A 144,179-nucleotide genomic window follows, 5' to 3' on the forward strand; every position below is an offset into this window, starting at 1 on the left:
AGAAGCAGCATTTTGCTGCTTCTCAAAACCTGCGGTGCAACCTCAAATATCAGTGGGCCCTACTAGCAAAATACCCTGCTTTTTCTTTAACCAACACTAGGTAGTGTGGCTGCGGGTGAACCTCACCCGCAGCCACACTATGAGTGTGTTTGGTATTGCGGTAGCTGTTGTGGTTGTGGTTTGAAAAAAGTTGTTTTATAAAAAGTACTTTTAGTTGAGGTTGGTTTAAAAAAATAGGTGTTTGGTTAAAACTGTGGTTGAAATTGAGGTTGAAGAAAAAGTTGTTTAATGTGTTTGGTTAAAAATTGTGGTTCAATTTCATTTTATTGTATAATTACCTAAAAGAACTTAATTCATAATACTAATGAAAAGTTACATAAAAGTAACATTACAACCAATAAATTTTTGCAAATAGACCTAAACATATTAGAACAATAATTTATAATTGTGTCATTAAACTTACAGCAATCCCATCACGTACGTAATCCATTCGCGAAGGCCTTTGGTGTCCTTGGCTTTGTGAGTGTGGAGCCACATCAGTTAGAAAATCATCGGGCACAAAATCAGGATGGCGATCGAACTCCATAAATGCCACATCTTGCATTGAAGTTCTTCTAATGTAATTATGAATTGCCATGAATGCGATAACAATTCTAACTTGTGTCTTGTAATTAAAGGATGGCATATTCTGTAGGATTCGTCATCTTTTTTTTCCAAACTCCAAATGTTCGTTCTATCACACAACGTAATAAAGAGTGCATACGGTTGAAAATTTCTTCACGAGTTTGTGGTTGTCCTCGCCTCCTAAATTCTTGCAAATGATATCTGTGACCTCTATATGGACCTAAAAATCCATATTCATTAGGATATCCTGAATCAACCAAGTAGTATTTCCCTGGAAAAACATATAATTGTTTTAAATTGAAAATTGCAAAAACAAAAAAACAAAAAAAATTACTTATCATATATACAGACACACACAAAAACGTATTACTACCTTCTGGTGGCTTAGGAAATTTTATACGTGGATTGTCAATTGCCTCGAGAAAAATTCATGTATCATGTGCACTACCTTCCTAACCCGCCCAAACAAATGTGAATTGCATGTCAAAGCTACATGCAGCCATAACATTCTGGGTCGGCACACCTTTTCGGCCGAAAAATTGAATTTGATTTTCAAAAGAAACACATGCATGCACATGTGTACCGTCGATAGCTCCTACACAATTCTAATATACAATAAACCAGCAAAATAACATCAATTTGAGCTGACTAAAAAATTAAATTTCACAAATTCATGAAATACGAATCACCATTAATAAATACGATTAACGACATTACCTTGAAATGTGGCATATACCTCGGATTGTTCACAATTTCCCTCGGTGTGTTTACGAACCCAGGATCTGCAGGTTGAATTAAATCTGTAGCGAGCGAACAAACTGATCTAAGAACTTCATTAAAGTACCTGCTAATTGTTTCTCCTGAATGCTGGAATCTCTCCTGAACTTCCCTGTTGAAAGCACCTAAAGCTATTGTATAAAGAAATATTCCACCTTTTTCAAAAACACACATTCTTCTAGATGCCTTTAACCCATATTGGTTTTCAAGTGTAAAGCACAGAGTCTGAAATGTCGTCACATCCATCCTAAACATGTTTACACAGCGCGTCCAATGTCCATGTAGTATTTCTGTCAACCATTGCATTCCAGTGTTGTATGAATCCATACACGGCTCCTTATATATATAAGTATTATAATATAAAGCTATGGCACCTGCCGTGCATAAAATCAATTTCTGATCATCAAACTCCCTTTCCCAAAATAACTCACCTTCTTCATCTGAATCATCATCGTCGTCGTCGTCAGTATCAGAACTGTTATTATCACTGCAATCTCCATCGTTTACAGAAGAATTACCATAATTAACGTAATCGGCAACGTTATTCATTATGTCATCATAATCCCCGTCAAAAAGTGTTGAAAACCAGTGCGAATCCATATCTATCATGCCATATAAATTTTTTTTGTGAATAATTGAAAATTGTATGACTTGTTACAAAAGAACACAAATGGATAATGCAAACCGAAATAAGTGTTATTGTTCAATTTCTCCATGTTTAATGAAATTTTGCTCGGCATGTAAATTTTATAAAGCTATATTTATTTGCAATTTAGTCCTTTACCTCCTTTGAAAGTGAAATTGAATTTCTTTTTCCAAAATGCCTATTATCTCTAATCAAAATTTCTAATTCCACTTGCTATAAACAACCTAAAAAATAGAATTTCAAGAGATAAAAAAAATCCAATTCCAGAAACAATAAACAATTCACACACAAATTGTTTTTCCTTTTCATTTCCTGCTTCCAATAATTCATTTCTTGTGCTAAATATAATGTCAATTGTACCATACAGCATTGAAAATTTCATTACCAAAACTGATTTATGCGTGGAGCAATAATATTATCATTGGTTGTATTCCTTGAGTCAATAAATAAACAGCATGTTTGCCACCTTCCCCTAATATTCAAATCGGTTACTTATGGAATGCTGCTTCAAAAATTTGGACAACACAATAATAACATTGTAGCAGAGTATACAATGACAGAGGTCTAACAAAGCTGACGATTTTCTACCCTTCACTATCCCAATGAACACCATAAACAAACATTTAAAAACCTAAGAAACTAACTTGACTTTTAATGAATGTCATGACATTAACCAATCGGCTGCAACCTAATGAATTAAAATGGAACTTACCTATTACAGATGTATAAATAGCAGCAATCAACAACACCAGCAATTACAAACAACCACTCTTGATTGCAGGTACTAACACATTCAATTTCTACCCAGAAATTGACAATATGCAAGTGAATAACTTCCCATACTTACTGCTATTTATATACAAATACTTAAGAATTGATGTAATATTTCAAAAACTGTTACCTAACTTTCAAAAGCTACCATTCAAGAGCAAGTTACCAAACATTCAAATGTGGCATACACCAACTGAAAATTTCAAAATTAGCAACTTCAACCTTCCATTCAAGAGCAGCTAACCAAACATTCAAAATATAATACCAACAAGCAGTAGTCTCGGTTTCATAAATTATTATCACCAACCATTCAACTTCAAGTAACCAAACTGAAAAGGAGTACTTTAACAAGCTAAACATAACATTCAAAGTTAAGCATCCACATATTTAAGGTCTACAATTCAGAAATTAACATCCATGAAATTCCAACCCAACAACACTATTCAGTAATACATATATAACAAAACATACATGGTAGTGGTGTTCCAAAAACTTAGCTACGGAAATACACCAAAACATGGGCAACTCCTTCTAATTCCAGCAACAATTGCAGCAAAGGAAGTCTGCAAAACCAGTGGAAAATATTTCAGACAAATAAATATTTTACTTGTCTACAGAATTCAACATAAATGCAAAGACATGAATAGGGTAAAAAGCTAAAAACTGACCTTGTCCATCTAAGTTTGTCTGTGTTGGTCAAACATTATTTTCAGCCATGATACTTTTCTATCAATACAACCCATTGCAGCCCACATCTCCCTCTTGCTCCTCGCCCAGAAGAATTTAGTTGCAAAGGTATGCAATGCACTACCAAAGGTAACTCCATCAATAGAGTGCAGTTCTTCCATTACCTCTTCAATGCTACAACCTTTTTTTATCTCTACAAGGAGCTGTGATCCCTCTAGGCATGGAGACAGTCTCAACAAGTTTATCCATACGTGCAACTAGTACTGCTCCCATTCCAGTTCCCCTTTTCTTTTTTCGCAATTGAGGTGTAGTCTGATGTGCACCCTTTCTCTTTGAACTGCTGGGGTTGCTGCAACTGTGTGCGACATTGCTTCCACCAACCATATTGCTAACATCACGTGTGAAATCAGGGATTGCATCCTCTTCAGAGTCACCACTTCCTTCTTCCATATTAGTATCCTCATTGGTTGTATTCCTCATTCCAGCAGTCACATTATCTTCATCTGATAAGAGTCCTTGTGAGGGAGTCCAAGCATATTGTCCCGTGGCCACTATGTTAGTAAACATGATATCGTACTTGGCACACAACGAGGGCTTTATGCCGACATGCCTAAACTTCTTTGCTCCTCTCATTTCCTGTGCAATGACAGCTAGATGTAATTAGGAATGATAGTAGATGAATAAATAATACAACATGATAAAAAAAATTATGAGGCTATTGCAAATCAGCAAACTAACCTGAATTTTTGATTGCCACCATTCATCAGTTGCTGAGATGGTCCCAAGTTCAGTAGACCAACCAACTCCAGTTTCAGTTATTAATTTTTTTCATACCCTCCAGTCCTTTTTAATCCCATCCCATTTGTTTTTAAGCTGAGATTTTGATAAGGAAAGGCCTGTTTGATCTTTGAATGACTGTACGACAAATTTCCAGCCAGCTTTGCCAAAATGTGTGTTTGGTCTCATGCCTCTCTCAATAGTTGTAATGCAAATGTCGCAAAACATATGCAACATTGCCTTGCTCCAAGAAGCTTTATCATGTGTGTCAGACCCATCCATTGCTTATGGTTAACAATGCAATGAAAAATTAAACAAACAATTAACCAAATGAACAAGAGATTGAATGCTGATAAGGCCATAATACAATAGTAACAGAACAAGAAATTACATGTGCAGCAAAAGGTCAACCAAAGAATAACAAAAGGTTGAATGTTGTCAAGGAATGAAAACATAAATAAAGAACATAAAAACCTACCCACTGTGGCATAAACCTATAACTGTTTGTCATCAATTAGCAGGGGATGTTCTAATTAGCAACTGAAATTATTTGTTTAAGTTACTATGTTTGTAGTTGTTGGCAATCAGCAGCACACAATACCAGTTTAACATAGCAAGTAGAGGATGTTATATATATTTTAATGTACATTTATTAACTTGTTAGCAATATGCAGAATGCCACAACTAATACGATTTTAACATAGAAAGCAGGGGATGTTCTACTTTAGCAACTGAAATTAATTGTGCCCTAATTACGTTTCGTTGGTAACAATCAGCAGCACACAACAAACACACAAATTACTGCAAATACATGGAGGGAATAAAGATAATGAAAAATTAGCACCAATGGTTGACGAGAGTAAAATACTATTGAATTAAAAAGGGCATAAACAGGTCAATTTTACTGCAATGAACAAAAAAAAACTTAAAATTAATAAGAGGACCAGTGAAGTAAGCACAGTACCCGTTGAAAATTGCAGCTGAGGTGTTTGAATGAAGCAAGTTGTTGATATATGTGGTGAGGTTGTTGAAGGCAGGAAGACAGGTTGCTCGTCGTCTTCTTTTTGTGTTGATGCTTCAGAAACGAAGGAAAAATTAGCATATATAACTATCGAGAGTAAACAACAAGTGATTAAACAAAAGGGGATAAACAGATCTTCACTAAAATAAACAGCAATTAACTTAAATTTTCTATAAGTATAGACCAGTTAACCCGTTGTAAATTTGAGCTCTGGTGCTTGAATCAAGCTCGATCTATATATATGTTTCGGGGTTGTTGCAAAGGGTTGTTGTTCTTCTTCATTTTCTTTTGTTAAAGAGAAATGAATGACAATTGAATGTGCAGAAAGAGACGGAGCCATCAGTTTAATGTTTTGGGTTATGCAGCAGTAATGGTTTACTGTGGAGTTGTTGTGCGCAATTACGGTTGATGGGAAGGGAAATGAATGCAAATGAAAGAACAAGAATGGGAAGGAGAAGAGGAAATGAGAACTGAATGAGAACTGAATGAGAAGAGTGTGTGTTTTGGTTATTTCCACTCTTATCAAGATCTCTAGAAAGTTCAACCACAGGTTGAAACTTGTAAAAAAGCAGTATTTTACTGCTTCCAACAAATCGTGGTCCTGTCGCATATAAGTGGTGGGATCCATGTTTGTTGATTTTTAAACCATCTATAACCAAACGATCATTTAGTGTGTTTTTAAAAAAATGCAAACGATAACGCGTTGCCAAACAGAATCTATAAATGTAGAGTTAGGTATAATACGTCGCCTTCCATCCATGCCTTCATTTAAATTTGCGTTTAAAACAGCGAATTATAAAAATTTAAATTAGCCGCCCCCGTACACTCCTTATCACCCACTGAATCAATCTTAAAAAACTCCATTGTTGAGATTATTAAAGTATATTTGTCAACATCACAACTGACATTTGATTCAGGCTAATTAGATCCACGGTTTTTAGCATAAAAAAAGAAGAGAAGAAGAAGAAGACGTGACAAAAGGGTCGTAGAACAGTACGCAAGCATGCATGCACAGATCACAATTGACATCTGATGCTGCATAATGCTGCATGCTTTTGCAGATCCACTCTTAGTGCAAACTCTCGAAAGTTGACTTCTCTCAAGTCTCAAGAGACGTGAACAGTGAACAGGTTCATGCATCTGTGCGTACAGATGGAGTATCTGCACCTGTAATTGTCTTGCTGCCAGATACATTTGGATGGTTCCAAGTGGTGTGTAGATGTGGCTGTTAGTACTTTTCCAAGACATGCCCTGCACTGGAGGAGCTTCATCTTTGACCAATGTCTGTCTTTCCGGACACAAGTTTCTTACCACATGCACAAGCTCGACTTTGAATTTTAATATATTTGTTTCTGCAATTAATTCCAACCTTTTGAGGTTTGATCATTATATTTCTTTTTAGCCGATTAGTGCTCCACATTATATTTATGGATTGGAGATGTAATAAAAGTTGTATTTTAAAGTATTTTTTTATAAATATATTAAAATAATATTTTTTTATAGTTTTTAAAATTTATTTTTAATATCAGTATATTAAAATAATATAAAAATACTAAACAAAATATTTTTTTAAAAAATATTTTTAGGCAAATATCGTTTTGACCATAATGGTAAACATGCCCTTAGCTTAGCATGACACCAAAAATTTATTTAGAGATGAAAGCTTTTTTTTTTTTTTTTCCCAGAATTACTATGATAATATTAAGATAGCGTCTTTTTAATTTGTTTGTGCAATTAATTCCGACTTTTTGAGGTTTGAACATTATTGCTTTTCAGCCGATTAGTGCTATGAAGTTGCCATCATATTGCTTGAATGGAATTGTGGTTTTGCGTTTTTTTTTTATATATAAATATATTAAAATAATATTTAATTTAAATTTATTTTTTATATTAATATATTAAAACAATCCAAAACATTAAAAAAAAACTAATTTAAAGCAAAAAAAAAAAAAAATAAAATTTAGACAAATAACATTTTCACCGCAATGCTAACATGCTCTTAGCATGACACCAAATAATTTGTTTAGAGATGAAAGCTTTTTCTTTTTCAGAATTACTATGATATTATTAATTAGGTAGTATTTGGTATTGTGTTAGTAGTTGCTTTTTAAAATAGTTTTCGGTCAAAATGTATTAAAATAATTTTTTTTTATTTTTTAAATTTTATTTTTGATATTAGCTCAATTAAAAATATAATAAAATTAATTTTTTTTAAAAATCAAATTTTTGACAAACAACATTTGGATGCTGGTGTTCCCAAATGCTACTGAAGACTTTTTACCAAATTCTATCCTATAGCTAAATTACGTGCCCAAATTTTTTATAGATATTAAATAATCCAATGGAGATAATTATCATGTTAGATCGTATTCTCACACTTGATTTTAGAATTGTACCTTGTCATTAGTGACATGTCATTTATAATTATATTGTTTGGGATTGTGATGTAAATTGTGTTTTTATAATTTTTATTTTATATTTTTAAATTGTTTTGATATATAAATATTAAAAATAATTTTTTAAAAATAAAAAATATTATTTTAATATATTTTTAAATAAAAATACACTTTAAAAACAAACACTACCAATATCTAGACAACACATGAAGGACTTTTCTGACTTTTTATCCATTAAAGCATTTTTTTCAATTTTTAGGTAAAATTTCTAAAGTTATTCTTGTAATTAGGTCTATTATATATTTTTATCTTTTTATTTTTAATTTGATCAATTAACTTTGTGCTCTTAAAAGTCATTCAATTAACTGTTTCTAATTTTGTCGAATTAATTTAATAGCTGACTTATATCAAGCTTCAATTCTAATATTTATACGGATATGAATTATTAAATATTTTTTATTTATGAGATGACATTTTATATTTGTGTAAGATATGTATTACCAAATAAATTATCTTAGAAAAATAAATCCAAAACAAAATAAATCTAAAACAATTTATTTGGCTTTATAGGCAAATGAATATAAAAAGTCATTTAATAACGAAAATTATTTTATTATCACATAATTAGCATGTATAATTAACATGAAAACTTGATAAAAATTACTTATTTGGCATATTAAATACATTGAAAGAACACGAAGATTTAACTAAACAAACTCAAAGAGCACGACGATTAATTGACTAAATTAAAAACATAGGGATAGAAATTAAAGACCGACACAAACAAGGAAAAAAAAGTAGGGGTTTTGCCTTTTTTATTTTTAACATGATTACATGGAGTGGTGTGTTGGTTTTGAAATAAAAAATTCAATCTAAATTTAAGTTATAAAATCTTAATAATATTTTTATATTATTATTTAATACATTACCTAAATGAAAAATTTTTCAAACTTAAAACTTGCATAAACTCATATTACATTGTGTTTAATTTTTATCAAATAAAACAAGAGTTGTGAGATTCAAACTCGTGATTTATTGGTCAACAAAACTTTAATATTATATTAAAGAACCATCTCAATAATTTTTTTCCGGTGAAACCCAATAATAGTTTTATAGAAATTGAATTGATTTGTTAAACAAACCTGTATTACTGTTAAAAGATGATGTAGGGGATAACAAAATCAATAAATTTGTGCAATTAACGTTTCTGTGTCAACGACCTTGAATTTCTGAAGCACACAATCATGGATGTCCCCCCTCTTTGATTTTCAGCAATCACTTGAAAAAAAAAAAAAGAATGTGCAAGTTAGGTTAAGTACTATCGAGTTTCTTGGAAAAATGTCTTGGCAAAAGGAGCTAGAAGGAACACTTGGAAGATAGAATTTTCAGGCCCGAGTTTAATTTTCTGTTCTATGGATGCAAGAGCATTCTGGATTGGACAACTTTCATGCTATTCTTCTCTTATGTCCCATTTTCTAAGAACATGAGAGATGAAGAAATTTGAGATTATTACTGAATATGAGACAAGATATTAATATGTCTCACAACCTTAATCATCTAGTAGGTGGTTCAGTGATAAAAGTTTGGGACCATGAAATTTGCTTTCCCTGTAATCTCAAGTTCGAGCCCTGTAATTACTAATATGATGGTCACTGGAGACTTACATGGTCGTTAATTTCAGGGTCCATAGGATTAGTCGAAGGATTTGTAAAATTAATTGAGATACGCGCAAGTTGGCCTGTACACCCACGTTAATAAAAAAAAATCTAACAACCTTTCTCATTTTAAACAATTATTGTTTCGAATTATAAATGTTCAAGCTTGTAATAAGGCAATCTAAATAAATAATAATAAAAAAAGTATAAAATGATGCCCTTTAAGGTGTTCTTTCCAATAAATATGCTTCTGACATGATAGCACTACATAACACGTAAAAACGTATCAAAATTGATATTTTTCAACTTTAATACACAAAAAATACTGCATCCAATTGAATTGCAATAATAAATATTGTAGAAATAAGCTATATGAAGTATGAACGATTTAATATTAATTTCTTAAATTAAAACAACAAAAACACCAAATTTCCAATACTGATCTGCACAGCCGAAGGAATGTGAGGAATAAGAGATTTTTAGAAGTGTAGTTGTAGCTGCTTTTCAAAGTGTTTTCTATCTAGAAATGTATTAAAACAATATTTTTTTATTTTTTAAAAAATTATTTTTGATATTAGCGCATCAAAATGATTTAAAAATATCAAAAAATATTAATTTGAAGCAAAAAAAAAAATTTAATTTTTTTAAAACATATTTTTAAAACACAAAAATAAATATATCCTAAATTAACAACAAAAACCTTCTACTAGACTATGATTATTTGTCTCATACACACCGAAAGAAGTGTAGATGTCAGCCGTGACCTGTGCCAAATTCATGCAGCAGCTTGCATTCTAGCAATAATTGGAATGATCTATTGGGTGAAGACTGAAACTCCTATGGAACGAGTGATTTATTTATTAATTGAAAGCAATACCAACCTCCTATTTATAATTATAAATCTCCATGGCATGCCTTTGAAGACTGAAACTATTACATGAAGCATGACCACAAGATGCTATTCACGTCATTGGAAGCGTTGTCTCATATGTTTTCTTTTAGTGCTACACGTGATAGCGTTTGTCTAGCTACGTAATCCGTCTTTTATCAGGGTCAAATATCATTTTAAAAAACATACTTTATTTATATAAAAAATAAAAATAAAACCTATAGAAGAACTAGAAAATCCTCTCTAAAAATTAAATACATAACAAAAAAATATAATATTATTTAAAAGAGTCTATCTGAACAAAATAAAAGAGATGAAGTTTTGTTTTATTTTTTTTAGTTTTAGTTTTTTAATTGATTACGTCACTTTATCTATTTTCAATTACATTCTTTAAAGTTATATTTTCATGGTAACCATGTCAGATCCAAGACGTTTGGGTCTGCCAGCTATGCCAGATCAAAATGTCTTGGGTCCGGCATGCCAGCAACAGACGATGTGTTGCTTGTTTTGCCCAGATTCTAGCCACTATAGTGGCCAGAAAATCGGGGTCTATGCTCTTTTGACCCAAAAACCTCTTTCGCAACCTGTTTTGACTCAAAACACCCTAGAAACTATGACAAACTCATTCATGGCCTTAAAAAACCTAAAAAGCCACTCCCAAAAACCGAACTCAACTCGAAACCAAAAATCAACCCGAGCTCAGATATGTTTTTTCATGAACTTTTAAGGTACAAAAACACGTAATATGAACTTCCCGTATCAAATGGAACAATTTGACACAAAAAACCCACATTTTAATGGCCTAAATTGGTGTTAATGACAAGTTTCTCTCTCTATCGCTAGAATTCAGCAACCTCGCTCTCTCTCTCTCCTCTCTCAATCAAAGACTAAAAAATAACAAAAATAAATTTCTGTACCAAAATGGAATTTGAACAATTTCGAGGGACTACAATTGTATAATTTGAGTGATTGTTTATGTTGGAGGACCAAAGTGAGTGTTTTTTAAACTTATGGTACGTCACCTATGTTTGCCGTGTTTTTCAATCCTATTCTTTCATAGAAATTTAAAATCAATTGCTTTTTAAATAGGACTTGATCGCCCAAAAATTAAGTTTAAGGATCAAGCTAAAAAAATAAACTTTTACACAATAACAAATGTATAGTGAAAATCTCATGTGTTTTTTTTTTTTTAGTTTAACGTGGGTGTCCGAGCCAACTTGCGCGCACCTCGACTAATCCCACGGGCCCTGAAGTTAACGACCATGTAAGCCTCCAGTGGCTATCATATGAGCAACCACATGACTCGAACCTGAGACCACAGAGGGAGCAAACCTCTTGGTCCCAAGCTCTTACCACTGGGCCACCACCTAGATGGTTGTGTTTTTAGTATATAAGTAAATGGATGTGTCAGAAAAATTCCATTTATGTAAATAAAGAATTGTATTATTATTATTATTATTATTATTTTAACAACATATATCTACCTTTTGTAATTCGATTATTCAAATTTTTAATCTATATTTTATTTTTTTTCTCAGTTAAATAACTAGGCATGTCATTGTTGTTGTATCATTGGAAGCGCTTCCTCACCCTTTTTCTCACTGTTATTAAACCCGGCACGGCTTGGCGGGTCAACCCGGGACCCGGTCGACCCGATGGCTGGGCCGGTCCGGGTCCAATAAAAGACCAGCTGTGGCAACAGCTCGGCCAAACCCGGACGAGACCCGGTTTTTTTTTTTTTCAAATGTGGGATTTGAAATCCATTAGTATATATACTCTATGTTTTCAAGAAAAAAGTCATGTTTTTTCAATGTGGGATAAAAAAACCTTTTGGTTTAAATACTTCAACTTAAAAGGATAACATAGTATCTTTTCAATGTGAGATTTGAAACCCTTTCATATATATATTCTATGTTCCCATGAAAAAAGTTATGTTTTTTCAATGTGAGATTTGAAACCCATTAGTATATATACTCTATGTTTTCAATGAAAAAGTTATGTTTTTTCAATGTGGGATAAAAAACTTTTTTAGTTTAAATACTTTAACTTAAAAGCTTAACATAATATCTTTTTAATGTGAGATAAAAAACTTTTTAAAATATTCTTTTAAACTTCATAATATGTATAATTTATATTTACATGGATTTTTTCATATGAAATATTAAAACTTTAATTTTTTTAATTTTTCCGGGTTGACCCGAGTTAATCCGGGTTGACCCATGAAACCCGAGACCCAGCTCCTTGCCCGGATCAATCCCCGAACCTGGGTTTAATAACTATGCTTTTTTCTCTTGATGTGGTTCATGAGCAGTCTATTGTCGATGATTGTTAGGAGGACAAAAAATCCTATTTATGTAAATAAAGTTATTTATTTATTTAACAGATCTTAAAAGCGTTCGTCGATATTTGTCTGAGAATAAGCTATCTGATATCATACTTAAAATCCAAAACGTTACCAATATAAATACTTGGCAGTTAAACGAAATTAACTAAAAATATATATGGTCAAATCCTTCTTGTATGGAAATTTATTTATATGCAAGGAAAATTAGTTTTTATTCAAGAGTTTCTAGAAAAAATTTAAAAAATCAATTAAGAAATATTCTCATATTTAAGGTAATTAATATGGTAGATTTTCAAATTAAAAATCTTCAACGCATTTTCGTGTGTTTAAAATTAAAATTATTCCAATGATATAATTTATAGTTTCAATTATATCAACTAATTAATAATGTTACATTCATCTCTTGAAAGAAAAATTCAAAAACGACACCAAGGAATTAATTTTATGCCTTACGTTCGAACCTCTTAATTCCATAAGTAATTGAAAAGGAAAAAAGAATAATAAAAAAATGAAATCCCTTTATTCTGATTTAATATATATAATCATTATTTTAATAATAAAAAGAACATATAAAGGAAAATAAAAACGTGGGGTGCATTATTTATTGGAAATAATAATGTGGGTTAATTTCAATTTACCCCAAGGTTTGGGGTTTGATTCGGTTTCTTTCATTAGGTTTCAATTTTATTAATGGTTCTTTCGAAATTTTAATCACGAATCAATTAGCAATTTTTTCTCAATTCCTAAATTTTTAAAATTTGATAAAATATTAGAAACTTGTTAAAATAATTTAATATGATCAAGTCTTTTACTTTCAATTAAAAGATCCAAATGATGCCATGTATATATATTATTTATATTTAGAAATATAAAAACAAAACTTTTTTTTAAGAAATAGTATAATATATCTCAACATATAATTAGCACAAAAAAAAGTTTAAACTATCGAGTAGGGGTGAGAAAAAAACCAAAAAACCGAGAAAACCGGAAAAAAATAATCGAAAAAACTGAACCGTGAAAAAAAACTGATTAAAATTTTGAAAAAACCGACCGGTTCGGTTTTATAAGCCTGAAATTGAAAAAATGAACCGAACCCAAACCGAAAAAAACCCGAGCCAAACTAGTTTGAACCGGTTTTTGTCCTAAAAAACCGAACCGAAACTGGTTGGTTTGAACCAATTTCGGTTTTTTTTAAAAAAATTCAGTTTGGTTATTTTTTTATATAAAAACTAAACCGAAACGAAAATGATCACCTCTATTGTCAGCTTGTAAATCATGAACCATTTTAGAAATTAAATCATTATTTATAAAGAAAACTAGACTATTATTTTTTATTAAAAATATCGCATTTTGATAGATTGATTTAATCACATTGAATTGTATAATTTACAAGTACAAATCTTATCTAAAAAATAAATAAAAAGAGAGCTCATTGAAAGAAGAAAAATAAAAACGAAATATAATGAGAGAATTAACAAAAGTATATATTTATATAAGTCATCAACTAATATGAATTTACTTGTTTTTTCTTCCAAAATATAGTACAAGTGTGAATAGCTTGTGATGCATATTTTGATTTTATAATCATTTAGTTGACGAATCAAGCATTGCATCATGTCTTTAGCGTTAGCATCAAATGATTTTATCAAATATGTCACTAATTTGTTAGTCTTTACACCATTGCGTGGATTTAAAGTTAATTTTAAACAAGTTATGAACACATGTTCTAGTATCATATAACTTTTTATTTGGAGAGTGTAAACATAATGGTTGTGATTAATAAAATGAATTGGAAAATATAAAAACCCATCAAATAAAGGTCTCTAATTATGATTAACACTACAACATTTAATAATTTTATTGACGGATATTATTCGTCGGTATAAGATTGTTATTTCATTAGTAACAATTTTTCCGACTAAATCATCAACGAAATATGTCCGTTGAAATAACGTTAGTCGGTATCCTTGAAATATATATGTATGTGTGTTGAAATATCCTTTTTATTTTAAATGTTTTTATTTAATTTTATTTATATTTGAGATTAATTATACTCACTAAGAACATATGATTTTCTTTCTTATAAGTGAACATTGTAAATTCAATTTATATATCTAAAATTTGAGATGAAAAAAATTCAAAAATAAATTAAAATAATCTTTAAAGGATTATGAAATCATATAAACAATTCAAAATATCAATTAATATAAAAAAAAAGCTCAAAAAATTAGAAAAAAGAGAATTAATTAAAAACTAAATTAAAAAAAATATAAGAAAAAAGGTTAGACGCTGTTAGACCTAATATCTAGTTAATAAGGAAAAAAGCTCAGGCACACCAAATTATTTTTTTTCTAAGGCATTGTTCGCTCTATTATTTTTAACGAATGACATTTTTAACGAATGACAATATGTCATCTATTTTTGCATTTTCAATCAACTCTAGTGATCCAAAACAGTTGATTGAAAAACCAAGGTTCAAGTATTGACACCTCAAAACCCTAATTTTTTTTTAATTTTGTTTTTGCTCAATAACATCTCGAAAAAACCATAAAAACTTTAATAAACACATTTTGAAGCCTATAACACCCTCTAATCAGTTTAAACATTAAAAAATGAATAAAAATAAATTAACGAGTCTTGATCTATTTTTTTTCAGCATGTTTAAAGGAAGAAACCATCTCCGTTGAATTCTTGATGCAAGAGGAATTTTAAAGAGATATTATTTTTATTAGTTATTATTATTTCATGTTTATTTTAGAAAAATATTTTACTTTAAAGTGTTTTAATGTTTTCTATTTAGTTTAGAATATCAAATACCAATAATTTTATTTTAATTATTTTTAGTTTAGGAACTCCTAAATAACTCTATAATATTGATTGGATTTTCTTTTTATTTTTCAATGTAGATCTAAGACTAATATAAATAGAGATGTTTGATTTGTAATTCAACATAATACACTAGACATTATTCTCATAAATAAAACTATGAATTAGGTTTATTTGTGTGTTAACTCCATTATGTCAACTTTATCTTTTTTATTGTTGTTTTTTTTTTTTGTTTTTGTTCTTCCATTCATGTCAATTCTTATCTCTAAGAAATACTCGTTGACATCAAGTTGATCATTTGATGGTCAAAATATAGCTTACCACCCGCTTTCTTTTTCTTTATTTTTTTTCAATGACTTTATCTTAAATTTTTGAACATCAATGGAATATTTTTTTATTGAAGTGTAAAAATCTCAAACAACAGGGACCAAATGAATGTAATTCAAAATTTTAGGGGAAAAAATCGATTTTTCCCCTATTTAAAGAAGAAAACAACTTTTTTTTTTATCATTGTTAATTTTAGTCATTATTCTTTTAATTTTCTTAACAACAAATTTAAAATAAAAATCAATACATTAAACTATGAAAATAAATAGAAAGTAAAAATTAATACATCAATTATAAAATACTCAATAACACACAAGATATGCAAGAGAATATAAATATAAATATAAATCTACACATCAAACCATGAAATAAGACCTTAGAAGGATAAAATTGAAAATAAATTAAGTACAATGACCAATTTGTGAAGGAGTAGAGATTTCAAGGATATCAAGAAGTAAAAACTAAGTACAATATTCAATAGGCTAATGTGAGTAAATGAAAAACAACACTACAATAATCTTTCTGTTTCCCATTGTTTTCAATTAAATCAAATAAAAAAAGTGATAAAATCTAATAAAAACACGGTCGGTCCTTATATCCCACAACAGATCTTTTATATATATATATATATATATATATATATATATATATATATGATAGAAATCATTAAAGCAATTTCTATTCTCTCTATCTTTCCTTTTCCGTTTCCTCTTGAAATTTAAAAAGCTATTAGATATTTAAAAAGAATAAAATATCCCAAATCCCATCATCGATGGTAAAAAAAGTAAAAAGAAATCAATAAAAACAGCATTTCCGAAAGCATATTCTGTTAGTAACCACTAACCAGCAACCTAAGTCTGAAAAGACAAGCACAAAGGTACAAAAAAAAGAGAAGAAAGCTATCTCTCTCTCATAAAAAAGTTTAAATATTTAGAGAGAGAGAGAGAGAGAGTGTATTACGTCAGTTATAGCAAAAGTTTCGCCTGTTTTCTTTTTCAGAAGCAGCATTATCCGTGAAAAAGTTTTTTTAAAAAAGTTTTTTTATTATTTATTTTTTTAATATGTTAATATTAAAATAATTTTTTTAAAATAAAAAAATATTATTTTAATACTTTTCAAATGAAAAATAACTATTATATTGGTAGATATTCAAAGTGTTTTTTATTTAAAAATATATTAAAATAATATTTATTTTTATTTTTTAAAATTTATTTTTGATATTAACCTATTAAAATGAATTAATAATATTAAAAATTTAATTTAAAAATAAAAAAAATAATTTTTTTTTATATTTTTTTAAAAATTGAGTTGCAACTTAACAACGAACATCACTGTAATGCCACAGCTCCACTACACTAGTTGACATTGTTTTCAGAGAAAAAAAAAGAGAGATAATTTTTTTAAAAGTAGAGTTGGATCTCAATAACGAGTAATGATATACAGTTCCACTACACTAGTTGACATTGTTTTCAACGAAAAAAAAGAGAGATAAATAATTTTTTTCCCCTTCCTCTGTTTCTTTTATTCTATATATAGGCTACTTGTTCTGTCCCTCGATCTCATCCTCCCCCTCTTCCTCTCCCTCCCCTTCTCCCTACTTCCTTCTCTCTTCCTTGTCAAATCTCACTCTTCCAGATTCAGGTATTCAATAATTTCCATCTGGGCCTCAACAAAACCACAACTTTTTGACATCATATACTCTGTTTCCTCTGTTCTTACATGCAACTCATTGGTTCTATCAAACCTACTCTTTTTTTTTCTTGTTCTTTACACGAGGATTTTGTCATATTGAAATCTTGGTTTTACAGGCTTAATTCTATTGGGTTGCGATCAGATTTTTGTGATTTTTGTCTTTTTTTTTGCGTGTTTGTTTAAATTTTAATGGTCTTTTTTTTCTGTGTTTGATTGAAACAGAGAGGAGTTGAGTCATGGCTCACAGTCATGCTAGGAATCTAGAGAAGATGGCATCGATTGATGCACAACTTAGGCTTTTGGCTCCTGGAAAAGTGAGTGAAGATGACAAATTGATTGAGTATGATGCTCTGCTTTTGGATCGGTTTCTTGACATTCTTCAAGATTTGCATGGAGAGGATCTCAAGGAAACGGTGAACATTATTGAACTTGATCTCACTTTTGTTTTTATTTTTTTATCATTAAGAGAACAAATATGTTCTCAACTTCGATTTCTCCAAGGCGCAAAACACTCAAATATTACCTGATTGCTGAATTGTTCTTTTGGATATGCTGCAAATTTGAGATCTTTATGGTTTTTTTTTTTTTGGGGTTTTGCTGGGATTTTGGATGATTTAGAGGCATCAAAGACCATATTGTGTACGGTCTTACTTAGTTTGATCAAAAGTTTTACATTGAAATATACATCCTTGAACTTTTTGGGCCTTGCTTTGGGACATGATGAATAATGTTTATGTATTGAGGTATATTAATTTACGAAACTCTTAATGCATTCTGCTTAGGTCCAAGAGTGCTATGAGCTTTCTGCTGAGTATGAAGGGAAGCATGATCCCAAGAAATTGGAGGAGCTTGGAAGTGTCCTGACTAGTTTGGATCCTGGGGACTCCATTGTTATTGCGAAGTCTTTCTCCCACATGCTTAACCTGGCCAATTTGGCCGAAGAAGTTCAAATTGCTTATCGTCGACGGAACAAGTTAAAGAAGGGAGACTTTGCTGATGAGAACAATGCTACTACAGAATCAGATATTGAAGAAACTCTCAAGAGACTTGTTAGTGAAATGAAGAAGTCTCCTGAAGAAGTTTTTGATGCTTTGAAGAATCAGACTGTAGAGCTTGTCTTTACTGCTCATCCTACGCAATCAGTCCGAAGATCTTTGCTTCAAAAGCATGCAAGGTTTGTTTTCTAACCCTACAGTTCTGTTTTGAGATTTCAGCTCTTGTCGTTTCCCATTGAGGATTGATTTTGATGGCATCCTGTTTTACTTACTCTTGTTGTCCAGGATACGGAATTGCTTGGCTCAGTTGTATGCCAAAGATATCACTCCTGATGATAAGCAGGAGCTTGATGAGGCTTTGCAGCGAGAGGTATCTATTTGCTTAAACTCTGTTTTGAGTTATACAAAGTATAGTTTATTCTGTACATTTGTAAACCAACCTTTGTGTTCATGTTATTTCTTAAACCTTTGATTCCACAGGTCACTCTGCATTTATTTTATTAGAAATCTCTTGCATATATTTAAATGAATACGAGTGCCAACATTATATTGCATGCAAGTTTATAACTTTGTAGCAATCCCCTTTACCCTGCAAGAAATATAGAAATGTAAATTTCTCTGCAATTTGAAAGAACATCTCCTATGTCTAAAGATTATTAGCTTGATTAACTGTTAATAACTTCAATCGAGTAGAATATGTTATATTCTAAATGCATAAGCTACCTGGATAATTGAAGTGAGGGTGATAGATTGGTTTTCTAGTACAGAAATTTTGATGAAAGGACGCATTGGTCGCTGAACAAATGATTTTTCTGAGAAAGAGGATCTATGATAATTCCTCTTTTGCAAAGCCTTCCTATTTGTTTTATGTCTTTGAGTGAGTATATAAACTGCCCAACAATTTGTCAAATTCCTAGACAAACTACAGACTCGACTTTATGACGCGTTTTTCTTCTTCTTCTGGTTATTTGGCTTCTCATCCGTTACACTGCAAAGTATAAGTTTTGACTTTAGAAAGTGGCTTTTTGGGTAATACAACTTGAATGGGATTGTTGTTTGTAAATATTCCATCAGAACTAAGAATTAGTTTGCAGCATGTTCCAGCAGATGCCCTCGTACTAAAAACATATACAGATCAGTTATGTTTTACTTCATAGAACCAAAAGAATTGCTAATGTTCCTTCCCCTTTCTGTGTATATTTGTTTTCCGTGTAGATCCAAGCTGCTTTCCGTACAGATGAGATTCGAAGAACCCCTCCGACTCCCCAAGATGAGATGAGGGCTGGAATGAGCTACTTCCATGAGACAATCTGGAAGGGTGTCCCAAAGTTCTTGCGCCGTGTTGATACCGCTTTGAAAAACATTGGTATTAATGAACGAGTTCCTTACAATGCCCCTCTTATTCAATTCTCGTCTTGGATGGGTGGCGATCGTGATGGTATGATCTTTTCCTTCTATGAAAATGTTTCCACTTAGGCATGGGAATATTTGAATTTCTTGTATAAATTTAAGTCTGTGACTCTCTCTTGCTCATAGCCAATATTTGCTTGATATGAAAATGTAGGTAATCCAAGGGTAACTCCTGAGGTCACGAGGGATGTTTGCTTGTTGGCAAGAATGATGGCTGCTAACTTGTATTATTCCCAAATAGAGGATCTGATGTTTGAGGTTTTCAGTCCCTCTCTGCTAGTATTTTGTTGGAGCTTCGTTATTTATAGAGAGACCTTTTCTAACATATTACCTTTTCATTGTCGTTGTGCTAATTTCCTCTCTTGTTTTTCCCTGGCAGTTGTCCATGTGGCGCTGTAGTGATGAGCTTCGTCTTCGCGCAGATGAACTCCACAGATCCTCTAAGAGAGATGCAAAACACTACATAGGTAAAATCCGGAATGTTATTTTGTTAATTTCTTATTTCCATTTCACGTAACAATACACTGTTTGTTCATAGATGTCTTTTTAGTGAGCTGTTCCTGTTTTGTTACGGAACACTGAGAAAAAGCAATTCATATAAACACCGTGTCATGATGGTTTATTTTTTATCAGCAAAATATGTTTTTTACTTCCTTTTCTTCAGTTAATTAGGAGACCACTAGGCTATGGGTTCCACAAGGCATAGCTGCCCCCATCCCATAAAACTTCCCAACCCAACCAATGCTTTTGAAGAGACATGATTAACAAAATGTGGTCACAGTATTTTGTTATAGTGGTGCGCTTATAGTTATCCCTTGCTAACCCTACTTGGGGTAAAAGGCATTTTGTATCCTCAAAGTAGGAAACCCTACTAAAATTTCCTAAGCTATATAACCTTCTGTTTATTAAATATAGCTTCCTCTTATTTCTGTAAATTTCATTCTTAATCAATGACAGTCTCTTACCATAAATTAGTTATCTTACTGATGTGATGATCATACACATTATTCTTGTTGCAGAGTTTTGGAAACAAATACCTCCAAATGAACCCTATCGTGTGATTCTTGGTGAGCTGAGGGATAAGCTGTATCAGACACGTGAACGCTCTCGTCAATTGCTATCCCATGGGATCTCTGAAATTCCAGAGGAAGCAACTTTCATAAATGTTGAGCAGGTATCATATCTTTGTTCACCTCCCCCTCCTATTTTTTTTTAATTGCAAGTATATATTCATGTTGTGTTTAGTTATATGTAAATAGACATGGTAATGATTGGGTTTATAATTTCATGTAGTTCTTGGAACCTTTGGAACTCTGTTATAGATCACTGTGCTCTTGTGGTGACCGAACAATTGCTGATGGAAGCCTTCTCGATTTCTTGAGGCAAGTCTCCACCTTCGGACTTTCATTGGTGAGACTTGACATTAGACAAGAGTCTGATCGTCACACTGATGTCTTAGATGCCATTACCAAGCACTTGGAAATCGGTTCCTACCGAGAGTGGTCAGAAGAACGAAGGCAGGAATGGCTTTTATCAGAGCTCAGAGGCAAGCGCCCACTGTTTGGTCCTGATCTTCCAAAAACAGAAGAAATTTCTGATGTGTTGGACACGTTTCATGTCATAGCTGAACTGCCAGCAGATAACTTTGGAGCATACATCATCTCTATGGCAACTGCCCCATCAGATGTGCTTGCAGTTGAGCTCCTTCAGCGTGAATGCCATGTAAAACAACCATTAAGAGTTGTTCCCCTATTTGAGAAGCTTGCAGATCTGGAGGCAGCTCCTGCTGCTTTGGTTCGGCTTTTCTCAATAGATTGGTATAGAAACCGTATCAATGGAATACAAGAAGTCATGATTGGATACTCTGATTCTGGCAAGGATGCTGGAAGATTTTCTGCAGCCTGGCAGTTATACAAGGCTCAAGAGGAACTTATAAAGGTAGCTAAGCAATATGGTGTGAAGCTAACAATGTTCCATGGCCGAGGTGGGACTGTTGGAAGAGGAGGTGGTCCCACTCATCTTGCTATATTGTCTCAGCCACCAGACACTATTCATGGTTCTCTTCGTGTCACTGTTCAAGGCGAAGTTATTGAGAAATGTTTCGGAGAGGAGCACTTGTGCTTTAGAACGCTTCAGCGTTTTACAGCTGCCACTCTTGAGCATGGTATGCATCCCCCAGTCTCACCAAAACCAGAATGGCGAGCCCTGATGGACGAAATGGCAGTTGTTGCGACAGAGGAGTATCGTTCTATAGTTTTCAAAGAACCACGATTTGTGGAGTATTTCCGTCTTGTAAGTAAAACATGTACTATGTTGTTACTGATGCCATTTGAGTTATTAGAAGCCTGTAAATAATGCTTGTTTTTCTCATGATTGTAGGCCACACCAGAGATGGAGTATGGTAGGATGAACATTGGAAGTCGTCCATCTAAGAGAAAGCCTAGTGGGGGAATTGAATCTCTACGTGCGATACCATGGATCTTTGCCTGGACACAAACAAGATTCCATCTTCCTGTATGGCTAGGCTTTGGAGCAGCATTCAAACATATCATTCAGAAGGACATTAGAAATCTCCATATGCTGCAAGAGATGTACAATGCATGGCCTTTCTTTAGGGTCACCATTGATTTGGTTGAAATGGTGTTCGCCAAGGGAGACCCTGGAATCGCTGCCTTGAATGACAAACTCCTTGTTTCTGAGGATCTATGGGCATTTGGCGAGAAGTTGAGGGCCGACTATGAGGAAACCAAGGGCCTCCTTCTCCAGGTAAATTCACTAGGATAGAATTCCTCTTAATCTTTTCAGCGTGTTACAGATTAAAAGGGGTATTTAGAATTGGAAAATACCAGACTTCTATCCATCCTTTTCTACTTTTTGCTAATATCTAAACGACAGAAAGTCAGAATCTTTTCAATGTTAAGTCTCTACCAAAATTCGATGCCCTGCCCCCAATTACAAATCTTGTCCTAATGATCAAAATAGGTAACTAGCAGTTGATTTAAAAAAGTTGGAAAACTAATACATTTCCTTTTCAGATTGCTGGACACAAGGATCTTCTTGAAGGAGACCCTTACTTGAAACAAAGACTGCGGCTGCGTGATTCATACATCACAACCCTCAATGTCTGCCAGGCCTACACACTGAAACGGATCCGTGATCCAAACTACAACGTAACAACACGACCACACATATCAAAGGAAATAATGGAATCAAGCAATCCAGCTGATGAACTGGTGAAACTGAACCCTACTAGTGAGTATGGACCTGGTTTGGAGGACACTCTTATCTTGACCATGAAGGGTATTGCTGCTGGCATGCAGAACACTGGTTAAGAACCTAGGAGGTGGTTACGGGCTGTTATCCTTTCCTTTCCTTTTCTATATATGGGTTTTGCCCAAAATACAATAAGCTAATGCTATCGACAGGGATGCTGTCAAAATTATCGGCCTTGTGGTCTAAACTTTGGGGCTATATTGCCAACTGTATGATCATTTTGCTGTGCTTGAATACTCTTTTGAGGCCAATGGTCTTTGTTTTGGCCACACCAGAAGATAAACTCTTAACGGCTTGTGTTTTTAATGCAAAATAGAGTATATATGCTATATGACTGCCTGTTGTCTTGTGCCTTGATACAATACGAACGATGATATGGTGAGTTTTTGGTCATGTTGTGATTAAACTCAACTTTTGATCTATTATTTCCCCTGTCAATCCTTAAATTAATCTTCTTTCACATGAATAGACGCATGGGAAAGGGATAAAAAGTTGGGTTTACACCATCTCCATTCATGCCCTATGCACGATCTTACTTTTGTTAAAGGCTTAAAGCAGAAAAACAGTTCTCGTGATGAGGGAAAAAAAGAAGAAGAATGGACGAATTCTCTTCCCTATACACGCCGAGACAGAGACAGATTTTTCCTTCTTACATATGAAGTGTAAACATGTTTCTTCACAGGCTTGCGCAAATACCAAAAAAAAAAAACTTCTGTATTTTATGGTAAATACTAAACTATAAAGTGGTCTTGCAATTAAGAAATTAATAAGTTTAAGACTCTCTTTTGGAAAATTATAGAGTACTTCCTCAATAGGTCAATCTTGAAAAAAAGATAGATGATATAAGCGAAAATCATACTTGGATTTACCAAAAACAATAAAAATATTGTCATTTAGGATTAAAATTATATATATTTATTTATTTCATTTTGAAAAAAAAATATTTTTATTTTTTCTCATCTATTTATCTTTCCTCTGAGTACATCTTTTTTATAAAGGGGTATTTGAGAGTATGATAATAATTGTTTTTAAGGTGTTTTTCGTTAAAAAATATATCAAAATATTTTTTTTTGTTTTTAAAAAATTATTTTTAACATTAGCACATCAAAACGATAAAAAAATATAAAAAATAATTTTAAATAAATTTTTGAGAAAATCGTTCCGAACACATTTTTAAAAGACCTCAAAAACTAAAATTTCTTGAGGATTTGGTTGTTATGTTGTGATATGATTATCATTATAAAATTATTGTTTAGGTTAACTTTTAAGAAACTAAGTTTCACAACAAAAAAAAAATAATAACTTGAAAACTCCATATTTAATCTCTACACTTTTCATATTTTTTTATTACCGTATTTCTATTAGTTATTCATCACCACGATTCTTGAGTATTAATTAAAAATGCAACACGTATTAATAATTTGACGGTCAAAATTGGTCAACAAATCAACGCTTGCACTTTTTTTTTTCTTTTTTTGAGAAATCAACGAATGAATTTTAAAATAAAATAAAAGGTATTAATTTATTAGTTCCTTAGGAATAAAAGGACTAAATTGTAATTTACTCTTTTTTTTTTGTGATTCTTAAGTACGAGTGATTAATTTAGTTGTTTTTTAGGAAGGGTTTCATTCATCACGTGCATTCTTAGTGGTGGTTTGCCGTTAAAATGGGCCAAGCGCAGCCTTGAAATGGGCAATTATTGTTAGAATGGGCCCTTCTTGCTGGTTTGAATTTTGAATAGTATATCATAGCAAAAAGTAAAAGTTGAAAAGAAAAAAAAAAAGTGAAACAATGATGGATGCTGAAGAAGGGGGAGAGTATTTTAGCAAAGTTTTCTCAAAGGATTCAATATTTTTTATTATTATTATTATTGTTTATTACCTAATGAAAGCTTACATACCTTAATTATTCATAGCTTGATATTATGATTTAACTAAAATTCTAATAAAAATAATTTTAATTCAAGATATAATCTAACATAGATAATTCTAATGAAACTCCAATTGTTGCTGTTGCAGCAATTGGAGTAATTCTTGGCTGGCTCTTCTCAATTTTAGCTTTCTTGCCCATTACACTTTGCTCTTTGGGTAGAACATTCAAGCCAACTTTTTCGGCTGGCGCTGTCGCCTCTGTTGTTCTTTTTGTAAGTCCATTGTTGGCTGGGGTTTATGTCTTTGCAACCACACAAAGAAGAAAGGTTTGTTTTTCACTATTGCCTTAAAAGTCTAGGTTCCTAGGTTTTTGCATTCACTTGTGCATATCTTCCTGTACAAAGTTTTGATATGGATTTGAATGTTTCTGCAAATCATTCCATATTTTTGTTTCTTGGCATTTTTCATTCCACTAATTAAATTTATTGTTCTATAGTTAGCTATGTTCATTTTCTTGCCATTTAGAACCTCCAATCTTAACTACGAATGAAATTCTAGTGAATTGTGGCTCGGTAAATTTCTTATATTTGAGGGTCAGTGACATCTTACGTTGCCTATAGAGTTCTCTCTCAAGGCTGACTTTTTTGTAGCACAAATTGGCACGAGATTATTTTCTTTCAACTTGCAACTTGTTGAAGATACTCTGTCCCAGTTTTAGACACAAGTTTGGTCTCATGATAAGGTCGAGGTTGCTGTCTACTTAGTGTGCAGTTGTGTCCCTAGTTTATGGTATACTTTTGGCTACCATAAACTCTAGTGCAGAATGAACCCGCCTCAAGTTAGTGGTAATTGCATCCTTTTTGTGTTGCTAAATTTCCCTACAAATCATCAGAATGATTACTATCAAGCAGCTTTTGGGGTTATAGTTGTCTGGATGAATAATTTGAAATGATCATTTGTTATTCAGATTTCATATTCTACGTCACTTAAATTTATTTAAAATCAGAGTTTAGGAGGATATTGCCTAGTTCAAGAACAGCAAGAAAGGGTGTTGAAAGTTTAGACTCGATACGAAGCATCTAATAGGGTAATTCTAGTTGAATTGAGTGGAAGTTCATGAGTTACAATTGATGTTCTTAATTTTCTATTTATTGGAATGTAACTTGAAATTGGAGAACAAAAAGGAAAGGTCTTGTCATGAATATGAACTACGAACTTTGTTTTCTCCAAAGCTCTTTGGCAAAATCAACTAAACTTTAATCTAGAAATGTCTGTTTGACCCTGATGGTCTTAATTTGCTCTCTAAGAAGAATCCAAGTCGCTACTATAAGATATGCATTGGAGTGAGCTTGCATGAGTAAAGGCATGTATAAGAATCATGTCATGCAGTCTGGCGTGTCATAGACTCTTCCTCTAAGCAGTACTTAATATGGTTTTTGTTCATTCATATTACATCAGTAGGGGAAGTGTTTCCTTCATTTGAATGCTTCTACTGCAACATATTGTGGGCATGGAAGAAAGTCTCTTGAAATTTTATAAATAATTTTGTTTTTTTCCTCCTCACATGTAAAGCACACAACTGCACCATTAAAACTTCCCTGACAATGGTGAATCCTACCTTTTCTTGTCCGATCACAAATTCATAGAAGATGTTGATAGAGAGTTTACATCATGACACAATTTACACAAACTTTATGCTGGAAACATGTGTAATATAACTATTTTATCAAGATCTGGATTATCATCTCACTTTTTTCTAATCTTTTGTTTGATGTAGCTGCAAATGTGCTGTCATTCTAAGTTATTTGCTTTGCATAAAAAATGTCCTTTTGGTCGATTAATCTATGTTTTATAGATAAATAGATGCTCAATCCTGTGTACAGTGCCAATCTAAGTAGACAAGAAATGGTCAAATGTTATGATGACTGATACATTTCTAACCAGCAGGTTCCTTTATCCAATAAACCCCTTTGTCTGTGTTGCTGCTTCAGCTGTCATTGGAAGCTTTCCTGATCTTTTCCAAGACAAGTATAATCCCCAGGACAGTTCTTGGCTGGTTTTGGTAGGCTTCTTATCTATTCTTCTATATTTCTGTGTCTATTTTATGAGCTTTAAACTTATGTAGCATTTTCATGCAGATAGCTAAATTTGTTAGGCCTGTAGTTCTTGGCCTGATATTATCTGCATCCCAAGCTCACACGTTTTCATTGATTAATGGTTATGGCTATTGAGGCTTACAAAATTTTGGAGCACCATGATGATGTAGGGAAAGGTATAATCTATATTTTGGAGTAATACACTGTAAGAACGTTCTCACTGATTTTATTTATTGGGCGGTGCTACTGCTCTTGCAACATGTTGTGTTGGAAAAAAGTCATCTGCTGTCCTAGACCTTCTAACTTTTAATGAATGCAAGAAGTCTATATTATAGTGTCAATTGTTAATTTTTTAGAACTTTTTTGTTGTGGCTTGTTTTGGTGATGGAGAAAGTAAATTGTGAATATTTAGCAAGTCATCTGTACTCGAGAATACTTGTAAATGTAGCAAAATTTATGGTAGTAGCTTCAGGATGGAAAAAGAACGAGTTCTAATTAGAAGATTTGTGAAATTGTTGCTCTGCCTCTTGGGTTTCCTGGATATTGCAGGTTCTACTCTTTGTGTCGGAAGTGAATGGCATCGGCTTCCTCCATGATTTTTTGTTCCTGAATACATCAGTGCAGTTTGGTGGATTGATGATGGATTCCGAGGTCTTCTTCCATTACCTTTCAATTCTACCCTGAGTGGGACTGCATCAGCACCTCCTTACTTTAACAACAAGAACAGGTGAGCAATATGTAATTGATCCCAAGCCTTATTGTGCTTTCTTTTCACCATCACTACGTTTCTGTTATAAAGTTAACAATGCAAGTTTTACATGCAGCTCCGAGATCTTGAAGCTTGCACTTTCCTTATTGAGCTGCAGCTTGATTGACCTTACCCTACTCGTGGAAGTGACTTGTCAACTTGGGAGGTATATATAAGTCTCCCCCCTCCCTCTCTCCCCTTTTTTCAGTTTTGAAATTTCTATGTTCCTCAGAGGGTGTACTAAAACTGTTTGCATTTCAGCTGATTGCAGCATTGCCCTATCTAGACAGGGAGCTCTCAACCTCCCATGCATCGGTTCTTTTTCATCCCACATATAAAGAAATTAATTTAAAAATTACTAATAAATACTTGATATTATGTATTATGTAAACATGCATTATATAGAGAAATCAATTTGAAATATATGTACTAACTCATATCAAATGAAATTAATTTAAAAATATTTTTAAAATGAAAAAAATTATAGTATGGTGCTGTTGACAACACGTAAACCTTCATGTCACCAAGCACCACAAGGTCCATTATAGAGAATTTATTGGGATAAAAAAGAGCAAGGCGAATAAGTTTTTTTTTTTGTTGAAAGTAGGGAAAGAATCATTTGGGTTTAAACATGCCACACAAAGAAGTAACTCTGTACTCGTCTCAGTGAAACGATCATCCAACTCATTAAGGTGTATGCCAATGATATTATTAAACAATTCATAACAGAAATGGTATATGTTTGTAATTCCTTGAGATTTTCGCCTTGAATGCCCATGAAACTTTGATATCACAAAGGAGCTAATGAATCAAAGTATCAAACATAGAAAGTTTTGATAGTATAATCACAAGCCATAGAAGCAGCAATAAAAAGTTCTCTCTGACACTCTGAAATATTTCCAGTTTCCTTTTTTATATGCGTTGATTAGTTTTTATTTTTCCATAGAATAAAATCATCACATATCCCTTTACTTATCTATCTGTTAAACATAAATAAAAGAAAGATTTGAGACAACCAGCTTATAATTCAAACGCTAGAAGTATTTTTCAATGGATTCAAAGATAAAAGTTTTTACTATGGGCTTTGTAAGGAAAGAATGCAGACAATCGCAGTAGAGCACATTAGTATATTGTCTCTTGACTCTTTACCTTTTACAAAATATGACTTTAGCTATTATATTAATATTTTAATGTAAAATTTTTTTTTTAAAAAAAGTTAAGGGGGCAGTTGCCTCTTTATGCCCCAGTGTGGTTTCGCCACTGTCTATGGTAAGAGAATAATGTTTTTGAAATGTACAAGTTGCTTAAAAGAGTATCAATGTAAGTTGCAATTCAAAGTCTTGCCCTTTAAGTTCTGAATTTTACAGCCCAATAGCTGTTCATAGTTTGACATTGACCTCCCTATCATAAAGTAAAGAAAAAGCTAAGCTTGACATTGACCTTAAAATTGAAGAAAAAGAAAACTCGAGTTGAAAACGTAGTTGCTGATCTCATTACAATATGTTTGATATTGTGATTGTGGTTTGAGAAAAATAATTTTTTAAAAATTACTTTTTTATGTGGTAGTTTTATCTAAATTATGTGTTTGGTTAAAATTATGGTTGAAATTGCTGCTTCATCGAAAGCATGTCATTAATATTTAGTAAAAATTGTGGTTGAATATAAAATGACCAAATAGAACATTAATTTTTTCAATACATGACATTGAACAATTAATATATATTTATGATTAACTACTTGTAAAGTTAAAAATCCTACGGTTCTCCCATCAAACTTGAAGCAATTCCATCTCAAACATAATCCATATGCAAAGTCTTGTTGCCTCTATATGTTTGTGATTGTGGAACAACATTACGTAAAAAATCCCGAGGCACGAAATCAGGATGACGTTCAAACTCATTAAAAGCAACATCTTGTATAAACTTCCTTCTTATGTAGTTATGAAGAGCAATTGATGCGACAACAATTTACACATGTGTCTTATACAAAAACACCGGCGTGTTCTGCAAAATTCTCCATATTTTTTTCCATACCCCAAAAGTTCGCTCAATTACCCATCAAACCGAGAAATGAACCTAATTGAATAACTCCACTTGACTTTGTAGTTGGCCTCAACGATGAAATTTCAAAAGATGATAACTTTCACCTTTATATGGACTCAGAAATCCATATCCACTTAGATAACTGGAGTTAACATCGTAATACTTTTCCTGTATTCACCCAAGACATTTAAAACAAAAAATATTTTGTATCGCGCGACCAAAAATTAAATAAATAAAAATTCTAAAAGAAGCCTTATTGTTCTATTTAAAATAACTTCTGGTGGCTTTGAAAATTTGATATTTGGGTTATAGATGACCTCATGAAAAATTCTTGAGTCATGTGCGTTACCTTCTCATCCAGCCTAAACAAAAATAAATTGCAGGTCAAAACTACATTCTGCTATAATATTCTGCGTTGGTAATCCTTTCCTTTAATAGTATTTGATTTTCTTGGGATACACAAGCATACACATGTGTTCCATCGATTGCTCCTACACAATTTTAAAAACAAAATTTTAAAAACATTAATTGTAAATGAATTACCAATTAGATTATATAATGAAAGTGAAAAGATACATATATTCACTTTTTATAATCTTACATATTACCTTAAAATGTGGCATATATCTCGAGTTCATAGTGATTTCTTGTGGTGTTGTCAGAAAATCTGGATCAACTGATTTTATTATGTCAATTGATAGCAAATACACAGCTTTTAGAACCTCGTTAAAATACCTACTCACTGTTTTACTGGAATGTTGGAATCTCTCTTAGACCTCCCTATTAGAAGCACCCAACGTTAAAGTATAAAGAAACATGCCGACTTTCTCTATAACATTGATCCTCCTTGATGGTTTCAATCCATATTGTGTTTCCAAATCAAAACAAAGAGTCTACAACGTCGTTGTATCCATCCTAAATATATTTACACAACATATCTAATGCCCATTTAAAATTTCATTCAACCACTGCATTTCTGTGTTGTATAAAATCATACAGGGTTGCTTATAGATGTAGTTATTGTAATACAACACAAGTGCGCCTGCTGTGAATAATAATAGTTTACGACGATCAAATTTTTTATGCCAAAATGAATCTCCCGTATAGTCGTCATCATCTCCGTTACTGTCATCATTTTAACCATCATTATTTACATTGCTATCATTAGTAGCACCACTACTATAATCGAGATGACTACCACTATTCCTACCAGCGTAGCCATGTGAAACATATTGGGCAACATTCTCCTTCAAAAAGATCATTAAACCAATTTGCATCCTTATCTATAATTTTAATTAAATAATTATAAGCAAGGAACAACATATTAATTGTTTTTATTAATGGAGATGTATTGCAAGCTTTACGTGTAAACCTTAATAAATCACATTATTTTTATAGAAAATATAATTTTTATTATCATATTATTCCATTTATTTTTTTAAAGAAAAATAAAACACTTCATACATTATTCCATTCAATTTTATTAATTTATTATACTCTTTTGTTTACAATAAAAGTCATCTCATCCTAAAATATATTAAACAATTAATATATGTCTTACAAGTAATATGTAATTGGTCATATTAATACATATATTGTTTGTGTTGAAAGTAACAACAATGTTATTAACAAATTTGGTCTAACATAAAGCATGAATATACAATGAAAGAAAGACAACTTACTATTTTATGAGATGCAAATTGATATACTTTAATGAAAATGCCTTAAGAGAGTCAAAGCAGATTAATCATTCCATAAATATTTTTGAAAGTGATGTGTTCAACTTTATTGAAATGGTGAATTATATAGAGTGGAAAAGAGTGATTCGTGAACATACAATACAAGCACACTCTACTAAACATTCTAACCTAAATTTTTCTCCTAAAAGACTTATGGTCAACATGCTATAATGAATAACAATATAAAAGCATACTTAGTGGTTGCCGAAAAAAATGAAGAAAATATTGGTTATAGAGTACATAACTACAAGTCTTTACCAGCAACATAACAAACACATAAAACAAATGAAAAAAACATGGTATGTCCTCCCGAAGACAACAATTAAAAATTGACAGTAAGCAGCACAGACAAAGCTCCACATTAGCAACACCTTAACAATTTAAAGGCAACAACAACATATAAGACACTAACATAAATAGTCCAACATCTGCAATTAAAGTTATGTGTCAATCAGTCTCTCACAAACATTTAATAGAAACACAAAGCAATCGTATTGAAAAAATAAAGGTTCACGCACTGGACATCAGTTTCATAGGAAAGACACAAAATGAACAGAATGTTAGGTCTGGATATACAATGCATCTGAAATTAATATTCTCAACATTGAATTTAAAATTTTTAGTACTCTTAACAGTCAAAATAGTTTTGAATTATAAGCATCAATTGCAATGTTAGTTGTCTAAAATATATATGATATATTTTGGGTTTCATATTAATATGAAGTGATCTATAATTGAAATGCCCTTTAAAGATTGAGATGTACCTCATGGTTTGGGGTTTGATCTCCTCTACAACATTATTTTAGCCATTGAAGTTTTCTTTCTATAGTTCCTAATGTTGTCCACATTTCCTTCCTACTTCTAACCATGAAATATTCAGTAGCGAAATAATAAGATTCACTCCAAAAAGTAACTTCATATATGGAGTGAAACTTCGCCATCACTTTTTGAATGTTGCACGCTTTCCTATCTATAAAATTAGATGTGCAGCCACTTCTTGAAGAGACATTGTCAATCAATTTATCTAAACGTGAAAAAAAGTTGCACTCTCATCCCAAAACCTCTCTTATTTTTAATACTCTTATCGAAACAATTTTGAGCGGCTTTGCTCTTACCACTACCTAAACATGAAAAAAAGTTACACTCTCATCCAAAACCTCTCTTATTTTTAATACTCTTATCGAAACAAATTTGAGCGACTTTGCTCTTACCACTACTACTAGGGTTAATAGTACTAATACTAACATTGACACCAACAACCATGTTGCTGACATCGTTAATAAAGTTTTGTATACTACCTTCCTCAAAATCTCCACTACCCTCCTCTAGGTTAATATCTTCATTAGATGTATTTTTGGTCCCATCACCCTAACATCACCCAAAATCATTCATTGAGAAGGTGCGCAAGCAAACTTATCGGTAGCCATAAAATTTGTAAACATGATATCATATTTACCACAAAGAGCTGGCTTGATATCAGAATGCTTAAATTTCTTAGCTCCATATATTTCCCATAAATAAAAGAAAACATTACTTCAAATGAATATGAAGGATTGTAAAGGAAAAAATAGAGAATTATAATAAAATTTGGACATTGATTCAATAATATCATACTTGAATTTTAGATTTTCACCACTCTTCAGTGGCAGAAATAGTTCCCAACTCTGAACTCTAGCCCACTCCTGTTTCGAAAATCAACTTTTTCCATATCCTCCAATTCTTTTTCATCCTATCTTACTTATTTTTCAGTTGTGCTTTAGTGAATCTATGGCCAGTTTGCTCTTTAAAGGTAGTAGTGACACATTTCCAACTAGTCTTGTCAAAATGAGTGTTGGGTCTCATTCCCTTCTCAATTGTCTTATGCAAATGTCACAAAATACATGTAGCATCTTTCTAGTCCAACATTTCTTATCTTGAGATTTAGACTCTTCGATATTCTAAGCTTAAAAAAATTTTCCAACATAGGATTACGCAATTAATTTTGGTAATGCTATATAATAATAACAAAATTATAGTGTTAACAAATTATTGTTAATGTTGTCTATGAAATTCTGCCTAGTTTTCAATACTCTATGTTTTGAGCATTAATAAAAGGAACCTTGCCATGAAGTTTTGTTTTTTATAAGTAGTACTACAATTTGTATTTGTATTTGTAATGTAATATACATTATCATTAGTAAAGCATATTGATGAAAAGAAAGTGATGGTAAGGAAAGGTTGAGGATAGTATGGTATGGCTATGTTTAATGAATTTGCTATTAACTAGTAGTTGTAATATATCATTATTCTACTTCATACGAACATCAATTAATTATCATAAAGGGTCAAATGATTGTTTGTAGTGTTATGTCTGCAGCTTCATCATCTATTTTTAAGTTAATGAAACCTCTACATCATAAGAAGATCACATTAACATATTTAAACTATGTATCATAAATACAAATACACGAATGCATCATAATTAGAACATGAATTAAAAACTGTAATGTTTAAACTATGTATCCAGTTTGGTTCCTATGTTATAGTATCCAAAACCTAGTTAAAATACTCGTTTTCTATCCAATTCAGTTTAGTTCCTATATTTTAATACCCAGAGCCTGGCTAATATAATTGTTGTGAGTAAAATTTTTTGGTTTTTTTCCTGTCCTCTCTATATCATTTACTAAATTCTGACTTTCTACATCATTTCATCCATTCATATATATTTTTTATCTCAAAATAATCGCAACTACACTTTATTAACTCTATGAAAAATCAGAAGCAACAAAGTTAGCAATCTCTTAAATAATACAACTAAGAAAGAAGATTAGAACCACAAGTGCTTACTAGAATTATGAAGAACAGATCAATGGTTCCTGCAACAATAAATAGGGATACAATTTCGACAATGAACAAGATCTGGTTAGATTCAATATTTACAAGAACATGCACAGATGAAATTGAAGACATATTGAAATAAAAAATTTACCTAGATTTTTCTGCAAAAAAATAATTGCTTGTATACAAAAAAAAGGTTTATAGAACTTAAGAAAAACAGATATGGTGGTGGTTTTTGTAGATCTTGGTCGTGGATGTTGGTTTATGTAGATTTGGTGTTGGTTTATAGGTTTTGCAATCGTTTGTAGCTATAAAAAGATAAAAAAAAAAAAAGAAGAAGAAGAACGATGTCTGTAAATAGAGTTCTTCATTAAGAAGGGAAGAGGTCTGTAACTCCCGGGTAAATTCTTGTATTTTGACTTACAAAAAAAAAGGGGGCAAATAATTATATATATATATATATATATATATATATATATAGAAGTTAATGGAGTGGAAATTATTATCTAATAATGTGAATATGGGACAAGGATTAAATTGAATAAGTCAAACTTTTGAGCCAAATGGTTTTAAAACAAAACAAGGAAGGACTTAAATGAAAAAGAGGGGAAAACTTGTAAATATATAAACAAGTGGGGAGTGGAATTTAAAGAAGGTGTGGCCGGCCATGGTAGGGCTTGAGAGGGAGAAGAATTGAGTGAAATTTATCAAAGTTCATCCAAAATAAATTCACAAAAATAAAAAAGAAAGGAGATATAACTAGTGATTAAAGTTTATTAGGAAGGGTTTGGACAAGAAAATCTCAAAAGGGGAACAAAAGATTTTTTTTATTAAAGAAGGGAGACATTGAGAGGAAAATAAGGGGAGAAGGAGGAAAGAAATTTGTGTGGTGATTTCAAGCTTTCCATCTCTTATTTCTTTGAATTAAAAGGTAACAAATCTTTTCCTCTCAATTAAATTGATATATTTAATATGTTAAGATTTTATTCAATTGTATTAGTGTATAATTATGGTATGAGTTGTGAGGTTGAATGAGTTAATTTATGAAATTATGATGAATTAATGTTTTAATAAATGAAATAATAGCGGGTAATGTTTCAATTTGTGAAATTAAAGAAAAAATAATTATGGGTTATTTGGAGGAGGGGTTTCGGCCTAGAGAAAGAAAATGAATGAAAATGTTGGATCAATAATTAATTGTTGAGTTATGTGGTAATATTGATGACGAGTTAATATTGTTGAGTGATAATTAAATGAGTTATGTGGTAATATTGATGATGAAAGAGTTATGTTAGTGATGAGTTAATATTGTTGTTTGATAGTTAAATGAGTTATGTGGTAATATTGATGATGAAGAAATTATATTAGTGATGAATTAATATTGTTGAGTGATAATTAAATGAGTTATGTGGTAATATTGATGATGAAGAAATTATATTAGTGATGAGTTGATATTGTTGTTGAAAATTAAATGAATTATGTGGTGATGTGTTGATGAAGTAATTAAATTAACAATGAGTTGTTTTGCTGGTTTGATAAGTAAAGTGGTTTTGTGGTGATGTTGTTACTGAAATAATTAAATTGATGACAAGTTGATTTTGTTGAAATAAAATTTAATTGGTAATGAAATGAACCTGCAGGAGTGGACGAGGCTACAAGAACCACTTAGTAGATAGGTTCAGCTAGCAGGACGCAAACACCAGGTAGGTGTTTAATATCTTGAATATTTTTTTTTCTCTGAGCTTTAGATATTTAAATTTTCCCTTGATCAATGAAATGTTATGTGGAATGCTAGTAGATTTTCCCATGATAATTTATTTTGAAAATGGAAGACTTGTGAGCCAGTTATCCTGGAATAGAACTGGTGCCCTGTGAATGGGCAGCTGGTGGGCTAGCTGTGCTGGTATGGAACTAGTGCTGGTAGTCCAGCTGTGCTGGTTTGGAAGTGAAGTTCTATGATGTGGACAAGTTTGAATTTTGGATTATTGATTTGTGAATAGTACTTGGAAGATGATAGTAAATGTGGAAAATTTGTGAGTAACTAATGTATATATTTATATGTTAATGCAAATGTAAATGCTCTAATTAACCATGATTATCTTTTAAATCATTATACAAGTTCATCTCAATACCGCGCCTCCTAATAGTTTTAGAGTTTACTTCTATTACCAGTAAATCTTTTGGATATGTAAATTGTTGATAATAACATTACTATCTATATATTTTGAAGATTATAATATTGTGTATGTATGAATTTAAATGGACTAGCTTATTTAACCTGTACTCTGTTGTGTAAATATTTTCTAATTATAATGGTGATATATATATAAGCATGTAGTTAATATCATTTGTGATAAACAGTACTTAAAAGATTATATATATAATTGAAGGAAGTATAAAGTGATTTTTGCTAAAAAAACATTAAATTAATAATTTTTTAAAGTGCCAAGGCATTGTTTGAGATTGTTATATTGATAGTGTTTTTAAAGTGATTTTTACTTGAAAAAACATCGATAAATTTTTTTTTAAAAAAATATTTTTGATATTAACATATCAAAATAATCTGAAAACATAAAAAAATATCATGGTTAAGATAACTCTTTCTTCATTTTAGCAAAATAATTATTTATTGAGTTGATATGTTAGAGAAAGTGAAATATTGTTGATTACGATATATTGGATTATAATAAGAACATTGAATTGTGGATATGGTTGATTAGGGACTAATGTTGATTTTGTCGATAACTTGGGATAGGCTACATTAAGGGAAACCCTGCCGAAGTTTTTTTTAAAAAAAGTATCATAAATTTTTAAAATATATTGCTGGAAAATTTTGGGGTTGTTACAAGGTCGGTGAGGAGATTGAAAGATGTGGATGCTAAGAATAATAATTTCACTGGTTATCGGGAAAGCATGGAAGAGAAGATACGTTTAAGTATTTTGGTAAACAAATAATTGAACGGTCTTCTAGCTAATCACTTTTGTGCACATGAATGTTAAAAGTAGATAAAACATGCTTTTGATAAACTCTAGTTGTAACACAGTTTTGACATGGGTCCCACTTTACTAAACATTCATTCATTATGGTCAAACCACATCATATTTTTTACCACAAAAACAAATACAATCTTCAACATACCAAGAATTTCTTTTGGCTATGCGTAGAAAAGTGCTAAGATGTTGTTTGAAATTATCATAATGGTTGTTTTAAAGTGATTTTTGCTAAAAAAAAATATTAAATTAATAATTTTTTAAAGTGCTAAGATATTGTTTGAGATTGTTATATCGATAGTGTTTTTAAAGTGATTTTTACTTGAGAAAACATTGATAAATTTTTTTTTAAAAATATTTTTGACATTAACATATCAAAATAATCTAAAAACATAAAAAAAATTCAAAAAAATTCAAAATATTTTTTGGCCGCAAAACAAACATATTTTTTCTAACATTTAGGTGATTACCTTATTTCTCCTACACAATGCATGAGCATGACTTGTTCTGTTTTGTTCAAGTGGAGCAATAGCATGATACATGTGATTCAGAAAATCTTATGCTATAGATTCTGTCTGTGTTGCTTTCTTTATTGCTTTTCTCTTTATGTAAGTCTTTTGTATGGATGATTTTTAATGTCTTCCATAAAGGCATTGCCTTGTTTTGTTGTAAAATGAAGAAGCCACATGATAAAAAGAAAAGAAAAAAGAACAAGAATACAAAAATATATTAAAATACACTGTAATATTTAAAAATTAAAAATAAAACCAACTGTTTTTCTTTATTTTATTTAAAAGCTAACCAGAATGTTCAAACTCATCGAGAAATGTTTAATATTAAGTTTCAATTTTTTTTCTTATTAAAATTTGAATTTTTATATTAAAATTATTTTTTATATTTTTATATAATGATATTAAAAATAAATTTTTTAAAAATATTATTTTAATATATTTTTAAATAAAAAATAACATGTAACATACCATCATGGAGAGAATCTAGATCTTAGACGTACCAAAACGCTAATAACTCCTTTAATGAGTTAAATTTATGATAATTATTTTTTGTTTTTTAACGTGCCTGAGCTAGATCATTCTAGCTAAACCAAAGTGCACTAAATTCGTCTAAATTAAATCAGTATTTTTATATATATTCCATTACAAGCTAAGTTTAGTTAACGAGTAGATTTACCTTGCTGCATCGCGTTCATCAACTCTTCCGAGTGAAGGATTCAGGCTGTGCTTGATTTTTACTGAAGTCTCTGATGCTGTGCGTCAGGGCATCGCCCTCCGTACAGCATCAGATGTGACATTTACTGAGTCCAGTTCGGTTTATTTGAAGCCATTACAGCATCAAACCAAACCCCAACGTGCCACTAACTCATTGATCGTTCACCCACCCTTCGCCCATCATAATCAGACCCCACAAGCTGACCCCCGAGCTCTGATGTCTTTACCGGCACCGGCTAATCCAAGTCAACGAACAAATAAATAAAAAGGTAAACTACAAGAAGCCCATCTAACTATCATAGATGTTCCAATTAGGCCCTCTTCTGATTAATGAATTGTAATTGATGCAACATCAAGCACCAAATAATTCTATTAGAGCACTCTTTCTTGATTTTATATATATATTTCTTATCATAATAACATTAATCAGATTTAATTTTTTACATCTTCAAGTATTATATATATATATATATATATATATATATATATATATATATATATATATATATATATATATATATGACAACACCAGTGAAATGAAAAGTAAAAAAAAAAAAAAAGCTAAGATTTCACCATTACAATACATTGATGGTGCAATTGAAAGCTATTGCAAGTGAGAAGGACTAAAATAAAACAAGTTTGATAGTCAGAGGGCTTAGATGCACCTTTTTCTTCAGTAAAGAAAAAACACAAGAAAGAAAGAAAAAGCAACCTCTCCTTTTCCACTCGTTTCTCTCTTTCTCTGTACCCGGCTTACATTTTGACAGCAAGCTAGCCTTTGTGTGTGACTTTCTAGAGAGAGAAAGATAAATCAGCAATAGCCATGGATTCTTCAAAAGATCGCGAGAACTTCGTCTACGTCGCCAAGCTCGCCGAGCAAGCTGAACGCTACGATGGTCAGTTCCTCTATATCTCTCTAGATATATTTACATGCGTCTTTGTGCTTTATCTCTCTAGATCTGTGCTTTCATGCTCAGTTTTTGCTCATTATAGACTCAAAGTCACATGATCGATCGCAGATTTATGGATTACATTAACTTGTTTAACCTACATTTTATGCTTATGATCTTTGCTTTGAAATAATTATTGAAAATAATTCTTGTCTGTTTTTTTTTTGGGATATTAAAAGTTAATTACGTCTAATTAATGTTACGGATTTTAATTACTTTTGACTGATTTCATTTTTTTTGCTAGCAAGTAATTTGATTAGGATTTTTTTTCTTAATTTCTTTCTTATTTTATCTGATAATGTAGGATCTTGCCAAAAAAGAAAATAATAATAATAATTGCTGATTTAGCAGTTATTATTTTTATTTATTTATGATTACGTAAACCGTGAAGTAAAATAGAAATGAAATTATTCCTGAGCGTCGAAATTAATTTAGAGTTGAAATTAAAAAAGAAAGAGAGAAAGAAATTTATGATGTGGATACTTTCTTTGGAAGTTGTTAGAACTTGGAATGCTGATGGTTTATGTGATGGCATGTAGAAATGGTGGATGCGATGAAGAAAGTAGCAAAGCTTGATGTTGAACTAACGGTGGAGGAGAGAAACTTACTCTCTGTGGGCTACAAGAATGTGATCGGTGCGAGAAGGGCGTCGTGGAGAATCTTGTCATCTATTGAGCAGAAGGAGGAGTCGAAAGGGAATGAGACGAATGTGAAGAGGATCAAGGAGTATAGGCAGAAGGTGGAAGCAGAGTTAACAGGCATTTGCCATGATATCATGACAGTGATTGATGAGCATCTTATTCCATCATGTACAGCTGGGGAATCCACTGTGTTTTACTACAAGATGTGAGGGTGGATTTGTTTGTGGTTTTATTATGAATTTGCTTATGTGGACGTAGTGGGTTTTAATTGTCATGTGGATTTTATGAAGGGTTTTGGGTTTGGTGCAGGAAAGGTGATTATTACCGGTATCTAGCAGAGTTCAAGAGTGGTAATGAGAGGAAAGAGGCTGCTGATCAGTCACTTAAGGCATATGAGGTATGTATGTCTATTTTTTGTTTTGTTCATTGATGCAATGGTTAAATTCTAGGGCTTAAAGCCTTGACTTGCTTTAAGCACGTCCTACTAAAGTGATATGAATGGAAGAAAATCGAAGCCTGGTTTCCACTCATCTGCACTAAACTGATTCAGAGATAGTTCTTTCCTCCAGTCATTTGCACTCACTGTTGCTGTTTGGATTAATAGAAATCAGAAGCATGTGCTCAATCATGAAAGGTGAATTTTCATTTGAACCTGTTTTTGAAAACCCCAAGTGTTTACCAACATTTTTCTACACTTTTTCTTTCTGCTTAGTTGGTTCTTAGAAGGAGAAAGGTACTGGAACTTGCATTCCTGAAGTTTGTAAGGTTACTGTAACATCCTACTTTACTGTTAAATTGGCCAGAGATTGCTTTAACTTGCATAAAGCATTGCACATCTGTTTTTTGGTGTTTTAAATTAGCAGAGCCCGGCTTGGCATCTAACAAGGCTTGTCGCCTCTCTATAGATATTCTTCATCTGCTTTTCCCACGGGAGCATTCTTTGGTTATGGCCTTTTGATCTTCTGCCAATTTTCTATGGCATTTTTTTCCATTGAATCTGCTATATTTACCGTTGTTTTCCTTTTATTTTTCTGGATAAGGTTGCCTATATGAACAATTAGTTCTGCATGTTTGCTGGTTCTTGCAGACTGCTACAACAACTGCAGCCAGTGATCTTTCTCCCACCCATCCCATTCGACTGGGCCTGGCTCTTAATTTCTCTGTGTTCTATTATGAGATTATGAACTCTCCTGAACGGTATGCAGAATGTGATTTGCTTATATGTGGGAAAAGCCTTAAACTTATATTTTTATAGATATAATTTTTTATTGCATTCTTGGGGTCTATTAGGGCCTGCCATCTTGCAAAGCAAGCATTTGATGAAGCTATTTCAGAGCTGGATACCCTGAGTGAAGAGTCTTACAAGGACAGCACTTTGATTATGCAGCTGTTGAGGGACAACCTCACTTTGTGGACTTCTGATATTCCTGAGGATGGAGGTATCTATAGATTTAATTCTTGAAAGTTCCTATTCTTGAAAGTTCCTTAGGGCTCAGCTTTCATTTATTTTATGAAGAATCATGTTAATCTGTCCTCTATATTAATGGGGTTAAAGTCTGAGATGTAGTGAAATCCCATTCTCTTTAGACCCTTCTCCAGAACAATAAGATAAATAAATGACAAAATCGATGCATTTGACTTTGTATCATTACGAGGTTTGCGAATCCTGTAAGTGCTGCATTCATTGCAAGAACTATTCATGATTTCTTGCTTTTACTTGGAGCTGTTGGGTACTTGGGTTTACTAGTATCTTACTGAATGGAATGAGCAAGCAAAATTGAAAAGTGATGGCCCATTGACAAAGTAAAATCTATATGCATTTGATTATTTGACTTCACAAGTACAAAATGTGCCAGATTCTCAGTAAGCGACCATAGTGGTTGTGCAGTATTTTTAACGGACATCTTTAACCTGAGCCTGTTGCTTGCAAGCATGAGTTGCCTGTTGTGCACGTATGATTCTAGATATTTGCTTACTGTTAAGCTTTAAGTGGACAATTGACCTGTTATTTGAGTTTTTATTTTGACAGAAGACCAGAAGATGGAAACCTCCGCCAGAACTGGTGAGGGTGAAGATGCCGAGGTGGGTCCTTTGCCTATTGTCCATTCTTCGAATCATTCATTTATTTAGATTTGCAGAGATAATATGAACATCGGCTGAATTATTTCTTTATGCAGTGACCGTGCTAATATAACCTTCTGGTCCTTGAAAGCGTGAATGGGAGTAGGATGATTTCCCCTAGTGTTGTGCTATTGCTTTATTTCAAAAGGATTTTTGTAGTACCTTATCTCAGTTGGTGTTGATCCCTGTTTCAGTCAACTATATGTATTAGCAGAAATATTTGTTGGGTTATAATATTGGTAGCCAACGACTATTGCTGCTTTTTCAAATTTCTTGGACCCAATTATTTTTCAATTGGTTATTTTGGCTTTTCCCCCCATCCAATTCTGATCCGACTACAAAATTAACGATGTTGTACTGTATTTTTTGGAAATGATCTTCATAATCTTATATACGATCTAAAATCAAAATCTATAGGCTATAAGAACCTCTCCTCTTGATGCTCTTCCTCTCCCCTCTGATTTCTCTGCAACCTCAGTTTCTCATCTTTCTCCAACTTCTTCTCACGGAGGAATTCGGCAACGCCCTGGAAGGAGTCGGGGCTCTTTGTTAGCTCTCGTACAATCTCTGCATGGGTGACTTCAACCGTCTCTAGAATCCCTTGAATCTCTTCGAAGAGCTTCAAGTCATAGAAACCGAAATATCTGCGTGCTAATCGCTTGAATGCAGGAAAGGTACAATATGGCATGTGAATATGCATGTCCATGCGACCAGGAACTAGCAAAGCTGGGTCGAGCATCTCGTTCTTGCTAGTTGTGACAACAATGATGAGTTCATTGATGCGAGGCAGCCAAAAGTCCATCAATAAACTGCAGTAGCCTTAAGAGCATAGCCTGTTGATAAAAAACACAACACGTCCGAGACATAAGAAACGGTGTCGTTAAGCAAAATGTTTTTCATTGCAAGCATGTGTGTGAGCAGACAATAAAGTTATAACAACCTGTTTTTGAACCTCAACCACCTTCCTTGGCTCAAATCTCCGCCTTCGGCATGATACTGTGACAGTGGAATCAATATCTTTGATGACAAGTATAGTTTTGTCTAAATGGTGAAGCAACACTGACCTAATATCGTAACTTGTAAGGAAATTATCATCCTGTAGATCCAAGTCATGGATACTGTAGTTCAAGTGATTAGCCATGGCGGCGATCAAGCTCGACTTTCCTGTTCCAGGAGGACCGTGTATCAGGTATCCACGTTTCCGAGCTTTCCCGATTTTTCTGTAGTACTCCTTTGACTTCACGAAGGTGTTCAGATCACCTATTATTTCTTCCTTGAGCCTCTCATCCATTGCAATGGTCTCAAAGGTCATCGGATGATCTATTATGGTTGATGTTAACCAAGATAAACCTCCAAGACTGTTGAGCTGTCTTACCTTGTTTTCCTCTTGAATGGCCTTCGCCTGCCGTAAAATGAACGGCAGGTAAGAACCCAGGACCTTCTCTTTGTGCTTCTTGTGAAAAACCAGCTCATAGGATCTTAGTCGTGCTACTAAGGTATAATTTCTAACCTCAGAGTTTTCTCTAATAACCATCCTCCACTTTACTTCAATATTTTCAAAAACATCAAGAATTTCTTGGTCTCTGTCCAGGGAAATCGCTGGTTTTTTCTCTTTCTCCTTCTTGCATGCCTTTATTCTTCGAATTGATGGAGCCGATTTAGTTCCCAGATAAGTCTCAGCAGCCAAAAACAACTCATCACAGAAGTAATCCGGTCCATATTCTTCTATAACAAGAGTGAATTGAGGACGGAAAAGATGAGCAAAAATGCGAAGATTGGCAGCTGTTGGAATCAGCACTGCTGAAGCTGCAAGAGAAGCTACCACAGAAAGAACTGTTTTTGTATTAGGCAAGTTCTGGAGAGACACCATCCTTGAGACTTGTTAATGCAAGGTTGGTTATCAAATAAACGATTATGATGGAGCTAGTGAACGAAGCTCTGTAAATGATGCCTAAAGTTCTATTAAGAAACCAGAGAGAAGTGTGATCAAGGTGTCTTCAGTGAGGTTTCCAGTGCAAATTAAAGCCAACAAAAAGAAAGAAAAATGCCCAGAGGACTATTCTATCACTCCTTTGGATTGGTCATGGCTTGTACAGGAAATGTTTGCAGAGGGAAATGCACTGACATTTTTGAACGGATTACTTCAACAGTTTTACCTTTAGAAGACTATTCTAGTTGAAGAGTCTTCTAAGTGTATGGTTGAAATTTAGCTACTAAAATGATTTTTAAAATAATTTTTTTAATTTTTATTTTTAATATCATATTAAAATTATTAAAAAATATTAATATAATATTTTTTTATATAAAACATATTTTTTAAAAATATCCAAAAAAACCAAAAACAGAAATTATCAGCCGGCGAAGCTTCAACCTTTTTACAGTGTTTGGAATTTTTCAAATTGTTTTTTACTTTTATGCAGCAACGCACTTTTTCAACCGTTGACTCCAGAAAGCTTCATTGAACATGTCAAATTTCACAGGTTTGCAAAAATCAAGGAAGAGGGCGGCAACTTCACTTCAATAAAAAAACAAAAAGTGAAGGAGAAATTAATGCAGCACAAGATTCAGATTATTATTTATTGAAATAGTAATCTGATGATATTGCTATTGGCTAAAAAAAAAAAAAAAAACCTTTTGTGAAGTGATTTTTTCATATAAATAATTATTTTTTATACATTATACAAGGTTAAATTAATCATTTTATTTTTGTTTTTCACGGTAAAAATACAAATTAAGCTCTAGAATAAAAAAAATGAGTAAGATATTTTGATCTTTTTATTTTTTAAAAATAGAATAATTATTTTTATATTTTTAAAAACAAAATCAACTTAATTATTTCACAATTTTTTTTTTATCATTTTACATTAATTTTATTATAGATTTGAATGTTGATATGAATTTTTTTTTTTGTAATTAATATATATTAAATATATTTGAATACATATTTTAAATGCTACGTTGGGTTTAGGAGGCTTTAGTAACATTCCATCATTCCATTGATTGTTGACAATGGGTTTTTTAATACTTTGATTCATTGTTTCAAAACCAGACCGGTCCAGGAGGTTGCCTTGGGTCATTGTTGATCCCAATCCAAAACTTGGATTAGTTTGATTTGAAGAAAAAATTAGAAAAAAAAACTAATAGATTTGAGCAAAGACTCGGGATGACTTGATGACTGATAAACTTGGATCTAATCTGGTTAAAACTTGGCCATTACACATTAATTTTTTTTTTAAAAAATAAATTTATCAGAACCACATTATTTTGATTCATATTTTAAAAAATAATTTTTTATTAACCTGAGTCAACTCTTGCTATTTATGACTCGGAAATTACCTGGATAGTGTGTTAAAACTATACTTGGATTTCTTGCACAAAATATAAAAATCTTCATCCTAAATCTTGAGGTGGCATGTGGATGACGGTTAAATATGAGAATTAAATTTTAAAAGATTAGAGGAAAGAAAATATTGAAAGTAAAAAGTGTGGTTCCTAATTGTTAAACCTAACAATCTTCAAGTGACTTGATGGTAAAATTTGGAATCTTTAATTAGAGTTTTTAAAATACTTCTTAATATAATAAATTTCCATTAATAATATATTTAAAAACCAAAATTAATTACGCAATCATATTAACAGTATCACAATAATAGCAGGCAACCCATCCATAAAATTATTCCTCCAGACACAAATTAACAATTTTTCTGGAATGGAATATAAGGAAATTCAATAAACAACAGAATGCAAGTTCTTCACCCTCTCTCAGCCATATATTCTGTAACATTACTGAAGGAGAAGGGAACTCCATCTCTTAGCTGAGCCTTCCTTCATCGTTCCTGAAATAGGGCAGTGGCAGAGATGAGATGATATTGTTAAAGAATCAATCCAATCTAAAAATTTAAGTTATTAAATGAGATATCAAGATATAATTTATATTATTTTTTAATATATTTTTTCAAGTAAAAGCTTTTTGGGCTTGAAACTTACACAGATTAACACTACTTTGTGCTTAATTTTTATCACATAAATGAGGATGGTGAAATTCGAACTCGTGACCGCTTGGTCATCAAAGCTTTAATATTATGTCAAAGATCCAATAGTTTAAACTGTTAGGTGAGGTACCAAGATATGATTTATATTATTCTTTAACAAACATGACAAAAGTTTTAATAAAATTGAAAAAGATATCAAAAAATCATCTTAATCCAATAACTTAAGGTGTTGGGTAAAGTTTTAAGATATGATATATATTATTTTAGAACATATTTTCTCAAGTGAAAGTTTTTTGGACTTGAAAATTACATAAACTTATATTATCTTGTGTTTTATTTTTATCAAATAAATAGGAATAATAAGATTTAAACTCGTGATTGCTTGATCATTAAAGATCTGATACCATATTAAAAAATTAATTAACTTAAAAACTTTAGCCGTTAAATAAAAAATTATAAGATATAATTTATATTATTTTTTAATAATTATTATTACGAATAACCGACTCTTTATTATGAATCAGAATCTTGATTTGTAATGGCAGAAAAAGATGTCAATAGGAACAGTCATCTCACGGGTAGGGAGTATACAAAGTCTCTGGGGATTATTTGGCAACAAAGATGCCTGCAACCCACGCTAGGATATTATTAGATAATGATAAACAATATGATATGATTCGATAAATAATCTTTTATTATTAGAGAATATGATAAAAAAAATTAAAAAAAATCATGAAAGTAAGGATTTATCAATCAATCCTACAGTGCTCTCCCACGTGAATTTCCAGGGATGATTAAAGACCCAAGAGAAGATGGGGGCCAGAAGTACAGTATCGAGAAGGTTGTTGAGAAATGAGAAAGTGGGCTCACAATAATAATTGAAGCCGACGATGATATGTCTTCTTTCGCCATTGTTATTGACCCTTGGCTGATGAGAGAAGCCAGAAATTTGGGAGTGCTTTGTTCTTCCTTTCCTTGTTTGGAGAAGCAAGCGATTTTGAATTTTCTTCTCAAGACCAAATATATGAAACATCCACGCTTCAAATTGCAGTTTTTTATGAGAATTAATTTACAATTTCATACTTCGATTTTAGGGTGACATTCTTTTCGTGTAATATTAAGCCTGTGACTTATTAGACCGATTCTAGTTAATCTAGGTTAATCGCAATGTTCGTGACCCGTGTCATGAGCACATCACAATGCACCAACTCGGTTGGCTATTTGTCTCTTTCTTTCCCTTCTCTTTCTTCTCTTATATGACAAGACTTTCATTGGACCCGGGTTGGACGAAATATGGGACTAGATTGCATATTTATTAGAAAGACAGGGATTAAATTGAAAGAAAAGAGCTTGATATCTGGTATAATCATAACCATGACTCAATTGAAAAGTTAATATGGAATAAGAAACTAAATTGAAGAAAATGGAGAGAGAAGAGTCTGACTCGTACACCACACGCACCCATGCATCGGAAGAGCCACTGCATTGTGGCGGTGCATGTGAGCTCCTCCGGCCTCATAGTACCTCCTTTTTTTATATTGCTGGAATCATTGTGATCTAAGCTTTCTTGGAAGGCGGCGAACTTTGGTGTTTCTCTAGCGATCAATTTTTATTTTCTTTGTTTTTCTCTTTTCTTTCTCGATTTTTTTTCTTTTGGTTTTCTTTTTACATAAAAAAAAGCTTGTTTCCATTTATTTGTCAAACAAATAATCTGAAATAGCTCTTGTAAATTAAATATCAATTCAATGTTATGATGTTTCTCTGAAATAGTGTAAACCTGATAAAAAGTTAATTGAAGCAAACTATAAAGTAAATTCTCAAAAACAATAAATGAGAAAGGAATGAAATGGGAAGAAAAAACTTGTGGTCATACAAAAAAAAAAAAGAAAGAAGAAGAAGCAAACAGTGAATCCACATTAGTTGAAACATTAAAACTCCCTAGGCAAATTAGTTTTTCTTTAGATAGGAAATAAAGCACATGAAACCACTTGTCCTTGTAATTTTCCGGGTGACTTCTGTAAAGACTAAGAGAAACATTATGGGAATCATCTAATAGGTGGTTCAGTGATAAGAACTTGAGACTAAAGGGTTTGTTTTCCCTATAATCTTAGGTTCGAGTCTTATAGTTGCTAATATGATGGCTATCGGAAGCTTATATGATCGTTAACTTCAGGGTCCGTAGGATTAGTTGAGATGCGTACAAGTTGACCTGGACACCCACATTAATTAAAAAAAAAACAGAGAAACATTATGGGCCTTGATAACTTCACATAATTCATTTTTTGATGATGTCGTGGTGCTGTGCATTTAGCTGAGAATTTTATGGATATATTAATAATTAGAAGTCCACGAATCAGCGCAAATGTGTATTATTTCTTCCGGCTCCTTTTCTAATTCAGACTTGTAAGACCGATCCAAATCACTCTAGCATAGAAATTCAGACATTTCGATTTGGGCAAATCATTTATGTTGTTTGTAGGCCTTAATTTGACCATTATTATTATTTATAAATTATTGACTTGTGAGTTTCTCTATTATATTATTTTTAGGATTTTTTAGTATTAATAAATCTCATATATATCCTTTGCTGTAAATCGTATCGTCTTGGATCTCCAAAGTGACTTGCCAGGAAGTAAAGACATCTTGAAACAAAAACAAAATAATCAATTTAATTAATGGTTGCATCCTGATTAGACCATTAATTTAGAAAATCACATAACAATCATCTAGGAGTATTTTAAGAGATATTATGTTAACTAAGGGAACACATAGGGTTATCACATTTTAGAATAAATTAAAAGATAAATAAAAAAATATAAGATGAAAACTATGCAAGTGAAAAAACAAAAACAAAAAGTAGAGTGAGAGAGTTTTCGAGTTTCATTTACAAATATAAATATAAATTATTTCTAATTTCAACAATTGTAATGAGAAGAAGCTTGATAAATAATATTTTATGTTAAAAAATAACGATTTTTTAATTATAAACTAAATTAATACTTACTCAGAAAATCATCATCCTTTTTGTAATTATTAAAATTGATGTATAATTGCATAAATAATTTACATAATAAATGTTCAACTCTATTTTTATTTTATTATCTTATATATAGGGGTGATCATTTTCGGTTCGGTTCGGTTTTTATCAAAAAAAATAACCAAACCGAAATTTTTTTTCTGAAAAAAAAAACCAAAACCGAACCGAAACCGGGTCAAACCGACCGGTTTTGACCCGGTTTCGGTTCGGTTTGGTTTTTTAGGCAAAAAACTGGTTTGGCTCGGTTTTTTTCCATTTTTTCGGTTTCGGTTCGGTTCGGTTTTTTCAGTTTTTTGCTTATAAAACCGAAACCGAATCAAACCGGTTGTTTTTTTCAAAATTTTAATCGGTTTAATCGTTTTTTTTTCGGTTCGGTTTTTTCAGTTATTTTTTTTCCAGTTTAATCGGTTTAATCAGTTTTTCGGTTTTTTTCTCATCCCTACTTATATATAGAATGAGAGTTGTATGCACTTCAGTTAATTATTTTCATACGTGACAATTATATACGACCCTAAAAACTCAAGATTGCTGCCTAGGAAATAAGAGGTTCGGAGAATTAATTAATTTGAATGACAAGTTTTACTAAGAGTTTTTAGAGTTTAGCCAGTAATTGGGGAGTTTGAGAGAACTTTTCGCGAGTTGGTAAGAAATATGAATAATTAAACAAGCTTGTTAAGAAATATTGAAGGTCGTGCAGTGCGCATGGATGGATAATATTAAAATATTACGTATAAAAATATAGATAAGAACAAGCAATTATTTGTTTACAAATTTATTTATTTGTGTTCGAAATCAATTATTTATTGATTGCTATACTTTGTAATTAAAGAGATCAAAGAATCAATCAATCAATAAAAGATATATTTTATTAATTAATCATTAAAAATTGCTTTAACATAATTTTAGCATATATTTCATCACTTTTATTATAATGTTTTATATGTATGCTTTACTAAGAGTTTTATTATAATTGTTTAAATTTTAGCATATAAACATAGATGTCTATTTGTCATTTTCCATCTCTTTAACTTCATGTCCATTCATGGTTTCCAAATTCATTTGAATTCTACGTCTTTTTATTTACCTTTGAGCTTATAAATATGAATGTACATTAAATTATAAATAGAAGCATTATTAAGAAGATATAGTTGTATGAATATATTTACAAGATTACATGAAATAAGAATGTTCTCTCTTTGTTTTCTAATCTTTATTATTTTTATTTATTCTATTTGCTTTTTATTGAGTATATTGTCTGCTTCTAAATATATAATTTTATAATACGTTATTAGCTAGATTGCTTCTCGTTTCCGTCTTAAAGCAAATAATCATATTTGATTTATGGATAAAAGATAGAATATATGTTTATCTACTCTCTTTTTTCTAATCTTTCTAGTTATTTAAGTGAATCATATTTTTTTTTTTAAGTTCATAACAAATTTATTCAATATTTAACCGAATGTTAATTTATTCAATATTTATTATAATGTTTAAACAAAATTTCTAAAACATTTGATATTTTTCATGAAGTAACCATGGCAAATCTTGTCAAACTTGAGTTCATGGAACTTGATATTATGGGTAAGAATTATTTATCATAGGTCATTGATGCCAAAATTTATTTGAATGCCATAGGTTATAGAGACACCATTAAAGATGGAAATGAATCATCTAGTCAAAATAAGGCAAAGACCATGATTTTCTTACGTTATCATCTTTACGAGGAGTTGAAAATTGAGTATCTCACAATCAAAGATCCCGTTATTCTTTAACAAAACTTGAAAGAAAGATATGACCATCAAAAGATAGTTATTTTTTCAAAAGCTCAATATGATGGATACATTTACGATTGTAGGATTTCAAAATCAGTGATTTCAAAATCAGTAAGTGAATATAATTCTGCAATGCTTTATATTAGTTCTAAATTGAGATTATATAGGGATAATATCATTGATAGAGATATGTTAGAAAAAACATTATCTACTTTTCATTCCTCGAATGTGCTCCTGCAACAACAACGTAGAAAATGAGGTTTTAAGAAATATTATAAACTGATTTCATATCTCCTTGTAATTGAACAAAATAATAAGTTTTTGATGAGAAATAATGAATAACGATTGACTTGTTCAGCTCCATTCCTTGAAGTGAATGCTATAATAATAATAATAATAATAATAATGGTCATGGTTGGCGGTCATAGTAGAGGTTGTGAATGTGGCCATGAGCGACATATTAATTTCTACAAATATAATGGTCATAATTCTAACAAACCTCCATAAAATAAGGAGAAACAAGAAAAGGAGAAGAATATACATAACATAGATACCAAGAAAATAGAAAATATTTGTTATAGGAGTGGAATGAATGGGCATTGTTTATTTACCTGTCGTACAACTAAACATCTTGTTGATTTATATTAGTTCTTATTGGAAAAAAAAAAGAGAAGGATATAGACATAAATTTTTCTCACCCACATCAAGATAATAATGGGATAGATTCGCAAGTTCTTGTATCTTCTTTTATATATAGTTTCTAATTATGGGATACATAGAGATGGGAAATTCTGTGGTTATTTATTATTGCATAAATTTAAAAAAAAAAGAAAAAAAAAAAGAGTGATAACAGGTCATGAGCTTACCTATTCTACTGGAAAAAAACCAGGGAAACTTGACATTTTGTTAAAATAGCCTTATAGTACGCATCTATTTTCCCTCGTAAGCCTTAGAATAGCATAACTTCAGTAACCACCGCACGAGAACAATTTGTTTCACCTATCTTTTTCTCTATAAAAGCAATATTCATTCATGCATAATTCCTCGAACACCAAGAGTAATCAAAGATAAAAATGGCAAAGAGTTTCACCATTGCTGCCTTCGTTCTTTGCTTCTCCTCCCTTCTCATCTCTGCCTATGCAGCAGATTACTTGGATGTTGAAGGCAAGGTCTACTGTGACCCTTGCCGCGTTGAGTTCCAGACCAAAATCAGCGAGGGAATACCAGGTAAAGGGAGTAGTTAATGGTTTAATTAGTATATGCTGATCATCAACCTAACGATAAAGATATTCTCGGCTTTTATATTCTTGAAATGATTCAAAATCGCTAACTCTTCTTGTTATGTATATGTCCATGCAGCTGCTAAGGTGAAATTGGTATGTAACAACCGTGATAATGGCACTGAGACATATACCGTGGAGGGTGCAACTGACAACAGCGGCACATACCGCCTCCCCGTGGCGGGAGACCATGAGGATGATATCTGTGAGGTCAGGTTGGTGGAGAGCTCCAGACCCGATTGCAATGAACCATTCCGGAGCATTGATTCTGCCAGGATCCTCCTCACCAAGAACGTTGGAGTGGTGGATAAAACTCGATATCCCAATGCTCTTGGGTACATGAAGAAGGAGGCTCAACCAGAATGTGCAGATGTGCTCAAAGAAATGGGTTTCCTTCCTCTTGAGGTTTAAATTATTTAATCAAATCATCATCATTGCTCTTCCGCCTCGCCTGGATAATAAGATTTGACATGTAATGTCATTTTTTTTAATTTCTGCTGTATTTTTTATCTGGACAAATGTACACCAATGATTCAATGGAACTATAACAATTTGTTCTGATTTCTTTCTTTGAGTTTCAAGCCCTTGCTTTCTTTTTAATTTTTTAGCAATTTTTGAGCAAAACAACCATGCTATTGAAATATATTACAAGCCTGTAGAAAAGGCAAGGATCTTTCATAAATTTGCGATGTGATGTTGAGTTTCCTAATGGCAAATCCCTGTACAAATAGTGGCTTTCTGCAATTTTTTTTTTTAAGTTTAACGTGGGTGTCCGAGCCAGCTTGCGCGTACCTCGATTAATCCCACGGGCCCTGAAATTAACGACCATGTAAGCCTTCAATGACCATCATATGAGCAACCACAGGGCTCGAACCTGAGACCACATAGAGAACAAACCTCGGCTTTCTGCAATTTAAATTAATGGGTAATGGGTGATGATAAAGTATAATTGAAAAGGGCAGTGCTCCATTGGAAACACAATACTTTTCTTCAAATATAGAGTAAACCATCTCTAGTAAAGTATATTATGGCGTTTGTTGACCTCTCTTTAAAACTCATGCGGAAATGGTCACAAGCCCGTAACGCTTCCGGGAATTGCTAGGCACCCGCACCATTGTTAAAGCCCCCCCATAGACCTGTTCATAGTCGACCTGTCTGACGAACTAGCCATGGACCGAGGAATTTCGGCTAGGTCTGGTTGAGAAGTTCGAGCCCATTGGTCTGGTTCTGTCAAGGTTTGGGTTTGTAGTCTGCCCGAAATTAAAGCAATTTATGGTAACCAATTTTTTTCATTTTTGTACTTGAACTTTCTTTTTAATTACAACTTTCAATGCCTAATTAATGACGAATTTATTAAAATTTGTTAAGGACAAAAAAATTCAACAATAAAGGACCAAAGACAGGAGAAATTCTGTAGCGAGTTTTAAATTAGATAAAAAAAATGTTAGTCTCCTTAATTTATTTTCTTAATAGTTCAGTTCATGTGTTTGAGAAGAAAAAAAAAGTTGCATAAAAATAATAAAATAGAGAAAGTTGGTGAATGATTATTTTTTCAATGACGAAACTCATTATTCTTGATGTCAATCATTTGACAAGAAAACTTTAATGGTAATGGTTTTTCCTCTAAAAATGTTTGAAAAAATAGATTGGACACAGTTTACATTTATTTTATTCACTTGATTTATTTTTTTAGTAATATTGAGGTGTTTTAGGATTGGTAAGTGGTTTATGAAAGTTTTTATTGTGTTTTTTGAGATGTTTGTAGGTGGCTTGAAAAATGAATTTTTAGGCACCCATCTTGATTTCTCAATAACCATGGTGGTGACTGGATTTTGAGCAACAGTAGAAGACATGTCGCCCGTTGTATTTTTTGAGTAATTTTTTGTCTACTAGAAAAATATTAGCTCGGACTGGATTTTTTTTTACAGAAAAACACACCGTTGTCATGTGTTTTGATTACGGTCTAAATGCACATTACTGTTTGTGAGACCCATGACCATCTACGGTTAAACCGCAAGACAACCAAAAGCAACTTCAAGCTGCTTTTTGTGCTGAGTTGTAAACTGTGTTTATAGACACAGTAAACAGAGGCGCGGAAGAAGAAGAACATAAACAGAGCAATGAATAGTGCACAGTGAAGAGTAGCTCCCTCAATTCACCACCGACCTCTACCGTCTCCACTTCTCTTCGTCTTCCCCTTCCCCTTCCCCTTCTTCTTCGTCTTTTGCATTCTCCACTGTTCACGTTGCATGTGAACAGTGGAGAGCAGCTCACCCCCAGCCTCCGCCATTTCCACTGTCAGCCACTCCTCTTCCTCTTCCTCTTCCCCTTCCCCTTTCCCTTCCCTTTCTCTTTCGTCTTCTGCATTCTCCACTGTTCACGTTACATGTGAACAGTGGAGAGCGTCTCCACTGTTCATGGCCAGACCGGGTTCGACCCAAACCTAAATACTCAGTGTCTGGTACGACCTAGTAAAATAAAAAAATCCAAAAAATTTCTAAGATATTGTGTTTTATTTGAAAAACTAGTGTTTAACATTATTCAATGACACTACATAATTATATTAGAAAAAGATTGCATGATGATGTAGCATTTGTAGAATCGCAACCCAATAATTTTGTTCCTGATGATATTTTACCTGATGTGGTGATATTTTACCTGATGCAGTGATATTTTACCTGATGCTGATGCACACTCAAGAAGCCATGAAAACTGTAGTCCTTGTCGGATGGATTTCGTACGTGATAGAATTACAAATAGTTTAATGGAACAATAAAAAATACTTTATGTAAAGTATTGTTTATTTCATGATATAATAGCAGTAGTTAAATCTACAATATTTCAAATAAAAACCATCAATATTAATTATGGGTGAGCAAAAAAACTGAAAAACTGATTTAATCAAGAAAACCGGGAAAAAATAACAAAAAAACCGAACCGTGAAAAACAAACCGATTAGAATTTTGAAAAAATCGACCGGTTTGGTTTCGGTTTTATAAGCCTGAAACCGAAAAAACCGAATCGAACCCAAACCGAAAAAACCGGAAAAAAACCGAGCCAAACCGGAAAAAAACCAAGCCAAACCGAAAAAACCAAGCCAACCCAGTTTGAACCGGTTTTTTTTTTCTAAAATAACTGAACTGAAACCGGTCGGTTTGAACCAGTTCCGGTTCGATTTTGGTTTTTTTAAAAAAACCCGGTTTGGTTACTTTTTTTTTTTATAAAAACTGAATCGAACCGAAAATGATCACTCCTAATATTAATATATGTTTTTTTAGTTATTTTATAACCTTAATTTGAAAAGTATTCTTAACCAAACACATTAAACTACTTTTTGTTTAACCTTAATTTCAACTACAGTTTTAACCAAACATATATGTTTCTAAACCAGCCTCAACTAAAAATAATTTTGATATAAAACAATTTTTTCAAATTACAATAACTACCATAATACCAAACACGCTTTGAGTGTTTGGCATTACAACCAAAACAATGTTTATTAAAATTTAATTTTTTTTAAATTAATATTTTTAAATTATTTTAATATGTTAATATTAAAAATAAATTTTAAAAAATTAAAAAAAATATATTTTAAAAAGGTCTTCTTTTGAAAGGTATCTTTAAATTATAAAAAAGCAGCAACAGCTTGCATATAAAGAGTTTCAATATATTTTTTTATTTCGTGTTTAGTGAGAGAATCTGTTAAAAGAACAGAATAGAAAAGAAAAACTCTTTCTCTCTCTAAGAAAACCCTTGAGAAGAGTAGCGTCGTTTGCAATCGACCTCCACAACAAAAATGGCCAACAGTAATCTCCCTCGTAGAATCATCAAGGTATGTCCTCCGATCCATCGCTTTCTTTCTCTCTGTTTGGTTTCCATTTTTAAGGAAAAATCGAGTACGCTCTCTCTAATTTTCATTTATTGCTCTATTTGATTCTTGGTTTCAAAGATTTTATTTTTATTTCGTTATTTTTAACTGTGATCTAACAGGAAACTCAACGTCTTCTCAGTGAACCAGGTGGGAAGTTGACTCTTTTTTTTTTTTAACTCAGTAATAAATTATGGTTTTGGAGTAGTGATTTGTTTGTATGAAACTTTGAGAATTATTATTATTTGTGTGAAACTTTGATTATTATTATTATTATTATTATTATTATACTCTGCTAGTCATCGTTTGCTAATTTTTGTGATTTACTGATACCACCGGCAGCTCCGGGAATTAGTGCTTCACCTTCTGAGGATAATATGCGATATTTTAATGTCATGATTCTTGGCCCAACGCAATCTCCATATGAAGGTATTTTTTTTTAATAATGTAGAAATGATTATTCAAAACTATGATTTTCTATTGATCATCATGCTTTAAGTTTTTCCCCTTTAATGTTTTAGCTTTGAATTTCCATGTGGAAGAGCAAAGTTGTAAAATGGGTTGAAATTAATCGAAGTATCACTATAGTGCCTAAACTCTGTTGTGTTTCTTTTGGCATTTGGTGCTTTGAGTCTCATCCATCTGTATTTTGCTAATCCAATAGCTCTTCATGTGGAATTGAGTGCTGCTAATCATCTTAAACTATGTGGCTGTATGGTCCAACCCCAGCTAGTTGGGTTATGAATGCTTGAACTCTTTGCTCTTCAAGATATTGTTGATAATTTCTGTGTGTGAAATTGGGATTTCGTAATCATTTTGTCCCTTTATCATTGTGTATTCTTTTCTAATTATTATTTGTAGTGTAATTAAACTAAACAAGATCCAGCAATTTGAATGGATAACAGTGCTTGATTAAGAGACTGCACTAGAAACGGGAACTTATCATGTCTTCTTCCATATTTCCCTTTGTGCATATAATAATGCTTGTACTTAGTGATAATGAAAGTTCATAGTTGACTTGAAACAAATTTCCTATTGCATATTGCAAGCTCATGGAAATGTGATTACTAATTAGTTCAATCTATTGCTAAGCTAAAATTGAGGTTGGGCCATTTGGTTGCTCTTACACGCACGCACGCACACACGCACTTGATGTAGTATACAGTAGATTCAGTTATTTATGAGCATAACTTGCATCATTGCTGTGTGCTGATTTTTTTGATGTAAACTGTGTGGCATGCTGTTGGATTATAATGTAAGCAAGGCCATGGGAGCTGGAGATCTCTAAGTACATCATGTGGCGTGTAAATCCACAGTATATCACAGTAAGAGGGATAGACTTGCATCCTTTGTGATATGGCTAGTATGAGACAGTGTTTCAAATAGTCATTGTGTTTATACTGTTATATACTGTGTATTACGTTAATTTACTCTACGAGCAGTTACTAATGTGGTGTTGAGGTGAAGACTCTTGTCAGAGTTGAGACAGGTGGTGGCTAATAACGACTGGTTCTTGCTTATCGGGACTTGAATTGGCTTTTAGACTGATTTGGTTCAGGACTTAATGTTCATGCAATGGATTATTTTAGCTGTATCTCATTACTTTGCATGCTCAGATGCCAACCAGTGGCTAGGGTATTGCTTTCATTCAGTATTTTAAGCATCAGTTTCTGAAGCATTGTTTATGAATTATTAAAACAGAAAAAGTTCTTGTTACATTCAAAGAAGCATTGCCGAATTTCCCTTGCAAGACGATTAATCATTTTTCTCCAGTGCTTAGAACTTCCAGGAATAGTTAAGCTACCATTTATGATACTGCAGAATGGTAGGTTAGATGAGAGGTGCCCCGTGCATGTCTTTGAGAATTTCCTTTAATGTTAAGTAACTTTTGTTTGGCTTTTTATAGGGTTGAGTTTGAGAGAAATGATTGTGAAGTGGATGAATGCAGTTATTGAATTTCATTTTATTTTGCTATTTGCTTGGTCCACTAAACTGTTTAAAATGTTTTGGAAAGAAAATCTTATTTTCCTCCATATCATGTTAATCTCCTTTCCTTGCAATTATTTTGCATGCCTGTTTTGATGTGTGCCTTGGTTGTGTTCTTTGTTTAGGAGGGGTTTTCAAGCTGGAATTATTTCTGCCTGAAGAATATCCGATGGCCGCACCAAAGGTACCTCAAGTTGGTTTTTCCATTGTGATGCTTTCCCAAAATCTCACTTTTATGTTATATTGGATGCTGAATTACAAATAAATGAGAATTTGTTTTTGCTAGAGTTTAGAATGTGTAGCACTTAGTCTTGGGGATTTGTTTTTGTCTCACTTTTTTTTCTCATAATATTGAATTTGCATATATTTTGAAATATTTTAATGCATTTCTTAGTTGTTTGGTGCTTGATTTATCCAGATGTCTCGTCTTCTTTTATTTTATCCTCTTAAACACATTTTGTAAATAGATGGTAGGGGATATAGCACTATATCCATTGTTCCGAAGTGTTTGTCATAGATTCTTAAAATTTAGGATCAGGGTGGTTAGACTTGGAAAACAACATTTTGGGTTGAATAAGCATAGTGTTGGGATAACTTATTAGGTTGGTCGACCCCCCGTTAATTATTTGGGTGGAATAATAGCATGTGGATTTTGTAATAAACATGTCTACATGAGGTTTGCTTGGTCTGTTATGCGTGTTTTGACCCTTGTGAAACCCAAAAATGGAGATACGCTGGGAACAACCATTGTTATCTATTAATAAGTTGATATAATTCAGACCTGAGTGACCTGGCCTATATGGACAGTAAATTTTTCAAACAAGTGAAGCATTTTTTTTACTTGTAGTTTAAACATTTCTCTAGCATCTTAGCCTAGTCAATGTAATTGAATTGGTTAGTGGTGTAGTTTTGAATTCAACGTGAAACCATACAAATCAGGCAATTTTAGACTTTTAGTATTGCCTGCTTATCTTAACATGGTCTAGTTTACAAAAGTCATCATATACTGCTTCTTTTGGTACCTGCAGACTGTCACACTCTGCATGTATCTCCAATCTTTTGTTGATGCACATTCTTAAGCAATGTCTGTTTATGCCAGGAGTTCTCAACTGTAACTTGTTTATCATAATTTGCTGCAGCATTTTTTCCTGTTTTTCTTATTATTATTACTCTGTTACAGGTTCGATTTCTGACGAAAATATACCATCCTAACATCGATAAGGTAGGCCCTATTACCCCTGCTTCTCTCTTTTTTAGGTTTAAGACTTGTTATTTCGTTTCTCCAACACTGCAAGTTTCTTATGTAGCTTGGAAGGATATGCCTTGACATTCTGAAAGACAAATGGAGTCCTGCTCTTCAGATACGAACCGTACTTTTGAGGTACTATGAGCTGCAATTTAATATTGTCAAGCTTTTTATTGAGATTAACCCCATGTTGAAACTTGTGGTAGTAAGCACTCATGTTTTGATTGATTGATCAACTGATCCCTATCAATTTAGGGACTGATGAACTAAACATTAAAAGATTTTAACGTACTTTTACTTTTACTATTTCTTTTCCCACTCCATTTCCACTGAAGAATTAACTGCCACTGTGAGGGGAAAATATGAAATGAGTTTTATAGGAAGAGATATTTGATATGCTAGACATGAGAGTATTTAATTTTCTAATGTTGGGTTTGATAGCATCCAAGCACTTCTTAGCGCCCCAAACCCCGACGATCCACTTTCTGAGAACATTGCAAAGCATTGGAAAACGAACGAGGTAGAAGCTGTTGAGACAGGTAATGTTGATATTTCCAATTATTAAGTTCATGCCAGTTTCTCTGGAATTTACTTTCCTCAAGCTTTATAATAACAACGCTAACAGGCGTGTTGGTTTAGTCCTGATATTTTATTGCAAACTACTGTTGAACTCTGCAGCTAAGGAGTGGACCCGTTTATACGCAAGTGGTGCATGATTATGTAAACTTCCCTTCAAATGACATGGGATGTATGCTATTGACTTGATTTGAATGGAAATTTGGAAGAAATGATGTTTGAACAAGTTATAATCTAATATTTTTCAAAGCTTCCAGATGCTGCATGTTAAATTGTTCTGTTGTTGGAAACATGTCTTTGTGAACTTGTATGATCAGATAAGATGTGTTATTTGTATCTCCGTGTCGCTCTGCATCTGTCTCAATCTCTCAAATGCAAATTTTATTAACTTTACCTTATCTTGAAGAATCTGAACCCTGGTAGCTATGGTAAAGAAAATTGATGTGCGTGAACATGGAGTTGATGTGTGGATATCGATCATTTAAATTTCCTCCAAATCAACATTAGTATAGCTTTTCAAATGCAGATCTTTTCCTTGATAACATGATAAATAATGCTTTCTAGACACTTGAGTATTCTCTTCACTGTTTTTCAATGTGCTTGTCCTGGGTCAGATTGATATCTAGTTACTAGACCAATGGCATAACAAATATCATGCTTGTATACATCATAGCATATCAAACTTTCAACTGCACTAGCATAAGGAACTTCGCACATTTGCTCTTTTTATTATTATTTTTTTTTTGTGGAGTCTTGGGACATAGTTTTTGACCCAAGGCTTCGCCCTTTAAAATAGAAGTGTTTATGATTTTGTAAATCTATCATATTAAATTGCTCAAGATTTTTCCAAATGTACAACTCTTGTGAAAGAGAGAGTTACTTTCATGTTGTGCATACCTCTTAGCTGCCATGGCATCTTAGCTGGGCAGGTTAATGGCTCCTTCTAACCATACGTAATAACTATAAAAGCTTACCTTTCAACTTCATAATAATGATGAGGAGTGACATTGTGACTTTTTCATAGTAGTTGAGATTGGTACGTCGACAAATCAATTTTATTGCTCCTCCTGCTTGAACCAGCAACCATCGATGGATTCACTAATTTATTATCTCTCAAATTTCTCCCACTTGGAAGTGAATCCAGTAGAGTCTATTTAGCAGAAGCAATTTCTTGTTCATCTATGAATACATGTCCTTTTAACTATTCAAAATATCTTATAAAGATATATTTCTTCTTTCTAGTACCTAATTTTTCATCTTTATGGGAAGAATGATGAATATAAATAGCACAACTCTAAAGTTTCAAAATACTTAGGTTTATGTTTTGTCTATAACTCTTGAAAAAGTTGTGAGAGACTTAATAGGCGCACGATAATGCATCACTTTAATATGTGATTGGAAATTTTGTTTGTGTCATCATGGACCTAATCATATCAGGAAGGGTTCTATTTTTTTTCTTTTTTCCTGTATCATCATTTTGTTATTGTGTTTAAGAAATAGTCAATTGTCATTCTATTCTTTTTTCATGACATAAATCTCCAAATTAATCAGATAAATATTTACATTCTTGAATAGTTTTTTAATGCTTTTATTTTCTTATTTAATTGATTCTTAAATATATTTTATAGAGTAACTTAGAGTTTTAAATTTATGAGATATTAAAAAGACATAATCATACCGAGTAAAATCATCTATAAATATAATGAAATAAATTGCCCTATTCCTTGCCCATATATTTATTGGACCATGATGTCAAAATGAATTAATTGCAATGAAAATTCGGCCCTTGTACCTTTTCTAATTGGTTTTCTTATAGTTTTTTCAGTTAGACAATACTTATAAGTAAACAAATTTACTTTGTTAATATTTTTCAATAAACCATCTTTGGTTAATTTATTTAGTTGTTGTTGACTTATATGACCTAGCATAGCATGTTATGTATTCACATACTTCCGGTTAACTATAAACTAAAAGGCACTAGCTTTTTACTGTGTGAATTCATGGTGAAAGGCTGATTTTTCCCTTGGTGAGCAAGGTTAGCTTTAGGGGTAGATGTGATTTTTTTATGGGACTTGTTAGTAATTACATTAAAAAAGGGTGTTAAGTAATAATTTCATGTTTTTTCTACAGTATAATTACTAATAACCCATAAAAAAAATTCCTTTTGGTTCAGAGGCTTTTCGGGTTTATTCTATTGGTTTGTGCATGTCAATTGCTTAAATGTTCCTAAAAAATAAAGTCTCTCTACTATGGATTCAAGGTCATTTTAGATTTTTTACTATGGTTTTTTTGTAATTCTTTTGTGGGGTTAGAGGTGATTTGTTATTTTAATATATATAAATTAATTTTAAATTCAAAAGGCTGCTAGCGCCCATACAACACTGAATGTTGTTGTCCGGGGTTGCATTCGATATGTCTCACCACCTTCGGCACGATGGTGAGGCGCATGTTCGCCGATAGAATGTGGAGGAGCGCCAGCAAGGAGTTTTTCCCTTCATTCCTCTTTTCCCTCTCTCCACCTAGAAAAACATGTTGGTCTTCGCAAAAAAACAAAAAAGTCTAGTAATTTATTTGTTAAGTTAAATTACATAATTATTCTTTTGATTACAATGTATTTGGTCTTGAATCAGTTATTGAGTTAATTTATTTTCTCAATTTCATCCCTTAATATTTTATTTTTATATCAGATTTGATCATCATTCTTTTAATTGCAATGTATTTGATCTTGAATCATTTATTAAGTTAATTATTTTTTTAATTGCATCCCTTTACACTTTGTTTTTATATTAGATTTGGTCCTTATTCTTTTAATTGTGATGTTTTTTTGTCTTGAATGATTTATTGAATTAATTTATCTTTGGATTTCATCCCTTGACATTTTATTTTTATATCAAATATGGTCCTCATTTTTTTATTGTTATTTTTAGTTGTTCTTATCTTTTTCTTAATTGAAATTGTTTTTCAATTTCATCCCTTATGATTTGTTTTTTTTTTTTTTATGTCAAATTTGGTTATGTTTCTTTTCAAATCTATATTTTTTAAATCACTTTTTTTTAAAAATAATTTCATATTTATCCTTGATTATTTTGGTTGGTTTAGAATTTTACATCGTTTTTTTTATGCCTTTTATGTTGGGATTCGGCCTCATGATTTGTGTCATAAATTTTAAAGGTTGAATCGGGTTCGCTTCAGTTATTTTTAATTATTTTAAAAATTTTCATCCATTATCATTGAGTTCGTTAAAAATTGATTTTCTTTGTTTTTTATGTTTTGGATTCTTTTGTGAATTTGATTTTTCTTTTTTATTTTGCACTTAAATTCAATATCTTTTTATATTTAAGGTTTTGCATGATACTACTCGCGGGTTTTGACCACGTCACATAGTTTTACTGGTGCTTTGTTTTTTAATATTTTTTTTTCATGGATTTTTTTCCCGATTTCATCATTCTACAGTTTGATTCATGGAGTTTGAAGATCTTTATTTTTTTTAGTTCTCTTTCTATTATGTCGAGTTGTTGAATTTTATTTTTTTTGCTCTTTAAAATACAATGATAGCGTTTTGGCTTTGTTTTTTTTTTAATTACAAAGAAATTGGCCCGGCCCGCAGCATAGCGCGGGCCATCAATCTAGTAATGGCTAGAATATGTAAATAAGGAAAAACTTACATTACTAATATTATAATCAACATTCAATACAATAAAACCATTTAAGAAATGTCCATCACCAAATAAACTTGTTTTCAAATATAAGTTAACTCTATTTTCATGAAAATATTTATTGAACCTAAGCTTAAGTAAAACCAACATATAAAATAAAATGTGATGTCTTTTTAGAGCATATTGAACATCATGTAGGAATAAAATAGTACAATCACTCTTGCTCTATTGCGGTTTGATCTTAAAATCTGTCAACCCGAGTTTCGAATTAAATTGTGTGGGAGTTGATTCAAAGTGAATCATTCAATTTAATGGGTTTAAAAAAAACTTGGATGACCGGTAAAAACATGACATAACTTTTAAATAAAAATTAAGATGATATTTTTTTAATATTGAGACGATGTCAAATTAAATCGACATTGGTCACCCTGCGATCTAGGTCATGGACTTCAATAGTTTTAATAACTTTGTTAATTTTTTATATTATTTTTATTTAATTTTATAATCAAATTAAATGCTTGCAAAATCAAGCAGAAAGAAAAAGGAGTTTTATTGCTGATGTTTTATCTAGAGTTTATAGTATTGAATTAAGTGTCCTGATAATATCCACCATTTCTACTGATATTATAGAGGCAATTAAGAAGACTTAAGAGAAAGACTTAATTGTAAAGGGTATCATTCAAGATCTATTGATCGACCCTACTACTCATCCTCATTAATTATAGATGGGTGAGCATCCTCCTCAACAAGAAGAGGAAAATTATGGTGGGACATGATCTGACCTACAAAATAAATTAACTTATATCCATGTATCATGACTCAGCTATAGGTGGTTATTTAGGTTCTATTGTGACTTCTAAGAGGGTTTGAAGCTTATTCTACTAGAAGAAACAACAGAAGAAAACAAAGCAGTTATTAAAGAATGCCCTACTTGTCAACGAAACAAGACTGAAAATGTGTTGACCCCAAGCTTACTACAACCCCTTCCAATTCCACAAGCATCTTTCACTGACATCCACATGGATTTCATAGAAGGTTTCCGTAAGTCATGAGGTAAAAATGTTATATTTGTGGTGGATGATAGGTTTAGCAAGTATGCTTATTTTATGGCCTTAATTCATCCCTATACAGCATCTTCTGTGGCTAAGGTCTTCATGGATAATGTGTTCAAACAACATGGCTTTCTAGCTACTATTGTGAGTGATAGGGACCTAGTGTTCTTGAGTCAACTTTGGAAAAATCTCTTCATTCAGCAAAAGGTTTATCTACACTACTTTACAGCTTACCTCCTCAATCTGATGGCAGAGTGATGTAGTTAATAAATGCCTTGAGAACTACTGTAGGTGCATGTCTAGTGATAATCATGCTTAGTGGTTTAATTGATTATCTATAGTTGAATGGTGGTACAATATTAATTTTCATTCTTCAACCCAATCTACTCTCTATGAAGTATTATATGGAATATCTCCTCCTATTCATATTCCACACTTTCTTAAGGACTCACCATTAAAAGTTGTAGATGACTTGAAAAAAAAAAGGGAGAAGATACTCAATTGAATCAGGGCTAATCTACTGATGGTTCAAAATAGAATGGTCGAACAAGCAAATCAAATATGAAGTGAAAAAACATTCAACATAGAGGATCAAATTTATTTAAAATTGCAACCTTATAGACAGAAAGAAATCAGTAGCAACTAGAAGATCACAGAAACTAGCACCAAAGTATTATGGGCCTTATTTGATATTGAAAAAGAATGGCATGGTGGTTTACAGATTGAACTTACCTCCATCAGCAGGAAGAAGCATGTTGGTAACAAGGTTGTTCAGACCGACCTACCCAGTGTTCTTCTATAGCAGAACCTCCAGCCACAAGTTGTTTTTGAAAAGCGAATGGGGAAACGAGGAAATCAAGCTGTAACCCAGTTCTTAATTCACTAGAAAGCTCGTTCTCCTTTCGATGTTACTTGGGATTTTGCAAATGATTTCAAGCTCAGATTTCCAAACTTCAACCTTGAGGACATGGTTGCTTTGAAGGAAGGTACATTGTCAGATGTCTAAACTAAGAAGAATGCAGAAGATGAATTATGTTATGTTACACGTATCGTTTCACTTGTTGTTCTACGCACTGTTTTATAAGTGTTTCTTTCAATCCTTTTATTTGTAATAAAATATCTGTGTATTGTTATTTCTTTAAGCCTAGAAGGTTGTTTTGGGAGAAGGAATGACTTTATATGGGACTGTAACAGAATTTGTCAAGTTATGCAACAAATTATGATGAAATGATGAATTCTTGAAGGACCATCTGTTGGTTCTCATTGTTTTCCCTCATCTTCCTTTAACCATCACATCTGATAGTCTGGCCTTGCTAGGTGAAGACAACTTATTCTCCATTATAGCATTCCTGGATTACATCGAGGTTGATTCTATAAATATCTTCACTCATGGAATTATCGTTTGGGAATATTTAAGCAACCAAGTCAAGCGAGAGCCATAGATGCAAGGAATGTCCTGTGGGGAGAGAACAGAAGGAGAGGTTTGGCATCGGTCAAAAAGAAGACAATTCTTGGGCTTTCTTGGAAAAGACTAGTTCTTCTTCTTTTAGAGAAAGTAGCAAAAAACGTATCTATCATTCTCTATCTTCTTTAATTCAAGTCGTTTTATCCCCATTCTTTTCCTTCTTCTTCTTCTTGAATTCCTCTCTTGCGCCTTTGAATATATATATATATAGGAATATGATAACTCCTGCCCTTTTGAGTAACGGAGTTTCCTTCCCCCCTCTTTCAAATTGAACATGGAACGAGAGGGCCTCGATGTGAACAGTGTCCGTTCAAAGCCTAAGCAATTTTGGGCATTTGCAGGCCTGTTACTTCTTTGAAGGAAATTATTACATTTATTTTTCTAATGACTCGATTCAATTTGTTTTGTTAAAATACATGCTCCCATTTACCAGGAAGGGAAGGCCTGATCCTTAAGCAAGCAAGCGCTACTGCAGTGCTTCTGCATGGAGGTCTATCATATAGGTGTTTTCCTCGGTTACATGTTATCCTGAGGAAATGTCCGCCTGAATTTGACAAAACCTACTTTTCATGTTCCTTTCAGACAGGTAAAAGAGGAGGTAGCACCTCCTCAACTGCGGTGTATGCACCACCTCCTCAACTGAATCCACCCGTCCTCACGACTACTCCAGTACAGTAGCGCTGTAATAGCGGCACGGCACGGCACGATTCAGAAACCACTAGGATGCTCTTCCTATTGCTGATTGCTATCTGATCTAGCAGTCTACCCTTTCCACATCTCCTTTTCGCTTTCCATTCTCTCCTCTCCTTTTCTGCTTTTATTTTTCAACTTTTAATTTAGATAAGCCTGAGTTAGCCCACGCGCTTTGCTTTTTGCGTTTCTATTTTACCGCGTCCGCCCCACTTCACTGTCGAATAATGTCGGTGCTTATGGTTAAATTGATAAATGGGATGCCACTCCATTTACTTTACATTCTGCCGCCACCTTTCTCCTCCTTATTGTCTCCACTCTCTCTCTCTCTCTCTCTCTCTCTCTCTCTCTCGTTTTTAAACACACTGACGTTTCTTAGAAAAACAGAGAATAAATGACAATCCCGCTTATGGAAAAAGAGATTCAAAATGTTCGTTATATAAGGTTATCAATTCTGTTTTTTTTTTTCCTGTTGAAATGGTTGGTATAACTTGTAGCATTTAAAAAATAAAATAAGGTCAAATAAATCTCATCTAGTTCAAGATTTTAGGTTGTTCCATATTTTTATAGGGGTAAACAAAAAAATCAAAAAGCTGATTAAACCGAGAAAATCAAAAAAAAAAAATAACCGAAAAAACCGAACCGTGAAAAAAAAAACCGATTAAAGTGTTAAAAAAACATATTAGTTTGATTCGGTTTCGGTTTTATAAGCCTAAAACCGAACCGAACTGAACTCAAACCCGAAAAAAAACAAGCCAAACCGAAAAAATCGAGCCAAACCGGGTTTTGTCCTAAAAAAACTGAACCGGTCGGTTTGAACCAGTTTCGGTTTTTAAAAAAAAAAATCGGTTTGATTATTTTTTTATATAAAAACCGAATCAAACCGAAAATAATTATCCCTAGATTTCTATTCTAATTTCCGGCTGAGATATTCAATTTATTTATTTCATTCTAGATAAAAATTTGACAAAACTAAAACGAAATTTTATTATTTAAAGAGTAAAGTAAAGAGGGTTGGCCTAAAGCTAAAATCTAAAATTATTATTATTATTTTTATTAACAATAGCATTATTTTAAAAAATTAAATTGATCACTACTATATATGATTCACATTTATGCTATTTTCTTACATGTTTGTACTTTGTAGAAATTTGAGTTATGTTTTAGATCTTACTAACCTTAATAACATTGATTTATTGAATGAGTGGATTTACAAAGAACATAGCCTCTTAATGGAGAGAATTTAAGTTTTGAAGAATATTGAAGTACCTTTATCTATTTTGATTTTAAAGGGTGAAGAGCTTCATTTTGATAGAGATAATTAGCTTGGTGAAAATGATCATCTATTATTAGAATGTTTAATTGATAACTTTTTCTATATACCACCACAAGATCCTTATTTCTATGTTAATGATAAAAAATAATGTTTGATTCATGCTTCTTTTGTATTAAAACCTTTTATTTTTTTAATATTTTGATATTTTATTTGTTTTGAATTACTTAAATTAAAGCTTAGATGATTAGATGTTTTGAATTATTTCTCTTTTTAGTCTTGATTTTTTACTATTTAGAAACATTTTAAATTTTAAAATTATGACTAGATGCTTGATATTATATTTATATTATATAATTTAAAATTAACTTATTTTTATATTTAAATTAAAATTATATATGTTGAATTATTCCAATAAAAAAAACACAAAACAGAATTGACACCATGATCATGATATTGGATTTTTATGAAAGAAAAAATGATAATCAAGCAACGAGTAATTTTGGACTCTAGCATGCTAGAAAAAATTGGATAAAATAACATAGTGTATAAAATATTTAGGTAAATAACACATTTTAGAAAGTTACATACGACATATGCGATTTACGGGTTGCATGTATCATTTGCGACTCTTTCAAATTGTAAAATTTGAAAGACACAGGATTAAATAAAGAGAGGAGAGAGAGGGGGAGAAAAAAGAAAAGAAAACACTTCAAAGACACACCGAAACTCCAATAATAATATTATCGGTATTATTGGAAAGATATCAACACAATGAATCTAATAACACCAAAGAAAGTCACAAACAGTGACCGAAGTAGGCCACACGAGCGACCCAAAGGCAAGTGAACACCGACATATTTGAACGGCTCGTGTGGCCTACTTCATTCACCGTTTGTGACTTTCTTTTGTGTCGTTGGACTTATCTCGTCAAGATTTTTTCAATGGTACTAGTGGTGTTGTCATCAAAGGTTCGGTATGCATATGGGGTCTTTTATATTTTTTTTTTTTTGCTTTTTTCTCTCTCCTCTCTTCATAAATTACAAGGAGATAAGAGGAGAGAAAAAAACAAGTAAAAAAAAGAAAATAACCTCGGAGGCGCACCGAAATTTGGATGACAACATCATCGGTACCATTAGAAAGATATCGATGAGACAAGTTTAACAACACTAAAAAAGATCACAAACGATGAACGAAGTGAACCGTATGAACCGTCCAAAAGTGTCGGGGCTCACTTGCCTTTGAGCTGCTGGTGTGGCCCACTCCAGTCACCGTTGGTGTCATTAGATTCATTTCATCGAAATTTTTCCAACGGTACCGATAATGTTATCATCCAAGTTTCGATGTGCCTCCAAAATCTTTTTTCTTTTCTTTCTTTCATTTTTTTCTCTTCTAATTAGATCTCGTATCTTTCAAATTTAGCAATTTAAAAGCGAATCACATATTTTAGAAGGGATTCTCTAAACTATATCATTTTTTAAAATATATTTTACACTGTATTATTATATTATATTTTAAAAAAACGCTAGGAAAAAAAAATCATAAAAAGCAACATCGCAATATCCGAACAGAGAATCTGACAACCTGTACGTACGTTTTGGATCTAGCTAGCGTATTATTAGCATGTGTAGATGAGGACCATTTTAGAGTCCTAATTGAAAGTGGATAATGACTCCTACACCACTACTTTCCTGATTTGTCCTCTCCTAATCAAGAGCTTTGTTCCACTAACCCCACACCAATAAATAACCCTCGACACCCCCTACCTCAATTATGAATTATGTGCGTTGCAGCCAAAACATTATTAGTTAAAAATTCAATTATTTTTATTAATTTTTTTATATTATTTTAATATGCTAATATAAAAAATAATACTTTAATACATTTTCAAAAAATAAACAATTATTTCGAAAATGCCAAACACTCACATCACAAACCACATCTTTCTCTATCAGTACGCAACTCACGCACGTAGCTGATGACCACCTATTCAACTTCACTTTCCCATACTGCCCTCGCAACTCCAAAAACGACGGCATTCATTTTCATCTTCTTTTAAGCAATTAATAAGGGGAAAAAAAATACTAAAAGACAAAGGACACATACACGTGGCCACAAGCTGACCAAGGTCCAAGCATCGAACAAGGACGGTGCGTGCCGTCGCCATAAGTTAGCACCGACCCCATTTGCACTTTTTGGACTTTTTTGGTGGTGGGGGGAGGGGCGTTAGAGGTGGTGAGGAATGTGTTCATGGATAGTTATGGCAATAACTTGAATGCGCAACATGTGGATGGCTAAGAACCCTTGTTAAGAGGGGACTCTCTGCCATTATATGCCCCCATTTTAGGGCAACATCGAAAGTCTTGTGATAATGTTGTCTAGCATCAAAAGATAGTGCCACTAAACTAAGATACACAAAGTAGTGAACTTACTTTGAGAGCTCTAGAGATGCAAACACAATGTGGCTTGGAATGGAAGAATCAGTGCAGAGATTGTTAAAAACTACTGCTATTCAAGTTCTTAAAGTTTCTTCGACAGAGTGTTCAAACAAAGTCCTTCACAGGACACTTTACATAACCCCGTAACACCACGCCCCATCGTCTTGAAGAGGCCAAAAGCCTCTGAAGGAAGGGAAAGGGTGGAAGAGGAGCAGTGAATCCTATCAACACTCAACCACCTAAATCCACTCCTTCATGAGAGAAAAAGAAAACCACCCCTTAATTAATAAGCACATGCACTGTTTAAATCACTCAGATGCCCTGAACGAGCGTCAGATGCAAATGTATATGACATGAGAAAATGAAATGTTGAGGGTGGAGGGAAAAAAATGGGAGAAATTTTTATTGATTGATAAAATGGCTGGAAAAAGTAACAATAGTAATAAACAACATATTCATCCTTCTTTCACTAACCCAATAAGTACCCACCACGCATCCAATCTCCCTCCCAATGTTTCTGTATATATCACATAAAATGTACAAGATCCTCCTCTACCAGCCTGCCAGCCCCCCTCCCTCTCTCTCTATGAAGAAGGAGACAACTTAATCAATTGTACACATTTCTCTCATTCTCTCTTTTTTTCCCTCCTTTTCATCTGAATGGAAATGGGGGTACAAGAACAGGCTGGTCTACATGAGAACAAAAAAGTGATAAGAAGATGAAGAGAAAGAATAACAAGAGAAAGAGACCGGAGGAAGAACATGAAACCGCAGAGCAATGAGGAATGAATGAATAAATTAAAACAGCAAAAGGTGAACTAAGCTATCTCTCTGGGTTCCTTCTGGCATTGGCCGCTAATAGGATTATTATGTAGCTCTGATTTATGTCATAGGTAGATGGTAGTCCTTATATGGTGGGAGAAAGAGACTGGAAGGTTTATGTCATAGGTATCTGGTAGTCCTTATATGGTGGGAGAAAGACTGGAAGGGCAGTGAGGAGGTCCCATCTAACAGGGGATTTGCGTCGCAAGTAAATGTAAAAAACTGGGAGAGTAATGGTACAAGTACAATCATGAGTTCTAAAAGCTGTAATGCCTCACCGAATGTTCCAACATATCACGACTTGGGCAGACAATCTCCTTCACTCGGCTACCATTTTTGTATATCTTGAATGTTGGAACAATCCTCACATTCTCAGCATTTGCAGTTGCTGGATTCTCCTCTACATCCACCTTTAACAAAAACACCAAGCAGATGTATGCAAATTAAGAAAAACACTTGTTTATTTCATTTCTGAAACCAAGTTAAGGTCAGGAACTATCCAAAAGCTTAGTACAACTGGGATTATTGAGCTAAATTTACCTTGAGAAAGTTTAGAGATGGATACCGAACACATAATGTATCCACAAATGGAGATATTTGCTTGCAGTGCAAATGAGAGGAGGATTTGAAATGAACCACTGAAACACCTGTATTACACAAATTCAATTTCCATTAGAATATTGGAACTCTAGAAATGGGAGAGAAAGAAGCAAGCAAAGAAAAAATGAATTTTCAGAATGTAGAAGGTAAGGCTTGCCTGGTAATGATATCGCAGCTCTAAACTGTTCAAGCCCCAAAACTTCCTCTACTCCACCACCAAACTTCATATTATACACTTCTTCTCCACGAGATTTCTTCAATGCGACTTGAGCATGAAATAGAGATTCAGCAACTCCATTGTCATCTGGAAGTTCCCTCCTCAAAACCTCATAATCTCTCACAGCATCAGCCCACCTTTCTAACTGCAGTTTACAAAAGCAAATCAATCTGGAGTGTGCAAAATATATGAGCCAGTAGGCTAGCACATTGAGGAGCAAATTATACATAAAAGCCAAGTCTTTCGAGGAGATTTTACCTTGCTGTTTGAGGCAGCTCTTCTAAGAAGCGCTTTTGTGTAGTTAGGTTGGATACTTAAAGCTTGATTGCAGTCATCAATGGATCTCTCCCACAGTCCACGCTTAAACCAACATGCTGCTCTGTTGCAATAAAGAACAGAGTTCGAAGGATCAAGCCTAAGGCCTTCCCCATATGCTGAGCAGGCTTCAGTGAAACCTTTACTTTTGATAAGCAATATTGAGCATCTTCAAGTTGGTGGAGCTTCAAAAGAGCTTCAGTTCTACACATAAAGAGCTGTAAATTCAATTTGAACCAGTTCAGACATTTGTTAATTCACTCTCCATATCAATTTTGCCAATTTTACACAGTAAGAGTGCAGATAGCCATTTTACCTGGGGGCAATAATCAGCTCCAGCAGCAATAGCAGCATCAGCTTCCCTTAATGCACCTTTCCAATCATTAACCTTCCGGGCATCTGAACATTTGTTAAGATGTTTCTCTACTAATTGCAACTTATGCAACTCGGCAGAATCTGGATGCTGCCCTGGGAAGCATAGGTGCTTCTTAGCACTCTCAACCTGTCCTAACCTGCAATGAAATCAAGTTCAATGCTTGCTGTCCCAACATCATAAATCAAACTATTTGCAGCAAACTGTTGGGGAAATAAATAGAAAATTAGAGCTCTGTTAAAATTATAGAACACGGTAAAAAAACATGAACAAAAAAAAACCAAAGTACAAGTCCACAATAGATGGATCGAATTTATTACAAATGGTTCAAGACAGAGCTGCAGAATATGCAAGGAAATAATTCCAAAGGAAGTATTATTGGCTCTAGGATGATTCGAATGGTTTAAGCATTTCAAGACTACTTAATTAGAAGAATGTAAGAAAATCAAGGCTTGATAGAATGGTGGAAATTGTTTAGATAAGCAGCAAGCTAGAAGCCAAATCAACCACAGCTATGTTTCGAGGTCATCAATACAGAAAAAACACATTAACTCAACACTCTTAGAAAATAGCATGATTAAGTGCATCCACCCATACTAGAACTGGCAAATGCAGCAGGATCGATAGCATGTTAAGACAAAATTAAAGCATCTTAAATCCAAGGAGCAAAAATCAACACAAAAATAGTGTCAACAGCCATAACAACCACAGAAGGCAAATGCAAACAAATGAATCAGCTTTGGTAATCGATCAACTATTCTCACCATGTGGATTAACACATTAGAAATTAGAATAACTTACTACAATCCACCACAACTCATTTAGTTCTCAAAACATTTAGAAGCTGTAATGCAATCACCAAGCATCTAAGAAAATTGAATTTCTCCACACTTTCACCGATCTACCAAATCCTAATCAATACAAATTAAAACATAACTACTGATACAGGTCATAAGAAGACAAACATCACATCCACCAACCAAATGCTCACAAATTCCTCACAAACTCAGCAATCATAAACTAAATGATACATAAAGATTAAAACTCCATCAACACGACTTAGAACCCAATCAATCTAGACTTAAGGTTGTCGTCGTTGTCATGGTTCATCAAACTCTCTCAAGTCATTCGAATTGTCCAAATCAACAAGAACGAACAAAACTTTGAACTTCATTTCAGAAATCTAATAACAAACAGATAAGTATCGCAGCAATGCAGATCAAATCACCGCTAAAACTCACAAAATCCTCCAAAAAAACAAGAACCCCACCACAGAAAACACCCCATGAAAAGATAAAATCAAGCCCCCATCAACAAACTCACCTAATTAACAAAGCCCCCAACCTCTGATGTGCTCTCCAATAATTAGGATCCAGCCGAACAGCCTCCTCACACTCTTTCACAGCCTCCACAACTCTTCCCAATCCCATCAACGCAGCCGCCCTATTACTCCTGTAAGCAGCATTCCCTGGTGCCAAAGCAATAGCCTTATCATACAATCCCAACGCCTCCCCAAAACACCCTTTTTTATACATCTCATTTCCAGCCTTCTTCACCTCCTCCGGATCCACACTCCCTCCGCGCGCACTCCAAGCATTCCTGCTTGCTGAATTAACAACATCAGAGCTAGCACATTTTGCGCTCCCCCCGCCCCGCATTATGCTGCCGTGACCATAATTCGCAGTCCCGGATCCTAAGACATCCGGTTTCGCACTCCGATTCACCATTCCCATGCCTGTCTTCAAGATCCTGCCCGACGGACAAATGTTACCGGTAGGCAACACATTAACAGTTACCGGAGAGTTTACAGCACTCTGGCTGCCAGTTTGACCTGAGTAAGTTAAAGAGTCGGATCTAGAATGACCCGGTTGACCCTTCTTGGCGCTAGTCGTGGGGCTGCTTTCACTCGAGTTCGATAACTCTCCTGAGTGGTTGTTATTGTTGGGTTTGTGAAGTCGGTTTTGGGCACCGGATGCGGATCCGGAGGAGCTGGAGCTGGAGGAGGTGGTCGTCGTCGTTGTGGTTGTGGTTGTGGCGGTGGTTTTAGTGGTGAGTCCACCTCGAGTTCGGAGAGGTGAAACGGGAGAGCCCAGATCGAGTTCACGAAAATCAGGCTTGTTGGCTTCGAGTGAAGAGAGTGAGTCACGGAGTTGATCAGTTAGTGAGCTGAGGTCCAAATCTCCTCCAATGGAGGGTTTCGCTGATTGTGGCATGTTTTTATATAGTAATTCTTTAAACTAAAACCAAAAACAAGAGTAGTTCTTTTTTTTATTTTTTTCTTAAATAGAGTTGTCTGTCTATGTAACTGGGTTTGTGATGATGTTAGAAATGTGAGCGAATGGAGATTAGTGTTGGGAAACAAGGAAAGCCATGAGAGGAAAAGGAAAGAAAAAAAAGAAGGAGATGGGGGGATCTCGTGATATATAAAAGGAATGGGAGAGTTTGAGGGGGCTGCCTGTTTGGTTTTTGCAGGGAGAGAGAGGAGGAGAGGAGAAAGCTTCTCTTTTCTTTTCTTTTCTTATATTTTGTGGATTCACCTCACCTGCTACTTCACGAGACAGGTTCCATCACTTGATGGCCTGCCTTGCCTTCTCTCGCTCTCTGACTGGACTCTACCCCTCTTCCTCCTCCTCTTTCTCTAACCAGCATAAGAGAATCCTTCTCTCTCTCTCTCTCTCTCTCTTAAGCAGTAGGTGTTTTCTTTTTTCTTTTTTCTTTTTTATCTCGTCTCTATTCTTATTTCTTTTACGCAAGATCCTTCACCCCATAATTCCCTTTTAATTTGTTTTTACTTGAACGGAGAGATGATAACTCACTCCACCCCCTTCACTTGGAAATTGAGTCGCACTCTGATTCAAGGGCGTGTTTGTTTAAGAGATACGTCGTTATGCATCTCATGAAAAAACATGTTTTTTCTACAAGAATGTAATACGACGCACTTTATAAACAAATATTCTTTTAATATAGCTACATTCTGAATTTATTATTTACAAAAATACGTCAAAACATCATAAATATTTATCCTTACAAAATAAAATCTCAAACAATAAAGGGATGAACCTTCCTGCTATATATATTTAATTGCATATAACTCAACTAGTCAAATCATGAATTTATTCTTTAAAAGTTACCAATTTAAATTCCACAAACCTCAGAGCCATAAAAGAATTACATAGTCGTTAACTTCAAGACTCGTGAAATTAGTCGAGTTACATGCAAGTTAACCCAAACATCCAGAATAATTAAAAAAATCACTTTAAATGTTACCTCTATTTTTAATTAGAATGGATGTAAAGAATTCCGAATTAGTTCTAGCAAGAATTTGATGGGTCGGTTGAAACTATCATCTTGCTATATGCTTATTTCTTCCTATTCTACTTTTAATTTTGTGAGAATATTTAATATTATTTTAGAAGAGTTGATGAATCATAACAATATATATCATAAAATACGTAAAAATCATTATTCATGTACATGAAAGAAGAACTTTGTATTTGTATTAGATAATGTATCAAATTGATTGAGTTTCCAACACTCAAATCTGAACCTTTACCTTTAACTTAATGTTTAACTCATTTATAAAGGTTTTATCAGGTACTTACTGTTGAAATTTTATTTTAAATAAATAAATTATAGGTAAATGAGTAATCAATCTCAAATAATCTTTGATTATTTTAAATTTAATTGTTGATTCATAATGGCTAGTCAATAATTGATAATAATAAAAATTAATTCTTATTGATTCTTTAACCTTTTAATTTTTAAAATCTCACAATAAAAAATAGACGAATAAAGAGTTTTTAACTTTAATTTTTTAGATTTTACACACTTAAATCACCTCATTTTTGGTGTTTTTCTTCTTCTTTTTATGCTTTGATTTTTCCTCTCAAGTCCAGAGTTTAGGTTCATCTTGTTGAGAGATATTTAAATTACATAAGTTTTTGTTCAAAAAATTATTTAAAAGCGCATCTAAATCAAGGTAGTAATGTTTGAATCTTTGGAGATATATTCCAAATATTTTAGTTGCACAAGAAAGATGTAATAAATTTTTAAGACAAAGGATTCTTCTTTAACAATAACAAAAAAATTTATTCATTTAAAGTGCTTCAACAAGTAAATACTTTATTTTATTTTGATTTAAGCATATATATTTTTATTATTAGCATTCATGTTAGGACTTTAAATTAGTATTAATTATAAGTTTGGATATATGTTTTAATATTTATGCTAGTATTATATTTGTGTTGATAACATATTTGTCATGAATTATTATTTACATGTTTATAAATTTAAACTTGTATGAATTCTAGGTTTTAATATATTTATATATCTACCACGCTCTACATCCGACATCCAGTTAACCTAAAATTTCAAATCAAATAAAACAATAAATTACCTTTTTCATTTATTTCCTCTCATTTTGAACCGAACCTTCAATTTCTTCTCAAGTTCCTAAAAACCGCTAGATCCAGACCCCACAATTTGCTAAAGGCAAGGAAGAAAAAACTATTTGTTGTGCTCTTGCCATGCTTGAAGTTGAAGGTGAGTACCATATTCTGCAAAGTCTTCCAAATGCAACCTATCTTAGACGAGGGAGATGGTGGATGTAAGGTGGCTATGATGGCTAGACAATGATGACCGGCGTAGAGAAAGAAAAAGGAAAAGAGGTGGTGAAGATTATTTCATCATTGGAATGTAATGACTTCGATTATTTCTTCTGGGCTTGGTGGAAATTGAAAAGAAAAAGGAGAAGGAAAAGGAAGAAGAAGTTAGCCATGGTGGCTAGTATTTTTTTTTTAATTTAATGGTAAAATTATAATATTTAATACAAGAGTTTTTCAAATATTAAATGAAATAATATAATAATTTTATAAATAATCGGATATTTTTTGTTAATTTTTTTGGTGCGTTAGTGAATATATAAAATTTATGATTTATCAATGCTAGCTTATTTAAAAGATAAAAAAAAATTATTGAACATGCATAAATTTTAACATTAATATCATACTTTTTTATTATATATTTTTTTAGAATAAAAAATATTTTTGAATTAGTTTTGGTTAAAGACAAATTATTTACTTGAAATGTGAGAGGGAGAATGTATCATTTTAAATTACTAATATTTGTCCAACGATATTAATGGCATTGAAACTCTAGTTCAAAAAAAAGCACAATTAATCAATTTTAATACTAACTATTTCACCTGTATTTTACTGTGAGTTGTGATTTTTTTTAAAAAAATATAGATATATAAACTATTTTGATATGTCTTTTTTCACATAAAAAAAATCAAAATATAAATAAAAAATCTTATACAAGCATCTAGTACTCAAATAAATCAATAATCATCTATGTAAATAAATAAATAAAAATCGTTAATAATAACTAAAAAAGAAACTGAAAAAACTGAGAGATAGATATAGATTATTATATTTGATCCTGCATAATAAAATATTTACTCGTTTATGTCTATTAAATTTGTTTATTAATTCAATAAAAGATAATGAAAATAGAAACATATATGAAACTAATAGAATAAAATAAAAAGAAAAAAAATATTATGCAAAGTCGAACATGTTATAAATATTATTTCAAAATAAATACATTTTATAAAATAAACATATAGAGTAAAACAAATCTTCAAAAAATAAATACAAACAAAACAATTAAAAAAAACCTTTATTAAAAAATGACTTGCAAAACTTGTGGCCTAATTCATGAAACTGAGATAAATCGATAGAAAAGAAATTGAAATTAACCACAAAGCCATTCTTTTTTTAAAAAATGTAGAATGAGAAAATCATAATTAAAAAAAACCTTTATTAAAAAAATGACTTGCAAAACTTGTGGCCTAATTCATGAAACCGAGATAAATCGATAGAAAAGAAATTGAAATTAACCACAAAGCCATTCTTTTTTAAAAAAAATGTAGAATGAGAAAATCATAATTAAAAAAAACCTTTATTAAAAAATGACTTGCAAAACTTGTGGCCTAATTCATGAAACCGAGATAAATCGATAGAAAAGAAATTGAAATTAACCACAAAGCCATTCTTTTTTTAAAAAAAATGTAGAATGAGAAAATCATAAAAGAAAATGAGAAAAAAAGGATACATAATTGCATTGACTTTTCAAACTTGTGACTTGTGACCCATGTCATTGGATTAGAAGCACCACAAATGAAAAATTATAAAGTTCAATCTCCAACAAACCAAATATCGAATGATGAAATCGGGAAAAAAAGTCAATCACATAAAAAAATTATAATTAAAAGAATAAGAGTAAAAATCAAAATAAAAAATAAATTAGAGGGCATCAAGAAAATTTAAATTGGAGGGTTAAATTAAAAAAAAAAAACTCTAACAAAAAGAATGAGGGCTAGATTGGAAAAAAAAAAAACAAAAAACAAACATGAAATTTGTTTCGATGATGAAATTAAAAACCAATTAAATTTTAACAAAAGAGTTAAGGGAAAAAAAAATCAGAAATCAAAAGACTAAGAACTAAGTTTGAAAAAAAAATATACAACAAGTTGTAATTTAAAGACTAAATTGAAAACATTAAAAAAACTTTTATAAAATGGTCAATGATGAAAATAAATAATAAAAAATATAAGGACTAAAATAAAAAAAACCAAAAGAAAAAAGACAGGCATATACTTTTTGTAGAAGAAAGAGAAAATAAATAATAATAAAAAATCTCTGACGACAAACTGCCCATCATCTACCACCACATGCCACATCAACAAGAAAAGAACATGGTAGCGCTTCCAAAGACACAGTAAAATGGTAGGTCTGGCCATTAGATGGCGTAGCACGCACTGTTCAAAGGGTGCAAACACTACCTAAATGTTGGCGAGTAATGAGCACACGTCATCAAAGTTTTCGAGTAAAAAATTATTTTTCTAACTAAAACATACTAGAACACCTTTCATGATCCTTGAAATCACCAAAACAATTGTGTGGAAGGAAAAAAATGACCCTTGATGCATGTCTTGTTTTTTATTTGTTTTTGTCTTTTCTAAGGTAAAAATGTATTTTTACTACATTTTAAGAAGCGAAAAACAAAAAAAACTCTCTGGGTTAAGAGTTCTAATTTTTTTCACCCTAGGGTAAATAAGTAATTTGACCAACAACGAAATTTTAGATTTTATTTACCTTAAAGGTAAATACATCATTTTATTGTGTAATTTTTTTGAAAAGACTAATATATCCCCAAATAATTTTTTAATGACTAGTGAATAACTAAAAAGATCAAATTACCCCATCATAAAGGCTCTCGTTTCTTCCATCCAATGACATAATGGTAATTTCAATGTAACAATTTACAGTAAATTATGTTTGATACCATTTTAATATAGCAATTCACGGTAAATTATATTTGGTACTAGAGTGAAAAACCCTTGTCCTATGTATATTGTATGTTAATTAGGTTACATTCCATTAATGATGAAAGCATCATCAACACAAGGCATGATACACTAAGGAAAAGGATGCTTGACAGTGTGGTAGCTGTTGCTTTTTTAATAATTTTTTGTGTCGAAATGTATGTCAATGATGTTTTTTTATTTTTTAAAAATCATTTTTGACATTAACACATCAAAACGATCCAAAATATATAAATCATATTAAATTTTAACAAAAAAAAAATTAAAATTTTTTAGGAACGCGACCGCGTTCCCAAACATATTCGAAGTTTCATGTTTTAATCCTTACTAGTTATCTCAAGTACATTGAACTTGCCAATACAATATCTCTATCTCTAGCATGCTAACCAAACTCCTAAACTATCTTAAAAATTCACTCGTTTCTTAATTTAAACTCTTTGCTCTAGAACTTTGTAGTTCGAAGGAGAAACAAAAATCAATTGAGAATTTATATTCATATATTATTATTTTTTTATATAAAAAAATAAAACTAAGTGAGAATCAAGGCAAACGAGGAAACTCTTCCTATCTGGTAATATCGAAGTTATTGCGCGCGTCCAATAAACGCGCCAAGAATGGCGCGTGGCCGGAGAAACAATCTGGAAAATAAAAACAAATTGTTTTTTACCTCAGTATTTTCTTCAAGGGCGGTCTGTTGGTGGAGGAGTGCGCAGGTTACGCCCCTTGTGCCGTGGGGCTCATGTTAGACTCAACCCCTTAAATACTGTATTCCTACAACGGCAATGAATCACTCATCCATCCCCATACGAAACACTGTATATTGGCCCCACGTTGAATATACCCCCCCACTACGACCAGCACAAGGCTGCATGGCATCAAAATCAAAACAAACAGAATATGTGGACCGTCGGATTTGAGGCAATCCCATCATAAATAGGACACATTACCGATTTATCATGGGACCCACGCTGTGAATAGACCCAAGCTAGAGTTCCTATTTATCCTGGTGGATTCATGTGCTTTCTTCTAGTATTCGTAGATCTTTCACTATCTTGCGCAGAGCCAGAAGCCAAATCAAATCTTGACCGTTTGGTAGCTTGTTCGTTTCTGCCTTTTATCTTATCATAAAAGAAAAAAAATAATAGCTAAATAGATTGTATTTATTATTTATGGGATTTATACATAATTATATTTTAAAACTTACTTCTTAGAATAATATGTTTTTTTATTTATTTTACCAGAAATTTTTTATCTCACAATAATTTTAACTATATATAAATATATATATATATATTTTTTAATTTATTTTTTTTAAAACCACAATTTTTTTTAAAAAATCTATTTTTTTAAATCACAAACTAAAAATCTATTACAGCACCAAACACACTAAGTGTGTATTTGAGATTATGGTGTATATTTCTTTTTAAAATAGTTTTTTTTGCTTGAAAATACTTAAAAATAAAAAAATTATATATATGTTAGATAAATTTGAAAAAAATATCTAAAATATTAATAAGTGATTTTTCAACTTATTTTTTTTTATACATTCAGATACTAAAACATATTTTTTAAACTATTTTTCATGACATGTTCTAATATCAAAAAAATTATCTGCTATTTAAAAATCTATTTTATATAAAAAAACATTACTTTCCAAAAAAACGTATTATGTTTTCCTTTTAAAGAAAACAGATTTGATCCAAACACGGGTTTTACAGCAAAACCAGACGCAAAGTTGAAAGCCGGGCAATAAAAGAAGCTTGCCATCTGAATATATGTTATTTGACTCAATTACCCTTGTCAGCCTGTTAATTACGGAAACTCTTAGACGAGTTAAAAGCACCAAATGGGGCCTTCGATAGGCTCGAGGAAGAGTGGAAATGGTATTGTTGTAAATACAGACTAGTTTGTGTGGTGTCCTGGTAAATCATGGTGCAGTAAATGCTAGACAAGAGTAGCTGGCCACGTGCAGCGGGGAGTGGAGTGCCAGCTGGCCCCATACAGAGGAAGCCCACAGTGGCATCCAGCTAAGCAAATAACGGAGAAAGGTGATGACGTTGGGAGGATACCGTGAATATTCCCAAAAATAGAAAGGTCAGGCCTGTTAGGTGGTGAATAAGGAAATAACGAGGCTAACGGGAAAGAAAAAGGATAGTGACAGGAGAGAAGGAGAGCGCATCCAGTGGAAGGCAGAACAGAGGGAATGATGAGCAGGCGATCGATTTCACGCCAGGTAAGCAAATCCATACAGCATGCCTTTTTTTTTCTTTTTTTCTTTTTTTAATGAGAGAGGATGGAAGAGGGAAATATTTCATGCTTTGTGATGCATTTATAATTAATGACATGTGATGTGTGACCTTAAAATATTGCCATAAGCTAAGACAAAAAAGGCCAACATATTTTATGATGCATTAAAATCTATAGTTTCATACCATGTTTTTTAACTTTAGATTTTGTTTTTACCTTTCTATTCTTTTTTTTTTGAATGAAATTAGTTGTTAATAAGCATCGAATTAAATAGTTTTTGAGATCGCAATAATAATTATTTTTTAAAATATTTTTTTTTTAAAAATGCATTAAAATATTTTTTTTTATTTTTGATATTGATACATCAAAATAATCTAAAATTATAAAAAAAAAATTAATTCTAAGTAGAAAAATTTCAAAAGTGTTTTTTAAACGTAAAAACAAACACTCTTATTGGTTTTTAAACAAAATTCTTTATATATGATACTCAAAATAAAAAAAAATAAAAAGCTTATAATTTTTAAAAAAAAACACTTTTGAAATACAAACATAAACTAGCTGTAAAATATGAATCGAGATTATCAAAATTTGTTTTTTTGTTGATTTTACGGTGTCCCTACCATCAAGATTTGAGATCCATGTTGAAGCAATTCTTGAATTGAAGTCGTATTAAAATTTGAATTTATAGCAAGTTGATCCACATAAAGGCTTACTTTTTAATGAAAATAGATGGCCTCCATCTCCGTTCATTGCTTGCTTCTACTATACGTTCGGCATCATCTCAATTTAAAATTGCATATCCATAGGATGTGGTTATGGGCTTGCATTGAATAGAGTCCCGTCACGATTCCTTGTTGACGTCAATAATTAATACTAATCTCTACCATATAATATATGGTATTTAATGTCCTAAGAAGAAACAAAACATATAAATCACGCAACATGGAAGGTGTGGCGGTCCTTTTCTCCTGATCATTTTTCTATTTTCTCTAAGAGCCGTGCATACTAGATTTAGGTATCTACTTATCTATATCGGGGCGTCTCCGATGTGACTGAATTTTGGCAGGAATATTTTGATGGCCACCACTTTTAACTCGTCATTAAAAGATAATATGATGATAAAAAAAATAATAATTGATTTCTGTGATCCACATTTCTTGCTATGCTTATCAATAAATGGACCGTTTAGCTTGTGTTTAATTGTAAGGTACGTGATAATAGTTTTTAAAGATATTTTTTAATTGAAAATTTATTAAAATAATAACTTTTAAAAATTATTTATTTTAATATCAGTACATCAAAATCATAAAAAAACTAAAAAAATAAATTTGATATTTTTTTTAAATAAAAAATAATTTTAAAAACACTTTTAAAACACAAAAGCTATCACAACACTAAATAATAAAGAAATTAAAATGTACTAGAGGTCATGGTCTAGCGGGGAAAGAGACTTTGTTTCCTTCCTCTACACTTGGGTTCGATTCTCTCTATGCATGCTTGTCACCCTCGCGGTGCCTTATATGTCTATTGGGCTTGCAGGATGTTCAGTGGGCCCGGAGATTAGTTGTGGTGCGCGTAAGCTGGTCCTGACATCTCGGGTTATAAAAAAAAATAAAGAAATTCAAATTAATCAATAAAAAATAAATATGGTTTATGATTTTTTACAGAAAACTAGTAAAAATAAAAGAAGACTCACAATTTGAGGTTATTGATCAAGATTTTTTTAAAAATAAATAAATAAATAGATTAATCAATAAAAAACAGCACAAAAGAAAAGGCAAACATAAGATAGTTAGGTGGTTAGCACAGACAGAAACTAGCCTTTTAATTATAGTGTGAATGAGATCATTAGTTGTCAAAACTTGGTTGACAAGGCTTAAAGGTTACTCCTTTTTCTTGACATCTCGAACCAGACATCACCAACTACGAACACAACACAAGACACAAGTTAAGCATCTGGGATTCAGTAAAGTAAAATATAATTAAACCTGGGAGGTTGGAAGGGTGGTGGACTTGTCTCTCACTGAATCAAAGCTGATAAACCTTGCAATATATAGAGCGATATGAAACGCCTCTCCTGTATATTTTGTCTATTTTCTTAATCTTAGCAACCCCATCTCCTAGCTAGCTCTTCTTCTTTCCAATCAAGATGAACTGCAGAATGCAGGTTTATATTAATTTGTATAAGAAGTAGTATTACAAGACAGGATTTTGCTAGCTAATGGCATGGTTCCCCAACACATTAACGTTAATTTATGTAGAGAATCATGCGTTCTGGGGAAGGTTCACTGTACTGTGCCCAAAGATGCATCCTCATAGGGCACTGGATCATCTTTATATGATTATATAATTAGTCTCTTGAATTCCTCAATTTGTTTTTATATCTGGTTCTCAAGTTAAAAGTTGGAAAGCAGTAAAGCATCTTATTTTCTTTTGGCATATATATATATATATATATATTCTTGGAAAATGCCAAAGTTCAACAGTATTATTTTTAATAAATAGCCCCCTTTTGTCTCTTGATCAAGTGGTTATATATGCAGGTTCTCTCCTACTAAATATGTATACCCACTCACCGGCCAAATGACACCATCACTATCCCGGTTGAGCCCACCCCCACCATTCAGTGGGTTTCTTGGTTCATCAATCATCAGCCGAAAATTAATGTTGAAAGTTGTAATATTAATTGTTTTTAAAATATTTTTTTATTTGAAAATATATTAAAATAATTTTTTTTATATTTTAAAAATTATTTTTGATATTAACATATAAAAATAATATAAAAACATAAAAAAATAATCTTAATAAAAAAATTTATATTTTTAAAAAACACGTTCCAAACTAGTCCCATACCACTCATGAAAGTGCCCTATCTGCATCATATTTTTATCGGCAGACAACAAAAAACCACTCAATTTTCTTCTTCTTCTTCTTCTTATTTTTTTTTAATAAAGAAAGGGTCTTTAAAGAAGCAAACATTTCTGCAATTTAGGGATTAGGGTGCTCTTTCCAGCAGTTTGAGGACAAATGGCACCACCCTAATTAAGCGAGTGCACAAATTTGGTAGTGCCATAATTTCCATGCGCGGCTTATCTTACACGTTAATCTTAAACTAGGTAAAGCATCCAGTGTATGTGTACTAGCCAAGCCAAGGCTCGACTATTTTCAATGTCAACAAAGCGAGGAAGAATAATTTTTATAAGGTGGTTAAAAGATCCAAATCATTCAGCTGAGTAATTTCGTCACGTATATCATGACTATAACAGCACTTTACGCCGCTTGCTACAAGCAACAGATCATCTTGTTTGACTTCGTGGCTACTTGAACTCATGTAAACTGTGTCAGCAATATATTATCTACAGTAGTGCTCTTACTTCTTGAAGATCAGAAGCTACCCAGTACTGTTTAGCGAATGGCCATTGTTGATTGCAGAGAGAGACACGACAGAGAACTCGAGATAATCAAGGTTTGTTGTCTAGTGATCCATGATTTATCGTGTGTGTGTGATCATGTTATTTTGGCCTGGTTTACCTGAAGGGTCAATGTATAATTAGCTAGCCATCACCTTTCCAACTTGTTGCTCACACGTATATTATTCAATCCAGACCTCAAATTCTGGATAATCAATCTCTCTGACTTTTTATCAGTCCATGATGACCAAATGAGTCCAGTTTCCTTTCCTTTTCTTTTTTTAATTCTTTTTTCTAGAAGCTATATATATATATATCCCTGAAGTACTGCAGACACAATTTTGACTCTCATGATAAATAAATAAATAAAATACAACTATAATTTGATCACTAGCTAGGTTTTAAAATGATATTTATTTGTTGGACAATATTCGGTTGCCTTGAGTCATCAATGGAGATCGCCAAGATATATGAAAACCTGACCGAGTAGTAATTAAAGTTTGTATTATGATATGATTGGATCAATTCTGCCGTGTTTAATTTAATTGGGAGTTTAGTCCCGATTTCAACCAAAAAAAAAAGATTTGACGTGATGGTTTGATATCCCCTCCTCATGTTTCTTTAAAATCACGACCATTATGTTCATTAATATATATCATTGGATTTAAATTGAATAAATAATCATAATTTAATATATGATAACAGTAAGAACAAAATAAATATTTATTATTTTATTTCTCTAACCTAATTCAAATGATTTAATTTAAAATTAATTGAAAGATCTGGAAATGTAACTGATGATGTTTTTTTTTCCTAAAAGAAAAAAACATTAGAGAATTCAAATTGCAAATTAGAAAAATTAACTTTTAGGCTGTATGATAGTATACATTGCTACATGGTCAACTAAAGAATTTAATTACCATATAAAAGTATCTTTAAAATAATGGTCGGATTTGATTTAATTTAATTTAATTTTGTTTTTTAATTTCTACAAAAAGGTCCAATATTGCACTCTCGGTTTGAGGTATACATTTTGGATTAGCCCTCTCCAGTAACATTATGCAGTTATTAGGAACCGACGAATACACAATCATTAGGCTAATCTTGCTTATGTATTGTCTAATTTATTTAATTATTATTATTTTTTTACTCAATTAAACAATAAATGGACATCAATAAATTTATTTAGACAGTATTTAATATGTTAAAACTCACTGAAATTTAAGAAAAAATACTCGGAATTAATTGTACCGTGCAGCTTTAAGCAATAAAATTGTTCAAGAGAGGTTTTTTTTTTCCTGGATAAAAGTGAGCTAATGTCTTAAGATTTTAAATTATTTATAACCACCAATTATTATATATTTAATCAAATTGCAGTTCATACGATAGTTTTGCAAAGCACAAAGAATGAACCTGGAGTTTGAGTAACACATATATGAATCATTAGCTAATTAAGCAATAAGAAGACGAATTTATAAGGAAAAATCTATTTTTTATTTTTATTTTTATTTTTTTTCCCTCAAAGATTGAAATCTCTAATCTTTACTTGCCCACAAATCAAGAAGAAAAAAAAGCGCGACAGCAGATAAATATTGCCAATCCATACATGAGTTTCTTCCCAATTTCCAATAGCTCTGACTTATGCCATGTGAGAGACATGAAGAAAGGCAGCTGCACAACCTTAGAATGTCTCAAACTTTGGACCCTCACTTTGTGTAAGAGTACGGATACCTATGTTTTTAATTTTAAGGATTATTTTTGCAGACCCTATAATCATGGGTTCAGTAGTAGCTAGCTAGCAAGTTCATCACATGAGAGAGAGAGAGAGAGAGAGAGAGAGAGAGGGACTGTAGTCTAGTGTGTGTTGGGTTTTGCTCAAGGGAATTCTCGCTGTTAATTTTGTCCTCAGTAGACTATATACTGAGGTCGTGCTACTTAAGCAATAGAAGAACATGATTTCTTTATTAATGTTTTCTTGAACTTTCTTTTTCCTTGGTTCTTACTACAGTCTCTGTACAAAATTCAACCCAGAAAGTTTAACTCTGTAATGCAAAATCTTTGGAGTCATTAAAAAGAAAAAAAGGAGTACTGATAGTGGTAGAAACTGGCAACTGTGGCAGTGTCAAAAAGGAGGTCAGTCTGCAAAGCTACCAAACATATCTATCATGACCAGAACATTGATTGGTACATGTACCTGTCCCTCTTTTTTTTCTTTTTTTAAGAATAATTGTATTAAAAGGAGAAACTGGAGGGTAATACCCTAAGAATTACAAAAACTTGTTAAATCTAACCAAAATATCAAGGAAATGAAGTAAAAGCTAAAAAAGAAACTAAAAAAAAGAACAGATGAGTTGATCAACTGATTTCTAGAAATTTTTTAATTGGTTAATCAATTATAAATAAAACTGTGCTAAATAAAATCTCAAAAACAACAAAAACAATGATACCTCATGACTCTTGAAGGTGCCAAATGGACATGAAAGTAGTTGGGATATAAAACCTTGGTTTGAGCTCTACCAAACAGGACTGTATCAAATTAAAAATGTTCTTGCAAGCATCTTGACGAGATCAATAAATTTTATGAAAGACTCTGTTATTTTATTTATGCTGGATGAAGTAAATCGAGTTCAGAGGGCTAACTGAGTAAGGAGATGCGTAAATCTCTTTTTATTTTTCAAGTGTGTGTATGTCTATTGAAGTAGTTGACACCATGTTGAAGAAAGCCAACCCATAAGAGTCATGCTCGTTATAGCACCCCAAACTATAACAAAAAAAGGTCACTGAAAGAATAAATATTCATGTGTTTCAACTCGTGACCCACAAAGAATACATGTTAAAGAGGGAATGATTTGAAAAACATGTTGTTTGTTCATAGTGTTGAGACGACCCATAGAGATAAGCCACATGATAAAGGAGTGCCTCAGGATGAAACCTGAGAACCAGAGAAGATGGTGCATAGAGTCTGTAGGTCTGTAATCTTTAAAAACATCTCATGCCGAGTTAATAGAGAACCTCCTGAATGAGTAACCATTCCAAACATAGTGGTCTGATAAGACATTCCCGAGGTTAAAAGTAATTGAGTTCCAGATAGATTGGAACTTTGGACTACCCGATAGAAAATTCCCAAATATCCCCCTTGATGATGTCTGAGACCTTAACATTTCACGACAGCCTAGTAGAAGTGAGCACTCTAAAAGACACTAGATAGTATAATTGTTGTTCATCTGACAACTAATAGTCCATCGATCCACATAGAGGTAGTAGTCCCATCATCAATACCGAAGATAAACTTTTCTCTATACCAATCTCTCCTAAGTAGAATCTTCCTCCATGAACGAGAAAAAGACATTGAAGAATGCCTGACATGCCATAAGTTACAATTTTGCTTTGGCCTCTCTGATCTGGACCATAATGTTTTCATATTTCTATCTGAATTCTGAGACATAAGTGGGCTAAAGCTTTTGTCATTGAGCTGCAAATTAAAAACACACGTGATGGTCACATGGTAATGGCAGTGTTGAATCCTTTTCTAAAGCTTTTGTATGTCTCTCATAGATAGCTAGCCCGTTAATTTCCATATCGTTCCCCATCCTCAATCCTTATCTCTCCCAGACACTAGTTGTGGATTAGGAATAGCCATGATTTGCTTTTTATCCGTATGATCTCTTTGTTTGAACATTGAAATGCCAGCGCTGCTCTTTTGTTGTGTTTTTGCTTTTGATTTGAGACCCATCATCTAGCTTGTGATTAACCTTGACCAATGGTTGCACTTAGTGCTGTCATTTCCCAATCTTCCATTTGAGAAGTGGGCGAGTATATATATGATGGTCTGCAACAAAAAAACAAGAGATAAAATTGGAGGTATCCACGAATTTTAATTTCTCCATGACCATTATTATTATTATTAGGTGGCCAGTACGTGGATGGATAGCAAGCAGTGAACAAGACGTGGATTAGATAGTACTTGGAATCTGGCAATTTCCAGGATGCAACATTAATATGCCATATGACCTAAGGAGAGGATGCATGCCATTACTAGGAATGTCTGGTCAGTGAGGAACCTAAGCTCGAATGGCAACAGAGTACGGAATGGATAAAGTTAAAGTAATTTTCAGACACCAATAATCATATGGGTTGCAGTTCCATATGAACATTGAAGGGGCAGTTGATATATATATATATATATTGATTGTTTGCTTGCTATGTTTCACAGGGAAGGGAAGACCCACCCATTTAGGCCTTCATGTGGGGCTCCTAAGAACACACCCATTTACCATCTGTTCAGCTAGCTATCATGCATTGCTCCTCCATTTTGCCAGGTCTCGTTTTTTCTCTCAAGTCACAACCCTAATATACAGAGGACGATCATTTTATGAAGCCTCACGCCTCGGTCATAACTGATATGTCTTAAAAAAAAAAGGTAGCTAGCTGTTATTGATAATTGATAGTTAACCCACTTTGTTGGGCCATGAAATGGTATAAATGTCAACTGAAATCACATGCATAAAAGCATGCAAAGATTTTTAATGTCCTCTCGAAGGGCGCATTGGATTCCTCTCTGGATAGAGAGAGATTGGATGATAATTAACACAAAGGGATGAGGAGGCTGTTGTTTTGTCCCCAAGTCCATTTTTGGTCCAGTCATTGTTTCTTATATATCGATGGCATTTTCTTACAGTCTTTTAAGATTTACTTCATTTTTATAGTTGTCTCCCTACTTCAAGAGATCCCTTCTACTGAAGAAACATTTGGTTAAATTTCGAGTGAAAATCTGAAGAAGTCTGTCATCCAAGTGAGAAAGAAAGAATCACTGATCATGAAGGGCAGAGAGTTCCAGATAATCAAAAACTCAAGGGAACAGTACTGAGTATATATTCCCTCTCCCTCTCCCTCTCCCTCTCATATGATGGAGTAATTGAGGAACTACAGAGGCACGTGATGCCCATTTAGTGAGGGAAGAGAACACAATCATTCTGGCTTCCCCTTTTCTTGTGTGTGCAAGCTCGTGGAATTATTGTATTTGGTGTGAAATGCAATTAGTACTTTCTTAATTTGTTTCTTTGTGGTTGGTTGATTACCATGAAAAGAATTTAGTGAGGAAACTTCCTCTGATTAGGAGGAGACATCTAACAAATCTTGACATTATTAAACTGCTTGAACTTGAGAATATAGCCAGTGCCATGCCCTAGTCATTTCTTGTGTGATAAAAGAGAGTACATGAAGTTAATTTTAAGCTAACAAAATTAGAAACCCTAGCAATGTCAACCCTTAAAGGAATTGTAATGACTAGGCCTGCTTCAATCAAATATAACGTGCCTCGGGAGAGTAATTGAGGCTGTACTGTGTTGTGATTATAAGTTAATTTCTAACGCCGGAGAAGAAGATACCAGTACTGTCATGAATGTCCTTTCTAGTATCATGGAATTTATTAATTGAGGAATAAAGAGAATATGTTTGCGTTTGATACAATAATGTTTTTAAAAAATACATGAATTGATTAATAGTAAAAATTAAGAGCTATGAATGCTAATTAATTATAAACTACAGAGAAAAGTTGATTTTCCTAATAAAAAGTAAAAAGTAAAAAGTAAATACACATTGTAAATATTCTATAAATGTAAGCTGCATAGCGTGATCTGCTTAACTCTATTATTGATGCAATAAACAGTGAAATAGAGAAAAAAACGAAGGTAATAAAATAAACCATTATCAGAGTGAAGTTTTATTTAATTATTTGAGAATTAAAATAAATGTTCAAATGATTTAAATTTCTTTAGTCAAAATCCACATTTCTTATTTAGCATTTCTTTTTGATAAAACATGTCTTTTTTTTAATTATTAAGAACATGGTTTTTTCAACAAAAACTAAAGGTAATTAAACTAAATATTCACAAGAATTCTAATAATTTAACAAATGTATTTCTTTAGTCAAAATCTCTTTTTTCTTATTCATTTATATTTTTATTTTGAAAAAAACATTTTTTTTATTAGAGACATTTTTTTTAAATAATAAATTATCATGATTCAAAAAGCAAGTTTCAAATAATAAATAATAAATCATGTCTTGATAATTTTTATGCGCTTGTATAAATTGTTTTTAAGAATAATTAATTTGTGAAAACTATATAAAAACTCACAATAAAAATATAACAAAAAATTATACTTTATTCTTATTTAAATACTCAAGTGCAATTGTTTTTTTTTAAATGTGCATATTAGATTCATTTATAATTATTAATAAATAACTTTATATTACGATAAAAGCTCTAATCTTACTTAAAAAAACTATCATAATCAAATAAATTTTTAAATATCATTGTAATTATTTATATTAAAATATAAAAAAATTAAAAGCCAAATATATGAAGTCCATGTGCCTCTAGCCTTTAAAAAAAGAGGCTAGGTACTGTTGCCTGCGTGCCTGGCCTAAAAAAAAAAAACCTAGGTGCACTTGTTTATTTTATTTTATTTTAAATAAGTAAATAACATGTTATTCATCAAGTATTTTTTTATTTTAGAATGGACAACATATCATCAGTCCGAGCAAATAATTTATTGTCTACTAAAACATATTCTGGACAACTTCAGTGATAAAAAAGTAAGGATTTCAGTTTTAAAATTCTTAAAATTTAGATTTCCATTTGTTTTATAAAACACTAAAAAAACATCACAGGAATCTTAATAACTCTATTTCCAACCCCAAAATATCCTTTAATTAGTCTAAAAACTGAAAATCAAACCAAATAAAAAAACTATGAGGACCCCAATCTATTTTTTTTTTGGCATGGTTTATAAAGAGCAAAATCACCCATAATTAAACTCCCATCTTCAAAATAAACTAATTAACATTAAAATTAGTACTCTATCTCTTTTTTTTTTTCAGTGGCCTTCTCTATTTTCTCTCAGCAACAAGAGACCTGAACCTAAAGAAAATAAAGTTTTAGTCTTGAAACATAAACACCTAAGAAATAAAAAATCTCTAGGACTAAATTGAAACTTTTGAAAATTATACCGTAGAGGAACAATACAATCCATAATATTTCGTTTCTGGGTGAACATTACACGCCTTATGGTGAAATGCCCATCTCTTTTAATTTACAGTATAATTTTCTTCTTAATATTGTTTACCTTCCTCATTTTACCGCAAGACTTGCATCCTCTCATCTTTGCCAGTGCCATCAATCGGGTCTGGAGTTAGCCCACACTTGTCTTTTTTACCATTTCTAGGGAGCAAGAGAAAAATACAGCTGAAGACTCCATTCTTTTCTTCTTACAAAGAGTGAAAATCCGAAGTTCAAACATGGCCGTATGGCATCCAAATGGTACAATGAAAAACAAAAAGACAAAAATAATTGTAAACTGACAATAAAAGGACAACCATGGAGACCATGGCCCAAGTGCTCCAATGATTGAAAAGTTTGCTATTACAGACCTTGATTTGCAAAAAGAAAAAATAAAATAATAACAGGAAAATAAAGGGTGGCGGCAAAGCAATGAACGAGGACATTTTGTGCCAACTCCTTCCTCCGACTTAAAAAACCCATCTCCACGGGCCATATCCCCAGTGGACTGCTACAAGATAATTGATAATGGGTAAATAAATTGACTTCTCAAGGTCTAAATTGAAAGAACCTGGGCATGATGGCAGTTTTATGGCCCAATCAAATGCTCCATCGTTCATAGGCTTTTAATGTCAGAAATTCCCTTCAAAGTTCAGTGGCCCTCCTCTCCACTCCCACTATTTTATGAATCATTTGCAAATCACTTTGTTATCATCACCTTAATTGTTCTGTTTGTTGTTGTTGTTGTTGATGATACTTCACTTCAACTACACTCTTTTCGAAATCTAAAATTAGCATTGATTGATTCTAGAGGATGTAATCTAGGCTGAAAAGTTTGGTTGAAAGCTGATGTTCAGTTTAACCTGTATTTGTGTAATTTTTTCTACTAAAAGATCTCGAGTTCAAGCCTCTTTTATATATATATAGTCACGAGCATTAAATATAAATGTGAATTTTCCCATTTCACGTGAGAAAAGAAATGAGTAATAAGAGAGTTTCATTTTCATACAAAAGTCTTGTCAGGTTTATACCCAAGTCATACACCGTTAAGAAATAAGGATAGAACTTACAGATAGATTCAGGCAATTCAATCGATGGTTTTTCCTGCCGATGCCAGCAAATCTGATTTTTATTTTATTAATGGAACTGAACGTAACTCTATTATTAACATGCAAAACCACATCCATTCCTGGCATATATCAAGGTAAGAACTGAAGGATCTGCTAACTCAGTCAGCCACATGAATGGCTGCTGTGAATATGCACAGGCAAATGGGAAGCGATCATGCATGGACCCCTAACACATGGACACCCATTTGATGAAACGAAACAAAATGGATGTGAAATGGGAAGCAATCGCATGGTGCTTGTAGCTGTATTTCTGAGAGGAAAGAAGTTGACATGTTATTTGTCCACCGACAAGTCTTTTTCAGGGAAAGTTGTTTTCACTTCCTAATGATGTTCATGAGTATCAATCGTCTAGACAGTTGTTAGAATTTGAGTTAGCCAGAAAGAAGAAACGCAGAAAGCAACAGGGCGGCATCTCGCAGTATCACATGGCAAACACTTGAGTAAATTATTGAGTGGATAGACTTGAGCACATGGCAAACACGCCCCAATGACAGCAATAGATCATGAGTTTAAGAACTGGTGCGTAAGCATATAACACCCCAGAGACAGCAAAAGGAAATAATTAATATGGTCTGCTGTTCTTAGCTCGGCCAAGAAAATTCTTAGCCGCCTTGAGTGTTTTCCTTTTAAATACAAGATTTTTACATTTTTCCATCCAGTAACAGATACGATTTTCTCAGTAGTTAATGTGTTTGTGTTATCTATAACAAGTATATCAGGGGCTCTACGAGAAATTTAAAATAAGAAAAAAATAAAGTTTTTGGCATTATATCTACAAGATCAAGAACCTGATTTTCACTTTGAGTATGTTCTGATTTCCAAAACCATCATTACAAGCAAGTAACCAAATGCTGTGGCTCCCAAAACCATGATTCAGCTCGAAAAGTGCTTTTATCAGAACACATCTCGGCTACATCAGGCGAGTATGGAGTCTACATTAACCCTAATCCTTCTCCTTCATTTCATCTAAGAAATAATATAGAAAAACAACAATCAATGCAACTACTCATTAACCTATGGTGCATGTCTTATGCCTGGGAGCAACATTCTCTGGCTTTAAAAGTTGCTTGAATTATATATATATATATAAGATTTGCACATCTGGGTTTGCCTACACTGCCTTCATCCAAATCCATAAAAACTCCCATAATTTGTTCTTCAGGTTACATTTGCCCTCATAATCTGTTTTTTTTTTTGTTACCTTTGCCCCCATAAATTTAGTTTAATGAAAAATCGTCACCACCAAATAACATTGATCTCCTAAAAATACATGTTCTTGACAAAAGTAAAAGATTTTTTTTTTTTTCACGCTAACAATTTACATACTTAATTGGTATGTGTTTTTGGATAGTTTATAGTAAATTCATCCTCTTTAACATATTATTTAGTATTGTGACGATGATTGTTGTTTTAAAATATTATTCGTTTAAAAATATATTGAAATAATATATTTTTATTTTTTAAAATTTATTTTTGATATTAACACATTAAAATAATTAAAAATATATATATGAAAAAACAAATTAAAGCAAAGAAAAAATCATAAATTTTTTATTTTTTCAAAAATATTTTTAAACATATAAAAACAAATGGGCTCAAAGTAATATTTCTGTATATATGCCCTGCATTTGGAATGAATATATGGAAAACTATTAACATGTGTTGTAATATAAACTTAAAGTATATAATGTAACTATGCCTCCCTTTTTTTTTTTTTCTTTTGCAGAAAAATTAGAAAAGAAATAAAAAACTTTGCAACAGATTACAATACCAATAAAAAACTTCAAAAATTTATTTATTTTTTGCTTAATTTTTTTAAATCATTTTGATGTGCTGATGTTAAAAATAAAATTTAAAAAATAAAAAAAATATTATTTTAATACATTTCCGAGCGAAAAACACCTTAAAAAAGCAACTGTTACCATGATACCAAACGCTACATTAAACAAGTAAGCTTCTCATGGGCCAAGACCTAGCCCACAGCCCTACTTATGCTCTCTAAGGTTACAAGATGCCTCCTTTCAAGGTCCGGTTCCAGCCCTTGAGAAGTTGTCCTATCCTATATTGATGGCAAATGCACATTCATGGGAATAGCATTGAAAGCTGTTTATTCTCTGGGAACTCTCTTTTCCAGAAAATGAGACAACTTGTCGCGCCTCTAAAATGCAGGGCGAAAAAACTAATTTGAACGCTACAAATCTCAAATCAGCTATCTCGATTACATGTGCCTGCCTCATAACGCATGAATATATACGGTGAGCAAATGCTTGCACACACAACCAAGTAGTCAGGCTCCATTATGCTTATGACATGGTCATTCAAGAACAAAAATCGGATGTCAAAAAATTTTATGGGACTGTATATTCAATAATGGAAGTTTACAGGGCGTAATCGCTGTCCATAACTCTCATTTCTCCTATAGTCTAAACCTACCAAAAGGTTTGTGACAGTATAAAATTTTGAAAAAAAAATAAGATGGACTGAAGGAGATGGTTAGACGTATCTGTTAGCAGCACTACCAACTTCACGGAGTATGCAATTCATAAATCCCACTCCAATCTAACTCCTTTGGAAGAAAAGGATAACCAAAATGCTAATCATCAGATTCCATAGTGGGACTCTTTGAGCAGCTCTCCTGCTGATGGAGTTCTAACAATCTAGCTTCTGGATTACAAAGCCCTGCATTATAATTAATAGGCGTCATCAGAACATATACGTTTACAGTCTCTGGAAAAATATTCAACACGGCCATCTTGTGAGAAATCAAATGATGCAGTTTTATAAAAATGATTTGACAAATTCTGCATAAAAATCTGAAGCAAGGCAGGTTTTCCTTGCATTAGAAATGAAACAAAATCATCAGTGTGTGTGCATGTTCATGCCTGAAAAGTAATAACGGAGAGTGATACTGATACTGTTCATTTTGATTCTGTTTCCTTTATGGCTGATAAAGATACCGACCTGAACATTTGGGAATGTCCCAGACTGCAATTGATGATGGTGTACACTCTGGTGAGCACAGCGCTCTGTTATCCTCATGATTAACATTCATTGCCAGAATCCATGCACCTATTGTAACATCTTCATTGCTGAACATTCGGAAACTGATAATTCAAGAAAAAAGGCGGTGTTACATGGAATGAAATGATCATCTCCAGTACATGCTGAGAATCTGAGTCTAGAAGTTCCTCAGTGTACATATTATGATTGTCTACTGCCAATTTTCCAAATATAACGTGGCATTTCATGTTCTTATGTATACAAACAAGCAAGCAGGGGACTACTCATGGTACATTCAACAAGGTATGTTCTTGCTATTTCAGGTCAGAAGCAAGGCAAGCCCCAAACAAGCTTCAGCCGGTGATGGGCCTGGTTAAGTCAACCAAAAAAAGCTTCTTCATATCTAATCCAACACAGCTTTTTCTTGGGTGACTTATCCATTGTGCCTCATTGTGTCATCTTGATTGATCATACAGTTTGTTTGAAGTGAGCAATAACCTTTTCAGTTACTTTATTTATTTATTGTAAATCAACCACATGGTTCTCTGAATGAAATTGCTTTTTTACCATGAAGAATTTGTCAAAACCAACATTTATAACAACTACAAAGATTAAACAGCAATAAACATTTTTATGCAGTGAAAAAAGCTTGAAAACTTAATTGAAAGCAAGGAATTGTGTGGAATGCCACTTTAAGTTTAAATTACAAGATAACAACTAGTTTTGAGTTAGGTTCCCCAAGCCCAACCTTGAATCAAGACCATCTCCTCAAGCTCGCTCCAACCACTAAATATTGAGCTCCACTCCCCTCTCCTCCTTTTCAAATTCTTGTTTTCAAGAATTGTAACTGTTATTTTCCTTGTGTTATAAAATCAGAAAGTTGAGACAACCTTTCGATCAGAGAAGAAATACATGGCAGGGAATAAAAATGAAAGGTTTGGCAGGTGAAGATTAAGTCCAAGACCTTGTAGTATCTTAAGTACAGCGTATACTTAAATTCCCTGATATCCAAAATACCAAATAAAATTTCAGCTTGCTTTTAGATGCAAACAATCAAGGTGGACAGGTTCATAACCATCACAAGTAATATGTGACGGCGTGGCTGAATATGACTTAACAAACCAGTTATCAACGAAGTTCCAAGGCAGTGGCGGAGCTCGAGCAATGTTTGAAGGGGTGGGAACTGAATATGATATAAACTTAAGCAATGGAAAAATTCTGAATACAAAAACAGTGGAATATCTTATTTAACAAATAAATTATGTAAAAACATTCTCTATGCAAGTTACAGCCAGATACATTTTCATGGAATTAAATAGGTTTGCTATTAATATTATGTAAAGAGTTCTAATGACTAAAGAGGTCTATTGTAAAAATAAATCCCTGACATAAAAAAAAAGTAAAAAAATTGTGGTCAATAAATAAAATTCTAAAAATACCGACCACTCATAATTTTCTGAAAATAACATAACTCTAATTTCTTCAATAAAACAAAGCATAACTCTAATTTTAATTACAATAGACCAAGTTCTTTGATTTGTTTTTCAGCATACAGTTAAAAGATGGAAAATAAAGAGTCATCTTGTGTCAATAAAGTTTGAAAAACAAAGGAATATTGGTTTGCAGCCAGTTGAGAGAGAAAACAAAAAATAAGATATGCTTTCACATTTGATTTTATATATAATTAAGGATGTTCATGTAATTTACCAAAATTGGAATCGACGAGGATACCAGTTAAGAAAGCATAACTTGTCAAAACAAACAAGTTTCAGTGACTACTGTGATAGGATCTACTTGCATTTGATGCTACTATCATATCTAGACCCAACATTTTGGCACTATGTCATCACAAACCATTCATTTGTGTGACTTCTTGGTTTTATTTTTTGGAATGTGCAAGTGATTTATGTTGGGAAGGAACTGAAATGGAACTGGAAAGGAAGGCATACTTTACATATACAGTATGCATATAAATAATTTTTGGAAGAGGTGGAAAGCACCCCCGCAGTTGTTCCAAAGTAACATGGGATATTCTCATGGTGCATGCACCATCTAAACAAAGAAAGGAAACATGATAAAACTTGAAAAATTGAAGAAAAAAGAGAAGCATGAGCTTTATCCCAAAATGGCAAAAAAGCCAATAGCTCTTGAAAGGCATTGGACAGCTTCACAATTGGTTCCATGTCCCTAAAATTGTAGCTTGAATAATCATTATTGTATAACTTATTTTAAACAAGCTTTTCAAGGCTGGCCAAACACTCAAGGGGATGTCCTGATAAAGGTAATAAGCAAGCTAACCTGTTGTTTCTGAGAGCAACTAAACTTGCGACAACATCTGCAGAAAGAGCATATATTGGACCATACGCATGAAGAAAGTACTCCTTCCCAAGCAAATAGGATAGTGGCTCATACCTGCAAAAATCAAGATTACGTGATTACTGCAAAAGTCATGGCTATATACAATTTGGGATACTAATTCTTTTGGAGATTATTAAGCCCAGTGGTATTGATGCAGTGCTTTTTGGGTAAACCAAAATCTCTAATAGAAGAAGGCATGATGATGACAACCCTGAAATGATTCCACATAAGGAAGTCTTTGAAGTGGATAAATTTTTGTATGAATATGGTACTAAATTTGGAAAATTGGGAATAAAATAAAGCTCAAATAGACTCCAAAACCTCATAAACATTAAATTCTAATCCTACAGAACATCAAATCATGAGGTAAGATTCAAGTTAGATAAGTAAAGTACCAAGAACAAACTTTTCACAGCAACAGCTCCATGAACAGCAGCATTGCTGTTAATTAGTAAACAGTTTCTTCTATAATATCGCTTCAGTAACATGACTTCAACTCAATTTTGATGTATACAATGTTAAATCTAGTAATGAAACTACCTAAATATAAAAAATAGAATGATTGATTTAGAAATTGTCATGTTTATATATAGCCATGGTCTACAACATAAGAAACAAAAGAGGAAAATGAGCTTACCATTTGAGCTTTGGATCAGTGAAAACTGGTCCCTTTTTCAAGCATCCAAGATAAGTTTGAGAGTGAGCACGCTCTTTCGCCAAAAGAGTTGAAAGACGATCTGAAGATATATTGAAAGACAGCAATGTGATTTATATGGAACTGTACTACGAAAGTTGATCTCCAGAACAATGCTACTGAATAATAACAAATATCAAAAAGTTTCACATTTACCCACCTGGCCTCAAATATATGTCATCATCAGCTTTAACATAGAACTCAGAATCAAAAAGTGCATAGGCAGCTTTAAAGAATGCTAACCTGCAAAAAAAAAAAAAAAAAAACCCAGCTGAGTACAATTATCCAATAATTAACTTGATGAAAAAAAGGTAAGAAAACCATGCAGCTCATCATCAGTACTAACGTTTTATATGGGAGCTGACTATACTGTTCCTCAATATCTAATAACAAGAAATCATCATATTCTGCAATCTCCCTTTTGAGCTCCGCCATCTTCGATTTATCATTAGTTCTACCAATAACAAACCTGAATGCCAAACCAGTGGATTCTTCCAACCTGCCAGCCAATTAACTTATAAACAACCAAAATATGATACAAAGAAAAGGCCTTATACAAGCTACTAGTTTTCAGGAAAGTTCAAAAACATGAACAACGAAAGTCTGTGAAAAAAGAAACTATATAGCACAGTTTTCTAAAAGGAAGTAGATCAAGAGCTCAGCAATAGCAACAAAATATTAGTATGAAATAGAAATCCTCCGACTAAACTATGATGTACATAATGCTTTTCAAGATCATATCCGCACCTCTCTCTCTCTCTGTTTTTTTTTTTTTAAATCTTATTCTCCTCAAAACATGTTTAGTGAGAAAACATCAAATCCTCAATTGTTTCTCTACTCATAACTAGCATATTGTGTCCTATTGAAATTGAGAAACTTGAGACCTTCTCTTGCTGAAGGCTAAATTATGTAGAACATCAGTTACAGATCAAGGTTGTTTCTTTCTTTTATTAGAGTTCTTGTTTGCTATCAATGAATAATAATAATATAAAAAAAACCTAATTCATGAAACAAGAAAACCAAGAACTCATTTTAAAAATGTGATTTCTAAATCTATAAGCAAAAACCTATCAAGATTCAAACAATAGCTATCAACAAAGAAAGAAAGAGAATTACTCTATACCGTTGAAGTCCCTGTCGATCGGATGGCATCCAAGTCTTCCTCAAGGACCGTCTCCGACCCGATGACCCGAACCCAGTTTGAATCCCAACAAACCCCATAACCTTCTGTCTCTCTCTCCTTTCCTCACCATCCAAAAGGAGGGCGTTTCCAACACCATTGTCATTATTGTTGCTATTGCTTCCCCAGACGACACGGACGGATCGCGGCGGGGAGTTATTGAAACAACGGTAGGTGTGAGAGCAGGTAAGAAAGGAAGTGAGGCCGAAGATGAAACCGGAGATCCCGATAAGAAGGCAAGAGAGAATCAGAACCGTTGATCTGCGAGAATTCGAGGGTTGTGATAGGCGGGAGTGAAAGAATTTAGGAGAAGAAGGCATTTTCTTCTGAATTTGATTTAATTATTAGTAGAATGTATGCTTTGCTTTGGTTATAAAAGAAGAAAGATGATTGCACAGACGGAGACAGATTTTGCTGACGAGTTGTTTTTTTGTTTTCTAGTACTGAAAGAAAAAGAGAGAGAGAGAGAGAGAGAGAGAGTTGTCAGTGTGGTAAGAAGAAGAAAGTGAAGTGAGGTGGAGGAGTTTCTTTCCGTTATTGGTAGTTAGTTTACCTCGTTCTTGTTCGCAAGTAGCTGTACCTTAGTGATTTCATGGATTGCAGCACCTTCTTGTTGTTAGCATCTCCTGTGTTGCAAAAGCAAATTTATATTTTAATATATTTGATATAATTTAATTAATTTTTATATGATATAATCATGTTATTAATTATATAATTAATATAAGAAATTTATCATAATTAAATATAAAATTAATAAAATAATATGAAAAAGATTCAAACTTTGAAAAATAACCAATATTTTAAAAATTTAAAATTAATCGTCTATATTTTAAATTTTGATTTTCCAATTATGATTTTTTTTTAAATTCAAAATTCAAACTTTAAAAAAATAACCATTAACATTTCAAATTTTAATTTTTTAATTTTTTTTCAAAAATACATCTCTAAAATATGCTCATATGCTTGAATATTTTTCTTCATTATTTTCTTCTCTCTAACCTTTACTTTATTTACCTTAAAGTTTGTCATGAATCATTCTAAATTTAATTTTTATGATGCCTTTTGTTTTGATGATAACATTCTCATGTTTGCCTTCCTAGTTTCTATGATAATGGTTGCTGAAGAAGAATTAAATCATCAAGGGCGGAGAACAGAGTCTCGTAACTCTGTTCAGGTCACAATATCATCAATCATTATAGAAAGAGAGATGAACTAAGGCTGTATAATGATTATTTTGCTGAAAATCCTAAATTCATTGAAAGGTAATTTTGAAGGAGATTTAGGATGAGTCGTCGTCTTCTCATTCGAATCGCAAATGCAGTGAAGCTTATAATCCATACTTTTAAAAAGGACAAATGTTGTTGGTGTTCTTGGCTTATCTTGCCTTTAAAAGATAATTGCAGCTCACATGATACTTGCGTATGATATTCCTACAAATTTTACTTATGAATATCTTCGAATTAGAGAAAGTACTGTGATAGAAAGTCTTAAAGCTTTTGTCAAAGCAATAGTAAAAGTCTTTAGTGATTGGTATCTAAAGACACCAAACAAGATTGGTATTGCTTGATTACTATCAGCTAGAGAGCAACATGGATTTCTAGAGATGTTAGGAAGCATTGATTGTAGGCACTGGAAATGGAAGATGTATGTTGGTCATTGTCGTGAACTAACTATAATTTTAGAAGCAAGAAATTCACAAGATCTTAGGATATGGCATGCATAAATCACTAAATGATATTAACATTCTTGATTGATCATCCATCTTCACTGCACTTGCTGAAGGTCATATTTCTCCTATCAATTATACAATTAATGGTCACGAATATACAATAGGATACTATTTAACAGATAAGGTTTATCCTAATTAATCAATCTTTGTTAAGACAATTCCAAAACCATTAGGAAATCAGAGAAAATATTTTGCAAGTAAGCTAAAGTCTGCAAGAAAGGATGTAGAGTGGGTGTTTGGGGGTGTTGCAATCTCGTTTTGTAATTGTGTGTGGCTTGTGCGATACTAGGATGAAGAAACGTTTGCAAATATTATAAAAGCTTGTATAATAATGCATAATATGATTATTAAGGATGAATGAGCATGAAACCTTGGATTTGAATATGAACATGGAGCAACAAACCTTGGATTTGAATGTGAACATGCAGTAAATTCTTCTATATTTGTGTCATATGGTAAAATAATAGAACTATATGAGTTTCTTTAAACTCATAATCGAATAAGGAATAAAACAACTAGCTCTCAACTCCAAAAAGATTTGATCAAACATTTGTGGCAACATCATGGTGACAAGTACAATTATAAGATTTTAACTTTTTATGTTATTATGATTTTCTAGTATTTTTATGTTGTTTTATTTCCTTATTTTATTGTTATCTTTCAAGTTAATTAATCTTAATTATTGTTGCGTGTTAGAAGAACTTATAAAAATCTTATAAATTGATATCAATTTTATAACAATATAAAATTAAACACTAACCAATATGTTAACCAGGAAAGTTTAACATATATAATTAAAAATACATTAGTAGAAAAAAATACATTAGTCAAGTTAATTAAAAACTAAAACTTTTTTCTTTTTGCATAATTTCTAACTTTTTATTTTTAAAATACGTTGCAGAAATCGAATCCAACTTAGAAATATTCATTTTCATAATTTTTTTTTCTTTCTCAATCCTTTCCAATTCTTGTTTCTTTACCTTGTTGAATCATTATAGCCTGTTGCTTTGACATAACTTTCATATCTTGTTTCTTTTGTTCCTCAGTTTTAATTAGAGTACCCTTAAATTGTTATAAAAGGTTTGATGCAGTTATCTCTTCAACTTTCTCTTTTCCTTGTTTACATTTAAGTCCTTCCTTTACAACCTTCTAAACAATTGGTCTATCTTAAAAAATCAACTATTCACTATTTTCTCATAAACTAATATAATTAGGGGTTGATGGAGTTGATAAAGTTAGACTTGCACACTCATATTGCCATTTGGGGTTTTTTTTTTTTAAGATAACCCAACAATTTTCAAATTGAAATCGTTTGCCAATGTAATAAGCATATATTTTCTGAGCATCATTAATCTGGTAAAAAAAAATAGAAAAATTCAATATGATAAAAAAATATATTAAACAATTTAACATGAAAATGAATATTAAAATTATCCATGATTCTTCGTTCATTCTACTTTGATGATGGTTTTCAATTTGGGTAAAAAATCCAACAAACTTACCAACTTCTATATTTATTTATTGCCATCTACTTAAGATGTGTACTTGGGAACAATTGTTCAAACTCCCTCAATTCTCAACTAAGTAATCATATACTCTAACCTAAAATTATTTTGTTTGTTTTTTAACTCCCGTAATTGGATCTTTGCTGTATTTAACCACGCAGTAAAAAATAAATAATCTTTATCTGGTGAGAAGTTCTTACTTCTTTATGATCTTTTTTACTAGTTGGAAAATTAAATTAGAGTATATAGAGTCATTAATTATTTGACTAAGATCACTTGGTTGAGAGATGATATATTTTGACTCTTTAATAAGAAAGTTGGTGAAAGAGCTTGGAAAATTTGAATCCATCTACATTGAAAAAAAACTTAAGTTAGAACTAAAACGTTTATAGTGGCGTCTCTACCGGAAACTCAAGTTAGAACCTCAAAAGACAAATGTAATGTTTACACATATGATTTCACTTTTCCATATAATATCATGCAAAGTCTTTTTTTATTACAATAGTGGCATCAATATGTATCATGCAATAGTTAACTCAAAATGATGACACGAGAACTTCCTAACTCATTCCATTATTTCCTTGATAATATAACTAAGATTGACATCTCAGCTTATCAATTTTTTATGCTCCACATGACTAACTATAAAAGGTGTAAAGGTTATTTTTAAGATGTCATATAATCCTTACAAGTGCAAAAGATTATTTCCTTAACTCATATACTGAGATGCTCAATTATATTTTTCTAACATAATTTCTAATAACAGTCAACCAATCTTCATATATCTCCCATACAAATATATAGATGTCCTGTAACATAGGAAAACCAAGTGGTAGGGTTGATTGACTTGAAAAGATAGAATACATAAGCCTAATAAGAAGCATAACCACATCTAAGCCAATAATGACTGAAAAATAAACTTTTTCACACAGGAAATAAATTCTACTATAAAGTATTTTGACATGACATTTACAGAGTGAAATTGCTAATGTTTAGTAATGCTAACCATCACAATAAAATAAATTGCTAAGGATTTCAAAGTTTCACTTGTAAACACAAAGGTGCAGGGTTCAAGAATATGGAGCAGCCATCTTAAGCAAAAAAAGCTCAAGGGTAGGGCATTCTTTAAATTCTTTGTAGATCTCATTCTAGTAAGACTAGGCAATACCATTTTTTCACTTGAAATTTTAGCAACCACTAATTTTGAAATTAAGTGTGTGGAGGTCTCAATATCATTAAATTGACTATGGGCAAGTAATTACAAAAATTGCCAACAACCACTATGTACTCCTCTGATATCTCTTTACATGTAAAAGCATACATTCATGTTCAATTTATAATGTTTCTCTGTAAAAAGAAGAAGAAGAGATTATGCTTTCAAAAAGCTAACACCATATTTCTTTATTGTTGAGAACTTGAAAATACATAAATTTGCATACAGATAGATTTTCTTACAGTATCATCTCTATCAAAAACAAATAATTGAGAGCAATATAAGTTAGATCCATGTCCATGGAATATAAAGTTTATCTATTATGTCAACATGACAGAATCTAGCAAAGTTTTTCCCAACCAAAGAAAAATTCAGATTTTCTTCTACGAGTTATTAAAGCTTAACTTCTTGAGTAGGCTTATGATCTTATAATATTTTGTTACTCAACTTTGCCTCATTTCAAACTCTCATATGGTTGATTTTCACTTCATCTTTTCTCTTCTATAATTTTACTGCATTCTCTCTTCTATTTTCTTTCCTTTTACATTTTCTCTTATGTTATACTATTACTTACAATATACGCTTCAAATCAATCCAAAAATCACCAAAACTAACACTCAAATTTTGTAGAGACTACCAACAAGAGAAAGCAACTAGTTTTTTTTGCAAAGTAAAGTCTAATAAAAAATCATCAAATATATCACAATTAAAAAAAACCCTTTTTCAGAATTGTCTCGCTAACTAAAATAACTTAAACAAGCTAATTGAAAAGGTAAATCAATAACTGATGAGCAATTAATTGATGAGCAAGGGAAATAATCACCTGAAGTGAGAAACTAGGGAACAACTACAAATAATTAACAAGCAAGGACAATTGAATGGCAATTGCTTCTTATTCTCCCAAACCAAAATGAAGCTAAGACCTAGGGATTTGATTTTTAAAGGTTTATTGTTCTTTTTTAAAGAGGAAAGCAAGGGACAACTATAAATGAAAAAGTTGTTGGCCAATGTGTATATGTACCTTATGTTGACCTTTAGGTCATACGTTTATGTGTGTGTGTGTGTGTGTTTTTTTTTTTTATGATAGAATAAATTTTAAACAAGTTGATACAAATATCATGTCATTAAGCATGAAGTTTTTCATGAAGAAGTCCAAGAAGGAAGTATATTGAAGAATTAGAATTAAATATTCATTTTTAGTGCTTGATGTAAATCCTTTATCTCATATTGATAGAATAAAATTAAAATGAATGTATACACTTTACTATGCATACATTTAAAAGGATTAATGAAACGATTCTAAGAGTTCACATAGGTTAAAACTAATAAATCTAGAATTCTGCATAAAACGGTCGATCATTTGGTGATACTAAATGAATTGGTCGACTGCTTGTTTATTCGTGATGAACACCTGGAAATCCTGCAGGAACTAGTTAATCGATTGGTTGACACATTTGAACTAGTCGACCATTTCAGCTGTCAGTGGAATTGCAATGGCTATAAATGACTAGTTTTTGCTAGAAAGTTATATATAGCTTGCTTAATTGTAAAATTAAGAAGGAGATCCAAACCTATATGATATACAAGCTATTCTAAGTGCAAAAACACATTAAAATCATCAATCATTGATTATACTCTAATTGGTGCTATTAAACCTTCATATTCTAACACAAGAGTATTTAATTTCATTTTCACTACACTTAAATATCTCCAAATTCTTTAAGTGTTATCTTGTGAGATATAAAGATATTAAAGCTTTCATTTGTTTTATCCATTATATTGAGAAAGTTATTTATGATAACAAGAATTATACTTGTAAACCTTTGAGAGTCAGGTATAAATTCTTGGTATTAGAGATGTAATTTCACCAAAGAAAAATCTTGAAGAGGGCATATCTTCAAGTGGGAAAATCTTGGTGTAGATTCATCAAGTGATGACAAATCTTGAAGAGAGAATATCTTCAAATGGTGTAAAAAGCTTGGGGTTGACTCATCAAGTGACAATTATAATCTTGAACTTAGACTAGTAAAGAAATACAATACTCAAGACCGGTATGGTACTTGAGGTGTGAATATAGACTTGTTGAACCACGTTAAAAATTGAGTTTGAAAATTCTCTCCCTTACCTATTTATTTTAAGTACTTTAATTATATTATTGGTTCTTATGTTTATTTTTTAATTGAATTAAATTGCATTGATTGTTAATATTAGTGATATAACTAACTCACCCCTCTTATATGTTATTGTTGCTTTAATCCTAGAATAACAATTGATATCAAAGCCTAGTTATGATTTATAAAGTTTGCTTAGACTTTGAGTAGAATGTCAATCACTAGCTATAATCTCCAAAATATAGGCTCATCCATATCCAAACTACCATTCTTTAATGGCAATGACTATACCTATTAGAAATTCATTCTCTATAGATAGACACAAATCATAATCAATAGATTGACTTATATATATATATATATAATGAACTTTATAGGCTTACCAAAATTGAAGAAGGTATAATGATTCTTAAAGCTAGAAGTCAATATACGGATGGTGATAAAAAATTGCTTTCCATGGATGTTAAAACTATGGATACTCAATATTATGCATTAAGTAGAAGCAAATTTAATAGAATCATGTCTTACAAAAATGCTAGGGACATATAGCATGCTTTAGAAATAACACATGAAGGAACTAACCAAGTTAAAGAATTTAAAATAGACATGTTAGTTCACCAATATGAATTATTTTAAATGCTTCCAAATGAATCCATAACTAGTATGTTTACTAGAATGACTAATATAACTAATAATTTGGATGCTCTTGGTAGGACTTATACTAATGTGAAAATTGTGATCAAAATTCTTAAGTCCCTAATGAAAAATTAGGAAGCAAAGGTGACGGTAATTCAAGAAGTTAAGGACCTCATTAAACTTTCATTGGAGGAGCTCATTAGTTATTTAATGAAACATGAGATTACTATGGAAAAGTAAGAATAAGAAGAGAAACCAAAGAAAAATTCGGCATTCAAAACCATTCATCATGTTGAATAAGAAGATGATGATGAACATCATGAACAGGACATTGCTTTAATTACATAGCAATTCTGCTCTATAATATTTTTGTTGATGCCAAAGAGGGAGAAATAGATATGAACATTAATGTCATTGCAAAAAAAGGAGAATTGTGTCAATAATATATGCATACATTTAGGGGGAGAAATCAATTATTCAATTTTCTTGATGCATAAGTTAATATTGAAAATACAATTTTTTCATATTTACTTAGATTACGCTAAATTATTAATGTTTCGTATATATTGCATTGCAAAAGATAAAGGGAGGCATGTTTTTCATATCTAATTTACATATTAATTGTCATCATAAAAAAGAAGAAGATTGTTGACCTTTAGGTTATACATTTATGTTTTTTATATATTTTGATGATAACAATAATAGGAGAATTGGACTAATAATATGTTTGGTTGAAAATAAAATAAGTTTTAAATAGGCTTATACAAACATTATATCATCAAGCATGATTTCACGAAGAAATCAAGAAGAAGTCCAAGAAGGAAGCATATTGAAGACTTAAAATTAAGTATTCTTTTTGGTGATTGATGTAAATCCTTTATCTCATCTTGGTAGCAAAGAATTAAAATGAATGCACACACTTCACTTTGCATATATTTAAAAGAACTGATAAAACAGCTCTAAGAATTCACCTAGTTTAAAACTAATAAATCTGGAATTCTGTATAAATCGGTCAACCGTTTGGTCATACCAAATGAACCGGTCGACCGCTTGTTCATCTGTGATGAACACCTAGAAATTCTACTAGAAATAGTCGGCTAATTGGCTTGACCAATTTGAACCGATCGACCTTTCAGAGGGAGAAATCAATTACTCAATCTTCTTGATGCATAAGTTGTTATTGAAAATACAATCTTTTTATATTTACTTAGAATATGCTAAATCGTTAATGTCTCTTATATATTGCATTGTGAAAGATAAGGGAGACATGTTTTTCATAACTAAGTTACATATTAATTGTCATCATAAAAAAATGAGAGATTATTGACCTTTAAGTCATACAAATGTTTTTGTCTATATTGATGATAACAATAATAGGAAAATTACACTAATAATATGTTTGGTTGAGAATAAGTTTTAAACAGATTTATACAAACATCATATCATCAAGCGTGGAGGATTTCACGAAGAAATCAAGAAGAAGTTCAAGAAGGAAGCATATTGAAGACTTAGAATTAAGTATTCATTTTTAGTGCTTGATGTAAGTCCTTTATCTCATCTTGGTAGCACAAAATTAAAATAAACGCACACACTTCACTATACACACATTTAAAAAGATTGATAAAATGATTCTAAGAATTCACCTAGGTTAAAAGTGATAAATCTAGAATTCTGCATGAATTGGTTGACCATTTAGTGATACTAAATGAACTAGTCGACTACTTGTTCATCTATGATGAACACTTAAGAATTTTTCAGGAATTGATCGACTGATTTGCTTGACCAATCTTAACTAGTCGATCATTTCAGCTGTTAGTGGGACTGTAACGACTATAAATGACTAGTTTTTGCAAGAAACATATAAATAACTTGCCTAATTGTAAAATCAAGAAGGAGATCCAAACCTATATTATATACAAGCTATTCTAAGTGCAAAAACATATTAAAATCATCAATCCTTGATTATACTCTAATTGGTACTATTAAACCTTCATATTCTAGCATAAGAGTATTTAATCTCATTTTCACTACACTTAAATACATTTAAATCTTTTAAGTGTTATCATGTGAGATATAGAGATATTAAAACTTTCGTTTGTTTTATCCATTATATTGAGAGAGTTATTTGTGATAACAAAAATTAAACTTGTAAACCTTTGAGAGTTAAGTATAAACTTTAAATATTGGTGATGCAATTTCACCAAGGAAAAATCTTGAAGAGAACATATCTTCAAGTGAGAAATATCTTGGTGTGGATTCATCAAGTGGTGAAAAATCTTAAAAATAGAATATCTTCAAGTGGTGTAGAAAGCTTAGTGTGAATTCATCAATTGGCAATTGTAATCTTAAACTTGGAATAGTGAAGGAATACAATGCTTAAGACCATTTTGGTATTTGAGGTGTGGAAGTAGGCTTGCCAAACCATGTTAAAAATCGATTTTGCAAGTTTTATTCCTTACTTATTTATTTTAATAACTTTAATTATATTTTTTGTTATTGTGTTTAATTGAATTAAATTGTATTAATTGTTAATATTAGTGATGCACATAATCCACCCTCTTAGGTGTTATTGTTGTCTTAATCCTATAACAACACCTTTTCCATGTTGTGTTTTTTCAAGGATGCGTACAAATAGCATTTATGTAAAATAAAAGGCATTTTAGATATTGAAATAGTTATTCCGTTGGAGCTGTTAAAAGAGAAAATAATAGCTAAAATGATATTTTTTTGGTTTTGGCTTTCCTTTTGCCTCTTGTGTTGGAGATGCTCGTAGTAGTTATACATATTGCATGAATGAGCCTTTACATGATGGCATTGACTATATGTTAGACTTTAAAAGATTATGCATGTTTGCTGAAACAAAAAAGATTATAAATGTCTGTTGAAATTAAAAAAACTTTAAATTAAACTTTTCTTTTTCCATACTTAGTTTAATAAGTTTTGGTGATTTTTTTTAAGTTGGGCTAAGTATGTCACTCACTATCTATTATAAATTTTGTTTTATTAGGATAAATGACCTTATGATGTTAAAGTTGGCAAATACATGGGGAGAGGGGGAAATAATACATCACAAATAAAACAATTATATAGAAGAGTGTATGTTGTGATTATTGTGTGTGTTTTTATATGGTGTATTGTGTTTTTACTTGGTGGCCTAAGATATTTATACATCTCAAGTTACATGAAACTATCTCATGGATTATGGAGTCGTAGACATACTGTGCAGGAGTAATCATGGAGAATAAATACCTTCATTGTATAGATAACTTGTAAAACAAGTTGTTCATATAGGCTTCACTCTATTCAATTTGATAAATAAGGTATATGTTGTACTGATAATTATGAGATAAGTAAATGTTGTATTAGCAATTTGTGTTGTGCCTGTACTAATAACTTGCAGTGGTGAGACGAGTAGGTGGTTTTACTAGAAATTTTAACAAATGCACTAGTAACTTTTGCAATGAAGAATTAGATGGGCATCATGTAACACTAGTAGGTGGTTGCGCGATGGGAGCATGTGTATGATGATATTTCTTTACATGTTGTCTAATTGAGCTTAATTTAGTGACTGAATTAAAGAATCAGAGACTGAATTAGAATCGTCCTCGCATGTTGTCTGGTCAATTTAATTTGGGGATTGAATTGGAGAGTTGTTGAATAATCAGAGACTAAGCTAGAAAGAAGAAGAAAAACTTATCGTGTGTATTACATGCACTAGCATATGAATTAGGCCATCACCTTATAGCAGCAAAAAAAAGTGTCATATTGGCTCTAATGTTGGTTTTTCTTAGTGTTTTTAGATTTGTCTCAATGAACTTTTTCTCTTAATGTGATGTATTTTGTTATTAGAGACAAAATGGTGCACTAGTGACTTGTCATTCATTTCTCATTTTCTCTCTTTTTTTATCCATTTTCTTGGTTTTTGGGCTAGTTTATTCTCTCTTTTTTCTCTCCTGTGGGCCAAATATTTTTTTCTTAAAAATGTTTTTTTTCTTAGGCCTAACCAGTTGTTCGGATAATAACTATATAGTTTTGGCTATTGGGCCTTTAGCCCAATAACTTGACCGAATAGTTATTATTCGGTCTTTCTTCTTATTTTTTCTAGGCTTTTGGCCCATCAGTTAACCCTTTCAATCTTTAAAGTTGAATGTAATTTAAAAGACTCTTGAGTTTTTTTCTCATAAATATGAAAAGCACTAGTAATGTAATATGTTACAATAACAAAGTAGGTACAAGCATTTATTGTAAAAAGTTGAGTTCTGATTGCATCATGAGGCACATTATAGTTTTGATTGCTCTTTTTTTTTAAGAAGGTCGCCCAAGATGTGTTTGAAGAGTGTGAAAAGGTTTCTTATAATCAAATGGAAACTATACCCAGAGGAGAAGATCATTTTTATAAGGAGCAAATAACACTTTGTGCTCAGGTGAAAGTTATGTGATGGTAAATGTTATGCTAACATAAATGAAGACACTTCTATATTGGTCCTTGCATCTTTATTGTATTGGGGTTAGGTGTTATACTAAGCCTAAAGAGAGAATAACAAATATTTTATACTAGGTAGAAAAATAAAGAATTAATAAAGAAATTTCCACAATAAATGTTTAGATAGATCATTATATGGAGACATGAAGATTTTGTTTGGAGATATAAAGATTTCTAATCAATGGAGAAATTGCCATAATAAATTTTTAAGGAATCATTATATAGAGGCATGAAGATTTTGTTTGAAGAAAAATAACTAGTGCAATGGGCTTTGAGGATATTTTTTTTTAATTTAGGCTAATTTTATGGCTCATGATCTCCTGCAAAACATGTTCTCTATTGGGATAAAAAGGACCTTTCAATACATAAGTTAACAAATGCATATGAGAAAAATAATATACAACAAAGAGAATAAGAACATAGAATAATATATGTTGTGATTGTTATGTGTGTGTGTGTGTGTTTTTTTTTTTTTTTTATGGTCTGTATGTTGTTACATGGTGACCTTAGGTATTTATATACTTTAGGTCACATGAAATTTCCTCGTGGAGAATAGATTCACAAACATATTGTATAAGATTAATTATGGAAATAACTACCTTCACCACGTAAGCAAGCTATAAAACAAGTTGTTCATGTAAGCGTTGCACTATTCAATTTATACTCTGACAATTATGAGACAAGGTAGGTGCTATACTAACAACTTATATCACGCTCTCATTGATAACTTGTATTGTTTAATAAGGTAGGCATTCGTTCTAGTAATTTTTGTACCCATATTAATAACTTCTGCAACATAGAATTAGGTGGGCGTCACGTAACACTAGTAGGCGGTTGCATGATAGAAGCACGTGCGAGATAGTATTTCCTTGTATGCTATCTGGTCGAGCTTAATTTGAAGATTGAAATGATGAATCAGGGACTAAATGGGAATCTTCCTTTCATGCTAACCAATCAAACTAATTTAGAGATTGAATTAGAGAGTTATTGAATAACCAGGGTCCAAGTTGGAGAAAAAAGGAAAAAAATTTCTACTATGTTTATTTTACATGCCAACATGTGAATTAGACTTGCTGTCTTGTGGCAACTTGTGAGGCATCTCCAAGCACCAATGGCAACCTTATTTTATGATGTTGGATTCGTCTCGATGAGCTCTTCCTCCTGATTTAATGTGTATCGTTACCAGAGACATGATGGAGCTTTAATGACTTGTCCTTCTCCTCTCTCTCTCTCTATCTTGTTTTTTCAAGTCGTTATATTCTCTATTTCTTTTCTCCCTAACCTAATCAACTCTCTCATTTCTTTTGCCAAAATAATTGTTCGATCTTTTTTTAGGATAGTTGAGCCTTTAACCGAACCAGTTGACCAGGCAATAACTATCTGATATGCCTTTAGCCTAGTAGCTTGACCAAATAGTAGTTGTTTGGTCTGTTTTGTTTTCTAGGCTTTTGGCCCATCAATATCCATCTATAGATTTCAAGATTGATTGGTACGAATAAATTAGCAAATTTAATAATTGCCAAAAACAATTACTATTGTTTATACACATGTTAAATAGGGTTATTACTACATTGATGTTTCGAGTATTAAAGCGATTTTGAAAACTATTAGGCTATTATATTTTAATTTAGTGAGATTTTATTTTGGCTATTTTTTTTAGATTTATTGAGGTGCTTAAGAATTAGATTTTTTATATTTGATACGCTTGAAATATGGATATTATGTATTATATAATAGAGTTCAGTAGTTTTTGCATTATTGTTGTTTTTGTTTTGTTTCACCTTTCCATTTATTTTTGTGTGGAAAGATATAATTGTGTATCTATTGGTGTATAAATATGTCACTCAAAGTAAAATCAAATAGAAATGGACGATTATAGATTTCCATTGTGGTGTTGTTATATCATATGAAGCATGAATTGATTTGAATGGAAAATTATTACAGATTTTTTTTATTCAGCAGTCAAAAGTGCAATGTATGAAAAATACAAAATCCCTCTCAAAGGTCTCTCTATCAGGGATTCAAGGTTTGTCAAATTGTGACCTTTCTGAGCAGTATGAAGGTAAGTTTTTCGGAAATTACATGTAAAACAAGGACTTGGTCTTGATTTTAGCACTCCCTATATTTTGCAAACTGCTATTCTCAATTTGTTAAAATCATTTCATCTCCTCTGAGTGGACAAAAGTTTCAGAAGTATACTAAATAATAAAAAGGGTAAAAAGTAATAGGGTAGAACAGCTCATTATTGAGTCCATTCCCGCAAATAAATATGCATTTTCTGCGTTAATTTTTATCCTTCTCTGTTTTTGTTTAGTTTACCCATGCATAACTGTGAGATATTGCTTTTGTTCCCTTTCGTAAGCCTTTAGGATCAGAACCATCCCGAAGCTGCCGAAACTTTTAAGTCTCTCTGATCTATTCCTGTATTTTCTACTGCCTTTATGCTGCAAGATGAGTGTGTGTAGGTGTGAGGTGATGAGCAACAACGAGAAAAGAATTAATAGTTTACAATTTTGTTTCTATTTCTCATTTAACTCACAGACTTGCTGTGATGGTGTGTCCGGAGAAGGAACATAACTAATACATTGAACATTACAGGCCACTTCACCTGGGCCTCGTCCTAGGGCTGGAACTAAGTCTCCACGGGACAGCTTTGAAAGTTGTTCCTGCAAATCACTACCTTGGGTTTCCGTCTTCTTGTCTTCCTTTTTAGCAGCATGTTTGTTAGGGAAAAATTTTCTGTCAGACTCGACAAAGGGCATTCCATCAGAACAGAGTCCTACTTCAGACGAAAGGTTAGTTACCATGCGTGGTGCTCGTCCTAGTCCCTCAGCACCATCATGAGTTTCCCCTTCACTGCTTGGTTCAGATTCTTGCAATTTCTGGCTTTCAACATGTTTGAGCTCTGCTGAGATACCAACTTCATCAAGGTAGTTACCTTGCCTTTCACTGCTAGGTTCAGATTCTTGCAAATTCTGGCTTTCACCATGTTCGAGCTCTGCTGAGATACCAACTTCATCAAGGTAGCTGTTCTCATTGGATTGCTGCACCAACTCAGTGACATGATCCTCCATGGGGCAAATATCTACTTCAGTTAAAGGTGCTGCATCACCCAAGCCTGAATGACCAAAGAAAATTCATCGATTTCTCAGAAAATTGGAGATGATCAACAGTAACCTGGGTTTCTTTTGAAAAGGGAACGAATACTCACCTGATTGTGTGTCTGCTTCTTTTGTTTTGTACAACTGTTTTTTCAACAATATTGTTCCAGGGAACACCATGAAGTTTATCTTGTTCAGACTTTGCTTTTCATCTTTACTCACCGGTATGAAGCCAAAACCCTTAGTCCATGTCTCAACTAAATCTGGGATGGCGGATATAACAAGCTTTTCCACCTTGAAGGAAATTAGCATCTGGGACCACCATCATTGAGGTTGAAAGGAAGGAAATGGAAATGTAGATCACAAATAGGCTTGTTATAAGAGAAATAAAAAACTCAACATGCAGCAGACGTGTGAACCGTGACAACTTGAAAACCAATGCCATTAAAGGTGACAACACAAGCTACGGTATGTAATGTGAATAATCAGTATAGAAATGACAGTGATGAGCAAAACAATATAACAAAAAAGAACTCAAAACATGAGGAGTCTTGAGAGCAATTGAAGTACAACAAGGAACAATCTGAAATGACATTGGTTGGGGTCACAAGGATATGATGACCTAAAATTTGTAAAGAAGGGGACCAAAGATAAAGCAGAGTAGCAAACATGCAGGCAGCCCATACAAGTTCAGATATTAAAGCTTTGATGGTATTGAAATTGCTTTTCTAAAATCCAATTAAATACAGAAAAAAAATTATTGGATCAGTAATTAGGCATTGCCACCCAAAAATAGCCCCAAGTCCATAAATACAGACACGTAATATCTTCTTTTTCATTTTCATTTTTTAGATTTCATGGATATATGATTGATACCTAAACATGGGTTTAGTTTGAAAAATACCTCTTCAATAGCAGTCATAAGGTGTCGACACATCCCCTGACGGCGGTAGTTACTGCAAGTTGCAATGAGGGGCATCTCTGCAACTGTTACTCCATGCACCCTGCAAAAAGATGAGATTTTAGTTGCAATATAAAATTGCAGACAAAGCAAATGCAGGGCAAAGAACACAACTCTCAAGATCAGAAAAGCCAGGAACATTTCTCATAAACACTTCTCATAAATACTTCAAAAGCTGGACATATAATGACCATCCCATCCTAAAGTAGATTATCAGAAAGAGTGATTCTGCAAAATCCTAGCATTTATCACCATTCAAGCACAACAAATAACTGCAAACACTGCACATCACTAAAGTTTCTAGCCATCCTTCCCTTCTTAAACACAGGAAACAATTCGATATCAAATCCTCCAAGGTTTATGGCCAACACCACTTCCAAGCCCCAAATAAGGCACACATCATATTTCCATGTATTTCTTGGAACAAGGCAACGGAAAGAAAAAAGGGTGATCCAACACTCCAGTGCTATTAAGATAGATGACACAGATCTGGAGACAATGTCTTATCCAGCCTTCACTGCACCTGAAACATATGGAGGATAATAGACCCAGAAAAGGTTTTCAACTAAGACAGAACCTTATTCTTCCAAATATTGTTCACCAAAGTGATATAAGACTGGTGAAATAGGTAAGATGGGTAAAACAAGATTTGCATCCCTCAGCATCCAGTTACTCTAAAAGGTTAAACCCTTAGATGGGGAGTTTTAAATACTATTTAATGCATAAATGACGCCAGACTGCCTAAGAAATAGAAAAATTGTGGGCTGTCTTGCATAGAAAAAGTGGAAAGGCAATTACAGTTTGAGAACAAAAGTAATAAGATTATGAGTACTTGTGGAGAGAATAGCATGCAAGGCAAAGGGAGAAAACATAAAGAGAGAGAAAAGCACAAAGAGAAGAACTAAGAAATCATGTCATCCAAACAAACTAGAGTAATTTCATTCAATAATCTAATCGGGATGTGCAGGAGCTAGAACTGCAGTAGCTTTCATATAATTAGGGTTTTTCTTTTAATAGTTTATTTGAGTAATATTTATGATGATAGTTTGGACAGCTAAGAACTTATTTTACTTAGGTTTTTTTTTTTTCTCTCTTTTTTGGTATTTAAAGGACTGCTACTACTGTAAAAAAACAATTCTGATATTTTGATAATTTTATAAAGAGTTTGTTATCTTTTTTCTTTGGTTGTGTTAGCTATCTTTTGCCTTTTCTTCCGATATCAGTTGGCATTAGGATGCTAAACCAGCTCAAGCAAAAGGTGTTAACCATGCTTGAAATTAGAGTGGAAGCCATAAAGGAGACTTTGGACGTTGACTACAACCCTTTATACATCCCAGAAGGTAGTCATAAGGGTCAAGGCTCTTTTCATGATGTTGAAGCCATAAACCATATGGTGTAAGGTGGATTGAAAAAGGGGAAAAACACTGTATTTCAATGGAGAGAGAGAGTTGAGGAGCAACAAGCACTATTTGTTGAGAAAAAAAAGAGTTATGGATCGGAGTTTTTTTTGCCAATATATGATGATCAATGTGGATTGAGATTCTCCACCAATCTACAATGTTTATTGTGATGATGAACTTGATAAGGAGAACAATGACAACTATAGCAACAACCATGAAAACATAGTAACTAAATGCAAAGATTGCATTGTTGTAGTTGTTTCAGAAAAGGAATTCATCAGCTTAACCCGTTACGTGCTTCATACAAATTCAAGAATAAGCTTCTATAGAGATTACAGTTTATTATCTATGACAAGAATTGGGAGGGAATGAATTGCAAGTACAAGTTTGTAATCCTAACCATGAAATAAAACTACTATTAACTATATATGTATATGAAACGGAAAAAAGGTTGGCGATTTTTTATTTGGACACCCTTAGGATTGAGGCAAGAACAGTTTCAACTCGAGGACAAGTTTCTTCCAACCCAAGGAGAATGATTCAGGAGTTAGAACTACAATAGCTTTCATATAATTAGGGTTTTTTCTTTTGATAGGTTATTTATGTAATAGTTATGATGGTAATTTAGATAGCTAAGATTTAGTTATTTTTAAGAACAAGGGTTTATTTTACTTAGTTTTGCTAGTATTTAAAAGGTTGCTGCTACTGTAAAAAAACAAATATGATATTTTGACAATATTATTAAGAGTTTGTTCTCTTGTTTCTAGTTGTTTAGCCTAGACAACCAGCCTTTGACAGTGTTGGTTATCGTTAGCTATCTTTTGCCTTATCTTCCTACATCAAATCTCAACCATACATCAAATCCCAAATTTAGAAACCTAAATGATAAAGATACCTTAAGGAATAAGAGTGATTACAGTTAACAATATTGAGAAGATTTGTATACTACTGAAAGTTGCAGGAGTCTATACAACTCTGCATCATAAATGATGTTTTTCTTTTCTTTCGCCCTCATTGAGACTTATAAGAGGTAGATGATGTCAAGGACAAATAAATGAAAATAGTTGTGTTAGGAAGATACTGCATGCCTTTGGTGGGGAATCCAGAAAGTCAACAAAGGGAATTATTATTTGATTATTTAGGAATTTTAATATTGTATGATAATTGTAGATATTTAGTATTTTTAGGTATTAGCATTTTATATTTAGTACTTAAAAAAGAATTTTAGTTTCCTTATGGAACTATAACTTATTAGTTTTTTCTATTTTATTAGCATCATATTCCTACAAGTTCCAAACCATTCTTTAACTTTGACCTTTAAAACTCATTATACTTTTAACTGTGGTCAAACTACAAGCTGCAAACCCTTTCTTCTATCATCCCAAAATCTAAGTGTCTCTAACTCAACCATCAGATGATGGTAGACAGTTTAATCTGCCACACATCATGAAAGAAGTTTCATCAACAAAATACGGTTCATAAATGGAGATAAAACCTGTCTAACTGCAATCCTAGAAATATTTCAGCATCAAATATAAAATCATAGAATCAAAGGAAAATACTTGAAAGTAACGTAATTCCTACAGGCATGATTCAAATTATAAAATGTTAAATATTCTGAGCAAATAATGCATATCACCTGACAGATGCTGCAGATACAAGCACATCATCTTTCTCCAACACCACAGTGTAAAACCCAAAGAAATTTAGACGAGCAAAATCTGACCTGAAGATCATACAAAAAAGAAAGCAAATAATAACAATAAAACATCAAGTGCAATTATATTTTCTCTAGGATAGGATTGAAAGAATTTGCAAAGACAAGAATCAAAGGTCATTTATAATCATCACTTCTAATCTCTAAATACAGTAAGCTAAATTACATAACTCCACTTATGATATCAACACTATGAATTAAGTGCCATAAGCTTTCTTATAGTTCCACTTGCTAATAGTCTTTTAGGATAGGTAACCTCTATCCTCACATTTCTAGATCTGTCATGGAAGGAGATCTGAAGCAAGTCAAGAACTGAAGCAAGGGAATGCTTATATAAGAAACTAGATGCATGAGACTGTTTTATATTTTAGAAGATGATTTAGCCAGGATACTCTCCATCCATATAGGCTCACAACTCTTGTTCTATAACAACATAAATTTGTCGACATTTATGATAAAAAAACCTAAAAGTTGCAGTTTGTTGAAAGTGAGGCATGTCTAGCTCAATGCAATATAGACAACAAACCAAATCCTAGGTTGTCTAAACTCTGGCAAAACACAACAAGATGAATGATATTTACATAAGATGCCTATCTTTTAACAGAAGATACTTGAAAAGAAAAGGATTGCAAACAACAAGGCACTCACCCCCAATTGTATAAAGCATGGGGTATCATGTCTATGCCTGTTCTTGGGTCTACCATAGATTGAAAGCATTCCTCCATAATGGTAAGAGCAACAGCTAATTTTGAGTTGCATTCTGCCTTGAGGGCAAGTCTTTGAGCAGAAAGAACCTTTTGATCTTCATGAATGCATCTGAGAAGAGTCCAACAAAAGCCATCAGCTATTGGATTATTGATCCCAACACGAGAATGAAGACCAGAGTACACCTGCAAACACCAGCAAACCAAGTCCTTAATTAGGAATCAATAAAAACAGACGCGATGAAAGCTCATTCAGCAGGCACTGTTGGTTTAAACACAAAATCTCACAAAAAAAAAAAAATCAGAAAAACTGGGAAGCAGGCATGGAGGATCATTTAATTTCTATGTTGGAAATAGCAAACTAGATCTGTTTTAAAGTTCTATTCTTCTGCAAATCAGCTTCTGCTAAGCTTTTACTATTTTAAATTGATAGTTTTCTATTAGCTTTATCTAGCTTAGTTTGCTTTGCTTTATCAAGTTTGTTTGGCATTATAGTTATCCAAATAATTAGCTTGTTATCCCCTGTAAATGGGGCTGTGCAAGTTAGTTCACAATAAGAGAGAAATAAATCATTGAGATTGTTTGTGCAGAGGAGTGTCGTTGCTTTTGTCTAAACCAACATCTGGTATCAGAGCTTGAAGAAATAATCTTGAAGAGATGGCATCTAACCTGGTACAACTTCAAGTACATGTACTAGCAATAGAAAACTATGAAAAATGGTGCATTCAATTCAAGGCAATATTTAGCTCACAGGATCTGTGGGACATAGTTAGCAATGACTATACTGAACCCACCCCTAATGAAGAAGGTGCATACACTCCATAACAGGAGAATACTCACTAGAATTAGGGGAAGAAAGATAAAAAGACTATCCCTTGTTTATATTTGAAAAGATCCCAGAAGCTGTCACAAGTAAAGAAGTGTGGGACAAGCTGAGAATCATCTAGAAAGGAGTAGAACGAGAGAAGTCTGCACACATTAAAAGGAGTTTGAAACAGCACACATGAAAGAAGGTGAAGCTGTGTTAGATTATCATTCCAAATTAAGTGGATTTGTTAATCAAATGAGTAGAAATGGAGAAAAACTCGATGATACTTGAGTGTTTGAGAAAATGATACAATCACCAACGCCTAGTTTTGAATGAGGTGACAGTAATAGAAGAGTCCAAAGACTTGGAAAGCATGAGCATGGAGGAGTTGTTGGGATCACTTCGAGTGCATGAATTGCACATTTGAAAAAATGACGATGTTACAGCTATCAAAGCTTGTCCTTGAGAATATCAAAGGAGGACAAAGAAGAGGTCGTGGAGGCTTCACATACCATGGGCGTGGAGGACATGGTGGCTCAATGCACACAAGGAATGCTTAGTACAGTGAAGGAAAAATGAATGTTCAGTGCTGGAATTGTAAGCAAGGCATTATGCCAACGAATGTCCAAACTTTATCAAGTCTATTTTAGGCGATAGGATCTTTTATTTTAGGCAATAGATGACTCTAATCTTTTGTAAACATCCTGTGAGTTAGGAATGTGGGGCCAGTGCACCATTTATGGCACACTAGTTTAGCATGTAGAATAATTGTTTCCTTGTACAAATAGATCACTTCCTATTTAACGGAGGCTTGGCTGCATAAAAAAGACAGTTTTGAAACACAAAGACTTTGTTTTCTTAACATGGTATCAAAGCATTGATGATCAAATGGTTATGAATTTGAATCTCACCACCCTCATTCTAACTAATAAAATTAATAAAATTGCACAAAATAATGGTGGGTTTGTGCAAGTTTCAAACCCAAAGAGCTTTCATTTGAAGGGGTGTGTTAAATAGTATTATAAAATCATACTTGGAGTCTTATCTAATAGCTTAAGCTTTTGAGTTAAGATGGTTTTCAACATGATATCAAAGCCTAACCCCCTCTTCATATATGCTGCCTTAGTCTTCCATCCATGCTTCGTGTGGGGATGTTAGAAACCCACATTGAAAACAAAACACCAAAGTTAATACCCTTATAAGCTCTTGGCAAACCTCATCTCATAATGTGCCTTTTGAGATGAGTAGGCCTTTTGGCCATTCTAACTTCCTGTAGACTCGGCCCTTTTGTCTCCTCTGGGCTTCTGCTTGTTGCCCTTTTGGCTCTTCCGAGTTATGCCACTCTAAGCCTCCTATCTCACTCCCTCTCTTAAATTCAACATGGCATGTCTGTTCTGGGTAAGGAGTGGGCTTCCCAAACCTCTCTCTCTCTCTCTCTCGCTCTCTCTCTCTCTCTCTCTCTCCCTCTCTCTCTCTCTCTCTCCCTCTCTCCCCCTCTCTCCCCCTCCCTCTCCCTAAGGAATCAAACAGCACATAGGAAGAACCAACATTGCTAGTTGTTGGCAGTGGTATGCTTGAAGGTGGGAATGTTTGGTATCTGAATTTAGGAGCAAGAAATCAAGTGTGGAAGGACATGAATTATGGAGCTGCAGGAGAATTTTCGTGAACATGTTAGTTCTGAAGATGCTTCTAAGTTGCCAGTTGCTAGGAAAGGAAATGTGGCCATATATCAGAAAGATGGAACAACTGAATTCATCTCATATGTGTATTACATGCCTAACATGAGAAACAACATTCTGAGTCTTGGACAAGTACTTCAAAAAGGACATGAAATCCACATGGAAGGGAATTTACTATAGTTAAGAAATGTTGAAAGGAGACTCACTGCTCAAGTGCAGATGACAGAACAAAATGTTTCCATTGCTTTTGAAAACAGTAGCTAGGCATTGCCTATCCAACAAGAGTGAGCATGAGATTGAAAAATAGCACCTACCTTATGGTCATCTTAATGGCCTGAAACTTCTGTACAAAAATGATAAGTTGAGAGGACTACCAAGCATAAAGGAGCTGGGTAGTGTGTGTACCACTTGTGTACTTGCTGTTATTGAGATTGTATGTGCAGAGAAGTGTTGTTGCTGTTATTTCTTATATTCTTCTCATTTCAATTTTTTTTGTGCGTGTGAGAGTTTGTGTTTAAACCAACATCTAGTATCAGAGCTGGATAGTGTGTGTAACACCTGTGTACTTGGGAAGCAGGGATGTCAAGCTTTCCTCACTAGAAAGACATGAAGAGCAACAACACAATGGCAGCTCGTACACACAAACATATGGGGACATTTTGAACCTATGTCAATTGGAGGTCATGTGTACTTTGTTAAGTTCATTGGGGTTTATTTTCTTAAAGAAAAAATTGATGTATTTGAAGTGTTTAAAAGGTTTCAAGCTTATACTGAAAATGAGAGTGCTAGGAAGATTATCACAATAAGATTAGAACGAGGTGGGGAGTATACCCCGGCTGCATTTCAATCTTTTTGCAGGGAACATGGGATTAGATACCAACTTACAGCTGCCTACACATTGCAGTAGAATAGGATATCATAACGAAAGAATTGTACGATCCTGGATATGAGCAAAGAAAGAATGATGCCAAAGATGTTTTAGAGAGAAGCAGTAGCATGTGCAGTACACTTGTTGAACAAATGCCCCACCAAAAGTATTCTGCACAAAACACTTTATGAAGCATGGAGTGGAATCAAGTCAAGTGTAGCACATCCATGAAAATTTGGAATTGTTGACTATGCATAAGTACCCGAGGCCAGTCGAAAGAGACTAGATGATCGTGCAGTAAAGTGAGTGTTTGTAGGTTACAACGAAGATTCTGAAGCTTACAAGTTGTATGATCCTCTTTCAAAGAAGCTGTTGGTTAGTAGGGATGTTATTTTTTATGAGGCAGATGCATGGAAGTGGGACAACAATGACAAAAATGTGAAGAAAATTGTACTAGAAGACAATGAGGCTGATCAACATCCAGGAGATGGGACAGCAGCAGCAGCAACATCACCATGTCAATCAACACCACAACCAGCAATACAATCAAAGGAACAAGAGGAAACTGTCACTTCCCTTTCAAGCTCAACACCAACTCTACAAACAAGGAATCTAGCATACCTATATGAAGCAACTAATGAGCTAGTCTATGATAAGAAATGGATTCAAGTCTGTTGTGTCTATATGCAGATCATGAGCCCCTAAGCTTCTAGGAGGCAAATGAAATGGAATGTTGGAAGATCGCTAGGAAAGAAGAAATACAGGCTCTTGAAAAGAATGACACCTGGACAATGACTACACTCCCACCTCAACACAAATCTATTGGTGTTAAGTGGGTTTACAAGATTAAGAGAACTGTGGATGACAATGTTGATCATTACAAGGCTACGCTTGTGGAAAATGGGTACAGACAGAAATATAGGATTTACTATGATAAGGTGTTCGCTCCAGTGGTCAGATTTGGTACGGTGAGATTAATTATTTTAATGATCTCTTGCTGTGCAAAGACACTTCTCTGCACAAACAATCTCAATGATCTCTCTCTCTCTTGGTGTGCACTAACTTGCATAGTCCCATTTGTAGGGAGGTGACAAGCTAAATATTTGGATAATAATAAAGCTAAACAAACCTGTTAATGCAAAGCAAACTAACCTAGATAAAGCTACTCAGAAACAATTAGTCTAAATTCAATAAAGCTTAGCAGAAACTAATTTGCAGAAGAATAGAACTCTAAAATAGATCTAGTTTGCTATTTCCAACAGGCACAACATACTCTACAAACTTCATTCATGATTATGATCAATAAAATAAAGGGTTCGGTATCTTTACCAGGAAGCTATTTATCTTGGCATGATTATTTCAATTAATTACTAAAACAAGGTAGAAACATTGTAAGGGAACAAGTACAGAAATTAAAATATGTAAAAGCAAGCAAAATTTGTAGAATCATCTAGGTTCATTCAACAGTGATAAAGATGCAAGCAATAACTATCCTAAATCAACATTACAAAAGCACAGGGCTCAATAAGAATCAGGGAATTGGCATTTTCCAAAACAAGTGCTTTTCATGTCTGGCTCCAGGAAATTAGAATAAGAGTCTGCATTAAATGCTACATGCCAAATTTATGGAAAACATAAATAAGTTATTCATTAGAAATAAGGAAACCAAATTGTGATGTGTTATGTCAGATACACAAGATTGACATGCTAGGCAACAATTAATCACTCTTAAGCACTTGAAGCTTCACACTCCTAGAAGGATTCAATTTGACATCCAACGTACTTAACAAATTAACTAACTTTGAAAATAGAGCCAAAGTACCTCTTGACAGCTTCCACTACAAAACCAAGCATCAGAAACCAGTCCTTCATGTGTTTGTTTTCCTTGTTGGCATGCCCCATGATCTGTAAAAAATATAAACACCCGGTAAATTAGAGACTCAATATTATGGAATAGGGTAACTGAAGGGGTACAAGTCCACATACCATTATGAAACGCTGTGAGAAATCAATTACCAACAAAGATGAAGATAAAATCCTAGTGATTAATAGGATAGAGAACCACAAACAATAGCTCACTGACAGGATTATTATGCCAAGCTCATTTAGCACCACCCTACTGAAGTGAAATAGCTCCTCACTCTATACATCAGGAAAATTATTGGAAAGATTGGTGTACAAGACTTATTTTTAGTGGAAAAAAAAATGCATTAATTTATGCTTAGATTTTCTAGAATAGAAGTTGAATCTCTTAAGAAGTTGGCAGTAGCAGTGTAGGGCTGAAAAAGATTAGATTTAGAACAAGTTATGATCCAAGAAATTAGTGTCATCACCTTGCAGTTCTAACAAGTTTTCAACATTATTGTCTATGAAAGTAAACAATATGAAAGTTTCCCCATTACACGAAAAACAAATCTAGTTCTATTTTAACATGTATGTCCAGCAAAAATAATTTCAAGCCACCATAATACTTAGAAATTACCCGCTCCAAGAAGCATGAGCTTTAATTTCATGAACAATTCATACTTTAACATGTGCATCCTGAATCAATTCTCAAGCCATCCATGGTCGTTGCAAGGAAGTTTAGATTCAATGAAAACAATCAAGCTAAACAAAATGGAGGTTGGAGATGTACATTTGTGCTCACACTGCAAACATTTATAAGCACCAACAGAACTTGAAGCCTCTTTATCATTGACCAGATCCCCACATATCCAACAGGTGCAATTCGGGCAATACCAACTGCCTTCAGGAAGATCCTGAAGTAAAATAAATAAATAAATAAAATGTTGATTTAGCTACTGTAGCTAGAACAAAAACAATCTTAACTCAAAGAGAGAAGTCACCATGCTCCTTGTGTATAACTAGTCATATTGACATTCATAAAAAACGAACAGCACAATTAACATGGTCGTTCCACCACTTGCATGTTTTCATCCATTCTACTCTGTTTCAGAACTAATTATCTGTGAACTCTTACAATAGTAAGGACATCAATTATTTGGAATCCAAACAGGAAAAATGACCATAAATATTGCTATCAAAATGCTATTTATTTCCCAAAAGATTTGACAACCAAAATATTGAGACACTAATGGCCATGTCAGTGCATCTTAAACCACAACTTAGAACACTTATAGTTGCTAAATAGTCTGCTTGAGACAAAAAAGAAAAAGATAAAGGAAACAAATAATTATAAGAAATCTATGGGAAAAGAAAATGCACCATAAAACACAGCAGAAAAGCAAATGGCAAACCTCTGTACACAAGCAAGCTTGATGAAAAGTAGAGGGGCAATTATCACAGCATATCAACTCCCCACCATCACCGCACAGCCCACATGAATCATCATTCTTATCATCTTCATCAGCACGAACCACTTGGGTACCACTTTTCCTGCTCTTATATTCAGCAGACCATGCTTGCAGCTGACATAAAGTAAAAGGCTTTCCAGATTCCATGAAAAGGTTTGAACATGGTCGGTTAAGCTTGAACCCAGCATGACTCTTAAACTTGGTAACCGAAAGCACCATATTGCAGCACTTACACATGATGCCATCCTTGGTAACCACACCATCTTTAATCACAAAATCGTCTTTTAGATTTCGGTACTGGACTACATCTTTTACAGACAAGACCCCAGCATCTATCAACCATGACAAAACCGTCCTAGATCCCATTCTTGACCACTTACCACCCACATAATGCTTTCCCAGTTTGCCCAGATTTCTTGGGAGTAGCCTGCAGCCGCCCTTTTTCCGTTTGCGCTTTGAGCCAGCTCTTAATATGCAGGATTTCTTTTTAGAAATAGATCTGGTGGCACCTGGGCTAAAATCTTTGTTCTTGATAATGGCTGCAATCAACAAATCATCATCATCAATTTGGCAGCCGGTTGTTTTCTTTTGTTTGTATTTGGGACCATAACTATTGCCATGCGTACTCTTTAATTTTGTACCATTTTTCACCCCCTGATGTAGGCAATTATCCAAAGGGGAGGACTTCATGCAGATCTTTTTAGTTCTTTTGATAAGCTTCTCTTCAACTTTGTTTGACTCTAATGGATTGCCAAGCACATCAATATTTTCACTTTGGCTTAATGTGGTTGATCTGATTTCTGATATTTTTCTGGACTTTCTACGTATCTTTTTCATAGCTGCTTTATCCCTTGTTTTGAACCTCGAAGCTTGAATGCACTGTAATCCCTCCTCTTCACTGAATCTGGATTGCTGCAAAACTCCTGAAGTCACAACTTGGGCAGAAGTTGGCTCATCATGGTGGATGGAGTCCATATGACCAGTGCCATCATCTGGATCAACCAAGTTGCTGTCTTGATGAGGGGAAACAGATTCAGACGCCCCATGCACTATAATGTTCCCAGCAGTAACAGGAAAATCATTACATTGGCAACTACACAACTGGGCAGAAGTGCAATCTGTCCCACAAGTTAGCCAGTCAGTCATATCCACACCGCCTATCCTGTCCTTACACATGCTGCAAGATTGATTTCCCATCCCATCAGAACACATGCCTTCTCTGTCATTCATATGAATAGATACATCCATCTGACCTTTCACCATTGATTCTTGTCCGCATTCCGAGAAAGTCCTGTTGCCAGATTGTACATCACAGTCATGGCAGCTTCCTTCACAAATTGTTGATGCACTTTTAGTGACCGGACAAGAATCACTATGCCAAGCCAACAAATTTTTCTGAGCAGACTCCTTTCCAATGCCATCTTCACTTTTCACATTTCTATCATTCACTAAGCTTGGTGCAGCTTTAACCATACATCCCTTTCTCAGTACGCCAACCTTCCGATCAATGAACACAACATTAACAAAGGGATCTAAAATACTCCACTGATGTGCCAAGGCTTTGGCAAGATCTGATTTATCCATGTCTTTCTCAATAGTAGTCAATGTATCTGAGAGATCAGACCAAAAGTGACTTATATCAGCCCATTCCTTACCATTGCCTTCCTGCACCACCTTGTATCCATTTGCGAACAAAATTTGACCACACAGCCTCCACACTTTAGGGAAATCACGAATTAATCTCCCCTCAGGTGATTGATAAATAGACTCCATATATTTTCGACTGGGTCTCTTGCGCTTTCCAATACACCAACCCAAAGCTGAAAGTAAGCGGGTGATATGACTTTGGAGAAAAGGACGAGGATCCATCTTAGAATCTGTCTTCGAGATAATGGAGACATCCAATCCTGGCGAATTGAATGCCTTCGCTCTTTCCTCTGCATTTAAAGGGGATCCAGGTTTCCCAACAACATCTACAGGTCTTGCAAGCAATATCCTTGTTGCATAGCTCTCTTGGGAAACAGGTGAAGCAATAGCTTTGCCAGCAACACCATCTGAGTTTGGCAAACTGCACTTCAGAACATCTGGCTCGCGTGCATCACCTTTTCTGTCTATTTTTGCATGTTGCTTTAACAGATAGCTGGTGGATACAACACCCTGAGAGGATGATTCGACTAAATGTAATAGTACTGTTTGGCTCAGTGAATCCATATCTGCAGCAGCTGTACCACTAACAATCTCTTTATGCAGTAAGGATGAAGTCAGAACTTTCAATGTATCAGGTTCAGTGTCCGAAGGTTCATCAACTGCAAACTTCATTCGCTTGACAGTCTTATTCTGGCTAGTGCCCTCCACAAAGGTAAATCTTTCTGTAAAACAGCCTGAAGCAGTAGCCCCTACAGAATTCTCATTCACATCAGAATCCTCGATTGACAAACTTATAGGAGAAGAAAGAGTACTGACAGCTGAGTATTCATTGTTAGTATGCAGCGAAGGATCTGCAATCTTACAGTCCTGGCTCTTTAAATTAATAACTCCAGCATCAATACTCCTCTTACCTGTCCCACCAGTATCTTTGCCAAAGAAAATATCTGCAAAAATACAGCGCTCTTGATGTGACCCCTCAAAGCCATCACCCCGAAAATCATCAATTGCTGAACTGGTCATCACTACAGCCTGACCAAACTTCTAGATTCTCCAAACTTTTCCACGCATATGCTCTCAAGCCAAATGCAACCATCCATTAAAATTTAAAAGATACATAAACTGGTGAGAAACAACAAAAACAAAAGGAGTAAACAACCAGTATTAGTGACTGAACAATTATGCACTCCTATTAGCAAAAAACTAATAGTAAAAAACAATGTGTATGGTAAAACTTTACATTAAGGAGGTATAACATAAAAAGTAAAAAACAAAAGAAAAGCAGATGCATATAAGGTAATGGCATGTTGAACTTCTAATGTAGTTCTTGTGTCAGCTCTGCACCTACAATGTGTATGGATGAACAAATTCCACAGAATTCCCCTCAAAAGTTGTAAAACCTTGCATTACATGCAACTCAAGGAAATCCAAAATCCATTGCATGCAAAGAAATAATTTCCACTCCAATTGCACTAGGAAAAAAATTAGAGGCGTGATGGGAAATTTATGGATTTGCATGGCAAGAGTATATTACCGATGGAGGGAGCACCTAAAACAGATCATTTTAACCGATCCTAAGTTTAAGAGGAAATATAAAGAAATAATCAGGTAACCAAATGCATTTAATAATTTCCATGCAGAAAAATTGTCACTGATATAACAGAAAAAACCAAGATGAAAATCCCAAAAATTAATTATTTCAACTGCCCTGGTTGTTAGGGAATCATTTTTCAGCTGGCTCATGAGGAGTTAGACCATGAAAAGATAAAGCCACTCCTTAGTCTATACCACCACCCAATAGACCAAACCCACAAGCAAACACAAATTAAGAAAAAATCAAGCAAGAAAAAGGAGGATTCAAGTTTGGCTAACCAAGCTGCCATTTCCAATTCAAAGAAAAGTGAAGACAACATTCCCAGATAAATCAAATGGAAATGCTAAAGCTAATCCTGCTCTATGTACCTCCATCTGCTGCGTCAAAGATAAAAAAGAAGAAAAAAAAAAAGAGGACTCCAGAGGATTTTAATGCACTTATGACCTCAAAGGTCATTTACAAAATCCAATGCAAGAGAATTGGATACCCATAATTCACCATGTGCCATGCTCTTTTGTTTCATTAACATAGGACATCAATTAGCAATACTTCCTCCATTCAGTTCTGTTAAGGGCTAAGTTTTTTGTAAGTTTTCATGATTCTAGATTATTTTTTACCACTTAAAACAAGTCATATTACCCTCCAACCTAAATGCCATTTATCAATGTTACTTTAATTCGAGAAGCAAGATCAATAGATGGACAGGAAGATAGATATATAGATAATAGAGAAGGAGTGATAGAGAAGAAAAGCCTCAAAGTAGATATAACTATCTTTCTGCCAATAAGTTAGGAAAGTTAAGAATCTTGATATATTCTATGCCTCCCCAAAGAGACAGTTGACCAAGCAAACAACATCTAATTCCATAAGCCAACAACTCCTTCCATCTGTATGACTATCATCAATCAGTAACAGCATCATCAACATATATTAAAGTATTTTTCTATTTGCTAGATGGCAACACAGCATCGATTAAGCAGTGTATCTAAAAAGCCTAGAGAATGCATAAGGTTCTCCGCTATTTAGCTGAAAATGTGACATAGATATAGCAATTCTTAGTCCCCAGTACGTGAATAACAAACATGTCAAAATGCAAGCTGACATGAGCAACTGCAACTGTCACGTGCATGAAGTTTTTCACCCAATGAAATCATTACAGCCCATTTCATAATAAATTGCAACACATCAACAGTCTAAAAAACTGCTAGATGTTATCAGCGTGCTTAAAACCATGGAAAGCTTCTATGTAAACTAGTAGAATCTATTCTTGCATAGGTAGTTTTACTGTGCAGTTGGATTTTTGCTTGAAAGTTTGTGTGCATCTATTCATAACAGCAACTTTAGTGAGGAATAAATATCAAAATTCGCACATTGAAAGAATATTATTTGTGCATGTTTACCATAAAAAAAGCTAGTAAAAAATGACAAGCTACTTAATCATCTAAAGAACAACATATGTGATTATTGACAGGTTTGTTTAGGAAATATTATGTGCACAAAGATTTCAGTAGAATGCTGATCATTCTAATTTGGCGCTCTCAAAACTCTCGTAGTCTCGTGTAATATTTAATTCTAAATTTTCCTAAGACTAGTGGAAAAAGAAAAGCTGGGGCAACATTACAAAATGTCATCCAAGCTTGAACTTAATTGCTAGAACCATGGACTCAAATAACAACCATCACAGGATGGAACTGAAATCCAACGCCAAATGGAGGTAATTTTATACTCACAATTGTTACAAATCACGACAGCCGTTACCATGCTAGTAACAAATTTGGTGACTATTGCAAATGTTACATGTACAATCAATGATGTTGTGGTGTCAGACCATTACCTTAGAAAAAACCTGAATTGTTTAGTTACATTTTTCCTTTCACGTTATTACTGAAGTCAGAAGTGTTTTACTAAAATGAATTAGTTTATCTTGTATGTGTTATAATTAATATTTTGTAGTCGGATTTTAGATTTGCGTAGAAGCACATTTAAGAAGGTTTTTGAATTAATTTTTTTGGTAGTTTTTTTGCGTTAATATTTAGACGTAAATGCTAGATTTTGGCTTAATCCTTTTCATCAATGCATGTCTTAGGAATTGGCTTATGCAATTTGAAGCTAAATTGTTAATCTTGATCATGTGATTAGGCAAGACAAGTACTTTCATGATAATATGATATTCATTTAAAGTTTTCAGACCATAATATAAACACATAGATAAATGCACAAATTGATAAAGAGGGAAAACTAGCACATGAACCGACAAAAGATGACCTCAACAAAGAACCCCCCCGCACAAAATTTATGGAAAGAACAGAACAAAAAAAGGAAACAGATAAAATCCCATACTTCTGTCTTACATATCTGTATGTACCTCAAATATGCATCAAATGATCAACCAGAAAATATGGAAAAAATTAAGTTCGAAGATTAGGCATCACCCTAAGAAGAAGAAGATGACAAAATCTCAACAATAACTACCAAATTTGGTGGAAAAGCTGTACCTGTTTTTCTCAAGAACCTTTATTTTAAATTCCCTATCTACACTTTTTCATCACTCTCTTGCCTTATTTCCTAGAGAACTATAAATCTTACTAATCACATACTGAATAAAATCTTCAGAAAGGCTTGTTACCCGCCATCTCCATTCAGCATTCATGGTTCATTGGAAAGGGAAAACCCATGTCATATACCAAGTTCATGCTATCCTACAGTTGAGAAAAAATATGCATTAAAACACAAAGCCAATTTAGACAAATACGGAGATGCATTTTAACACCCAATAAATCACAGTTCAACATACAATGATAGAACGCTAGAAAAATCTGCATTTAAAAGAGGAAATCAATTTTAAAAAAATAAAATAAATGGCACATTAAAAAGATAAGATAACAATTAAAGAAAACTGCTAGGCTTGCCTGAATTTATAATCTAGTGTCTTTCCTTGTAAACTAGACAACAATCAATATTTACATCACTAGGCACACATGAATAACACAAGGAACTAAATCATGTCTGAAAAAGGAAAAAGGCCAATGCCCAATTTTGGTCCAAGTGAGTATCTAGGATGGAGCTTTTGGAAATAGCTCCACCCCTCAGTATTTTTGTATGCAGAGGTTACACTTAAGACTCAAACTTACATGATGTGGTTACAAGCCCAAATATTGTTGCACCAAAAAATGACCTCTAAACTGAAGAAAGACCAGGCATCCCAAAGTTCCAAAAGTATCAACGCAAGAGATCATAACTATTAAAAGTCTAAATCCAGATACTGAAGAATCATCATCTACAAATCCCCAAAAATTTCAGATTTCACAAAAATCCCATAGAAAGAAGATTGGGCTTAGGTCTCAACTCAAACCATAATATCACGTGGGATCTCAATCTTACATACAATTCCAACCAATTTGAACCATAAAGGTTTTCGTCCATTTTTCCCGTTACATTTTTATGTCACGTGAGGCTTAAGGCTAAAAAGGCTTCATAAGTTAAAATTATGTCCAACGGATATAATTATTTCTCCATGGCAATTAATAGGGAAAACCCCACGGTTGAGCTTGACAGCATCATTTCTTATCTTATAGTATGCTTCGAAGCATGCACATAAATAATCTACCTTTTAACAGATGAATCTACTCCAAACGGGATAACTTTTTATTTCTGATCATGTTCACTGATGTATTAATTTGAGTAATGCTGAAGGAAAATAAGAAGGGCAAAACCAAGAAGTGATAAGATTTAAAAAGATATCATATCAATTTAGAATGAGGGTTTGTTCAGTACTGAAACAGAGAAGATTTCACTTGAAAAAGAGAACATATTGGGACATCATAAAGTGTTACGCCTCATCAGCTTCATTAATATGATGTAAATGGCTTCCCATTTCTATATTCATAGAAGCTGTACCATTTCATTTTCGGTTCATATGTCATTATATTATACTACATATCCATCCATCAAGCCAGCATCTCCATGCTTTCTTCAAGCATTAGAAAACAAACAAACATCAAAATGGGACTTGAAATTTCATTAGTCTAATAAAAAAATATCTACATACTTAAGGAATATTCATGTTCTTTCCTCACAATCAAATTCAGCATACAAGAGCTATGGTAAGAGCATTTGATGTGAAGTTACAAGCCTTGTTCAGAAAGGCCTATCATGATACATAAATAGAAAAACAAATGTTTTGATGTCTAGTTAGCATGTGTAGAGAGAGAGAGAGAGAGAGAGAGAGAGAGAGAGAGAGAATAGGACTGGCTTGGCAAATGCATGTCAGCAACCAATAAAAGAAACTATGATGAACTGAATAATACCCCATATTCTTTCTGTTTTGGGATAAATAACAAATGAATAAGATGCCCAAAATTCTTGGATTTAACAATCTTACTACAGAAAATGAGACTTATTATTGCATCTTCTGTTATGCCTTCAAGTTCTTTATGTGACTGCAAGCCTGAGGCAAATCGATGAGAATTGGATATGGCATGGGCCTTAGTGTTTTATTCATCATAAAGTTGGTTTATCTTCGCAATCCAACATAGAAATCCCTTGATCCAGAAAACAACTGACATGACACAAGGAACACAAGGGGAAAAAAGGAAATTTAGCATATCAAAGAATTATTATAATCTATAATTCCAACAACCCAACTACCACTTGAAATCACGCGGAGATATAGCAACCCAAAAAATTACACTAAATCAGCATGTTCTCTAGTAGTCACATGATCATATTTATATTCCACAAATCACACGGTGATATAGCAACCCAAAAAATTACACTAAATGAGCAAGTTCTCTAGTAGTCACATAATCACATTTATATTCCACACACCTAAACAAACATATTTGTGTTCAGTTCAGATCATCAAGATACTAGAATTTGGATCTTACCATAATTGCAGCTGTCTGGATTTCATTCTCTTGTTGGAAAAAAACGAAGGAACCTTTGCAGAGCAACAAAAGCTACAGTTTTAGCTTCAACACTGGTATAATTGAGTAATCCAACTTATATAACAGTAGGCCAGCCCTTGGAAAATGAAACAGTGCTACCAACTGCTCCAGGTGACAATAATTATACCTGTAGACTGTATGTAGTATACTACCCTCTACCTTACCCTGCTACCCTCTGCTTATATGCCACATCATACTAACTAGTTGAATTCTCTCTTTTTGTGTACTAAATTAAAATGAGAAAACAACAATCTGTCAAAGGTGATTTAGATGAAACCTTGATAAACTCCAATGGTTTCTTTCTTTTATAAATAATGCAAAAGTATGTTAGCTCCAGTCCCAAAAGAGGGGCACCTCTTCCCTTATACTACAAGTATCCCAAGGAAGACAAAAACTATCAAGCTAACTTACAACTATTTACAATTTACTTAGCTAAAGCTCGCAGATAAGGGAGAGAGAGAGATCAAGAATTTTTTCTATCCCACCAATGCAAAACCTTCAACCTGCATAAGGAAGCATCCTCCCACACTCCCTCCAAATCAACTAAAATGATCAGCAAATGTCAACGTTTCCTTTTCTTTCTGTGTAAGACACTTCTGGTAGCAGAACATGAAAACTTTCATCCAAAGTGGCTTTTGCAAGTCCATTACTCTACACTTGAACATGGCTAATACGAACAGTTCCCTCAAAAATGGTTTGATATGAAACAAACTTAGTTCTTTGTATTTCTCCATGTCTTTACAAGCTTCGCTTCTATAGATTAGTAGGGTCATCTATTATTGAAGACAGAGAAGGTAAGGTTGACATCAAATTAAATCTAAGTCATTCTTCATTCACTTGTGTGTCCTAAGCAAAATCCCATTTCACAAAAGGAACCATTCTACTTATGCCACAACAATATATAAAGCCAGATAATAAGTGTCAGACTCACAACTAAATGGATTCTTCTAAAACAAACTTCAGGGCGTGCATAAAGTATTGAGCTCTCAACTCTGCTTTCCAAGACCTTAAAAACTCAAATAAAAGGCAAAAATCTGCCACGCAAAAAACAGCAGCTACTCTTGATTTCTGCCTCGAAAATACCAGTAAATCGTACCGAATTCTCCTAACAGAAAAGCACTAGAACTGATATCCATAATCTAATATGTCATCTGGAGATCTCATTATAAGGGCACTAGAATTTTACACATCTTATGAAATCAATGAGAGAAAGAATGAAGTGCCGCAGATATAGCATAAAACCCCATGCATTGAATCAAAAGAGGATAAAACAGCACAAAAAAGAAAAATAAATTAGAGAAGGGAACCCATCAACTTATATCCAGAATTCACAAATCTGAAAACTCAGATAAGCACAAATAGCCAAAAGCCAGAATCCAAAAGACCCAAAATTTACACAGATCACCAAACGCCAAATCAATTACCTCCAAAACCCACATTCAAATTCCCACATTTCAATCAAATAGTTCAAAAACATAATAAAAAACCGTAAGAAAAAATGACCTTACCTCAACAATGCAACTTGGGATCAACATGCAAAGAGGAGCAAAGCAGAGAAATTTGATTGAAATAAGGGAAGAGAAGTTGAAGATGATAATGGGTCTTCTTCAAAAGTGAGATTGACATTAAAGACAGAATATTTAAACCATAGAGTGAGCAATAAAAAATGGTTTTACTTTTAACCTCTTCAAGTTTCAAAACTGGCTAAAGAGAAAGAGAGAAAAGGGTATCTATAGCTTTGGAGAACCCACAGTGCTGCTCTCTTCTACAATAGATGCATATACCCTCTCTCTCTCTCTCTCTCTCTTTCCTTCTTCCTCTCCTTTTCTCTCTACAACTACCATGTGCATGTATGTCATGTGTACACAACACCCTCTACTGTTTCTCTCTCTCTCTAAAACTGACCTGACCACTTTGGTTTTTTTTTTTTTTTCTGTTTTGGGTTTTCTTTATTTAAAAAATATATATATTATGTCATTTACTGTCCCAAAAATCCCAAAAAAATATGTTTTGGGATACCGTAATTCTATGGTTTTTATGGCAAATACAACGAGAATGAGATTGATATATTTTCTTTTATTTTCTTTCTTTCTTCAATGGATTGTGTTTAATTACATCCATTTTATCATTAAAAAAGTTGCTGTGCCTTTAATCCCTAGACCCTGGCATGATGGATTAACTCGAAGATTCATTAATTGAGGATCTAATTTCGGATTAAAAAAAATCTAATATATTTTTACTAAAAAAACCTTGCTTGGGATTTATTTTTAAGAAAATAGTTAAATATTAGATATAATCTCTCTCCTAATCAAACTTTAAACTAAATCAACTAAATATTAGATATATATATAACTATGCTCCAATCTATTCTTTCACCATATTTTTACCATCAAAATTAATAAAAATATATCAATTGATCAAGTTAATATTTTATATATTCACAATAATCTTTACCAAAAAATTAAAATATAAATGTTAAAAATATTTTCAAAATTTGTCACGTGTAGAATAATTTATATGTACAACTTATCAAAATTAAATATGAAATTTTAATTTATTGAATCGTAACCAGAATATTAAATATTTTTTAATTTTTTATTTTAAAAATATAAAATTTAAACTTGGTTATGTGCAAATTATTTTTATTAGTTTTGATAAAGAGAATCTAACAAAATAATAAATGAGAGATACAATAACTTATTAAAAATAAATTAGATACAATTAAATATATAAAATACTATATCCGTTAATAGCATTTAGAGTCTTTTCCCCATTTTTAGCAGAAGGTTGTGGTTGCCATAGTTGCTTATTACATTAGACATGGATTAGATTTTTAGATTTGTATTTCCATTTATATTTCTTTCCATATAAAGTTGGTAATTATGCATTTGTTCAATATACGGTGTATGTTATAAGTAATATTTATATTTAATCATTAGTAGGTAGTTAAGTAAAGTGGATAATAGCCAAATATATATATATATATATATATATATAGTTTTTAATTTGACTTTTTTTTGTCCATTTTATTTGATTAATTTTGGGGGTTTTATTAACGTGGGTGTCCGGACCAGCTTACGCATATCTCGACTAATCTCATGGGCCCTGAAGTTAACGATCATATAAATCTCTAGTGACCATCATATTAGCAATCATAGGAAAAACAAATCTTTTGATCCCAAATACTTGCTACTATACCACTTTTTATCACCTATTATATGGTTTTAAAATGATTTCTTTGAATCTTGTTCTTGTCTACAAGATTTAGAAAGAGAGGGAAGAGAAATGTAAAGATGAAAGAGGGAATGCAAGGAGAAAGCAGTTCCAATTTCCAATGATAACTAGAATATTGTTTTTTTGTAAATATGCGGCAACGTGGAAGTGATAATGACAATGAACAAAGGATACAGGGCTAGTATGAAAAGTAAGGTGTTTCTTTGAGAGAAGTAAAAACTTGAATTTATCAACATTCAGACTACTTGAATCCCCTTGAAAAAAAAAACATAGGAAAATTACTTTTTTTTTACATCGGTTTATTTAGAAATTTCATATTTTAAAAAAATTAATACATCACTAATTTTGTTAGTCTCATAAGAACCAATATGTATTTAATAAATATTTATTTGATAACAAAAAAATAATTAGTGAGCAAGAAACTTGAGATTTTGGGCTCAACTATAAAAACATAATGAACTTTCTCTAACAAAATGGTGTTTTTATGTATAAATGATAAAATTGTTAATTTTGTTAATTTTTTTATTGTAATAATAATAAAATTGTAATTTTTGTTTTTTTAAAAAAAACAAGTTTTCCTTATATTTTTTTGCTTTTTATACTTAGAATTTTTATCATTTTATACTTATTCTATTTATCACCATTTTTTTCTTATCTTTATTTTTTTAGTATTTTTTTCTTTACACTTTTTTTTTGGAAAAGAACTATTTTTTTTTATTCTTTATACTATATTTATCACTCTATATTTGACCTATTTATATTGTTTTTTTTTTGTTCTTATCAGTATTCTTTTGTAATTTGTTTTTTAAAAAAACATTCTTTACACTTGAAAAAAAAAATTATTATACAAAGACTAAGAAAATAAAATTTCATTGTAGCAATTGCAATATTATTTCATTCTTCTGCTACATTAAATGTTAGTTTGAGATCTTATATATTTTTATTAACATATATGATATTTACTATATTTTATTATATATAAGCATCGAATTTTGATTCACAATTATATTTGTTACTTGATGTTAAAAATATGTTAATAACACCTACATATTAATTTTTTGCGTTAGAAAAAAAAAATTCACCTTGCAGCAGGGCAAGTTGAATGGACGCGTTAACATTTTGTTTTTTTGCATTTATTGGCACAAATGGTTCTCAATGTATTTAATTAAATACATGTATAAGCCTTTTGATTTATAATTAGATTTTTTTAAGAAAAAAACACATTTGAAAAGCTTGCATATTTATTAGTTTTTTTGTCAAAAACATTATCTGACCCGCGGTAAAGTGCAGGTCGCATAACTAGTCCTTATCTAAATTAATGCAAAAAAAACCAAAAGGGATCAGTTATTTATTTTGGACATAGACTCAAAACATTATAGATTGGAATAATGTTTTGACCTCTTTTCCCTTCTTGACAAAATTGACAAGGATTGCCTTTATGGATATTTTTATCTTTTCCATAAGGTTCATTAGGTATTGCCTAATTAATCGGAGGTAAACTGGTCAACACATATCTTTTTGCACAATATAATGATTTTTTTATCCTTGAAAGTAAAATGGCATATATCCCTGACTTCGGGGTAATTTTTACTTTTTATGTTTAATTGCACAATAAATTACTGATATTATCCCTTGAAGCCAAAACAAATAAGCTATAATGCAGGGGCATTTGTGTATTTTTTTTCTTTTGCTTTTCAGTAATAACCAATTTGATAGAGGAGTCAATGTGTCTTTTACTAAATATATAATATTATTTACATAATTTACATGGAGGTGCGTGGGAGCTCCAAGAATGTTGCAGCAGTACATGCGACAGATTTACTTGGTCAAACAATGGCTTTCAAGGCGGTGATAAAATTCTTCGGGTTGTCCCTACCTTTTGAGACTGTTTCTTCTTTTTTTTATCTCATTTTCTCTTTCAACCTAGAAAACCACGATGACCCTAAAAAAATTAATGCAACTCTCCAATTAGTTTTTTCTTCAAATTTAGTCTATGTTCTTGTAATTAGTATTTTTTTATTTAAAATAATTTATAAAATTAGAATTGTTTTTCAATTTCACCCCTATGAATTTTTTTTATATGTTAAATTTGGTTCCTGCTCTTTTAATTGCTATATATTTTATTTGAAATGGTTTTTATTTTTTTTCAATTTCATCCTCCTTTTTTTTCCTATCAAATTTGGTCCTTATTTTTTATTACTATTTTTTTACCTTGAAAATGTTTTTAGTTTATTTTTTTTTATGATTTTATCCTTCTAAATTAAATTTATCAGATGCTGAGCTTCTTGATTGAGCTCGGGTCTAAAACTTAATGGATTAAGAGTTTGAGATATTAATCCGGGTTTAGAAGGTTTGCTTAAGTTGTTTTTTTTATCTTTTTTTTATTTCATTCTCCAATATTGTTTTTCTCTTTCTACGAGATTTTTTGTCTTTTTGAGAATAGTATGGATTGTCTTGAGTTTTTTTCCAATCTTTTTCTAGATCTAGATTTTTTAAAAAGAATTTTTATTAGATTAAATTAATTCTTTTCATCCTTTAACATTAAATTGGTCTGGTATTGCCTTGGATTTTTCCCTGTCTTTGTTAGATTTTGCTTTTTTAAAAGGAATTTTGTTTTTTAATTAAATTTATTTATTTCATCCTTCAACATCAAGTTGGTCGGATATTGAGATTCTTGGTTGAGACCAGGTACTAGTTTAATAGGTTATGAGTTTGAGAGATTAACCTGAATTTAGAAAGTTCAAACTTTAACCGGATTTGCTTAGATTTTTTTTCTTTTTTGAGCTTATTTTTTTCTCAATCTCAAATATTTTTTCCTTTTTTTTTTCACTTTCTATGGGATTTTCCATTCATTCTGAAAAAAAACACAAGTTACCTTGGGCTTTTTTTATATATATTTGTTCAATTTAGCTTTTTTTATAAGGATTTTTATTTTTTAATTAAATTAAATCACTTGATTAAATATAAGTATGAGATTCACTTTATGATATTTTTTTTATCCTTCTTTTCGATCCATTGTTATGACACAGGTGGTCTTTTTCAATGACCTTAATCTTAGATTTTTCTTACTTCTTTGAAAATATTGATGTAACATGAATATCTTTTTTTTTTGTGAAAAAATTGGCTTAGCCAACAATGTAGCGCGAGCCATCTAGCTAGTCAACATATACTAAAAGGGCTTGGCTTTTCACTATAGCAATGAATAGTGAAATGCCAATAGTGAAATGCCAAGCTTTTTTCACTTTGGTCCTTAAAAGTTTTGAAGGTTTTTTTTTAATTTTAATTTTTTTAATCCCATCCTACATCATTGGATTTATTGGGTATTGAACTTCATAATTTATTTTGATTTGTTTTCTATGGAGTTATCTCACTCTCATGACCGGGGTCGCAAGTTTTGCGGGTTAGTCGTATTGATTTGGGTTATTTTTTTATTTGATTTTTTCCCAACATCACCCTTCAACATTAGATTGATTGGGAATACGGTTTCATAATTGTTTTTTGATTTATTTTCTATAGGGTTATCATAGTCTCATGATCTAGGTCACGTGTTTTGTGGGTTAGATAGGTTGACTAAGTCTTTTTTGTCATTTTTTTAATTGAATATATTTAATTTCATCCTTCAATATTGGGTTGATTGGGAATTAGAATTTATATATTTTTTATTTCTTTCTATGGAGTTATCCTACTCTCCTAACCCGAGTTTGACAGGTTAACCCGAGTTGAATCAAGTTATTTTTTTGTCATTTTATTTATGTGATTTTTTTAATTTAATCCATCTATATTAGGTTGACTGGGAATTGAACTTCATAATTTTTTTATTTTTTTTCTATGTTGTTATCACGGTCTTATGACTTAATTCGTATGTTAGGCTAGTTAACTCGAGTGTTTTTTTGTCTTTTTTAGTTGAATTTTTCCCGTTTCATCCTTTAATATCGGGTTGATTAAAAATAAGACTTCATATTTATTTTTTTATCTATGAGTTTATTCTAGTCTTATGACCTGAGTCACGGGTTTGGTCGGTTGACTTTAGTGGTATTTTATGTCCTTTTTTAATTGATTTTTTTTTAATTTTATCATCAACATTGGGTTGATTGGTAATTGAACTTTATAATTTATTTTGATTTGCTTTCTATGAGGTTATTTCAGTCACATGACCCAAGTTTAGTAGGTACTCGGTTGACTCAACTCATTTTTTACTTGATAATTGCTTTTAATTTCATCATTCAACATTGAGTTGAATATTTTTTTGATATTTGCTTTATATAGGGTTATCAAGGTTTCATGACATAGGTGGCGGATTTGATAGGTTAACCTATGTTGATTCAAGTCAATCTAATATGTTGTTTTTTCTATATTTAAAAAAATATTGTCTTGATATTTTTAGCCAAACTATATTTTTATCATCATTCTTGTATTTGGACATGCCAAATCAATCAAGTCATATCAGACAGTTCTTTTATAGTTAAAAAAATCTCTACCAAAAAAATAAATTAACAACACCTGGATATTTTTTTACGTTAAAAGAAAAAATTGATCTAATCCGCAGCGTAGCGTGGACGATGATCTAGTAATAGTTAATTACCACTCTCTTTCACACTAAATGAAATTATAAATCATTAGATACTCAATATAAGGATGTGATGTTGGTAAAATAAAACTGATGTGTGCAGGAGCGAAGCCAGAACATTAGGTTAGAGGGGGCCAAATTAGAAAAACAACAATTAGGAAGGGGGTAAAAGTTAAAATCTACTAATTTTAGGGTTAATTTTATAATTATTCAAGGGGGAGACAGGGGGGAAAGATTTTGCAGGGGCTGAGGCCGCTGCTAGCCATCCCCTGCCTTATGATATAATAGATATTTATGATATCTTTTATCTAATAGACATTTATGATATCTTTTACCTGGTAGTATTTTATGATATATACTAGTTATTGCACCCTCGTATTTCCCGAGCTTAGAATGCTTACTTATGTATGCAATTTAGAGTGAAACTTTAATTTTTGTTAATATTTCAATGTATAATTTATAATGGTAAACTTGTATGGTAATACACT

The 144,179-nt window shown here is 32.5% G+C and overlaps 8 protein-coding genes, 1 long non-coding RNA gene and 1 pseudogene across 18 annotated transcripts; 5 read left to right on the forward strand and 5 right to left on the reverse strand.

The window, feature by feature from the left end:
* Window positions 1–3,495: 3,495 nt before the first annotated feature.
* On the reverse strand, window positions 3,496–4,564 carry LOC127904363 (L10-interacting MYB domain-containing protein-like; annotated as a pseudogene).
* A 12,652-nt stretch (window positions 4,565–17,216) lies between these two features.
* On the forward strand, window positions 17,217–23,441 carry LOC18095497 (phosphoenolpyruvate carboxylase, housekeeping isozyme). Of its 4 annotated transcripts, none has more exons than XM_024599682.2 (11): window positions 17,217–17,381; window positions 17,655–17,845; window positions 18,215–18,606; window positions 18,713–18,797; window positions 19,643–19,865; window positions 19,992–20,095; window positions 20,217–20,304; window positions 20,857–21,011; window positions 21,131–22,129; window positions 22,217–22,603; window positions 22,873–23,441. In XM_024599682.2, the coding sequence occupies exons 2-11, from the start codon at window positions 17,669–17,671 to the stop codon at window positions 23,167–23,169; spliced, it is 2,907 nt and encodes a 968-aa protein (XP_024455450.1). In that variant the 5' UTR covers window positions 17,217–17,381; window positions 17,655–17,668; the 3' UTR covers window positions 23,170–23,441. The 4 variants fall into 4 exon arrangements, with proteins under 4 accessions (XP_024455450.1, XP_024455467.1, XP_006370158.1 ...); XM_024599699.2 differs by having other exon boundaries at window positions 17,278–17,381; window positions 17,659–17,845; XM_006370096.3 differs by having other exon boundaries at window positions 17,302–17,451; window positions 17,659–17,845.
* Window positions 23,442–24,902: 1,461 nt separating this feature from the next.
* LOC18095498 (uncharacterized) lies at window positions 24,903–28,246 on the forward strand. The gene is made up of 6 exons (XR_002976837.2): window positions 24,903–25,307; window positions 26,929–27,043; window positions 27,120–27,253; window positions 27,627–27,804; window positions 27,902–27,991; window positions 28,087–28,246. It is a non-coding gene; the product is annotated as an uncharacterized LOC18095498 (long non-coding RNA).
* An 11,072-nt stretch (window positions 28,247–39,318) lies between these two features.
* On the forward strand, window positions 39,319–42,621 carry LOC18095500 (14-3-3-like protein D). 2 transcript variants are annotated; one of them, XM_006370099.3, is made up of 7 exons: window positions 39,319–39,536; window positions 40,130–40,436; window positions 40,541–40,628; window positions 41,319–41,428; window positions 41,522–41,670; window positions 42,261–42,313; window positions 42,409–42,621. In XM_006370099.3, the coding sequence occupies exons 1-7, from the start codon at window positions 39,464–39,466 to the stop codon at window positions 42,409–42,411; spliced, it is 783 nt and encodes a 260-aa protein (XP_006370161.1). In that variant the 5' UTR covers window positions 39,319–39,463; the 3' UTR covers window positions 42,412–42,621. The 2 variants fall into 2 exon arrangements, with proteins under 2 accessions (XP_006370161.1, XP_006370162.1); XM_006370100.3 differs by having other exon boundaries at window positions 39,356–39,536; window positions 42,264–42,313.
* On the reverse strand, window positions 42,622–44,594 carry LOC18095501 (AAA-ATPase At3g50940). The gene is made up of 2 exons (XM_024591966.2): window positions 43,293–44,594; window positions 42,622–43,185 (listed from the first exon to the last, which is right to left on the reverse strand). The coding sequence occupies exons 1-2, from the start codon at window positions 44,220–44,222 to the stop codon at window positions 43,126–43,128; spliced, it is 990 nt and encodes a 329-aa protein (XP_024447734.2). The 5' UTR covers window positions 44,223–44,594; the 3' UTR covers window positions 42,622–43,125.
* A 7,585-nt stretch (window positions 44,595–52,179) lies between these two features.
* On the forward strand, window positions 52,180–52,998 carry LOC18095502 (olee1-like protein). Its single transcript, XM_006370104.3, has 2 exons — window positions 52,180–52,380; window positions 52,513–52,998. The coding sequence occupies exons 1-2, from the start codon at window positions 52,227–52,229 to the stop codon at window positions 52,842–52,844; spliced, it is 486 nt and encodes a 161-aa protein (XP_006370166.1). The 5' UTR covers window positions 52,180–52,226; the 3' UTR covers window positions 52,845–52,998.
* A 3,098-nt stretch (window positions 52,999–56,096) lies between these two features.
* On the forward strand, window positions 56,097–60,445 carry LOC18095503 (ubiquitin-conjugating enzyme E2 36). The gene is made up of 8 exons (XM_006370105.3): window positions 56,097–56,265; window positions 56,424–56,451; window positions 56,644–56,730; window positions 58,413–58,471; window positions 59,468–59,509; window positions 59,595–59,668; window positions 59,975–60,072; window positions 60,212–60,445. Exons 1-8 carry the CDS (start codon window positions 56,230–56,232, stop codon window positions 60,247–60,249), a joined length of 462 nt encoding a protein of 153 aa, XP_006370167.3. The 5' UTR covers window positions 56,097–56,229; the 3' UTR covers window positions 60,250–60,445.
* Window positions 60,446–71,065: 10,620 nt separating this feature from the next.
* Window positions 71,066–75,757, reverse strand: LOC18095504 (inactive TPR repeat-containing thioredoxin TTL3). The gene is given in 8 exon segments (XM_052455511.1): window positions 71,066–71,373; window positions 71,784–71,915; window positions 72,046–72,152; window positions 72,263–72,467; window positions 72,581–72,783; window positions 72,786–72,855; window positions 72,954–73,149; window positions 74,334–75,757. Coding segments are annotated over 8 exon segments (1,890 nt in total). The 5' UTR covers window positions 75,224–75,757; the 3' UTR covers window positions 71,066–71,286.
* Window positions 75,758–96,581: 20,824 nt separating this feature from the next.
* On the reverse strand, window positions 96,582–102,021 carry LOC18095505 (probable beta-1,3-galactosyltransferase 14). Its single transcript, XM_006370107.3, has 7 exons — window positions 101,421–102,021; window positions 100,644–100,796; window positions 100,458–100,540; window positions 100,241–100,340; window positions 99,544–99,657; window positions 97,207–97,349; window positions 96,582–96,924 (listed from the first exon to the last, which is right to left on the reverse strand). The coding sequence occupies exons 1-7, from the start codon at window positions 101,795–101,797 to the stop codon at window positions 96,839–96,841; spliced, it is 1,056 nt and encodes a 351-aa protein (XP_006370169.2). The 5' UTR covers window positions 101,798–102,021; the 3' UTR covers window positions 96,582–96,838.
* Window positions 102,022–115,651: 13,630 nt separating this feature from the next.
* LOC18095506 (increased DNA methylation 1) lies at window positions 115,652–137,693 on the reverse strand. 6 transcript variants are annotated; one of them, XM_052454415.1, is made up of 11 exons: window positions 135,831–137,693; window positions 133,571–133,643; window positions 130,265–130,472; window positions 127,650–130,102; window positions 127,028–127,151; window positions 126,215–126,297; window positions 120,982–121,223; window positions 120,256–120,342; window positions 117,160–117,259; window positions 116,366–116,567; window positions 115,652–116,272 (listed from the first exon to the last, which is right to left on the reverse strand). In XM_052454415.1, the coding sequence occupies exons 3-11, from the start codon at window positions 130,371–130,373 to the stop codon at window positions 115,674–115,676; spliced, it is 3,999 nt and encodes a 1,332-aa protein (XP_052310375.1). In that variant the 5' UTR covers window positions 130,374–130,472; window positions 133,571–133,643; window positions 135,831–137,693; the 3' UTR covers window positions 115,652–115,673. The 6 variants fall into 6 exon arrangements, with proteins under 6 accessions (XP_052310375.1, XP_024438764.2, XP_024438754.2 ...); XM_024582996.2 differs by having other exon boundaries at window positions 127,650–130,472; window positions 137,399–137,693; XM_024582986.2 differs by having other exon boundaries at window positions 127,650–130,472; window positions 133,575–133,643.
* Between the last annotated feature and the right edge of the window lie 6,486 nt (window positions 137,694–144,179).

The sequence above is a fragment of the Populus trichocarpa genome, chromosome 1, assembly GCF_000002775.5.
Source record: "Populus trichocarpa isolate Nisqually-1 chromosome 1, P.trichocarpa_v4.1, whole genome shotgun sequence".
In the NCBI taxonomy this organism is placed as follows: Eukaryota; Viridiplantae; Streptophyta; class Magnoliopsida; order Malpighiales; family Salicaceae; genus Populus; species Populus trichocarpa.

Excerpts from the sequence above, each read along its gene's own strand:
- LOC18095497 (XM_024599682.2), top strand. The coding sequence starts at position 17,669 with ATGGCTCACAGTCATGCTAGGAATCTAGAGAAGATGGCATCGATTGAT. Across the intron at positions 18,607-18,712 it reads TTGCTTCAAAAGCATGCAAG|GATACGGAATTGCTTGGCTC; the intron begins GTTTGTTTTCTA and ends CTTGTTGTCCAG. Across the intron at positions 20,305-20,856 it reads AGATGCAAAACACTACATAG|AGTTTTGGAAACAAATACCT; the intron begins GTAAAATCCGGA and ends TTCTTGTTGCAG.
- LOC18095500 (XM_006370099.3), top strand. The coding sequence starts at position 39,464 with ATGGATTCTTCAAAAGATCGCGAGAACTTCGTCTACGTCGCCAAGCTC. Across the intron at positions 40,629-41,318 it reads AGTCACTTAAGGCATATGAG|ACTGCTACAACAACTGCAGC; the intron begins GTATGTATGTCT and ends TGGTTCTTGCAG. Across the intron at positions 41,429-41,521 it reads ATTATGAACTCTCCTGAACG|GGCCTGCCATCTTGCAAAGC; the intron begins GTATGCAGAATG and ends GGGGTCTATTAG.
- LOC18095501 (XM_024591966.2), bottom strand. The coding sequence starts at position 44,222 with ATGGTGTCTCTCCAGAACTTGCCTAATACAAAAACAGTTCTTTCTGTG. Across the intron at positions 43,186-43,292 it reads TGGTTGAGGTTCAAAAACAG|GCTATGCTCTTAAGGCTACT; the intron begins GTTGTTATAACT and ends TTTTATCAACAG.
- LOC18095502 (XM_006370104.3), top strand. The coding sequence starts at position 52,227 with ATGGCAAAGAGTTTCACCATTGCTGCCTTCGTTCTTTGCTTCTCCTCC. Across the intron at positions 52,381-52,512 it reads AATCAGCGAGGGAATACCAG|CTGCTAAGGTGAAATTGGTA; the intron begins GTAAAGGGAGTA and ends ATGTCCATGCAG.
- LOC18095503 (XM_006370105.3), top strand. The coding sequence starts at position 56,230 with ATGGCCAACAGTAATCTCCCTCGTAGAATCATCAAG. Across the intron at positions 56,731-58,412 it reads AACGCAATCTCCATATGAAG|GAGGGGTTTTCAAGCTGGAA; the intron begins GTATTTTTTTTT and ends TTCTTTGTTTAG. Across the intron at positions 58,472-59,467 it reads ATCCGATGGCCGCACCAAAG|GTTCGATTTCTGACGAAAAT; the intron begins GTACCTCAAGTT and ends ACTCTGTTACAG.
- LOC18095505 (XM_006370107.3), bottom strand. The coding sequence starts at position 101,797 with ATGCCTTCTTCTCCTAAATTCTTTCACTCCCGCCTATCACAACCCTCG. Across the intron at positions 99,658-100,240 it reads ACTGATCCAAAGCTCAAATG|GTATGAGCCACTATCCTATT; the intron begins GTAAGCTCATTT and ends TGATTTTTGCAG. Across the intron at positions 96,925-97,206 it reads GGACATTCCCAAATGTTCAG|GGCTTTGTAATCCAGAAGCT; the intron begins GTCGGTATCTTT and ends ATTATAATGCAG.
- LOC18095506 (XM_006370108.3), bottom strand. The coding sequence starts at position 130,373 with ATGACCAGTTCAGCAATTGATGATTTTCGGGGTGATGGCTTTGAGGGG. Across the intron at positions 120,343-120,981 it reads CATGCTTTATACAATTGGGG|GTCAGATTTTGCTCGTCTAA; the intron begins GTGAGTGCCTTG and ends TATGATCTTCAG. Across the intron at positions 116,273-116,365 it reads AGAAGCAGACACACAATCAG|GCTTGGGTGATGCAGCACCT; the intron begins GTGAGTATTCGT and ends TTGGTCATTCAG.